Source organism: Elephas maximus, chromosome 4 (genome assembly GCF_024166365.1).
Source record: "Elephas maximus indicus isolate mEleMax1 chromosome 4, mEleMax1 primary haplotype, whole genome shotgun sequence".
Lineage (NCBI taxonomy): Eukaryota > Metazoa > Chordata > Mammalia > Proboscidea > Elephantidae > Elephas > Elephas maximus.
In genome coordinates this window covers 181567550-181682731 of record NC_064822.1, presented here as the reverse complement: position 1 = coordinate 181682731, position 115182 = coordinate 181567550, and the positions used below count along the sequence as shown (strand labels likewise).

At 52.5% G+C, this 115182-nt stretch overlaps 3 protein-coding genes across 13 annotated transcripts; all 3 read right to left on the bottom strand.

Annotated features, from left to right (window-relative positions):
• Positions 1-17803: 17803 nt before the first annotated feature.
• TRIOBP (TRIO and F-actin binding protein) lies at positions 17804-89844 on the bottom strand. 6 transcript variants are annotated; one of them, XM_049884380.1, is made up of 22 exons: positions 89751-89838; positions 88363-88531; positions 81245-81384; positions 79504-79699; positions 78162-78330; positions 66911-69725; positions 62598-62712; positions 60812-61912; positions 57385-57462; positions 45479-45535; positions 42395-42463; positions 42160-42245; positions 41627-41749; positions 39611-40136; positions 38909-39019; positions 32684-32831; positions 30520-30622; positions 29770-29929; positions 29583-29696; positions 28045-28131; positions 27041-27204; positions 17804-22054 (listed from the first exon to the last, which is right to left on the bottom strand). In XM_049884380.1, the coding sequence occupies exons 2-21, from the start codon at positions 88474-88476 to the stop codon at positions 27043-27045; spliced, it is 6474 nt and encodes a 2157-aa protein (XP_049740337.1). In that variant the 5' UTR covers positions 88477-88531; positions 89751-89838; the 3' UTR covers positions 17804-22054; positions 27041-27042. The 6 variants fall into 6 exon arrangements, with proteins under 6 accessions (XP_049740337.1, XP_049740336.1, XP_049740339.1 ...); XM_049884379.1 differs by lacking the exon at positions 17804-22054 and adding an exon at positions 25495-26282 and having other exon boundaries at positions 89751-89844; XM_049884382.1 differs by lacking the exon at positions 17804-22054 and adding an exon at positions 25495-26282 and having other exon boundaries at positions 81260-81384; positions 89751-89843.
• A 368-nt stretch (positions 89845-90212) lies between these two features.
• On the bottom strand, positions 90213-102117 carry NOL12 (nucleolar protein 12). Of its 6 annotated transcripts, XR_007517397.1 has the most exons (7): positions 100747-101950; positions 99994-100099; positions 99708-99756; positions 99070-99212; positions 98523-98614; positions 97859-98093; positions 91115-91189 (listed from the first exon to the last, which is right to left on the bottom strand). XR_007517397.1 is itself a non-coding variant. In XM_049884394.1 (6 exons), exons 1-6 carry the CDS (start codon positions 102043-102045, stop codon positions 90237-90239), a joined length of 705 nt encoding a protein of 234 aa, XP_049740351.1. In that variant the 5' UTR covers positions 102046-102117; the 3' UTR covers positions 90213-90236. The 6 variants fall into 6 exon arrangements, 5 of the variants coding, with proteins under 5 accessions (XP_049740351.1, XP_049740356.1, XP_049740355.1 ...); XM_049884394.1 differs by lacking the exons at positions 97859-98093; positions 98523-98614; positions 100747-101950 and adding exons at positions 90213-90424; positions 101963-102117 and having other exon boundaries at positions 91054-91189; XM_049884399.1 differs by lacking the exon at positions 97859-98093 and having other exon boundaries at positions 91049-91189.
• A 6643-nt stretch (positions 102118-108760) lies between these two features.
• On the bottom strand, positions 108761-112068 carry LGALS1 (galectin 1). The gene is made up of 4 exons (XM_049884401.1): positions 111885-112068; positions 110501-110580; positions 109236-109407; positions 108761-108959 (listed from the first exon to the last, which is right to left on the bottom strand). Exons 1-4 carry the CDS (start codon positions 111891-111893, stop codon positions 108813-108815), a joined length of 408 nt encoding a protein of 135 aa, XP_049740358.1. The 5' UTR covers positions 111894-112068; the 3' UTR covers positions 108761-108812.
• Positions 112069-115182: the final 3114 nt, after the last annotated feature.

Sequence of the window (115182 nt, the reverse complement as noted above, 5' to 3'; positions counted from 1 at the left end):
GTTATGATCCACATAGTGGAATGTCTTTGCATAGTCAATAAAACACAGGTAAACATCCTTCTGGTATTCTCTGCTTTCAGCCAGGATCCATCTGACATCAGCAATGAGATCTCTTGTTCCACATCCTCTTCTGCATCTGGCTTCAATTTCTGATAGTTCACTGTCAATCTGTGGCTGCTTTTGAATGATCTTTAGCAAAATTTTCCTCGTGTATGATATAAATGATATTGTTCGATCATTGCCACATTCATTGCATCACCATTGTTTGGAATGGGTACAAATATGGATGTGTTCCAATCGGTTGGCCAGGTAGCTGTCTTCCAGATTTCTTGACATAGATGAGTGAGCACTTCCAGCATTGCATCCATTTGTGGAAATATCTCGATTGGTATTCCACCAATTCCTGGAACCTTGTTTTTTTGCCAACACTTTCAGTGCAGCTTGGACCTCTTCCTTAAGTACCATTGGCACTTGATCACATACTACCCCTGAAATGGTATATGTGTTCCCTCCATCTTTTTTTGATGCTTTCTGCGTCATTTAATATTTTCCCTGTAGAATCCTTCAATATTGCAACTCAAGGTTTGAATTTTTTCTACATTTCTTTCAGCTTGAGAAATGTTGAGTGTCTTCTTCCCTTTTGGTTTTCTAACTCTAGGTCTTTGCACGTCTCATTATAATACTTTATTTGTCTTCTTGAGCTGCCCTTGGAAATCTTCTGTTCGCCTCTTTTGCTTCATTTCTTCCTTTCGTTTTAGCTACTCTATGTTCGAGAGCCGCTTTCAGAGTCTCTTCTGACACCTATTTTGGTCTTTTCTTTCTTTCCTGTCTTTTTAATGACCTCTTGCTTTCTTCATGTATGATGTCCTTGATGTCATTCCACAACTCGTCTTTGTCTTCGGTCATTAGTGTTCAGAGCATCAAATATATTCTTGAGATGGTTTCTAAATTCAGGTGGGATATACTCAAGGTTATACTTTGGCTCTTGTGGACTTGTTCTAATTTTCTTCAGTTTCAACTTAAATTTGCATAGGAGTAATTGATGGTCTGATCTGCAGTTGGCCCCTGGCCTTGTTCTGACTGATGATATTGAGCTTTTCCATAATCTCTTTCCACAGATGTAGTCGATTTGATTCCTGTGTATTCCTTCTGGCAAGGTTCATGTGTATAATCATTTATGTTGTAGAAAAAAGGTATTTGCAAAGAAGAAACTGTTGGTCTTGTAAAATTCTATCGTGGACTTTCCAGCGTCGTTTCTATCACCAAGGTCATATTTTCAACTACCAACCCTCCTTCTTTGCTTCCAACTTTTGCATTCCAATTGCCAGTAATTATCATGCATCTCAATGGCACATTTGGTCAATTTCAGACTGCAGAAGTTGGTAAAAATCTTGAATTTCTTCATCTTTAGCATTAGTGGTTGGTGGGTAAGTTTGAATAATGGCTCTATTAACTGGTTTTCCTTGTAGGCATATGGATATCATCCTATCATTGACAGTATTGTAACTCAGGAGAGGTCTTGGAATGTTCGTTTTGAGGATGAACATGACACCATTCCTCTTCAAGTTGTCATTCCCGGCGTAGTTGATCATATGATTGTCCAATTCAAAATGGCCAATACCAGTCCATTTCAGCTCACTGATGCCTAGGATATTGCTCTTTATGTGTTTCATTTCATTTTTGATGACTTCCAATTCTCCTAGATTCATACTTTGTACATTCCATGTTCTGATTATTAATGGATGTTTGCAGCTGTTTCTTCTCATTTTGAGTCTTGCCACAACAGCAGATGAAGATCCCAAAAGCTTGACTCCATCCATGTCATTAAGCTCGACTCTACTTTGAGGCGGCATCTCTTCCCCAGTTGTATTTTGACTGCCTTCCAACCTGAGGGGGCTCATCTTCTGGCACTATATCAGACAATGTTCTGCTACTATTCATAAGATTTTCACTGGCCAATTTTTTCAGTAGTAGACTGCCAGGTCCTTCTTCCTGGTCCTTCTTCGTCTGGAATCTCAGCTGAAACCTGTCTACCAGGGTAACCCTGCTGGTATTTGAAATCCCACCGACAAAACTTCCAGCATCATTTTTTTTTAAAATAGGAAAATTGGAGAGCTGCATATAGGTCTATAATAATAGCTCACGTTCATTGCGTAATTATTATGTGCCAAGCTTGGCACTAAATGCTCTCTTGATAGGTATTAATGTAAGGCGGGAGTCCCTGGGTAGTACAGACTGCTAAGTGCTTGACCCCTAACCGAAAGATTGGCAGTTCAGATCCACCCAGAGCTGCCTCAAAAGAAAGGCCTGGCAATCTGCTTCCAAAAGTCACAGTCTTGAAAATCCTATGGAGTGCAGTTCTACCCTACACACATGGGGTCGCCATGAGTCAATGGCAGTGAGTTTTTGTTTTATTTTTTAAATGCAAAGAGGGCACTTTTGCTATTATCACTTCCTTTGACAGATGGGGAAGGAAATTACCCAAGGCAGTCTGCTTCTATTCTCTTAACCAACCCTCAAATCTGCTCCTCCCTTAACCTATCAGGATTTGGGCAAATTTGGGGCAGGCTTGGGGAGTCCCAGGAAAAATGAGATCTGGGCCCACCCCTTAATCAGGTCACTGAGATTAGTTGCCATCTGACCCATTGAGGTGTCCTGACCCACGTCAGCTGGCAAAGCGGAAACTGCCTTAACCCTATGGTAACACAATTTTTTTCTGTTTTGAACGTTTTGTGCTGAATCTTTGGGTGTGTCTGAATCTTTGGTAGGTAGTGTGGATTTTTTTTTTCCTTGCCCCTTCCCACAAGCCTACCCTAAGTATTTAGTGGTACATATGAAGTACCACTGATTATACCCCAGAGTTGCCATCAGGATCTATTGGTACCTTTGTGTAACAGATAAAAATTTTCAAAATTTCTATTTTTCTATTGGAACTAATAGAATGATTCAGCAAAGCGGCAGGGCACAAGATCAACATACAAAAATCAGTTGGATTCCTCCACATTAATAAAGAAAACTCCAAAAAGGAAGTCAGGAAAACAATACCATTTACCGACCCCAGGACCCTTCTTTTGGCAGGCTTTTCCTTTCCTTTCCTGCCCTAATGTCTGGATCTCCTGGTTCCTAGCATCCTTTACAGTCTCACCCTGTGGGGCCGGGACCTCTCACATGCTTCTTTCAAGTAAGAAAAACTTCCAAGTTAAAAAAAAATAGCCCCTCAAAAGATCATATACTTAGGAATAAACCTAACCAGGGATGTGAAAGACTTATACGAAGAAAACTACAAAGCACTACTGTAAGAAATAAATGGAAGAACATGCCACACTCATGGACAGGAAGACTTAACATTGTGAAAATGTCTATACTACCCAAAACCATCTTTAGCTACAATGCAGTCCAGATCCAGATTCCATCAACATTCTTTAAAGAGGTGGCAAAACTAATCGCCAACTTTATATGGAAAGGAAAGAGACTCTGGATAAGCAAAGCACTACTGAAGAAGAAGAACAAAGGAGAAGGCCTCACACTTGCCGATCTCAAAGCCTACTATATAGCCATGGTAGTCAAGACAGCCTGGTACTAGTACAATGACAGACACATCAACCAATGCAACAGGATTGAGAATCCAGAAGTAAATTCATCTACCTATGGACAGCCGATCTTCAATAAAGGGCTAAAATCTATTAAATGGGAGAAGAGACAGTCTCTTTAATAACTGGTGCCGGCAAAACTGGATATCCATTTGCAGCAAAATGAAACAGAATCCATATCTTACACCATATACAAAAACTAACTAAAGATGGATCAAAGACCTAAATGCAAAACCTAAAATTATAAAGGTCATGGAAGAAAAAATAGAGGCAAACATAGGGGCCCTAATTTATGGCATAAAAAGACTATCAAACCTAACTAAAAATGCACAAACAGTAGAAGATAAACCAGACGATAGTGACCTCATAAAAATTAAATACTAAGTGCATCAAAAGACTTCTCCAAAAGAGTAAAAGGAGAGCCTAGAGAGTAGAAAAATAAAATTGGCAATGGCATATCTGACAAGGGACTAATCTCTAAAGTTTATAGAACTAAAAAATGGTCAAAAGACGTGAACACACACTTCACCAAAGAAGACATTCAAGTAGACAACAAATACATAAAGAGATGCTAGAGATCATTAGCCATTAGAGAGATACCATCTCACCCGGGAATAACAGCAATGATCAAAAACCCAGAAAACAACAAATGTTGGTGAGGGTGTGGGGAGATTGGAGCTCTCATACACTGCTGGTGGGATTGGTACCACCGCTGTGGAAAACAATGTTATGGCACTTCCTTCAAAAGCTAGGAATAGAGATACCATATGATCTAGCACGTGCAAAGACCTGGAGATTGAAAACCAAAAGGGAATAAGACGCTCAGCATTTCTCAAGCTGAAAGAACAGAAGAAAAAATTCAAGCCTCGAGTTGCAATACTGAAGGAGTCTACAGGGAAAATACTAAATGACGCAGGAAGCATCAAAAGAAGATGGAAGGAATACACAGAGTCACTATACCAAAAAGAATTGGTCGACTGTCAACCATTTCAGGAGGTAACCTATGATCAGGAACTGGTGAAAAGCAAGGCTCCAGGAATTGACGGAACACCAACTGAGATGTTCCAACAAATAGAGGCAGCACTAGAAGTACTCGCTTGTCTTTGCCAAGAAATTTGGAAGACAGTTACTTGGCCAACTAAAGAGATCCATATTTATGCCTATTCCCAAGAAAGATAATCCAAAAAAAAATACAGAAATTATCAAACAATATCATTAACATCACACGCAAGGAAAATTTTGCTGAAAATCATTCAAAAGCAGCTGCAGCAGTATATCGACAGGGAACTGCCAGAAATTCAGGCCGGATTCAGAAGAGGATGTGGATATCATTGCTGATGTCAGATGGATCCTGGCTGAAGGCAGAGAATACCAGAAAGATGTTGGCCTGTGTTTTATTGACTATGACTGTGTGGATCATAACAAATTACAGATAACATTGCAAAGAATGGGAAATCCAAAATACTTAATTTTGCTCACGAGGAACCTGTACATAGATAAGGAAGCAGTTGTTAGAATAGAAACGAGGGGATTCTGCTTGGTTTAAAGTCAGGAAAGGTGTGTGTCAAGGTTGTATCCTTTCACCATAACTATTCAATATGTATGCTGAGCAAATAATCCGAGAAGCTGGACTACATGAAGAAGAACGGGGTATCAGAATTGGAGGAAGGCTCATTAACAACCTGCGTTATGCAGATGACATAACCTTGCTTGCTGAAAGTGAAAAGGACTTGAAGTACTTACTGATGAAGATCAAAGACTTCAGTATGGTTTATACCTCAACATAAAGAAAACAAAAATCCTCACAACTGGACCAATGGGCAACATCATGATGAACAGAGAAAAGATTAAAATTGTCAAGGATTTCGTTTTACTTGGATCCATAATCAACACCCACGGAAGCAGCAGTCAAGAAATTAAAAGATGGATTACGTTGGGCAAATCTGGTGCAAAAGACCTCTTTAAAGTGTTGAAAAGCAAAGAGGTCACCTTGAAGACTAAGGTGTGCCTGACCGAAGCCATGGTGTTTTCAACCGCCTCATATGCATGTGAAAACTGAACGATGAATACGGAAGAACTAACAAGAATTGATGCCTTGAATTGCTGTGTTGGAGAAGAACATTGAATATACCATGGACCCCTAAAAGAATGAACAAATCTGTCCTGGAAGAAGTATGACTAGAATGCTCCTTAGAGGCAAGGATGGCGAGACTTTGTTTCATGTACTTTGGACATGTTTTCAGAAGTGAACAGTCCCATGGAGAAGGACAACGTGTTTGGTAGAGGGTCAGTGAAAAAGAGGAAGACTCTCACCGAGATGGATTGACAGTGGCTGCAACAATGGACTCAAGCGTGGTAACGATTTTAAGGGTGGTGCGGGACCGGGCAGTGATTCATTGTGTTGTACGTAGGGTTGCTATGAGTCAGAACTGACTGGACGACACCTAACAACAACAACAACAACATGATCTAGTAATCCCATGACTAGGTATAATCCTACAGAAATAAGAGCCATGACATGAATAGATATATGCACACCCCTCTATATCGCAGCACTATTCGCAGTAGCAAAAAGATGGAAACAATCTAAGTGCCCATCAGTTGTTGAATAGATAAACTATGGTACGTACCCACAACTGAACACTAACAGTCAATTCTCAAAACATCCCACAACATGGATAAACCTGGAGGACATTACGCTGAGTGAAATAATCATAAAAGGACAAATATTGTATGAGACCGCTATTATAAAAAGCCAAGAAAAGGTTTCCACACAGAAAAAAACATTCTTTGATGGTTACCAGGAATGGGGGAGGGGGGAGGGAAAATCACTAACTAGATAGTAAAAAAAACTTGGGTGAAGGGAAAGGCAATACACAATAAAGGGGACGTCAGCACAACATGACCAAGGCAAAGCAAGACACTGGGAAGTAAGCAAGAGTAAGAGGCAACAGTGGTAAATAGCGTTCCATATACAAAACTGCAGTAACAGTAATACCAGTAATTACAAGTGGGTACATAGGTAGATATGTAAGCTGAACAGTTGTGGAATGATGCATAGATTAAGATATTCATGTACATAGAGCACACAGAGGGCAAAGTTATGAAAACTCCTTAGCCATAACCAAACACCTTGAAGGACTGAGTTGCTGAGCTTGAGGGCTTAGGACCATAGTCTTGGGGGACATCTAGATCAATTGGCATAACACAGTCCATAAAGACAAGCTCTACATCCTACTTCGGTGAGTAGTGACTAGGATCTTAAAACCTTGGAGTGGCCATCTAAAATACAACTATTGGTCTCTTCCCATCCCAAGCAGAGTGAAGAAAATCAAAGACTCAAGGAAACAATTAGTCCACAGGACTAATGGACCACACGAACCACAGCCTCCACTAGCCTGAGACCAGAAGAACTTGATGGTACCTGCCTATCACTACCGACCGCTCTGATCAGGGTCACACTAGGAGGTCCTGGACAGAGTGGGAGAAAAATGTAGAACAAACTTCAAATTCATGAAAAAGATCAGACTTACTGGTCTGATGGAGATTGGTAGAACCCCAGACACTATGGCCCTTAGGCACCCTTCAAACCTGGAGCTGAACCCACTCCTGGAGACTACATTTCAGCTAAATAATAGACAGGCCTATAAAGTGAACAGTAACACTCATGAGGAAAGTGCCTCTCAAAACAATCAGCCATACGAGACCAAAAAGGGCAGCATTTGCCTAAAAACAAAGTTCAGAAGGCAGGAAGGGGCAGGAAAGATGGACAAATGAAAATGGGAAACCCAGGGAGGAGTGGCTAGAGTGCTGTCGCATGGAGGGATTGCAGCTAAAGTCACAAAACGAAAAATGTATAAATTGTTGAATGAGAAGCTAGTTCGCTCTGTAAACTTTCACCCAAACCACAATCAAATGTTAAAAAAAATTTTTTTTTTCTATTTTTCCTACCAAAAATTCAGACGCCTCATACAATACCCTATAAATTTGCAGTTCAAGCCTGTTTCTGCAGCTTCAAACAATCCTAGGGGCCCCTGCCTTGCAGCAGCACACACTAACAGTGCTATAGCACCTTCCCAATAAACCCCAGAGGCTGAAAAATTTCATGGTCACTGTATGTACTGCCAGGGTCTGGAGGTGGCCCATGCACAGAGCCAGAGGCCGGGCATTGGCAAGCAGGGTGGACGCCATGCGTGCCTCAGGCTGGAAGCCCTACTGAACCCACCCACTCTGGCATCACTCCCACTTCAGGGAATGAGGGCTTAGCTCACGGGATGAGGACGGTAACCTTGGGGCCTATTGAATTAGAACTAGCCCCCTTTGGACTGAGTGAGCTCCTGTACGTCTCAGACTATTCTGGAAGAGACCTCAAGAGGGAGACACCAGGCTTCTTACCAATAAAGGTACATGAGAGATCGATTAAAAAATAACAACCACAATAACACCGTGACTGGGTCATTCTCCAAGCTGGTGAAGTGGACTGAGAGAGAATGTATGTGGTGCATATGTGAGAAACTCTCTGTGTGTGTGTGTGTGTGTGTGTATGTGTGCACGCTCAAATTATTAGCGACAGCTTTCTCTGAGAAGTAGAATTGGATCATGAGTAAGGTGGACTTTTATTTTTTCCTTTATACTTTTCCATACTGTTTTAATTTTGCAAATTATCCTGTATTACTTTGGTAATAAAAAAAGAAACTTTATTATATAAAAAGACAAGAACAGGCAAATGTTTAGAGACCAGTTTATTAGTGGTTACCAGGGGAGGGAGGGAGGAAGAAAAGGGGAGTTATTGCTTATGAAGTACTGAGTTTCAGTTTATGGTGATGGAAAAATTGCATTGATTAAGGGTAGGGCTACACAGCCAATTAATGTATTATATATCAGTAAAAAGTTGAATTGGCAAAAGTGTGTGATAGATATATTTACAACAATGACAAAAAAAAAGTAGCTGCTGAGGCTACTTATGTACAACCAAATATCTCTTGGGATTTGATTCCTTGATTTGGTGGTTTAGGGTCATAGTTTCATGGGACATCCCAGTTAACTGGCTTAGTAACATGTTTAGTGTTTCTGTACTACCTCCTAGTTTGTTGCCTAGTGGCTGAAATCTTAAAAGCTTGCAAGCCACCATCCAAGGCACAGCAATTAGTCTCTATTCACCTGGAGCAACAGAGGAAGAAGTAGAGTCAGGAACAGGAGGAGGAGACCATGAGACCAGAAGAACTGGATGGTGCCCGGCTACCATTACGGAACATTTTGATCAAAGATCCTGTAGAATAATCCCGATCAAAACAGGGAAAATATAGAACAGAATTTCAAATTCTCATGGACTCCAGACTTTCTAGAGCTGTGGAGGCTGGATGAACCCCTGAAACTATTGCCCTGAGATAATCTTTAAACCTTTAACCAAAAATATCCCCTGAAGTCTTCTTAAAATCAAACAATAGTTTAGATTAACTAGTAAAGAATGTCTGCCTTGAGCATTGTGCTCTTTTAAGATCTATCTATATGGGATCAATTTGACAACAGTAACTCAAAAGATTAGATAGGGCATACTTTTGGTTTAAGGTTTAAAGATTATCTCAGAGCAATAATTTCAGGGGTTCATCCAGCCTCCATGGTTCCAGAAAGTCTGGATTCCATGATAATTTGTAATTCGGTTGTGCATTTCCCCCCTTTTGATCAGGATTCTTCTAGAGAATCTTTGATAGGAACGTTTAGCAATGGTGGCTAGTACCATCCAAACAGATGATTTATAGACAAGTAAATACCAATAGTTAATTTAAGCTGGTAAGTAATTAAAGGTGGTGCACAGCTTTAAACAACAGCAATGCCATATTTCTCATCTTTCAGATTAAGATTTTTAGAAATGATAATAATGTGGGCAAGAGTGGAATGAGACAGGCACTTCCATGCACTGCCTGCAGATGGGGATGTGAAGTTAACAGTTCTGGAAAACAATTTGCCACTAGGAATCAAGAGCCCTAAATTATTCGAACTCAACCTGGCTCCAATCATGAGAAAACAACTGGACAAACCCAAATTGAGGAACATTTTGCAAAATGACTGACCAGGATTCTCCAAAGACATTAATTAATGTCATGGAAGACTCTTGTCTTAGTTATCTAGTGCTGCTATAACAGAAATACCACTTGGATGGCTTTAACAAAGTGAAATTTATTCTCTCACAGTCTAGGAGGCTAGAAGTCCGAATTCAGGGTGCCAGCTCCAGGGGAAGGCTTTCTCTCTCTGTCAGCTCTGTGGGAAGGTCCTTGTCATCAATCTTCTGTTGAGGAGCTTCTCAGCACAGGGACCCTAGGTCCAAAGGATGTACTATTCTCCTGGCTCTTGTTTCTTGGTGGTATGAGGTCCCTGTGTCTCTCTGCTCACCTCTCTCTTTTATATCTCAAAAGAGATAGACTTAAGACACAATCTAATCTTGTAGATTGAACCCTACCTCATTAACATAACCGCTGCTAACCCTACCTCATTAATATTATTGTTGTTAGGTGGTTCTGACTCATAGCGACCCTATAGGACAGAGCAGAGCTGCCCCATAGGGTTTCCAAGGAGCGATTAGTAGATCTGAACCACTGACCTTTTTGGTCAGCTGCCGAGCTCTTAACCACTATACCACCGGGGCTCCCATTAACATCATAGACGTAGGATTTACAACACATAAGAAAATCACATCAGATGACAAAATGGTGGACAATTACATAATATTGGGAATCATGGCCTAGCCAAGTTGACAGATATTTTGGGGGAACACAATTCATGACATTCCACTTTTGGCCCCCCCATTCATGTCCTTGCCACATGTAAAACACATTTACCCCATCATATCGTAGCAAAAGTTTTATATCAACTCCAAGTGCCAAATCCAAAAATTCTTCTTTATCTGTGAAATATAAAATACAAGTTGTCTGCTTCCAAAGTACAATGGTGGAACAGCCACAAGGTAGACATTTCCATCACAAATGGAAGAAATTGTATGGAAGGAAGGGATAACAGGCACCAAGCAAGTCAGGAGAACACATTACGTTAGTCCTCAAGGCTTGAAAATAATCTTCTGTTCTCTGAGACCATTTATACAATGGCCCTGCCCTCTAGGCTCTAGATATTGGCCACACTCTTCAGATTCTGTGTGGAGGCCCCTCCGCCCTGGGCTTCAGCTCTGCCTTCCAGGCCCACTGGAACAGCAACTCTATTCCTCGACTTTAGGTGGTCCCATTCTCCTAGTCCATCTGAGTGGTGACTCCACCCTTTGAGACTGAGGCAGATCTGCTTCCTGTGTTCCTTCTACTCTTCAGCTTCTACTTCCTGGTTCCTTGGCCTCTCTGCCCCCCCCAGACCTCCCACCCCTATTCTGCCCTGCTGTGGCAAGTGTTCCAAAGCTCTGTAGCTCCACCGATAAGCACCTGGAGGCACTCCACTCTGCCAGTAAACTTCGGCTGGAAGGCACTCGACAATCTTTCTCCGTGGGTTGGCAAGCCGAGCTCCACTGATAAGCACCCTGCTCCACCAGGAAGCCTTCTGTGCAAAGGCGCTCAGGTTTCTGAATCGTGGGTGGGCTCCAGCACTGTCTTGCCCTGGTCCCCTGGTTCTGCTGCTGCCGTTTCTTGCTGCTTCTTGCCATCTGCGCTGTCTCCAGCATAACAGCTTTCAGCACTCCTTCTGAGTCTTCACCAGAACAGTATTTGATATCCATAATTCCACCAACAGACTCTTCAAGGCAGTCTTAAAACTCATCCAGTCTCAGCCCATTCACAGTTTGAGTTGTTTCCACATTTTAGGCATCTCTTAGAGTAGCAGCCCACTCCCAGTTCCAAGTTCTGTCTTAGTTATCTAGTGCTGCTATAACAGAAATGCCACAAGTGGTTGGCTAACAAAGAGAAGTTTTTTCTCTCACAGTCTAGGAGGCTAGAAGTCTGAATTCAGGATGCCAGCTCCAGGGGAAGGCTTCTCTCTCCGTCGGCTCTGGAGGAAGGTCCTTATCATCAGTCTTCCCCTGGTTTAGGAGCTTCTCAGTGCAGGGATTCCGGGTCCAAAACAAGCACTCTGCTCCCAGCACTACTTTCTTGGTGTTATGAGGTCTCCCGGTCTCTCTGGTCGCTTCTCTCTTTTATATCTCAAAAGAGATTGACTTAAAACACAACTTGTTCTTGTAGATTGAGTCCTGCCTCATTAACATCATAGAGATAGGATTTACAACATGTAGGAAAATCATATCAGATGACAAAATGGTGGATAGTCACACAATACTGGGAATCATGGTCTAGCCAAGTTGATGCATATTTTGGGGGGGGGCGGGGCACAATTCAATCCATAACAACATGAAATGAAGGATATCATTACTGATGTCAGATGGATCCTGGCTGAAAGCAGAGAATACCAGAAAGATGTTTACCTGTGTTTTATTGACTATGGAAAGTCATTTCACTGTGTGGATCATAACAAATTATGGGTAACATTGTGTAGAATGGGAAATCCAGAATACTTAATTGGGCTCATGAGGAATCCGTATTTAGAGGCAGTCTTTCAAACAGAACAAGGGGATGCTGCATGGTTTAAAGTCAGGAAAGGTGTGTATCGGGGTTTTATCCTTTATGCTTACTCAATCTGTATGCTGAGCAAATAATCTGAGAAGCTGTACTATTTGAAGAATGGGGCATCAGGATTGGAGGAAGACTCACTAACATCCTGCGTTATGCAGATGACACAACCTGGCTTCACAGCCTTGCAACACAGCCTTCGGTATGGATTACACCTCAATATGAAGAAAACAAAAATCTTCACAACTGGATCAATAAGCAGTATCATGATAAACGGAGAAAATATTGAAGTTGTCAAGGATTTCATTTTACTTGGATCCATAATCAACAGCCAATGAAGCAGCAGTCAAAAAATCAAAGGACACATTGCATTGGGCAAATCTGCTACAAAAGACTTTTTTAAAGTGTTAAAGAGCAAAGACCTTTGTGCCTGACCCATGCCATGGTATTTTCAATCACCTCATATGTATGTGAAAGCTGGAAAGTGAATAAGAAGACTGAAGAAGAAGTGATGCCTTTGAATGGTGGTGTTGGTGAAGAATATTGAATGTACCATGGACTGCTAGAAGAATGAACAAATCTGTCTCAGAAGAAGTACAGCCAAAATGCTCCTTAGAAGCGAGGATGGCGAGACTGCATCTCACACACTTTGGATGTGTTACCAGGAGGGACCAGTCTCTGGAGAAGGACATCATATTTTGTAAATTAAAGGGTCAGGGGGAAAAAGGATGACCCTCAAAGAGATGGACTGACACAGTTTGCAACAATGGGCTCAAGCATAACGACGATCATGAGGATGGCGCGGGACCAGGCCGTTTCGTCCTGTTGTACACAGGGTCTCTGTGAGTCGGAATTGACTCAATGGCACCTAACAACAACAAGCAAGAACATATAATTACATATAACTAAGCATTAACATAGAGTTGGAAATATGAACATAAGGTATAATGATATCAGTATGTCATTAATACATTATTAGAATACAAATATGCATATTAGAATTCTTAACACTGAACATTTTTTGAACAGTCACTATTCTCAGTACTTTCCAGGTACTATCTCAAGGAATCCTCACCACAGCTGTATGAGGCCGGTGCTGTTATGTTAGAGGCGAGGGAATTGAGGCACAGAGAGGTTAGGTGACTTGCCCAGGGTCACACAGGTAGTCAGCAGTCTGTCACGATCCTACACTCCTGACCCTCCTGCTGCCCTGCCCTCAGGCTCAGCTGTATCTGAGAGCAGAGGAGGAGCCCACAGGGTGGGGCAGGTGTTTTCACAGGTGTTCTTGACTGTCACATCTACAACTGCTGATGTGGAGTCGACACAGGTGTGTCCAGCGTGAGTTGTTTTTACACGAGTCTTGGCTGGGCCTGCTCTCCAAGACTGGAGGGCCCACCCTCCCCATTGCCTCCTGATCACACCTATTTATCTTTGAAGACTCAGCGCGGGCGTCCCCTCTGCCGGGCAGCCTTCCTGTCTCCTCTGGCTGGGCCAGTTGCATCATCAGCTCTCCGCTGCATTGTCATGGCTGTCATCTCTGCTCTTGTTCTACAGCCGGGGGAGGGCAGGGAGGGGGTGTGTTCCTTCACATCTGGGTCACCGGGGTGCCTGGAACAGGCCTGATGGGGCATTAGGAGTAAGGATAACAGCTGTCACCTTCAGGCCTGGCTGGCTGCAGGAGTTTGCCCAGAGCAATGCCCTCGTGACCTCACTTAATCCTGTTTGTTAATCCCATCTCAGATGAGGAAACAAGGTCTCAGAGAGGGTCAGTGACTGCAGCGGGTACGCGGCAGAACCAGAACGTGGACCGGAGTGTGGCTCCAACCCTGCCACCCCCTACCAAGCTCGACTGTCCGGGGCTGGCTTATTATTTTTTTTAATTTATTTAATTTTAACTTTGTTTATTTTGGAATAGCTATCACATGCACGTGGGAAACAATTCAGAATGTACGAGAACATTAGTTGTTGTTAATTGCTGTGGAGGAGATTCCAACTCATGGCGACCCCATGTGTTCAGGGTAGAACTGCTCCATAGGGTTTTCAAGGCTGTGACCTTTTGGAAGTAGGTTGCCAGGCCTGTCTTCTGTGGCACCTCTGGGTGAGTTAGAACCGCTAACCTTTCAGCTAGTAGTTGAGCACTTAACCGTCTGCAGCACCCAGGGACCCCTGTATGAAAGCATACTCCCTGCCATCCAGTTGATTCCGACTCATAGTGATCCTATAGGACAGAATAGAACTGCTCCCTAAGGTTCCCAAGGTGCTGCTGGTGGCTTCAGGCTGCTGACCTTTTGGTTAGCAGCCGAGCTCTTAACCACTGGGCCACCAGGGCCCCATATGTAAACATACGCAGTCTAAATGAGTAGTCCTCCTCCCCGTCCCCCAGATGTGTAGTCCCCTTCCTGAGTCCACCATTGTTCCCAGGTTCTTATATGTTCGGGGCTCCATTCACACTGGGTTCTGTCACTCTGGGGGTGTGTGTGCTTGTGGGCATGTGTTTGTGAGTGTGTATGCGTGTACATGTGTAGGAGTGTCTATACATATGGATGTGTGTATGTGTGCACGTGTGTACATGTGCATGCAAGTGTTGGTATGAGTGTGTGCGTGTGTGTATGTATGTGTGTGGCATGCATGTGAGTTTGTGTGAACCCTTCCAGAGAGGTTTTAGCACATACAAGCACACATGCAGTCAGTACATGGCATGTACTGACTTGTACACAAACAGCGGCACACCCACCCAAGGTTCTGCACCTTGCTTTCTCACTTCACAGCACATCCTGGAGATCTCTCACGTCACGTACGGAGAGCTTCCTCACTGCTTGGCATGCATGCAGGTGAAGTCATTTCAGCTCTCCCTACTTCCTATGCTGCGGTGAACGCTCTTGCACAGACGTAGACTTTTGTTGGATGAATGTATGAATGAAAGGGCGAGTGAAGAGGTGAGAGGACGCTCGAGGGCCTGGGTTGTGGTGAGGACCTTGGTCCTGGGACCAGAGGCTCCTATAAGCCTGTCTTCCAAAGGAAGCAGGAGCACGTGAGAATCTGCTGGAGTCCAGAGGGTCTCGGGTGCTACGCCCGAAGAGAAGGTCTCTCAGCAGTGCCCCCTTGGCTCACCTATGCAGAAACACCCCATTGGGTGGAGCATGTCCACCATTACTCACCTTTCAGGCTCACTTGGCTAGTGCAGCCAGCTGCCAGGCCCTAAGAAGGACACAGTCACGTGGAGGTGGCTAGGGCCTTGCTCTGGAGATGCCTCAGCTGAAGTCACAGGGCCAAGGGGTGGCCGCCCCAGGACTCAGGCGCAGGTGACCAACTCCTCCCTCTGCACAAATGGGGGAGATGGAGCCACAGAGACGGCCACCGGTTAGGTGGGGCCGTGACTTTGAGGAGCCTCAAGGGGGCCTGGAGAGAGCATGACCGACTGGGTCCAGAGCTAGCCAGATCTGGAAGGGTCTGGCCTGGGCCTGGAGGGAGTAGGGATGGAGTTCCAGGGGCTTGCATGAACAAAGTGCGGTTGGCACCCACCCTCCCATGATGCACAAGGTGAGGCTGGAGCTGAGAGGGAAAGAAGGGGGCAGCTAGCTAACAACCAAGGCACTCCCGAAGTACCCTCTGTTGTTTGGAGGGGTCTCCCGCCTTCCTGACCCTGTGGGTGGCAGCTCTTGCTCTGCTTTCCTAGGGAAACCAAGGCATGAGTGTGGAGGCGAACTCATCCAAGTCAGCCCAACCAGAGACGCACCCAGGCCTGCCCCAACCCTCTGCTCCAGGCTGGGGGCTGAAGCACCTGGGCTCCCCGGCCACCTTTGATGAGAAGGCCTTGGTTGGCTCAGGAGGCCACGTGTGCTTTGAGACAGACACACCTGCTCTGGGACCAGGTAGGTCATTGCACTGTTCCGAGTCCCCGTCTCCTCCCCGTAAAATGGGGATAATCATGCCACCTCACTCACTGAGCTGGTCTGGGGATTACAAGAGATAATGAACGACGTTTATGTTATTACAGGGCTTGGACGCAGTAAGTGCACCACAAAACGTTGAGCACTACCATTATTACTCCTGAGCAAGGAGAAGATTTGGGCTCTGGAGCCAGACACGCCCAGCGTGAGTCACTGAAGTATTGGACTTAGGTGAGGTACATCTGCTCTCTGAGCCTCAGTTTCCTCCTCTGTAAAGTGAGGCCATCACAGGCACTTCAGAGGGTTGTTGAGAGCATGAAAAGGAATGCTGCCCATCAAGTTTTTACTTGCAGGAAGGAGGCCCATCAAAGTAAGTGCCTCCCTACCTGGCCCTCAGAGCCTCAGGGCCCTTGTCAAGTCCAGATGGGACGCTGGGATGACAGGGATGACTCATAGTTACAGCCACCCAGCCCTTTCATGTGCTGGAAGCCGCCACCAGTCCCCAGGCCCTTGGCCTGGCCGCTGGGCTTCCCAGCCAGTTTATGGGGAGGCCCGGCCCCTTGCCATCTGGTGTGGGGCGGGGCTGAGTCTGTGGCTGTGTCGTGTCTGAGAGGGTGCCTAGCTACACAGTCACTCACTCTCAGGCAGTTCATCAGTCAGTCAACAAACACTCATCTGGCTGAGACTCCATGTGCCCTGGGCTGGGTGCTGGGGACACAGAAGTGAATCGGAGCCAGTCTCTGGCCTCAGGGGACTCACAGTCTGGGGGAACCATATGGAAGCGACACGTCAAGTGGAGGAACTGTGGGAGCCCAGAGCACACACCTGGCTTTGTCTGGGGAGATCTGGGAGGGCTCCCTGGAGGTGGCAGATGATGCCTGATCTGAGTCCTGAGGTGTGGGCTCTCTCCTCTGGAGGGGACAGCGATGGAGGGAGGCTATCTGGGAGGAGAGCGGTGGGGACAGATGAGTGCATGCTGGGCACCCTCAGGGAACTGCAGATGGCTTCAGGCCATGGAAGCCTGAGTCAGGGAGCCTGGTGGGGCAGGGAGAGAGGAGGCTGGGCAGACCAGGGACTCACGTGCCAGGGCTCCATCCTAAGGGCAACAGGGACCAGGGCATATTTCACGGAGCGCAATGCAGCCGGCTCTCTGTTTTAGAAAGACTGGACTGCTGGTGGGAGGAGGGTGGGTGACGAGAGCCGAAAAAGCAGAGGCTGGGGACCCTGGAAAGAGCCCTAGTGGCGCAGTGATGAAAGCACTAGGCTGCTAACTGAAAGGTCAGCAGTTCAAAGCCACCAGCCATTCTAAGGGAGAAAGATGTGGCTGCCTGCTGCTGTAAAGATTACCATAGAGTTTCCAAGGAGCGCTTGGTGGATTCGAACTGCTGACGCTTATGACTTAGCAGCCATAGCATTTAGCCACTACGCTACCAGGGTTTCCTCCGTAAAGATTACAGCCTTGGAAATTCCACGGGGCAGCTCTACTCTGTCCTATAGGTCTGCTATGAGCTGGAATCGACTCGACAGCAATGGGTTTGGGGACCCGGGAAGAGGCTGAACCAGGCCATGGCTATGGGAATCAGCGACTAAACCTGGGAGAGGCACCGGGCTCACCAGCCAGGGCAGTAGGGGTAGGAGGAGTTGGGCAGTGCCCAGCCACCAGGCTGAGGTCCTTCCAGACAGCCAGGGACCCCTGCTGCCAGGGGTAGAGATGCCACAAAAGTAAAATGTAGAGAGCTCCTTGAAAAATAGGACACTCTTGGCAAGAGGAGTTTTTGCGGAACCACCAGAGTGCTGGCTTTGTGCCTGGCGATGCCTGCAGCCTCGAGAGAAAGGAAGTCTTAGGAAGCTCTTTTGGAAACTGCCAAGGTGTGTGGGGGAGGGGAGGGTCTGGACCCTCATAGCCACGGACCTGGGGTTTGGACCAAGTTTGACTAGATCTCCTGGGGATGGCGGGCGGATCCAGCTGACTTCTGCCTAAGGATAGTAACAGCATAGCTCCTGTTTGTTGAAATACATTGTCGTTTATTTGCAGCAGTTATGTTCTATAAAGTCACACTGAATTAGCGAATACTGACCCATTGCTCCCGGGGGAAATATAGTTAGGCTCCTGCAGCCTCTGGTCACAATATTTTCATCAACCGATCAGTTTGTAACCTTGTTTTATATGTGTTTTGGTATAAAGACACCTTGTTTAATACATATTATAATTAATTCACATTGAACTCACAGGCAACAGTGCTATGACTCGTGTCTGAAGGAAGCTGATCTACGACACGTAGCGTCTCCTTCAGGCACGTCGCAGCCCTCCTGTGCTTAGGAACACTAGACAGCACTTTAGCAAAATTCTGTAATACTGAAATCACCAACAAAGAGCACAAAAAATGGAAAAAACGTGGCGCTACAAAAACCGTGAAAAGGACACATGTTTACAATATGAGAGCTGAGACAAGAAGGCAGAGTGTCATCTGGTTCGACCTCAGCTGGGAACAGCCGCGCTGGGCAACGCAGGTATCTTGCTGCCCTTCACATGCCTGTGAATGCCCGTGAAAGCCCCCAACTACTGAATTAGGGGGCTATGGATAAACTTGAGCCAGTAGGCAAATTCACGAGTACATAATCCTTGAATCATGAGGACTGACTATACTTATTTGGATTGACAATCAACGCCCACGGAAGCAGCAGTCAAGAAATCAGATGACATATTGCATTGGGCAAATCTGCTGCAAAAGACCTCTTTAAAGTGTTAAAAAACAAAGATGTCACTTTGAGGACTAAAGTGCACCTGACCCAAGCTATGGTACTTTCAATAGCCTTATATGCACGTGAAAGCTGGACAGTGAATAAGGAAGGCCGAAGAATTGATGCCTTCGAATTATGTGCCGACGAAGAATATTGAATATACACACCATGGACTGCCAAAAGAAGGAACAAATCTGTCTTGAAAGAAGTACAGCCAGAACGCTCCTTAGAAACAAGGATGGCAAGACTTCATCTCACATACTTTGGACGTTTTATCAGGAGGAGGGACCAGTCCCTGGAGAAGGGCATCATGCTTGATAACGTAGAGGGCCAGGAGAAAGAGGAAGACCCTCCAGGAGACGGACTGACACAGTGACTGCAACAATGGGCTCAAACATAGAACGACTGTGAGGATGGTGCAGGACCAGGCAGGGTTTTATTCCATTGTACATAGCGTCGCTATGAGTCAGAACCGACTTATGTCACCTTACAACACTAAATTCCACTCCTGCCCTCCCATGCATTTTACATACATTGTTTCCTTTAACCCTCACAATGCCCAGAACAATAACAAGCACCACCACAGTGATAACGATAGCTTGACCTTACTAGGGACCAGGAACTCTTCAAAGCATTTTACATGTATTAGCTCATTTTTAAGGAGCCGTGGTGGAGCAAACAGTAAAGTGCTCGGCTGTTAACTGAAAAGCCGACAGTTCAAACCCCCCCAGTGGCTCTGTGGGAGAAAGAGCTGGTGATCTGCGTCTGGAAAGACTGCTGTTGTTATTCTTGTGTGCCATCTAGTCGACTCATCATAGCGCTGCCCCGTAGGGTTTCCTCAGCTGTAATCTTTACGGGAGCAGATTGCCAGGTCTTTTCTCCTGTGAAGAAGAGGCTGGTGGGTTTCGACTGCTGACTTTTCTCAATTAGCAGCCGAGCACTTAATCACTGTACCACCAGGGCTCCTTCCATAAAGGTTATAGCCAAGGAAACCCTACAGAGCAGTTCTACTGTCTCATGAGGTCATTATGAGTTGGAATCTACTCGATGGCACTTAAGAACAACAGCTTATTTTTAATCTTCATAACACTTCTGTGTTGTAGGTACCACTAGCCCTGTTTTACGGATGAGGAAACCGAGGCACAGAGGGGTTGCATAGCTGGGAGCAGGGATACAGATGGAGGGTTGTCTGACTCCAGGACCTGAGCTCTTACCCTTTTGTCATTCTGGCTCCCAGAGTTGGCTGGGTGAGGGGTGTGTCCAGGGTCAGAGGACAGGGGCAGTGGGCATAAAGGAGGGCAGCTGGAAGGAGGAAGGGATGAGTGTAGCAGGGTGGGGTCCGCATCAGCAGTGCTATCTGAGGGGGAGTCGCTGTGCAGTGACAGTGCCCCAGGGGAGCTGCAGGTCCCTGGAGTCGAGAGTGGGTGGGTAGTCCCGAAGCCCCTGGATGAGGTATCCTGGAGTGCCTGGAGCTCTGGGCCTTGGAAGAGGGAGGGGAGTGGAGTCAGCCTTGTTGGTGACGAGGAAGTGCAGGCAGGAGAAGAGCAAGAGCTTCCAAATATGGATGGGAACGCTGGGTGGTGGTGGTGGTGGCTGTCTGGGAGCAGCCCCAGGACACTGAGACAGGGGGCATTGGAGTAGTCTTGTCAACACACCAACCCTTCCTCTCCCTGACCGCACTGGGCTCTGTTCTCTCCTCACGGCCCAGCTCCTCCAGGGGGAGGCCCATGGCTCTCTACCCTATGTGGCCGCACGAAATTCAGTGGACTCCTACAGGGCATTTTCTTCCTGCCCCATTGGCCACTCCCTTCTTGATGCATTCACGTGCTCTCGTGAACCTACCTCTTTGTTTTCCACATCCTTGCTGAATACAGGTTCTATTTGCTTTGTGGGGTTCTGCTCTTCCTTGGGTTCTGTCCTCTTCTCTCCCTCCTCTACACCACCCCTTGCACCATCTCGGGACCTTCAATAACCCCCACGTGCTGATAACACACAAATTCCCATCTTAATCCAGACCTCTGTCCTGAGGCAGAGCACTGCCTGCCTGTAACTCCCCAAGGGCTCCTCTCTGGGTTAAGCATGAAGCTGGAGCTAGGACACATGACCCTTACCGTGCTTGCAGAACTGGGTCCCAGCTCTGGCCTTCCTCCCAGCCTCATCTTGGATCCCTCTACTCTGCCAGCTCCAGTCACACTCAGCTGCTCAGAGTGCCTGACTTTCCCATCTCAGGGCCTTTGAACACGATGTTCACTCGGCCTGGAACACACTCTCTCCCTCCTAGCCTGTCTCGGTCGGGCATCCTCTCTCCTAAGAAACCTTTTCTGACATCCCAGACTGGGTCGGCTACATCCCCTGTGCTGACTGTGGCTTCTTGAAATTGCCTGATTCAAATTTTGCCTCTTTCCAGATTGAGAGAGCCTGAGGACAGGAATAGTTCTTGGTTCAAGGCTGTGGCTCTAAGACCTAATTCAGAGACCATCTCATGGGGTGAACATACACTGAGGCGGAGCAGGTTGGAAGGAAGACGAGGCCTTGACAGTGGCCTTGAGTCCGAGGTATATCCAGACCCATATCAATAAGATAGCTGGCTGTCTAGGTCTGGAGTTCTGGAGAAAGGCACAGGCTGGAGACTGATCTGGGTGGTTAGCACAGATGGTAAGAAAAGCCAAGAGTGAGGGGTCAAGATCATCACAGAAGAGCACACAGAACGAGATGACGGGAGAGCTGAGGATAAACCATGGGAAACCCCAACATTACAGGGCTGGGCAGAAGACGAAAATTCCACAAAGGAGACTGAGAAGACACAGCTGGAGAGGTAGGTGGAGAAGCAGAAGCTCAGAGTCCTGGTAGCCAAAGAAGAAAGAGGATCCTCAATGAGTCACACAGCCTGTATTCACTCCCTGGTGTTGTCCCCTTTTCTGGAATCTGGACTGGCCCTGTGACCTGCTTTTGACTAACGTGGCGGAAGTGATGCCACAGCACTTCCAAAGCTAAGTCATAAGAAGACTTGTAGTTTCCACCTGGGTCTCTTGGAACTCTATTTCTCAGCTAAGTCAGCCACGTAAGAAGCCAGGCTACAGACTACCCTGAGGCCACCATGCTGTGAGGAAGCCTAAGCTAGCTACATGGAGGGGCCACAAGGAGAAAGAGAGATGTCCAGCGTCGTCTGCTGTTCCAGACATCCCAGCACCAGACATATGAGTGAAGAATCCATCTTGGACACTCAGTCCAGTCAAGGCTTCAGATGACTCCAGCCTCAGGTGCCATATGACTGCAACTACAAAAGAGGTATTAAGAGAACTGCCCAGTTGAGTCCATTCAACCCATAGGACCACAAATGATAATAAAAAACTGTTGTTCTAAGTTATTGAGCTTGTGGTGGTGAAGCTACACAGCACTAGATCATCAAAATAGTCGGTAATTTAATACCTACACGGCCCTCCGAGGTTGGCATTATAGTCCCCATTTAACACATGAGGAAATGAAGCCCAGAGAGGCGGTGTGCCTCGGCCAGGTTCACGTAGGCAGCTGGAGGCAGCTCTTGGGATTTGTCTAATGCCCCAGTCTACGCTCTTTCCAGAGCATACACCTGGTGGCCCAAGGCAGGTGGCTAGACCTTGCAGGCCAAACCATGTGGCCCTGGCTGAATTCCCTGTGTGATTCAGGTGACTGGGGTTTTCTCCAGTTGGTTCGCCTGGGCACTTGCTAACACTGGCTTTTTTTTTTTTGTTTGTTTTTAATTGAGATGCAATTCACACAGTAAAATGCACAAATCGTGTGTTCAATCTGATGACTTTTTCCATGTGTATACACCCATGTGACCACCACCCAGATCAAGATATAGAAACATTCTGGCACCCCAGAAAGTTCTCTTGTGCCCATTACCAGTTTATACCCTTGCCCTCACGGCCCAAAGGTACCCACTCGTTATGGATTGGAGTTGTTGTTGTTGCTGTTAGGTACCATCAAATCGGTTCTGACTCATAGCGACACTATGTACAAAAGAATGAAACACTGCCCAGTCCTGAGCCATCCTCGCAATCTTTATGCTTGAGCCCATTGTTGCAGCCACTGTATCAATTCATCTCGTGAAGGGTCTTCCTCTCTTTCACTGCCCCTCTACTTTACCAAGCACGATGTCCTTCTCCAGGGATTGGTCCCTCCTGATAACACGTCCATTGTATGTGAGGTGAGGTCTCGCCATCCTTGCTTCTAAGAAGCATTCTGGCTGTACTTCTTCCAAGACGGATTTGTTCCTTCTTTTGGCAGTCCGTGGTATGTTCAATATTCTTCGTCAACACCGTAATTCAAAGGCATCAATTCTTCTTTGGTCTTCCTTACTCATTGTCCAGCTTTTGCATGCACGTGAGGATTGAAAACACCGTGGCTTGGGTCAGGCGCACCTTAAAGTGACATCTTTGCTTTTTAACACTTTAAAGAGATCTTTTGCAGCAGATTTGTCCAATGCAACACATCCTTTCATTTCTTGACTGCTGCTTCCATGGGCTTTGATTGTGGATCCAAGTAAAATGAAATCCTTGACAACTTCAGATAGATTGAATGATGTCCCAAAAACATACGTGTAGTAAATCCTAACACCTGTAACCGTGGATGTAATCCTGCTTGGGAATAGGGTCTTCTTTGTTATGTTAACGAGGCCACATCAGTGTCGCGTGTGTCTTGAACTCATCACCTTTGAGATGTAAAAGGGGTAGGTTAGGTAGAGAAGTAAGCGAATACAAACAAGGGAAAGCTAGATCCAACGTGGAGGTCTCCAAGCAAGGCTGAGAGAAAGCTACGGAAGCTGAGATAAGGACTTTCCCCCAGAGCAGGTGAAGAGAGCCTTCCTCTAGAGATGGTACCCTGAATTTGGACTTCTAGCCCCTCAACTGTAAGAAAATAAATTTGTTAAAGCCACCCACTTGTATTTCTGTTACAGCAGCATGAGATAACTGAGTCAACACTGTTCTGCTATCACCATGTATCAGTTTTGCCTGCTCTTGAACTTCATATAAATGGAGTCATCTAGCAAGTGCTCTTTTGTGCCTGGCTTCTCTGGCTCAACATTATGTCTCGGAGGCTCATCCATGTTTTTGCATGTATGGATTCTTTTTTATTGCCATATAGTATTCTAGTGTATGAATATAACACAATTTATTTATTCATTCATTTATATTGTTTCCAGATTTGGGCTACTATGAATAAGACTGATAGAAGCATTGTTATACTACAGTAGTCTTTTGTGAACTTAAACATTCATTTCTCTTGGCTGTATACTCAGAAGTGCAAATGTGAGGACACAGACTAGATGCTTAATTTTAAAAGAAACTGCCAGCTTCCCACAGGGGTTGTACACGCCACACGCTCACCAGCAGTGCGGGAGAGTTCTAGCTCTCCACATTCTCACCAATACTTGGTGTTGTCAGTCTTTTTCATTTGAGCTATTCTGGTGGAGATGATATCCTATCTTTTATCATTTGCATGCCCTGACGATTCATGGTGTCACGAACTTTTTCATATGTTGGCTGGTTTTTGGCTCAGCCAGGCAACCCTGGGGGGGGCATTGGTATAAGCATGGAGGAGGGAGTCCAGTGAGGCGGATGTCACCATAGCCCAGGTGAGAGACAGGGAGCCCAAGGTGGGCAGAGGCAGTAATGGAGGCAGAGGACAGACAGTAGGCAATGAACAGGGCATAGTGGGCTAGGGCCAGGGCTTGGCTCACACTACCTGGCTGTTGTGGCTGCTGGTCACAGACACCCCAAATCCGAGTGGCTTAAAGATGCTTCTTATCTCATAAGACAAGAGGCAGGGCAGCGCCATGATTGGGTAATTTGATGGCTCAGAGGTCTTGGTTCTTTCCGCCATTTTAAGCACATTAGCAACTTCCCTCAGGGTCGCAAGATGGTGGCAACACAAAAACTTCAACACTGTCCAAAGGCCGTGAAAGAGAGGCCTCCCTTCTAAGAGCGAGGAAGACCTTCCCAAATAACCTCATCCCACCCAAAGCTTGCCTTTGCATCTCATTGGTTGGAATTGCATCCGACAGTTCCTAAATCAATCACTGGCAAGGGGTTGGGACACGCACGCACGCACGCACAGTCACTTTCCTGCTGTTTCATTTCCTGAATCCACCAGGGGTGTTCACAGGGTGTATGCTCCTGCTGTCCCCTCTGCCTGTAATGCCCATGACAACCCATGCTGCTGGTGTCATAGACCCTTATTTCAAAGGCGGCCCCCAAAGCTCTCTCTGACCTTCAGGCTGTGTGGGGATCTCCTCTGGCTTCTCACAGCCTCCTGGGACCCACCCCCTGTGGATATGGCCTGTCTGCATGGCCTTGGTGGGAGCAGGGCTAGTTCTTGTTCATCTCGGCACCCCACTGCCCAGTCCAGGGGAGGTGCCCAAGGGTTGATAAGACAGGCCAGCCCAAGTTGACCTCTCCCATCCCTATCCCCACCCGCAGCCCTGCAAACGTCATGCTAGGCTAGGCCTGCAAGTGGCTCAGGAACGAGACTTCTTCCCAGCCCTGCACGTGGCCATTGTCAGCACAGCAGCTGTGACCAGGCCTTCCAGCTGAGAGGTCCTCCCGATGCTGTTTGCCCCATGGAACTGGATTCTGGGCTCCCCTAAGAAGTCCACACGCCACCCCTCCAGGAAGGGAAGCCACTGAAAAAGCCCCCATCTCCATGTCCCACCCTCCAGCCATCTAGGATACCAGAGCTATTGGAACATTTTATTAAGTTAAGAAGGTTTGGGGAGCAGGAGAGAAATGTCTTTATGGGGCGGCTCCAACGGTTCCATGCCCAGCACCCCCTCAGAGAAGGAGGCCATGGGACAGCTGCCCACTCCCTCTGTCCATCTGTCCCTCTGTTCAGAGCCCCAGGGTATGGGTCTACCCAGGGCAGGAAGTAGTTAGTAGGAGGTGGGGTAGGGAGAGAGGATGGCTGGCTCCCTGCCTCTCCCCATGGAGTTCACTGCCATGGTCACTGCCTGGGCCTCCACTAGACCCTTGGCGCAGGGCCATGGGCCCAGAAACTCAAGTGGGGGGCTGCTGGAGACAGAGGGGGAGCCAGTGCTGGAGGCACAGATACCAGGAATTGTTTTTTTAAAACGTATAAAGTGTTTTGGGAAAAAAAGGAACAAAATCTATATAAAAATCTCTTCACATATAAAATCCTGAAGAAGGTGCAAGGTAAGACCCAGTGCGAGGGGCGCTCAGATATGCAGTGTGTGTCTGTGTGTGTGTATGTATGTGTATGCACATGTGTGTATACATGCAAGTGTGTAGTGTGTTTACATGTGTGCATGTGCGTGTGCGTGCGTGTATGTGCACACATCATGTATGTCTGCGCATTATGTGTGGGGTGTGTGTGTGTGGTGGGTGTGAGTGCACGTGCGGCCCACAGAGGGTGGGAGAAAGCTTGGCTTCTGGCTTCCATCCAGCAGGGAAGGAGGGAGGCTGGTCCCTTGGGCTGAAGGGTCTCCAGCTGGCCTGGCCCAAGAGGACCTGGAAGACAAGTGGGGTGGAGGTAAGGGCCAGTGAAGCCTCTCAGCCTGGGCCCTGGGCCCCCAGCCTCGCTAAAGCCAGGCAAGGGCGGTGAGTAGGTCCTTCCACCACCTCCCAGGCCCTCTGGACTTCTCCCTGAACAGCCCAGCCCCCATGCTGGCCTCTCCCTCATGCCTCAGGAAGCTCACAAGGACTGTCAGGAAGATGAAGCTCCAGGTGGACATGGTGTTAAGATAGGCACAGTAAGAACATTCCAAACTATGCTAAATCAAGAATGACTGTGAGACTAAATGGGACACAGTGTGTACAGGCATTGATTTATGATGTCTGCTGAGTGATGCTCAGTGGAGGAATGCTGGGATTGATTAGTGATGTGTGGCATGCTGCTGGGTCTGAAAGTAGGGGCAAGCATGCTGGATCTGCCACCCCAGGCTTATAGGCAGATCAGGCTGCGGGTATGGCACTGTAATGAGAAGTGCTGCTATCAAGGGAGGGGAAGTAACAATAGTCAGATCCTTAACTGTACTTCCTGAAAGGCCCTATGTTTACAAAGTGCCCTCCGGCTGAATCTGACTGGATCCCCATGACAACCCCACATTGCTGGTGTTGCTGTCTCATTGTTCCCATTTTACAGAGGGGGAAATGAAGACCAAGAGATGGGAAGCGCCCTGGCCAAAGTGACAGCCAATCAGGGGTATGCGTGAGCCTGGAGTTCACACCTCCAGGCCCGATGCCCCACCCAGCCTCACGCCCCCCACCTCTACTCGGCCAGGCTGTTGCGCATAGACTCCTTCTCCTGCAGGGCAGCCATCGCGAGGCGGAGGTGCTCCTTCAGCTGCTCGATCTCGCGCTCCGACCGTGTCTTGATGTGGTTCAGCTCCACATACACATCCTGGTATTTTCCCGAGGTGAAGCGCTTGTCCTGGGGGTCAGGGAGGGGCCGTGAGGCGCAAAGCCCTCCCTCCTGGCACATACCCCCTCGGCTCCCTGTTGGCCAGCACGAGCAGCCAGGCCCTCCACAGCCCCCATGGCCTGGTCCCTCCAGGTGGCCATCCACCCTGGGCACCCCTCCCAGCACGACTTGTTTGAGAGAGAAGAGCTGAGGTTTAGAGAGGTGAAGAAGCTCCTGCCCAAGACCACGCAGCAGTGAGTGGCAGGGCTGGGATAAGAACCAGGTCACCGGGCCCAGTGCTGGGCCCTTCCATGAATTCATGCTGCCTGTTCTAAAAGTGTAGCAAACACAAGTCTGGCTCACGCATGCTCAGACACGTCCACCTCTGACCCCACGCTGACAGAGGGTGTCAGAGGCACAGGGACACAGTAGCAAATGCCTGACTCCCAGACACGGACCCCAGTCCTGGCCCTCCCAACTCCTAGCAATGCGGCTTATTCCTCACTGGAGTGTGCACCAGGAGGACAGAGGTTTGGGCCTATTTTGTTCATAGCTGTATCTCAGCACTTAGCACAGCGCCTGGCACATAGGAGACGCTTGCTTGGTAAATATGTGTTGAATAAATGAGAGCCGGTGTGGACCTGGGCAAGCCACCTACCCTCTCTGAACCTCAGCTTCTTCATCTGCACATGGGGATAATGACACCCACTTGGGAGAAGTCCCCCCCGCCCCCCCTCCCCAGCTCTGCCCCAGAGCTTGAGGCAAGGAGAGGGCCTGGTACAGAAGAGTGGTCACAGGTGGATGAAGCATCCAGGTGGACCCACAGGCTCCTCCGCCCCACTGACCCCACCCCAGCCACCTGGGGCCTACCTTCTGCATCATCTGGAGCTCATCCCGGAGGCACTGCACCTCCTTCTTCAGGTACTGAAGTTCGTTCTCCTTCACCCGCAGCAGCACCTGGGGTCATGGGCGCCTGGCTGACCCACGGCCAGAGGCCAGAGCTCCCTTGCTACACAGTTCCCTGCTGCCCAGCTTCTCCCTGCTCGGGCCCTCCCATACCGACCAAGACCCACCACAGGGGCAGGCTAGGGGCAGGTTCCTCCAGGAAGCACTCTCTGATTTCTCCTGCTCTCCTTCACCTTGATCTATCCCCACACTGCCCATACCATGAGAGTGGGCGGAGGCTCCTCCAGGAAGCCCTCTCTGATTTCTCCTGCTTTTTCTCACCATGCTCCCTCTTATCCTGCCCATACCATGCGAGTGGGTGGCAGGCCCTTCCAGGAAGCCCGCTCTGATTTCTCCTGCTTTCCTTCACCTTGATCTATCCCCACACTGCCCATACCATGAGAGTGGGCAGAGGCTCCTCCAGGAAGCCCTCTCTGATTTCTCCTGCTTTTCCTCACCTTGTTCTGTCTCCCCCTGTCCTTACTATGTGAGTGGCTATCCCATAGTCACCTCTGCTATGGCCTCAACTGGAGGGGGAAAAGTGCAAGTGGAAGCCATATTGTGGCCCTACTGTGAACCTGAGATGGCTGGGTGTCCCTACATGCCATTTCGCTAATCCCTCCCCAAACCCACGAAGCAGGTGTTGCTGTCCTGACTTGACCAAGGAGGAGACTGGGGTGCAGCCAGTAGTGGTGGTGGGGGCAGGCGGGTGAGTGATTAAAAGTATAGACTCTGCAGCCAGATGGTCTGGTTCAAACCCCACCTCCCCTACTGACTAGCCAAGGTCCTTGACCTCCCCATGTCTCAGTTTCCTCAACTGTAAAATGGGGGGACAGTAACAGTGTCTATCAGAGCACTGTGTGAGAATAAGATGGCTTAACAGATAGATGTGAAGGGCTTAGAGAAGCTCCAGACACAGAGTGAAGTCTTATGTAAGTATTTGTTAAATAAAGTGAAACAAAATACTAGGGTGATCCTGAGATCACACATATTTTTTCACCCCAAATTCTCCCAGTAAAGAAGACTAGGGGGTTTGAACCCACGCAGTAGTGCCATAGAAGAAAGCCCTGCCAATCTGCTTCTGTAAAGATTCAGCCAAGAAGACCCTTGGGAGTTCTACCCTGTCACACATGGGGTTGCTATGAGTCAGAATAGACTCAATGGCACAGGTTTTGTTTTTTGCTTTTTCTCCCAGTAAGGGAGATGCTAGCCCCATTTTACAGATGAGCTACTAGGGCTCAGAGAGGAGAGGTGACTTGCCATGGTCACACAGCTGGTAGGTGGCTTTCACCCCAGCTCAGTAGTGCCAAGTGCACAGTAGGTGGTCTATCTTAGCTGTGCTGGCCGCTCCCAGCTGGGGCCCAGCTGCTCTGGGGTATGGTGCTCCAGCTGCAGGGAGCTCTCCCCACACACCCCCCACCCTGAGAACCAGCTGGGCGCCTGGCACAGGGGTGGGCGCTCACCTCCAGCTCGCAGGAACTCCGCTCACTGCTGCGCCCACAGCCATTGCCTGTGCCCTGCGAAGCAATGAAGCTACGCAGCCGGTCGATCTCCTCCGACAGGTGAGTGTGCAGCTCCTGGGGGGAGGGACAGTCAGTGCAGAGGTGCCGGGGACCACCCACTCCCAGCCCTACTGGGGGCCAGGCCCACCTGGTTGTGGCGCAGCAGCTCCTGGCCCTCCTGCTGGCAGCGCCGCAGCGTGTGCTCACGCTCCTCGGCCTGCCGTGTCAGGGCCCCGATCTCCAGGCACTTCTGGGAGTACTGCTCCGATAGCACCTGCAGCTCCCGCTTCAGTGCCTCCACGTCTGACCTGCCCAGGGTGGAGGGGCAGAGATGGCAAGGGCTCAGCTCTCCTGTCCTCTGCCAAACCTGGAGTCAGGTCACGGCAGACTCAAAGTGCCTCAAACTCCTGGCTTTCCTCCTTAGTTCTACCTGCTGTTTGCTGTGATGCTGTGAACGGGCAGATGGGCCTCTCTGGGCTGTAGGTACCTCCTCTATGAGAGGGTGGGTCAGAGGAGCCCAGCTCTAAAGGTCCTACAGCCCAAACATTCCAGGACTGCACTCTGTGGCGGGGAGGGACACCTACTGGCCGATGGCTATACTGCAGCCCAGCTCTACAGGACACTAAAGAGGGTAAGAGAAGGGTGGAGGCCCAGACTGACCAAGACAGGAAGAACTATCTATGGCACTAGTGTGAAGGTCTGCCTGAGGCCCCACTGCTTTTGTTCCCTGTGTCCACGTGACTGGCATGGACACCTCAGCTCAGAGCAAATTGATGTGCCCTCTGCTAAGGGACCTCGGTAAAGTTCCCTGACTCATAACCACCAGAGTGGGCATCTGGGCACCTGGCTCAGAAGGGAGGCCCAGCCCACAGAGCCCAGAGCCTAGATGCCATCTTACTGATGCTGCTTCCGGAGGCCATCTGGGCCTTGCTGGAGACTCCGTGTCTTGTTCAGCTCCCGGCTCAGCTCCTCCTGGTAGGCTTTCTTCATGGCTTCGATGGCTGGGAAGCGGGGCAGAGAGGTAGAGGAAAGATGGGAGAGGGGCCAACATCACCAAGTTCCACCCACTCTGGATTGCTACATGTGCCCCTGGAGACAGGAGCAAAGAGTGGTGTGCAAAGAGCACTGGGCCAGGAGTCCAGAGCAGGGCAGGCCGTGTCATGAACTGCCTGGTCTTGGGCAAACTCTTCAGCATCTCTGAGTCTGTCTGTCAAGGAAGGATAATAATCCCTTCTGACAAACCCAGCTGGGGAGACGCCTCAGTGTCTGACCACTGGTACCTCTTATTGTTACTGATTGCTGGGTAAGACCCCACACAGCCTGCTATTCCTGCAGAGCCTAGAAGGTTCTTCGAAAGGCCTGCCCATCTTGCCCAGACTAGTGGTCAAAAGCTCAGGCTGTATGGTCAACAGGAGTCAAAGTTCCTCCACTCACAGAGTTTGACTTTGGGCAGGTGACTTAACCCTCTGTGCCGCAGGTTCCTGATCTATAACATGAGGATAACAAAAGCAGCTTCTCTTCGTGGGTTACCGGAAGCCGTGTGTGCGGCATTTAGAACAGCGCATTGGAAGGGTAAGTGCCCAAACACTTGCTCCCGCTGCTTTTGTTTTTCAGACTTCGAGCTCCCAAGGCCTGTGGCTTTTTCACCTCCACGCAGGGTTGTGGTAAGGATTAAACAAGACCTCGATCTCTTATCTGTAATTCCAAAATCCCAAAAGCTCTAAACACTTGGTGGCAATCCTTGACCTGAATGAACCTGAGGCTATTATGGTCTTTATTATCCCGCTTACACGTGACTCTCATAGACTTCACTGCAGAAATAGTAGAATGCTGGATTAGAGGGCGAAGCCCAGGTCCTGCTGGGGGCGGGTGGGGGGAGTTCCTAGTATATGGTACATGCACTGGGTTATCTCTCCACAATGCAGAGCACACCTGGCTCCAAGGCTTGGGATGAGGGACTGGGGGCTGGTATAAGCAAAGCACTTGGCCTGGCCCCAGTGTGCTGGAGAGGTGCCAGGATGTACTGGGCACACAGAGCAGGTGTGCGGTAGGCAGAGGGAGGGGGAGAGCTGTCCAATGTCTCAGGTGTTTCCTGTTTCTGGCCTGAGCTGTTCATCTCCCTAGGGCAAGCAGAGCGTGGGTTCAGAGTGCTCCGAGCTGCAACCCCAGTTCTGCCACCTCCAAGCTGTGCCATCTGGGCCCCGGTTTCCTCATATGTGGAATGGAGTCAATCCCTCTGGCACTGAGAGAATGAGAGGCACTTTTGTGGGTTACACGGGGGGCACAGAGCCTGCCCCATATGCCCAGTGAGATGGCACTTCTATGAGAACAGGGTCTGTGGCTGGCCAATCTCTTTCCCCTTGGCACACAGCCTGGGCATGGAGCTGGTCTCAGCGGGTGTCTTGACGGTATTGGGGGGAAACGCTCAGTGGCTGCAGGCCCCAAGGCAGAGAAGTCACAACCCATGGGGGTGGGGTGTCTTTTACTGCCTCAGTTTCCCTTTTCCAAGTAGGGTCAGAGGCCAGTTCTGGCAGCTTCAATCCCTCTGGATTCCCTGCCAAGTCTGGGTACCTAGGCCCCCACCTCTTGTTTAAAACTGCTGCCATCGAGTTGATTCCGACTCAAAGCAGCCCTACAGAATGGAGTAGAACTGTCCCATAGGGTTTCCAAGGCTCTAATCTTTACGAAAGCAGACTGCCACATCTTTCTCCCACAGGGTGGTTGGTGGGTTTAAGCTGCTGACCTTCAGGTAAGCAGATGAGCGTTTAACCCCGTGCCACCAGGGCTCCTCCCTCTTGTTTAAAAACCAAACCCATTGCCACAGAGTCGATTCCGACCCACGGCAACCCTACAGGACAGAGCAGAACTGACCCATAGGGTTTCCAAGGAGCAGTTGGTGGATTTGAACCACCGATCTATTGGTAAGCAGGTGCACGCTTAACCACTGTGCCACCAGGGCTCCTTCCTCTTAGTTAAAGGCCTTCCTAATTTGGTCAGGAAGAGCCACAGCCTAGAGGTGATGGGGCCCTGACCACTGTGCTGCCCTGCCCCTGGGTGCTGACCTGAAGCGGTAGCTGCCGTCTCCTCGGCCAGGAGCCACTCCTTCTCCTGCTGCAGCCGCTGCAGCTCCCGCTCGTGGTGCCGCTGCAACTCCTCCATCACCTGCTGGTGCGAGGACTCCATCTCGGCCAGGCTGCGCTCGCATGCCTCCTGTGGGCAGGGACCAGACCGGCGGGCTCAGGAGATCATGGGGCTGGGGTCCTTCCCCAGCGTCCAGATGAGAAGCTCAGGGGCACACCTGCCCTGGTCGAGGCTTCCCCACCTCTCACTGGACTCTGGTACCAGCAGCCTGGCACCTGCTACCACTCCCACCCCCTCAACCCCACCCCTCCTCTGCAAACCTCACCCCGTCATCCCCTGCTTCAAACCTTTCTGTGGCTCCCCATCCTGCAGGACCAAGCCCTGCTTCTGCTGGACCCTTGTGGCCTCACCCCTTGCCAAGCAACCTCATGGCCATTAAAAATGATTCATGGCACATTCACACCTCTGCGCTTTAAAAACAAAAAACACCCAGCTCCAACTGATGACTGCCCTGACAGGGAACACAACAGAGAACCCCTGATGGAGCAGGAGAACAGTGGGATGCAGACCTCAAATTTTCATAAAAAGACCAGGCTTAATGGTCTGACTGAGACAGGAAAGACCCCAGAGGTCATGGTCCCCGGACCTTCTGTTAGTCCAACACAGGAACCATTCCCAAAGCCAACTCTTCAGACAGGGATTGGACTGGACTATAAGATAGTAAATGATACTGGTGAGGAGTGAGCTTCTTGGCTCAAGCACACACATGACACTATGTGGGCAGCTCCTGTTGGAAGCAAGGTGAGAAGGCAGAGGGGGACAGAAGCTGGCTGAATGGACGTGGGGAATACAGGTTAGAGAGAATGGGTGTGCTATCTCATTAGGGGGAGAGAAACTGGGAGTTATATAGCAAGGTGTATATAAGTTTTTATATGAGAAACTGACTTGATTTGTAAACTTTTGCTTAAAGCACAATAAAAAAATAAAAGTTAAATTAAAAAAAAAGTTGCTATTGAGTCGATTCTGACTCATGGCGACCCCATGTGTTTCACGGTAGAACTGTGCTCCACAGGGTTTGAAATGGCTGTGATCTTTCGAAAGCAGATTGCCAGGGCTTTCTTCCAAGGTGCCTCTGGGTAGATGTGAACCGTCACTTTTGGAAGTAGCCAAACGCTTAACTGTTTGAACCACCCAGCTTTAGCTCACACTACTCCCACTGCCTGCAAAGTTCTTTCACAACTTTCTCGTGGGTCACTGACTCTCTCTGCTCTGTCTCTCCCAGCTCTGTCTCTGGGCAGCCTCTCCCCTGCCTCCAGAGCCCTGCCTCTGCCAGGCCATACATTCCCTGGACAGGAAATGTCTGGTCCATCTTGGAGTACCAAGTCCAGACCAGGCCTGACATGTGGCAGGTGTTCAATAAATGGGCTGACACCAATGACTTAACACAAAATGGGGCTTTGTGACAAGATTGGCAAATATCTACAAGATGCATAATACCCACTGCTGGCAAGGATATGGTGAAACGGGCACTATAGGCAGGAGTGCCAACTACAGCAGGGTAGGTGGGCAGCACCATCACCATTTGGACACTCCCATCCCTTGACTGAGCAGGTCTACTTCTAGGAACGAACCCTACAAAGACTCCTGAACAAGGGTACTAACACAGAGGAACTATTAAATAAATTATGGAATCGAGCCATACAAAGGACCCCAGGCAGCTATTAAAAGACGAAGCTGCCTGTGGGTTGCTATGGATGGGTGTCACTAAAGTTAGGTGATGAAAGCTAGTTTCTGACAAGACATATGGTATGACCCCTTCACAGAAACGAAACACATGGATCTACATGTCGGGCACATGCATGTAAACACACAGAAAAAGGTATGGAAGGATAGTGTGGTAGGCAGAACAATTCCCCTCCACAGTGTCCACATCCTAACCCCCAGGATCTGTGAATACGTTACAGTTACATGGCAAAGAGAATTAAGGTTGCTAATCAGCTGACCTTAAAAGAGGGAGATTATCCTGGATTATCCACTGGGTGCAATGTAATCACAAGGATCCTTAAATGTGGAAGAGGGAAGCAGAAAAATAAGTCAGAAGAGATGTGACTACGAAAGACAAAGGTCAGAGTGAGGTGAGGACTCGACTCTCCTTTGCAAGCCCTGAGGATGGAGGAAGGGGGCCATAAGGCAAGAAATACGGGCGGCCTCTAGAAATCGAAAAAAGCAAGGAAGCAGCTCCTACCCACGGCTTACAGAAGGAAACGCAGTCCTGCCAGTGCCTTGACTTAGCCCAGTGAGACCCACGTTAGGCTTCTACCCTACAGAACTGTAAAATAGATTTGTGTTAGTTAAGCCATTCTGTTTGTGGTGGCTTGTTACAGCAGCAAGATGAAACTAATACAGATATGTTCCAATGGTAACTCAGGTGACTTCTGGGGTGGGAAGTTATCTGGGTTAATTTCTAACCCTCTGATTTGTAAACATGTTTCTTATATGATAAAAAAGTACTTAAAACCATTAAAAAAGGAAAGAGGACAGCCAGAGAAGAAACTGAGGTACAAGGGGTCCCTAACAAAATGGTATTCTCCCCTGATGGACATGCTTAGCCTGGGCACCTCACTGGCGTGGAGCTGACTCACATTCCCCACCTCTTCAGCAGCCACACCTTCCAGCAGGCCAGTTTGGGGGAGGGGAAAGGGCCGGGCCCCTGGATCCAGGGTTCCAGTAGGGGGTAGGGGAGGTCTGCGCTGGGCCCTTGCACCTGCACTGTGCATATCCGCCAGTTAGGACAAGAGAACGTAGCTCTGGAATTTCAGACTGGGTCCTAATCCTGGCCCCACCACCGAGGTAACCTGAACAAGTCCCTCCCCCTCTCTGAGCCTCAGTCTCAGGTCCCACAAGGGACCAAGGGTCCTGATGTATGGAAGGGTAAGGAAAGCCAGCACCCACCAGTGGAGATCACCTGCCCAAGGTGCCACCATCCCTGATACTACCTCAGAGGGGTGTGGGGGTGGAGAGTGTCTTTAAAGGGCCAGCCAGGCAGACAGACACTGTGGCTAACAGGGAGTTTGGAGGCTGAGGTCAGGGGGTGGGAAGGGCCCAGGAGGAGGAGCTCCTAGGAGGCTGGGTGCTGCTCTCTCGCCTACCTACCTGAGTGGACTGAGGTGTCCCGACACTGGTAGGGCACCCAGGTAGATACAGAAGTGCCTGTTTCCACCCCCCAACAGGGGGGAGGTTTCCCTTTGCCAGAGGAGCCACTGAAGCCCCAGCAGGTGCAACCCCAGACCCCCCAACTGCTACCCTGTGGTGGCAAGTCCCCAGCCCTGTAAGTGGGGTACCCACCCAGCCCAGATGCCAGGCTTGGGGTCCCTCCCTACTGTCACCTCCGAATTTCCAGCCTGCTGAACTTCCAGCCGCCTCCTCCTGGGCCTGAGGGAGCCACAGATGACTCAGCTCCTCTTCTCTGCAAGCTTCCGCATCTGGGGCCACTCCTTCACCCATCTTCTGCTCTCTGCTTTCCAACTGCACCTTCTCACCTCCCCCCTCCAATTCCACCAGCTCTCCCTGCCCACCCCAACCTAACAGGATGAAATGCCAGCAGCCCTTGGAGCGTCCAAAAGGCACCTGGAGACCAGGAAGCCCACATTCCAGACACGGGTCTGCCTCCAGCCCCGTCTCTGGGCCTCAGTTTCGCCATCTGTAAGCTAAGAAGCAGATCTTTGCAAACTTCATTTCAGTGGCAGAAACCTTTTCCAAATGAAATCTAATGCAGTTTCTAACAGAAAAATGGGCAAAGATGGAGCTGTTCAGATCACACGTGAGTGGAATGGAACCTCCAGCCCCACCCACCCACCCAGAAAGACAGTCCTCTTGGGGTTTCCAGGAACTCTATTATGCATAGTTTGAAGACCCTGGGTTGGAGTCTCTGCTCAACTGGAGATGCCCCATCCAACTCCTTCCCCACCTCAAGTGAGCCATTGACGACCCAGGCCCCTTTCCTTCCCTCCGCAGTGCCCAGGTGACCCTTAGGCCAGCCCTTCACCTCCACGTCAGGCTCCCAACTCCTCCTGCCCCTGGCCTCCCTCAGATGAACAACCCACCAACCACTCAGCCCCCAGATGGTCCCCTGCCCCAGTACAGCAGCTCCAGCCTCAGGGTCCTTGTGGGCTCCCTCTGCCTTCCTGTGGGCCCGGTCACTAAGCCCTACACTCTCCTCCCTTCAGACACCCTCCCTTGGTCACTGTACTAGCTCCTCCTACCTGAGCCTTGTCCTGTACCCCCTCTTCCAAGACCCTGTCTTCTCCAATGCCAGTTTCCAATGTCACTGCCAGACCTCAAACCTCCTAAGGTCTGTGAACAAGATTCTAACTTCTTAGCTTGGCCCTGGAGACCTCCACAGTGGGCACCACTGATCCACCTCACGCCACACTCCATGCCCTCCACCCACACACCAGTGCCATCACAGCACCCGCCCCTCAGGAAGCCTTCCTGACCACCTCAGTCACCGCCCCGTCAGAGGCTCTGAGAGGCTCCTCCTGCCCAGGGCCTGGGGTTCCGGCACGCTTTTCTTCTTCACGCCACGCTATACTGACTGGCAACGGCCAACAGTCAAAATCTTTTAGGAATTCTGTACGCCAGTTCTTACGCACAACCGTTACTAAAAATTAAATTATATGCACTTATAATTAGATTATCTTACAGACAAAGGTAATAGATGCTCAAAACTCGTCACTTCCTAGTCATCTCACTACATTTTATTATTGTCTGTGCTTTGAGGTTATTTACATCTATTGCATCTGTGCAGTAGAAATGCTACATTACAGCGTGTAGATCTCTTCCCAACTCCAGGCTCGGGGGCTTCACGTTGGTAGCTTGACATCAGCCACAGTGGGAGTACTTACACCATGGAAACTGGTAAATGTTACAATTCAGGCCTTGATTTATTGTTTATTTTCTAGACTTAAACAAGAGATGAGAAAGATGCTAATAACGGAGATTAAACCTAAAAGTACGTCACGTCTGTAGCAGTTACGTTGTGAATGGGGCAGAAACTGAGGAAGAGTCTCAAACATTCTGAGTAGACAACTATGACCCACTTCAGCAAAGAAGTCGTCACTGTGACACTGACTGAAGTTTCAACTTAGGTCTTCTCGCCTGACTCAGGGACAGAAGGAGCCAAAACATCAACCGATGTTCACGTGAGAGCGACACTGGTTCGTCAGTCAGTCATGGATGTCGGAGTTGAGATACAAGAGTTTGGTAAAAATCAATGAAAGCATTCTGCAAAGAGTCAATTTGCTATATGGAACTTGCAATGACAAGTATTACATATTTTTTATTTGTAAACTGTGTACTGAACACCCCAGATAAAGGAAAATTTATAACACACTTAAATATCAAAGTGCCTGTACACGTGCACACGTGCACACACACGCACACACGTACATATTTTTCGTGGAGAGCCAGTTGTTAAACATTTGCCCACATTCCCTTGTCTTCAGGCCTAACTCTTAGGCCAGGGTTTCTCAACCTCAGCACTAGTGACACTTGTGTCAGATGACTCTTTGCTGAGGAGAGCTCACCTGTGCACTGTAGGCTGCTCACCTGTGCGTGCATCACTGGAGTCTATCTACTAGATGCCAGCAGCACTCCCCCACCGCCGGTCATGACAACCAGAGATATCTCCAGACATGGCCAAATGTCCTCTGGGGGACAAAACTGCCGGGTTGAGAACCACTGTTCTAAGTATACCGTGTGCTCCCCAAGGGCCACTGGAGGCTCCTATGTCCCCTAGACCATACTGTGCAGGGCCTTCCGTCCTCTGCTGGACCCTCACTCCCCAGGATGGTGCTGGGGAAGGGGAGGAAGTCACCAAGCGCGGACTGTCACGCAGGGGCTCGCACAGGGCTCTGCAGTCAGCTGGACCCAAGCTCAAATCCCACCTCTGACAACCGCAGGCCGGTGACCTCGGGCAAGTCAAGTAACCTCTCAGAGCTCAGTGGCCTGGTCTGTAAAATGGGCACAGTGATCACACCCATGGAGACTGATTTTTACTGCTGTGGGGAAATTAAATGAGATGATGCATGTCAGATGCCTCGCACAGGTCCCAGTACACAGGAAGTGCTCCAAAGACATTAGCCGTTTTTTCATAACATGGTAACCAAGAGCTGCCCCCTCCCCGCAAAACACTTCCTCAGCCTCACCTGGGAGATGTAGCCCGGGGGGATGTGGCCGTCCTCCTGGGACCTGGGTGCGTCCTGAGGCGCCTCCCCTCGGAGACGCCACGCCTCCAGCTGGGCACGAAGACACTGGACCTGCCAGGGGAGGAGGCGAGGTCAGTGGAGCCTCAGAAGAGGAAGCAGCCATGCCGTAGAGATGCATGCAAAGGGGATGTCCCGACTGTTTCCTGGATGGCCAGATCAATGACCCGGAAGAGCTTTGGCCCAGAGAAGGCCAGACAGGGCTGGGAGCAGGACACAGTGGTCACACATGTTTATCACATGACAAAGGTGGCAGGGGCAACATCTTTGAGCCTCAGTTCCCCTGTCAGTAAAGCTGTGATAAGCCCTACCCTGCAGGATCATAAACTGCTGAGAATTATGGGTAAATGTAGGTGAAGGGAGCCCAGAACAAGGTAAGCCCGTAGAAGGTAATAAAACGGTCTCTCCCCTCCCTTCCCTCTTCCCTTCTCTGCAGTTGCTGAGGGTGGAATCAGGATACAAAAATTCAAGGTCCATCCAGACAAAAAGATTCCAATTCACAAGCAGTCTGATGTGTCGGACTGGATCAAGGGTGAGCTCCCCATCATTGTAAGTATGTGAGATAAATGCCATAGCGTGAATGCAAGGATTAGAGGGAGGTTGGTGGGGTGCAGGGCTCCCACAGAGGCCAGCTGTGATGCCTACCTCCTTTTCCAGGGCCTCATGGCTGTCGTTCGAGGGCCCTCGGCGCTCGCTGCGGCTTTGGTTGAGCAGGGCAGTAAGCGGCACCCGTTTGTTCTCCCGCAGTGGCAGCTTCTCCAGCTCTTGCCACTTCTTCTCAATCTCCTCACTGAGCCGGTTCTGCTGGTCCTCCGTCAGGGGGGCGCCCAGTGTCCGGCGTGGTCCTTCGCCAGACGGCGTCTCTATGGCCCTGCTGTCCGTGGCCTCGAACCACTTGCGCCGCTCCTCGGAGCGCTGGGCCAGGTCCCGCTCCAGCTCTTCACGCTTGGCTGGGCGGTCGGGAGCGCGGGCCAGCGGGCGGGCCCGCTGCGGGGAGCTCTGAGTCAGCGGCGAGAGCTCCACGTAGTCCGGGGACTGCCGCTGCCCTTCTGCCTTCCGTGGGCCACCCCGGCCGATGACCTCAGAGCCTGCCCGCTGCTCCCCTGCCTTCAGCGAGCCCTTCTGGGTGCCATAGCTGTGCAGTGCATTCTCCTTGTTGTAGTCCGAGAGCCTAGGGTGCCAGCAGAGCTACATCAGGTGGGGCCTTGCCCACTCAGGCCCATGATGAGCATCTCTGGAGTGCCACCCACGTGCCAGGGGCTGGGGATAGACTTCCATGCAGGAAGTAGCCTGATCTAGAGGTTCAGAACTCGAGTTTCATCATTAACAGGCCCTGGCAACCATCCACTCTACCACACACCAGGCTTCCCCTCTGTGCACCCCAGATACCTCATCTGTAATACGGGACAACGATGCCTCTCACAGACATGAGGACTGGGTGAGTGACTGCATATAAAGCAACCAAGAAGCCCTTTACAAATGGCGAAACAAAGGGTGAGACAAGGTCCTAGATCTGGAATCAGGGAAACGCCATGGTCACTGTTGATGAGGTGAAAACAGTGACCTCAGGATGCATGGAGCCCAGTTGCTGAGTCTTTTAACAACCATGAATACATGGTCACCCAGCAGATGACACTTCACAGCGTCTCTTGCAGCTATGTGTGGCCATGTGATTAAATTCTGTCCAACAGGATGTGAGAGGTGGCATGTCTAATCCCGTCACCACTGGCCCAGGGCTGGCCACAGAGCTGCCCCAACAGGCCTCCACTGCATACCTCTGGATTGTTCCAGAGACAGAAATAACGATCCTGTTTAAGTCGCTGTGTTTTATGGTCTCTCTATTACAGTCAATGAGGTTATACGTGTGCTCGCTGTGAACTAAAATTCTGGTACCGTCCACCCAGAGGCACCTCAGAAGAAAGGCCTGGTGATCCACCTCCAAACAATGAGCCCCCGGAAACCCTACGGAGCACAGTTCTGCTCTGACACACGCGGGGCCTCTGTGAGTCAGAATCGGCTCAGCGGCAACTGGTTTGGTTTGGTTTTGGTTTTGTTACGGCAGCTGAGCCTACATCCTAAATAATACCCCCGCTGCACAGTGCTTCAGAGTTTACAAAGGGCCTCCATGTACATCCTCACACAAATCAGACGCGACATCACGACAGATGGGGGATCTGAAACCCAGACAGGAAAGTCACTGGTCGGAGACTGAACAGCCAGGGTGTGGCCCGGCAGGGGGCTTTCTGCTCAGCCCCCTTCAAGCCCACACTCTACCGTCACTGCTGAGCAGACATGAGCCCCAGCCCCCGTGGGTGTCTTGGGTTTAGACTGTGTGGGGTCTCTGGTAACTTACCCTCCTGCCCCTCCATCCACGACAGCCTCTGAGGGGGTGAGCTCTCTGTCCCGAGGTGTGAACAGAGGCGAAACCCCTTCCCACCCTCTCAGGATGTGGGGGACAAAAGGGTGGGAGCTTACACTTCAAACCCTCAGTGTACTTCCGGACAACTACCAAGAATGCTCATCGCCCTCTCCCCATTTTCCTGGTAGAGAATTGAGGCCCAGAAGTCACAGCCACAGGGCCATCGGGTGGGCACCCAAATCCCCACTCAGGGACACAGAGGTAAGTGCCTCCCTCAAAACCCCAGTCCACCTGGCACGTACTTGGTGACATCTGGGGCTGAAGTTGGTCGCACGGTCTTCCTCAGAGCTTCAATCCAGTTCCGTCGGATGCCCGAGGTCATGGCTGACAAGGTGTAGACGGCGTCTTTGGTCTGCAAGTCCACCCTGTGAGTAGGCTGTCACGTGGCCAGCACTGTTGCTCCCTCCCTCCCGCCAGGTGGGTATCTAGCTAAGGTCCTGAGCCTGGAGGCGAGCAGAGGGTGCTAACCCTCTCCTCCAGACCAGGTGGCAGAGCTGGCTCAGGATGAACCCTGCTGGCTCCAAGACCTCCCAGCATCCTAACCTCCCCGGCCAAGGATACCCAGGGTCTCCCAGATATGCTGAGCGTAGGAATCAGAGCTTCTGAGTGGAGGACAGTGAGTGAGTGATGGGAGCCAGTCTTTGGTGGCCAGCCATGTTCAGTATCCTTAGGGGGCCTCAGTTATGCTGCAGGCCGCCCCGGCCGATGACCTCGGAGCCCGCCCGCTGCTCCCCTGCCTTCAGCGAGCCCTGCCCAGGCCCCACACCAGCCTCACGTGGATCTGGAAGCCATAGTTGCGCTGCACCGCGTACTCCGTGACGTCTGTGCAGGAGCGCAGGTCAATCTCACCGTCCAGCTCATCTGCCTGGAGCAGGGAGGCCTCAGTGATTTAGGCAGGAGGGCCCTCGGGTGGCCCATTCTGCTGATCCCACCCCAGCCCACCCCAAGCCCCTTCCAGGGGTCCATCTGCACCTGGTGGGGAGAGGGAGCCCCCCACCCTGCTGTCTCACCTCCTCGGCGGTAGAGTCCCGGTAATACTTCAGGCTGGAATCTGTCAGCACAAACCAATGCTTCTTCCACTGTGAAGAGGAGGCGATGGTGAGTTAGGCAGGGGGACTGGAGTACAGGTGAGTCTGTGCGTGCGAGGACGCGTGGGTGCATGTGTGTAATTCTGCAGGTGTCCTGGGCTGGGAGGCCACCAGTCACTCATTCTGCTCACAGTTGGGGCCCAGCACCCTCATCGGCCCTGCTGAGGGGTAGGGTGGGGGTGCAGCTCACAGTTAAAACACAGATTTAGAGCTGGGCCTTAAGCCAAGCAAGCCACCTCAGGGCAGCATGTGTGAAATGGGTTGGATTTCCTGGTAAATACCCACCTCATTCTTCTGTGGAGCCCTCCTCTAACTCACTGACACTCCCACACCCTCCATAGCCTTCAACCACGATTCCCAAGGCTCCTACAAGCAAACTCCCACCCCTAGTGGAGACCAGGGAGGGGTCATGACTATGTAAGGTCACTTGCCTAGCATGTCAGGGACCAAGTGGGCCCAGAAATTTGCAAATCCTTATCCACATGTCCTATGGTCACCTCCATGGCCAAGGACCAAAGTGTTCCAGAATAGAACTGGAAAGGAGTGGGAGCAGAGGGCAGGGGGAAGCGTCCCCGCACTGGCCGTGTTGTCTCTTGAGCTGGGTGCTGCTGTTACCTACATGCTCAGGTTGTGAGGATGCGTACCTTTCTATGCCTATATTTACACACACGCACATGCACAAACACACACACACGAAGGCTTACAATGGAATGGGGGAGAACTCCTGGGGCGTGACCGTAGGGTATCAGGGAATTAAATCTAAGGAGCCAGGACTATCTGGGCCAATTTCAGAGAACCCCTCACCAGTGCCTCTCTGCGTGCTGGCCTGGGTTCAGGTGGCCTGGGGACATTTAGGAGAGGGGTGTGGCCACAGAACAACCCAGTATTAAATGTGCCAAGCTCAGCCCACCTCCAGGCCTCTGGTCATTCCACTGGAATGCTAGTCCAGAGCCACCCACTGCCAGGGTCAGTGCATGCCACCGGCCTCCCAGCCCTCCAGGCCTCCTGGGCTCCCCCATATCACCAAGCCCTAGCCACATGGTCTGCTGTTACAAGTACTTAGCTTTCTTTCCTCAGAAAGATAAGTTTTCAAGGGTGTACATGGACAACACGTTCTACTTCCTTCCACGCTGCCTCCCCTAAGAACTGGGGATTTGGCATCCAAGAGACCTGGGTAACAACTCATTTGATCCCTCGCTAGCTGTGTGCTTTTGGGCAAGTGTCTTGACCTTTCTGAGCCTCAGTCTTCTGAACTGTGAAGCGGCGCTACAGGGAAGTAGCTGTGAGGTGACAAGTACCTAGCCCTCCCTTGCGTGTTTCTAGTTGCACAGGGTGAGGTACGAGACTGCTGGGGGCTCTTCCAGGAGGCTGGCCCTCCCAGAGCCGCCCCGATGAGTGGCCTAGTTGCTGTCGGGCCCTCAGGTGCCCCTCTGTCAAGCGCGGCAGGGTTCTGTACCAAATGCTCTTTTTGGCCCTCCCTGGCTCAATCTCTGACTGTCTGAGACGGAACCTCCAGTGGGCCTCCAGCACCCCAAGCTCGAGGCCCAGGCCAGCCTAAGGTGCTGTGAGACTGGAACAGATCAAAGCCCCACAGGCCTATCTCCTGCCTGTGTACTGAGGGGCTGGGCTGGCTCAACTCCCCAGGCCCTTCCCACTCGGACATTCCAAAACCCTGCGACAGAAGATGAGTAACGGCTAGTTCTGGGTGGGGCCTGTGATCCCTCTGCCCTCCGGGGACCCTGGGTGGGGAGGCCTGGATGGGGTCGCTGGCAGGGCACCAGGCCTTGTGTGAGCCTGGCAAACAGCCACCAGGGCCAGGCAGGCAGACAGGCAGCGGGTGCGGAAGGTTGTGGGCTGGAGGGAGCCAAACATGCGGGCAGGAAACACAATGAAATTCCCGTTGGCCCCGCGCCCTCCCCGGCATGTGGGCTGCACGCAGACCCAGAGCCCCGGGCGCATGCAGGGCAGGGCTGGGGAGCCGTCTCCTCCCAGGCCAGATGGGCAAGGTGCCAGCTCCAGCTCCCAGGCTCCAGCCGGGCAGCCAAAAGGGCAGAGCTGGTGAAACAGCCACTGTCCTTTCTGGTTCTTAGGACAGACAAGTTAAAGGAAGGGAAGAGTCACTCGCTGAGTCCCTCTAAGGCACCAGGGCCCTTTACATGCTCGTGGGACCCTCTTACCCACCCCAGAAGGAGTCATCCACTTCCTTTATGCCCATTTCACAGACAAGGATGCTGAAGCCCAGAGGGGGCTTTGGCTCCACCCGTTGAGCCTAGGTTGATGAGACCACAGAGCTGGTGCTCTGCCCACACCTGGCTGGGCTGCTGCCTGGCTGGGTCTTTGGGAACCTGTACGAGGCTCAGGCCAGGGAGCCAGAAAAGTAGGGCATCAAGAAAAAGCCCCAGCACAGGGAGGCAAGTCCATCTCCCAGCTTGTCTTAGCTGGGGAAGACACAAGAGTCGTGAAAGGACCAGGCAGAGCAGGGACAAGAATGTGGGTCTCTCAGCAAAGCATGGTGGGAGGGGCCACAGCCTGGGAGGGTGGAGCCCCTGTCTCCTTGCCCTGCTCCTGGACCTCAGGTGGCCTTGGATTCCCCATTTTTAAATGTGGGGATTAGGCTAGATGACCTCCATGAGCCCTACTATCCCAGATCCTCGATTCCCGGCCAGGACCAGGGGGAGGCCCAGGGGCTCTTGGTGAGAGGAGGCAGGCCGTGGGGGTGGGGGATAAAAGGCCTCCACCGTGAGACTTTTACACACCACAGACATGACTGGCAGACCTGCCCCAGGAGGCAAAGAGATGTCAAAGCTGCCTCTGCCCCTCCAGCCCCCGCAGTTCAAGGCCCTCTTCCTCACTGGACAAGAAATGTCCCACCCCCAGAGGCCAGGGTCTCTGGAAGGCTGGTCAGGCCGGAGCGGCAGCTCAGCTCCTGGGTCACCCCTCGGGGCCCTTTCAGGACTCAGCGGCACCCCAGCCAACCTCCGCCCCCTCCTGCCACAGCCCTCCTACCTCTCCAGGCTCATCCAAGATTGACATCCATCCCTTCTTGAAGTTGAGCAGATCGGGCTGTGGGGAGATGAGGAGGCAGATGGGTCAGGCCCAGGGGTGGGGGGTAGGGGCAACTGGTGCTGGGGTGGGGAGGGGTGGGGGAAAGGGGGCAGGGGATGCTATGCACTTTGTGCCCCAGAGATCCGCAAGGCTGAGGTCCTGGGAAGCCAGGAGAGAGGGCTGAGGGTCCAGGTAACCCAGATCCAGGCAGGCTCCCCAGCCAATGAGGCAGCCTCGGCCCCTTTCCCCAGCATCCGGCATTCTCAGAGCTAAGAGGCAGCCAGGGCTGGCACGCGCACTGCAGATGTCCCAGCTCCCCTCCCACCAGGCTCTTCCTCATCTGAGGGTGGAGAGAGGGGCCTGGGAGCACCCCCTGCCTCTGAAAAGAGACCCCGAGAGCTGAGAAAAGAGCCCTACCAGCAGGGTGAGTGAACTGTCCTATCTCTGTCTCTGAAAGGCCCAGCAGCCTACCAGGAAAATGGCCTGAATGCTCCTGCCCACCCCTTACCTCCTGTGGTCCAACCAGACCTGCCCTTCCCTCGACTCCTGGGGACCCTGAAAGGTGGAGCCAGTCTCTACTGGGCTCAGAGCCCCCCTCCCCAGCCCCTTCTAGATCTTTGGGAGAGGCAGGTGATGGAGTTTCAGTCCTGGCAAGCCCTACCTGCTGGGTGCTGGCCAGAGGGGCACAGCTCTGGGGCCTGGGGACTCCCAGCTGCAGCATGCTCCACGGGGGCCCAGGAGCTCGGCACCCCATCCAGGCCAGGGGTGGACAGGGACTCTAGGTGAGGGTGATGCTCACCCTGGCATCTCATGCCTATCTGGGGGGTACCAGCCACCAGGCCCTCCCTGCCCAGTGGGGAAGCCTCTCTTCACTGGGTCCTAGTCCTTCTGCAGTCTGGGCTCCTGCTCCCTGGCAGAGAGGAGAGTAGGGCAGGCCAGGCTGGTGGAACGGAGGATGCGGCCACCTGTTGTCATGGCTGTAAGCCCACCTATCAGCGCCTACATCGAAGCCTCACCAGGCCAAGGTGTCTGGTTGCGTGGAGGAGCCAGTGGCATGGCTCGGTGGGATGGGTGGCAAAGCGGCAGCTAGAAACCAGAGCCACCTGACCTGGCCACCTCCTCTGGCCCACCCTCCTCCCAGGGAGCCCCACTCTCCTCTGCCTCCTCAGGTGGTGGAAGTAGCCCGAGAGGGGCTTAAGCCAGCAGCTTGGCCAGTCAGAGCCACCCACGACCACAGTCCTTGGATGAGGGCCTCTGGACCTCAGCAGGCCACAGCTCCACCCTACGCAGCTGCATCCCACCCCCTCCCTGAGGGAGGAGACACAGGCTGTGCTCAGAGCTGGGGACCCCTGGGGTAGTGTTCACCCTATCTGCTCTCCCTTCTTTCCTACCCTGCCCCCACCTGGGAGGGACCTACTCAGGGTGGTCCCAAGCTAAGACTGCAGACCAGCAGAGGGCCACTGCCCAACTCCAGAGCCTGCTCGCCTGGGTCCCCCTCCCTTCAGACTATGACCTCTGTGGCCCCAAGGCCAGACATGTGCCTAGCCACAGCAGGCCTCTGGGAAAACTTGCTGAATAAATATCCACCCTCTTCTGCCTGCCTCTCTGTCTAAATCCCCTCACCGTCCCCCTGGCCCTGAGGAGCTAGGATCGCTGAGCTACTCCAGGAGAGAGTCCCCGGGAGGCCCCCAGCTGGAATGATGGCTGGGACGCTGAGGGCAGCCTGGGACATGGAGTCGTGACCTTTCTAAGCCACGTGATGGCCCTGAGTCCTGGCTGCTTGATGTGGCAAGTGGTGGGGCCTCCTTCCCCAGCTGCCCACCAGGACTGAACTGCTGCCTGTGGAGAAGCCCCACGACCCTCCCTCCAGAGGTGGTACACACGCACTGGGCGTCACTCAGCCCCGGGAGGACAGGAGGTGCCAACACGTGTTTTTAACCCGCTGGCAACAGCAAAGTGGCAGTCACCCAGGAACCCACGCCTGGGGTCAGAAAGCATGACTGCCGAAAGCCATCACACCACACCTCTCACACACCGCTCCCCAGGCCCAGCCACCTTCCACTTCCCTCCACCTGCAGTTTCTCCTTTTTCCTGTCAGAAGCACCAACCAACCAACTCTCATGGCCTGCCTCCTCTCCTCACCAGGGCCTCAGCCACCGGTTAGCACTGCCACCTGCCTGGACCATCGCAGCAGACCAAGCACACTTTGGCCAGGAGGACCCTCTCAGAAAGACCAAGTGTCACAAACCTGCTTAAAACCCCCAGAGACCCCTGGTGGTTTTCGAACAATGTCTAGTCACCTCCAGATGATACAAAAAGCTCAATCTCCCTTCTAGCTTGGTGCCTCCTTGCTTAGGGGGCCCCAAACTTCTCTCTGATCCCCCAACATATCAGGCCTTTGGACCCTTCATTTGTGCCTGTCCCTCGGCCTAAAATATCATGCTTCCTCCTCTTCTGCTGACCAGGCAAACTCCTATTCATGCTTCAAGACCCAGCTTCACTGCTGCCTCTGAAGCCCCATTCCCAGTACGTACCACACACAGCAGATGGCCACCTGCCCCCTCCGCTGCCCTTCCAGCTTTCTTCAGAAACGCCTCTATTGCACCCCTGATTATACTGAAGCCAACACATCACGAGAAAAGACCAATCACAAGAAAGGGACGTCATGGTTGGTCATCGAAAACAAGGGAAACTCTTCATGAAATAAACTGACACAACAAACACAACAACATAGGATCAAACATACAAAGCGCCATGAAGATGACACAGGTCCGGGAGTTTCATTCCGCTGCAGGTAAGGCCGCCGTGAGTCAGAGCCGATTCGATGACAGCGAACAACAGCATAGGCTAGATTAGAAGCAACTCGCAGTCAGGCACACACACTGTTCACCACCACTCCGCGCCGACCAAGAAGAGGCAAGGGGATCAAGAATTGTTTGTGGAAATTATTTTTAAAGAACCAAGCATTGTTCTAGGCCAGGAACTCAGCAGTGAACCCAGAGACATGGCCCCTGTCCTGGTGGAACTTAGAGAGAGGCAGACAATAAACAAGCGAACAAGTATATAATTTGATGCCGGGCAGTGGCTGGAGGATGAGGCTCTGGGGGCAAAGCTGCACCAAGGCTACGCACAAGGAGGCAGGAGAACATCCTGGCCCCGAACCCAATCGCAGAATCACCCTGAGTCCTCTAAGCATCGACCCAGGCATAGCACCTTTGCCACTTGCTCTGTACTGATCCCGGAGCTCAGGGTATGGGGGAAGGGGGCCACAGGGCAGCATGGGGTCAAATAGATGGGGGTCAGAAGAAAGGAAGAGGGTTTGAGAAAGGTAAAGGAGGGACAGAGTCTCTAGGTGGTGCAAACGGTTAAGCATTTGGTGGCTGGTGGTTCAGATCCCCCCAGACATGTCTCAGAAGAAAGGCCTGGTGATATGCTTCTGAAAAATCAATGACTGAAAACCTCACGGAGCACAGTTCTACTCTGACACGCCTGGGGGCGCCATGAGTCAGAATGGACTCAAGGACACCTGGTATAGGAGAGGCACCAGCTTGGAGCAGGTGGATGGAGGCATCCAAGATGAACCCAATGCATAGTCAATGACGCTCATGACCCCCTTCCCTTCTCTAAAACCTTCCAAGGCTCCCCCTTGCTTCTGACCAAATCTCAAACTGCTTTTCCTGGCTTTTGAGGCCCTCCTTCCCAGGACCCTTCTCTATGCTCTTGTCCTCGCCCCAACATGACCACCAGCCTTTATGCGTAACGTTCCTTCCCCATGACAAGCGACGCAAGACCTCTCCCTCAGGAGTCCCCCTCCCTCCAGCAGGGCTGTGCTGTCCCTCCTCCAAGCACCCCCACGAGCTGCTTCCCACAGCCTTACCCTTGCTTGGCATGTGTTGACCCCGGAGAGGCAATTGTGTACATTTCTTATCTCTTCCGGGAGAGAAAACTGGGACAGACCTGGATACAAATTCTGGCTCAGCCAGGGCCCAGCTTCATGACTGGGGCATGTTACTCCGCCTCTCTATGCCTCAGTTTCCCCATCTGTTAGATGGGTATGGTAGCACCACTCTCGAAAGGAGCAAATCTGGTGAAAGCGCCAGATCAGCATCCAACAGGCACCCAGTGGTCAGCGCAACCACCCTCCCCCCAGGCCTAGGGAGCCCACAGATGACCTGGGACTACTGACTCAGCTCCTCCTCCCATACCCCCCCTGCTCCCTGCCAGGGAAGGGGAGGCTGCTGACAACAGGAAGGGCCAGCAGGGAGGTGGCAGGATGTGCGGAGGCCGAGGAAGTCCAGGCAACAGCGGGTCATCACATTCAGGGAGCAGGAGCCCTGTGTGCCACACTCCCCAAGCAGCCCGGCCCACTCACCAGGGTCTCCACTCATTTGAGAAGGGGGACATAACACATGTACCTACACACCCTGTTCATCCTCCCCGGGGAAGGCCATCAGGCTATCGGAGCCTCCCTGAGACACTGGCCTGACACCAAAAGCTGCCCAGCCTCTCCCTTCTAGAACATCACGCTCAGTGGGCCAGGCTGACCTGGAAAGAGGCTACTCTTACACTCAGGGTGACCTCGGACAAGCCACCAACTCCCCCGCCAAACCTCACTTTATTCCACTGGGAAGTGGGGATATCAGGGACCTCAGTTGTGAGGTTCAATGTGATCATTAAGCCACAGCTATCGACGCAGCTTGTGTATCGCTCATCACAAAGACAAAGGCAAATCCCTACACCTAGGCCGTCATACCATTGCCCTCCTCCCCACCACACCCTGCCCCGGCCACCCTTGCCCCACCCAGGCCCCCAGCGCCGCTGCAAAGTGGCAAGCCGAGGAGAGCACGGTATCCCGTCGCTTCGGCAGTCCTAGGGTGGGCTTCCAAGCAGGGTGGGGCAGGCCGGCCCCTTCTCACCCACTTACCCCCCGGCCTAGCGCCCACAGGGGTGGCGAGCCTCCCCAGGCCCAGGTCAGCGCGGTCCCTCCGGGCCGGGGACTGCCTCCACGCAGCCTCGGACGAGACCCCCCCAGTCCAGGCCCATCTCTGCTCCTCCCCCGGCCCGGAGTCCTGGGAGCCCCTACGGCTCTGGCAGTTTGGGGCGATCCTACCGAGTAGGAAGCGCCACCTCGATCCGTCTATGACTGGCCCCCGCAAAAGTGAGGAGGGGCTGTCCCGGACGGGAGTTCCTCTCTCCCAGGGGTCTCCCGGGAAGCTGAGGCAGAGGCTCCGGGGAGGTAGGGCAAGTCTGCCCGGCCCTGGCCTTTGGGGTCGCCCTGCGTGCCGACCGAGACCTACTCTCGCCTCCGGGGAGCGAGGAGGGGGCTGTCTCGGCTCAGCCTCCGGTCGCCGCTCTCATACCGGCCGGAGGGCGCGGAGGGCCTGTCCCCGGGGGGCACTCACCGTCATGGCGGCGCCCCGGGGCGGCGGGACAGGAGGCAGGAAGGCGGAGGGGCTCTCGGGCCGGGCTCAGCGGCGCGGGAATCCCGCCGCCGCCGCCGCCACTCCTCCGGCCCTTCCCTTCCCCGGCACTGCCCCGGCCCCTTCCATCCGCCCATAAAACTTTTTTTTTTTTTTTTTTTTCAAACTTCCTGGGAGGACCCGGGCCGGCCAATGGGCGGCGGGGAGCCACGACGAACAGCGGCGGGGCCGCAGCCGGGCCAATGGGAGCGCGGGACGGGCCCGGGACGGGGCGGCCGCGACGGCGGGGGCGGGCGGATGGGGCGCAGGGACTGGCGGCGGGCAGGCCGGGGGGCGGGCTCCGCTGGGGCCGCGGGCGCGCTGGGAGGAAGGAAGGGCCGGCGCGCAGGTGACCCGTCCGGCCAGGCGCGGGGCGGGGCGGCCGGGCGTGGTCCCCTCGGCCTCCCCGCTGCGGCTCCCCGGCCTGGCCCGGAGCCGCCGACGGGGCGCCGGGCCCACGGGTGCTCAGGGACCTGGCAAAGCGCCCGGTATTAACAGCTCGGTGGAGTCCCGCTCGCTACCTGCGCAATCCAAGTTCATCCTCCCCTCAGACCTCAGAGGAGATCATGTTGTCCCCATTTTACACATGGAAACAAGGTTCAGAGCGGTGAGTCCACTTGCCCAAGGTCACACAGTAAGCAGAGACGGGATGGGATCCCTAGCACATAAACTGCGCACAAAGTGGGTTCTACTTGAATGGTAGTTGTTGTCAGTTGCCTCGAGTCCATTCCGACTCTGGCGACCCCATGTGTACAGAGCAGAACTGCTCCGTAGTTTTCGAGGTTGTGACCTTTTGGAAGCAGATCTCCAGGCCTTACTTCCGAGGCGCCTCTGGGTGGGTTTGACCTGCCAGCCTTTTGGTTAGTAGTACAACACTTGACCATTTGCGCCACCCAGGGACTCCTTAGTCTCCTCACAACCAGTCTTGTTTGCGCTTTAGAACCTCGTTTGGAGCTCTTGAGTATGGAAATACACAGGTTCGTCATTCCTTCACAGAGCACTTGGCAGTTTGTAAGAGACCTTTAGATCATCTAAGCCGTGAGGCAGTGGAGTTTGTTGCTAAATGCATGTGTGATTCAAATCATACAGTGATTCAAACCTTGTTTCTTTCACTGTGCTACTTTGAGCAAGGTACTTAACCTGTGCCTCAACTTCCCCCTCTGTAAAACCTCATGGGGTTGCTGGAAGGAGTAAGTGTTAATTAAGGCAAAATACCCTTGAGTGAGAGGGCAGAGGGGATTGGAATAATTGTCATTTCAGCTATTTTGTCATCTCAGTTTGGGACTCAAAATTTATTGCTATCATTGCTATAATTATTATCCCCATTTCACAGATAAAGAAATGGAGACTCAGGTCACTGAAGTCCTGTGCCTGCATTTCCCAGTGGGAGTCTCTCTACCCTGAGGAATGATGCCAAGGTTAAGTCCATCTTCCTCTAGACACTGGCTCTGTAGCATCTTGTGCTGAGTTTTCCACCCTTCTGCATCTCAGTCGGGCACCTGGTCCTTAGGAGAATGAGTGAACAAATAGAAGACCTCACCTGCCACCGCCACATGGCCCAGTGGCCTGGGCGCCTGAGAACACCAGCTCCTCACTGGTTTTCAGGCTTTGGGACTCCCCTTCTAGCACCCTCAACCAGTGACCACACTGCTCCCTTGCTCGAGGTTCTTCAGTAATTCTCCAGTGCTAATCCATCAGCTGTCCGTTCTCGTCCATCAGAATCTGGCCTCTGCCTGCCTGTTCGCCATCACACACACACACCTTACAGCCTAGGGATGCACAATGCTGGATGGCTGAGAAGTCCTCAGTAAGGTCTTCCTGTACCTCCCTGACTGCACGTGTTGTTCTCTGCCATGTCTGGAACACTTCCCTTCCTGTCCTCTGTGCCCCACAACACACACACACACTCTCTCTCTCTCTTTCTCCCTCCTCCCCTTCCTCCAAATATTTGTTTGCCTGGAAAATTCCTCTTCAAGCTTCAAGTCCCAGTCCAAAGGAAGCCAAAGTGCCCCCAGCATACTTAGAAACTTCTTGAGTAGTGCTCCCTGCATCTACTACCTTGTCTAGTTCTCCCCTGTATCTGACTCCTTGTGCAGTACTCCTTGCTTCTGATTCCTTGTCTATTGCTCCCCTGCATCTGACTCCTTGCCTGGTGCTCCCTGCATCTGACTCCTTGTTCCTTGCTCCCTGCATCAGACTCATTGTTTAGTGCTTCCTGCATCAGACTCCTTGTCTAGTGCTCCCTGTATCCGTACATTCCCCACTAAAGTGATGACCATGCTGTGCTCTAAGCAGTTACATGCCAGTGCCCTCACTGCAGTATGAGCTCCTGCAGCCAAGGATGGACTGTGTTTTGTCTGTATCTCAGAGACCAGCCCAGGGCCATTGGCCCACATGGGTCCTGGCCCACAGTAGGCCCTCAGTAAGCGGCTGAATGAATGAATGAATGCTAGCCCCACAGGCCAGAGATGGCACAGCCTAGGGGACCCAGGAGTGAGTTAGCAAACTGGCAAAGACCAGAGCCACCAAACTTTGGGGTTAGCCAGTCTCAAACCATGTCTACTGAGGATAACAAGGTGAGGTAGAGAGGGGAGGCAATGGCCCAAACACACCTAGTGGCCAGGGTGGAATTCAGATTGGCCTTCTGGCTCTTGACCTCGGGCAATTTTACTTTTTCTCCAGCCTACAAAATTTCCATCCCTCAGCCCCTGATTTTCCTCATTCCCAGATGAAAATATGGCTGCAGCCAACTCACCAAGCCTCAGTTGCCACATTGGTCAAATGGGGAGACTCTCAGGGCTGCAAGGAGGGCTTGAAGAGAGCTGAGGAGATTGAGAACTCCTGGCTCTGAGGTCAGCCAGGGCAGGGTTTGCATCTCAGCTCTGCCCCCTCACCCCCTCTGTGACCTGGAACATGGAACAAGTGACTTTTCCCCTCTGAGTTTCATGTCCTCATCTATAAAAGGGACAATACGAGTTGTATTGGGCATGCCAGGCACTGAGCACAGAACTGGGCACACAATAGGTGCTTGATAAATGCTGAACACCTTCATGATCCCTGAGTCCTTTTCCCCCCGCTTCTCTCCCCCTTCCCTCCACCCAGAGACTTACCTGCCCCTCCTGCCAGGCCTGCTGTGTGTTGGTGACCTTTAGTTAGTCTGATAAGGTAATTCCATCTAGGGCTCCATGTCCCACCCTGCCCAGATAACCATGTTTACCTGATCACCCTTACCCTCTGAAGAGCAAGAGGAAATTATGAAGCAGGTGGCGAACGAAGTTTGAGTTTGGAGGGGGCTTTTTTGACATCCCTCCTATCATTTACTTTGCAGCAAGGCGGGGGGGTGTTCCTGAACACCCCAGTTGTGTGACCTGAGACAGCATCTCACCTCCCTGAGCCCCAGTCCTTTAATCTGTAAAATGGGTATATTGTCTCTAAGTGGAGCCCTGGTGGCACAGTGGTTGAGAGCTGGGCTGCTAACCAAAAGGTCGATCGTTCAAATCTACCACCTGCTTCTTGGAAACTCTATAGGACAGTTCTACTCTGTCCTGTAGGGGTCGCTATGAGTTGGAATCAACTCTACAGCAACCGTCTCTTTTTGGTTTTGTCTCTAAGGTGCTCAGCCTAGTGCTGAACGCAGAGCCAACCATAGTGAGTACAGGAGTCAGCCCATTGCTGAGAACAGAGAACCCAAAAGCCAGCCTGTGGCCCCTGGAGATGGCTAGGCCCCTTCTCTCCCTACCCTTGAGGCAATTCTGGACCTGAGGCCTGAGTGTTTACAGCACTCTCTGGGCAGGCAATGGTTACGTAACACCAGATGTTTACCAAACTGGCCCAGGCCCAGGTCTGAGACACTTTGCAATCCCAGAGCCCCTTACAGCTCCTCCCTCCCCTCACCCGCATCTGGCTCCCCTTGGCCCAGGGGCTGGTGAGAAGTAAGTTGCTGATGGGGCCTGTTCAGCTGTGTGGGTTTTTCCATCCCCCCACACCCTAAAACTGAAAACAGTCCCCAGCCCTGCTGTGGAAGTGGGAAGACCCTCTCTCTTGCAGGGACTACAGGGAGCTTAGGAGCTTGACTTCCATCTTCCTTTCTGGTGGGATGGGGGGGATCCCCGAATCCCTCCTTCTCAGTTCCTCAGGCTCCCTTCTCTACCTAACACCAACCTCCTCCCTTCCCTCCCCCACTCTACCCCCTTGCCCCTCACACCCACCCTGGAGCCAGCCTACCCTTTGCCACTTGAGGACCCCCAGGGACAGCAGGAACGGATTGAACAGCGTAAGCCGGTCCCCGGGCATCCGCCATGAGGTCACCAGTCGGCCCTTAAGTGGGCTCCCAGCCTTGCCCTCTGCTGGCCTCTTGTCTGCCTGTCAAACAGGGTCCAGTGTTGGGATGGGGGTGCCCCTGGCTGCAGCCTCCCCTGCCCACTCTGCCTTGACCATCATCTTTCTCCTCTCCCCAGCTGCCAAGAAAAGAGCTTGTTAACTCCTCTGACACTGAGCTTGACTGACAGGGCTCCTCAGGCTGAACCCCTGAGGGCTGTGCGCTGCCACCATCCTGAAGTCAAGACATAGGTTGCAAAGGGGACGGGAGTATGGACCACAGTGGCGCGTGCTCCGGCCCCATGGGGTTTTCAAGTGGTTATGAATTAGGTTCAAATGTTCAATAACCAAGAGATTTCACATACAAATACGTATTTCCAGCTTCTCTGGAAATATCTAAAGGTGTGGAAACTCTAGGCCCATCTTCCGCATGGAAGCCAAGGGCTCACATAGGCGCCTCCACTCACCTCTGCTGCCTGTCTGGCCTTGAGGGTAGTAGGTTTGTGACCCCTGCTTTAAAGAAAGAAGTAAGTCACGGACTCCTAGAGCCACCCCTGGCAAAGCACCTTGGCGTCATCTCGGGAAGGAAACTGAGGCCCCAGCAAAGCAGAGGGTTTCCCAAAGTCACAGAGCAGACAGAGCTAAGACAAAAAGGAATCCAGAGATGGTCTGCAGGCGGAACTTGAAGCATCTAGCATAGGTTGGGGAGGGCTTTGGGGGAAGGCATGCCCCGCCACCCTACCACCACATCCTCCATTACAGCCCTGACCACCCGATATGTAACCATCCCCCTAGACTCAGTTCCGTGGTAGCATTCAACTCACTTCTGACCATAGCCAGGCACACCAAAGCTGTACATTAAGTGTATGTACGTGAATGAATGAATGAATGAATGAGTGAATGGGGCAGTTATCAATTCTGCCCATCGAGGCTGCCTGCGGGGAGGGAGGATTGAGAGGCTTTCTGTGTTGCTGGCACCAGCCTGTTTTTGTGGAGACCAGAGGGGGACCCCTGTGTGGCTATTTCCTCTTTGTTCACAAAACTCCGGCTCCAGGAAGCGTGAAGAAATAACCCAGAAAGAGGAAAAGCAAAGTTGCCAGAGGCCCTGAGGGCTAGGAGCCATGTTAGTGATCAGAGTCCCTGATCCCTTTCCCATTTCACAGATGGGAAGACCGACCACTGAGCAAGGGGCAGGGCAGAGCCAGGAAGCAGGGTGGTAGGGAGCAGAGAGAACACTGGCTGGAGTCCCAAGCCCTGGATTCAAATTTGAGCCCAGCCATGGGCTGGCTGTGTGACCTGAGGCAGCTCCCTGTCCCATTTCCTCTCTGGACAGCTCTGACTCAGGGTTAGACAGGGCTAGACGAGGGCTCCAGGCCTCCTGACAGATGCTTGCCCCATCATACCTGGTTTCAGGAGGTGGCACGGGGTATAGCAAGACAAGGAAAACACAGCCCCAAATAGCCTGTTTGGGTCTCCCCTGCTTCCCGTGGCCCGCAGCCCTCAGCTCTGACCTCACCTCTCTGGAGGCTGAGAGTGATGAGAACAGTCTGTTTGGCAGGTCCTGGGTGGGGAGGAGCAGAGCCAGTGTGGCCCAGCTGCAGCCAGGCCTCGGAGCAGCCTCAGTGGGTCCCACCCCCTGCACACAGCCCAGGCCTGGCACTTCCTCAGCCCTTTTGGATGCTTTTCTGGCCCTGGCTCCTGGAAGCCCTACTGTTTCTCCTGGCCTGGCCTAGCCCTCCAGAATCGGAAGGACTGTGTCCTCAGAGACCATTTGGGCCAAATCATCATTTGGCAGCCAGGGGTCAAAGGCCAGGGAAAGACAGTGACCTTCTTAGTGTAGCTCGGCAAGTTAGAGATAGAGCCCTGAGGTTCTGTCTCCAAGGATCATCTGGCCACCTAGGCCCCCAAACCAGAAGGTGGATCTGATCTGCTGACCAGCCCCTCTTCTCAAGGCCTCACCATGCACACAGATGACCCCGTGGCAGAGCCATCCTTGGTCTGGATGACTCCAGAGCTCATCTGAGGAACTCACCCCACCTCCAACCTGATTTCCTTTCCCTTCCCCTCCGCGCATGCCCATGCCCCAACTACCGAGTCTGCCTGCTTTTGGTCAGTCAGTGAGTCTTGGCCTCTGCTTCGTTCTGACTCTTCAGGCTCCTCTGATTGGAACTGGAGATAAGAAAGGACATAGCTTAGCCCAGGTCTATCCATCTAGCTACATTCTCATCAATTCATTATCCATCCAGCTAACATCCATCCGACATCCAGGCTTCAGTAGACCCATGCATCCATCCAACCAGTCAACATCCATCCCACATTCATCCACCCACCCATCTATCCAACATTCATCATCTATCACCATTCATACATCCATCCTCTATTTATCATCTGTTCATCCAGTATCCATGTGTCCTTCTTCCATCCATCCAACATCCACTCATCTATCATCCATCTACCCATCCTTCCAACATTTATCCATCCATGCAACTTTCATACTTCTGTATTCCACCCAATGTTAATCCATCCATTTGTTCATCATTATCAACCCATCCATCATCTAAGCAATATCCATCTATCCAACATCTAACATCTGTCCATCATCCATTAATCACCAATCTATCAATCATCCGCCCATCCGTCATCCATTCATCATTCATCCAAATCCATCATCCATCACCAACCCACTGACCCACCCACCCTTCATCTGCTTCTTGCTTGCACCCAAGCATCCACCTGTTCACTGATTAACATGCCCTGAACTGAGCCCTTCCTCTGTGCCAGGCCCCGGACCAGAGTAGTCACACAGTGGGCACAGCCCCTGCCCCCATGGAGCTCATGTTTCTTATGGGAAAATGACATCCCAGTGTGAGCAGATGGAGGGAAAGAGAATCGCCAAGCCCAGAGGGAGAACATCACCAGCCTGGGGTAGGGTGAGCATTCAGGGAAGTCTTCTTAGACAGGGACACCTGATCTAAGACTTGAACGGTGAATAGGAGCTGGGTGGGTGGAGGGAGGGAAGAGCATCCTAGGCAGTGAGAACAGCACGTGCAAAGGCAGGGAGATGGGCGCACGGAGCCCTGCAGCCAGACGGAGCCCTGCAGCCAGCTAGGCAGAACTAAAGGGCAAAGCTGGGTGAAAGGGCAGTAGAAGGCCTTGAATGCCATGCCAAGGATGTTCCCAGAGGGTAAGCAGCTGGAGTCTGGCCAGGACCTGGAGAACGCCAGCTGCAGTTTGCCTTGTGTTTTGGTTCAGCCTCCGTTTTGTCATCTGTGAAATGCCCTTAAGCACCTGGTGTTCCCACCCCTTCCCAGTCACCAGCTCCTAAACTCCCAGGGTTCCCTGGACCCCCATGGAGTAACTTCAGCTGAAGAGTCTCTCTAGCCCCCTCCTTTTCCTGAGGCCAGTCTGTGGCTTTCCAGCGTCCGTAGAACATAGCCTCGTGCCCTCCCTGAGCTGTTTGTGGCCCACCTGCCTCCTCAACAAGCCTGCCAGCAACTGCAGAGCAGGACCATGCTGGTTCTGCCCTGCATCTCCTTGTGTCTCCTGTATCTGTGCTCTGAACTGATCAGAGGCTAAGGTGAGAAGAGCCACAGGACAGGTAGGAGGAAGGAGCCCTGGTGGTGCACTGGTTACATGCTCGGCTGCTAACTGAAAGGTTGGTGTTTCGAACCCACCAGCCGCTCCACAGGAAAAAGATGTGGAAGTCTGCTTCCATAAAGATTACAGCCTTGGAAACCCTGTGGGGCAGTTCTGCTCTGTCCTATAGGTCAGAATCGACTCAACGACAACGGGTAATGTAGGGGAGGGGAGTGTTCTCCAATCCTGTCGTGGGATCCAGGGCTTCAGAATGTGGGGGTTAAAAGCAGGGGCTTTGGAGTCAGCGCTGTCATCTCATTTCTCAGAACTAACGGATGTCTAGTGAGTCTGAGCCTCAGTTTCCTCATCTAGAAAATGACGATAGTGGTAACTACCTCATTTCCATATGAGGCACGTATGGCAAAGCCCCAGTCCTGGCACACAGTACACCCTGATGCCTGGAGGCTCTTGTCATCTGAGGAGCAGGTGGCATTAGACTGGGCATTGAGGAGATGAGGACTTTGGGTGAACAAAGAGGCACCTTTGCGTCACCTCCCTGGGGCCTGTCAGGGAAGCAGATGGTCCTATCTTACAGAGGGAGACTGAGGCCAAAAGAGGCAGGTGTCCAACATCACGTGCTGTGTCCCAGTGAGGCTGGGCCCCACCCCACCCTTTCAGAGAGCTGCTCTGAGTTCTGAGGCATCACCCAAGTACCACTGACCTGGGGATATTGCCTCCTGGCCAGAGGTTCCCCCACTGTGCTGAGGAGGCAGGGGCAAGGGCTTGGCAACCATCCACTCTGTGCCAGGCCCTGGGCCGACGCTGCCCTGTGCCTTCGCTGGAACAGCCTGTCTCAGTGGCCCACTTAGCCCAGGGGGCATTTGTATAGCCCCCTCTCTGTGCTGAAAACCCTGGTTGTGTAGTAGTTAAGAGCTATGGCTGCTAACTAAACGGTTGGCGGTTCGAATCTACCAGGCACTCCTTGGAACTCTATGGGGCAGTTCTACTCTGTCCTGTAGGGTCGCTATGAGTCGGAATCGACGGCGGTGGGTTTTTTTTTTCTCTGTGCCATCAAGGAGCTGCAGGGGACAGGAGGCGGAAGCAAGGAGCTGCAGGGGACAGGAGGCGGAAGCAAGGAGCTGCAGGGGACAGGAGGCGGAAGTGAGTCTGTCTTGGCCCTTGAGGAAATTGGAATACACCACATTGGCTGCAGTCCCAGGCAGGGCCTGGTACCAGCCACCAGAGACAGCATAAGCCAGGCATTGTGGGGCCCAGAAGGGAGAAGGCCCTGGCCAAAATAGAGTGCTTGAGGCCTCGGAGTGATCACTTGCACAGAGCTGACCTGGCCTCTACCCCTGCTCCAACTCTGACTAGCTGTGTGATCTTGGGCAGGTGGCTTAACCTCTCTGCATCTCAGTTTATCTATAAATAAACAATGCCTTTCTCATCAGGTTGCTATGGAGGTTGTGTTGTTGTTAGGTGCCATACAATCAATTCTGACTCATAGTGACCCCATGCGACAGAGCAGAACTCCCCCATAGGGTTTTCTCGGCTGTAATCTTTAAGGGAGCAGATAGCCAGGTCTTTCTCCCGTGGAGCTGCTGAATGGGTTTGAACTGCCAACCTTTCAGTTAGCAGGCAAGCACTTAACCCACTGCGCCACCAGGGCTCCTTGCAATGGAGATTAAATGGGGAAAATACACATAAGACATTCAGACCAGGGCTTGGTGCACGTGAAACGATCAAAAAAGTGGTGGTGGTGGTTATCACTAGGCTGCCTCTTGGGGTCAGGCAGGGTTTCAGGAAGGAGGGAAGATCCAGTCTGGCCTTGGCGTGTGTGCAGGGCCTTAGGAAGTTACATCCACAGGGGAGCCCTTTTCAAGGAGTCTCATCTGGAATGGGACATATGTTCTGGCTGCCCCTCAGAGGGGGGCTGGCTTACCTCCTGCTTTGGTGAGCTGGGGCCCTCTGCGGAGCTCCCCAACCGGCCTGGCTCTTCCAGACCAGCCGTTGTCCAGCTCTCTGGTCCACTCCTCACTTTGGTCTTTGGCCACTGGGTGGAGGTGCAGGTAGGACTGGGCAGCTGGGCCAGGCTCTGGGACCACTGCCCAGGGCTGTGACCATTGACTAGAGTGGCCTCGGCCCGGGCTTCAGGCTGGCTGTGTTGCTCTGGCTCTGGGGCACCCTTTGTGCCTAGGGGACCCAGCTCTGTTCCTGAAGACTTGGCTGGGCCACCCCAGTGTCTGGCTGGGTCCCTTTGGGGCAGCTGAGCCTGCAGGAGCTCCAGGAGGCCTTCGCAGGCCAGCCTCGGCAAGTGGGCTGCAAGCGGCAGCTCCCCTGTGTGGGCCCAGGCCCCCTCACCAGGCCCCTGGAAAAGGCTTGCGAGGTCCCTCCACGAGAGCTCAGGCCGGCTCTCAGGGCTGCGTGGGTGCGGGAATGCTCCCTCTACCCCCCAGCCTGTAGCACTAGATGTCTCAGGCTGCCAGAATTGCGACTCTGTAGGGCCTACCCGTGAGTCCTCTGGGGAGCTTATTGGTGGACAGGGACTGGACAGCTCCTGTAGGCTGCCCCAGCCCCTCTGGGCTGACCTCTCAGGGGGTTCTTGCAGCCCATTACTGGGGGGCTCCTCCCAGGCCTCTGACCGCTGCCCCCAGCTCTCCTCAGACCCCCTGGGAGGGCCCCTCCGTATACCCTCAGGGGCTCTGGTGGCCCCCTGGCTGGATTCCCTAAGTCTTTGCCAGCCCGGAGCCTCCTCTTGGCTACTCCGGTCCCTCTCCAGGTGTCCGTGAGGGTCCCAGGACTTTGGAGGCTCCTCTTGATTCGGCTGCCCTCCCAGAGGCTGTCTTGGGCCCCCTCGGCCACTCTCCGCAGGTCTGTCTGTCCGCCGATCCCTCTCTGAGGTCCTGGCTGATGTCCTGGGGGGCTGCGAGGATGCCTGGAGCTGCCGGTCCCCCTCAGGGTGCCTCTCGGGGCTCCTGGTGTGAGGGGCCTCTGCTGGGCTGCACCGGGCTGGTTCTGCCTGCTTCAGAGGGGGCTTGGTCACCTGAGGATGAGGTGAGGGGCTGGGTGAGGCTCCAGGCCCAGGCCCACATGGTCACTGTTTGGGAGGGTGGGGACCAGAGTCTCATCCAGGCTCCATGAGAGGCCAGCCTTTGCCCTCACTGCATCCTGGGTTAAAGTAGCTGGAAAAGCACACAGGGTCCCTGGGATCCCCTTGGAGGGGCCCCATCTTCCCTCTCATTCACTTTTCTCAGTCCCAGAAACAGATCTGCAAAGAGCTGCTCACTTTCCGGGCTTCCCCCACCCCTCAAGAGATTGATTCCAACCTGGGCTATCAGGTGCCTGAATTTCTACCACTAATACCCCATCCCATTGGGCTGGGCCTTGTCCTCCAAGAGCTTCTTTAAAAATCCAAATTCCCACTCTGGAAAAGACAGCCCCAGAGCTGGATCAATAAGGCTTTTCCTGAAAACGGCTTAGGCTGGCAGGTACCTCCTGGAGAAACGGCCAGCACAGAGGGGCTATCTTCAAAGGGATGATTTGGGACCCTCACAATTTTGCCAAGAGCTGCTGGCCCGTGGGGAGGCAGGTAGCTGAACATCCATTATTCGGGCTTAAGACTGTGTCATAAAGGACCTCCCTTCCCAGGACCCCACAGGCCCCTGGGGGAGGGAAGAAGCCATGGCCTGCCCCTTGGGGGAGTGTATGGGGGGCCTGGCACTGCTCACCTCCCTGCTGAGGGCAGGGCTGGACTGTCCTCGGAGAAGGTGACTCTGATCTTGGCCAGGCCTCTTCGACCGCCCCTCGTCCCGGGCCTGGAAGGCCACCGGTGCCTCGGACTTCCTATGAGCAAATGCAGCTGCCCCTCTGAGGGCCCTCGGGACTGCTCCCCCACCTCCCAGCACCCAAGCTTCTCTGCTCCCACCCCAACCGGAGGAGATGTGGGAGATCCAAGGGCCCATCATGCTGTGGAAGGGCCCTATGTGAGCGATAACCCTCTCAAGGCCTCAGTTTCCCCTTCTGAAAAATGGGGATGGTCAACACCACTCTCCTTGCCTCATGATGAAATGAGAAAAGGGGTGAGCAAAGGGGGGGGGGGTCCAGCCTTGGCCATGGCTGCCTCCTGTCTACTCAGCACTTCCTGCTACTGACCACCACCCCACCAGCCACCCACCACTCACCCCCCAGACAAAGGATAGACTGATCTTTGTGGGAATTAAGATTTATTGAGCACCTACTGTGTACCTGGCACTGCGCACACATAAGCAAACAGCAAACATTTATTGAGCACTTCCTATATTCCAGACACCAAGTACGTTGTATGTGTTATCTCACTTCATCCTTTCATGACCCGTGAGGTGGGAACAGGAGGTGCAGCATATCATGTGCCCCCGTGTTCCATTCTTTCTGCCCTTTTCCTGGCCGTATGGAAAGTTCTGGACTTCTCAGACCTAACTTTTTCCCCCCTCCTCAGTGCTAACTGACAGAATTCCAGCACTTAGCCTTGAAAGCTCCAGGCCATCTAGTTGGTAAAAGAGCTCTTAGCGAGATCAGAAGGAAGAAACGTTCTCTCTTCCTCCGCAACCTCAGAAAGCCCAGGACTGCCCATGCAAACGTCACTTCTAAGACAGCCGGCCTTCAGGCCTTGTTGCCACATCTGACAAAGGTAACTTCTAACCTGTAAAAAGTCTCTAGTTCAAGTTAGTTGTCTTGCGTAATAATTGGTAGCACTAGTAATTAATAATCAATGCGACATCCCTGTTTGCTAGAAGGTAGGAACACTTGGCCAAACAGGATCTGGCTGTATCTCTCCGGTCCCACATGCAAGGGGGTAAAACGAAATCGGAGGAAGTTGATTTCAGTGGGGCTTAAGAATCAGATTTCATTTCAATGACAAATGGGGCCATGCCTGGGTGGCTGAATTGAACCCAGAGGAGAAGGCAGGAGGAGACGCCCTTGTGCTGAGCCCAGGCACAAGCTGCAAAAAGGAAGGGAAGAGGAACCTCTACTGCAGTCGCCACGAAGCTGGTTCTCTGCAGTCTGCCTCTGGCTAAAGAACGGTGCTGGAACTCTGCAGAGCCTTTGGAGAGTGAAAAATTATGGGATAGGCTTGGGGCTTGTTGTTGATGCTGTCTTACGCCTTTTTCCAGTGTCATTAGAATCTGATCCATAAAATAACTAGAGTTTTTAGCAGATGGGTCAGTGGGGGTTCAAAGTTCCCTACACTGGAGTAAGCATTTCTACTTTGAGGGCCGCCTGATCAGGTTCAATTTTTAATCTGCTTTGGGGTGAGCAACGTTCCTTGCTCTGTGAGGGCTGAGGCCTGCCGGGTGAGTTTTCCCCAGAGCTGGAGTACAGGAGCCTCCGGGAAGGAAAAGCCCCAAACAGGACTAGCTGGACCATCCTCCCTAAGCGGGAGATGATGGAGGAGAATTCCTAGTGCAGGTGGGTAGGCAAGAGTGCGCTCTCTTTCAAATGGGTGCATCTTCCATATAAACTCCAGCCTGCTGACTTGCTCCATAATGGAATCATTCCTCCCCATGGGGAACTGAGAGAGAAGAATGAAGGACTCAGGAGGATTCTGGACCCTGGGGGGACCCAGGCTTTCTGATGCTGAAGCGAGAGCGTCTCCTCGACCACCTGCTCCTGGGGGGTTGGTGTGGCCGTACCAAGGATGGCAAAGGAAAGGTGTTTCCTTTGGAAGCAGAGATGGGCTCTCAGACCTCCAGAGAACATTCAAGAACAAAAGTCAAGACTAGCAAAGTCAGTGGATTTTAAAACCAGTACCTCTTTTGAATTTAGTACCAGTACCAGTTGCCCGTGAGTTGACTCAGCTCCTGGTGGTCCCCCCACGTGTGTCAGAACAGAACTGTGCTCTGTAGGGTTTTCAATGGCTGGTTTTTGGGGAAGCAGTTTGCCAGGGCTGTCTTTTGAGGCATCTCTGGGTGGACTCAAACCTCCAACTTAAGCCAAGTGCTTAAACCATTTCTATCATCCAGATACTCATTTTGAATTTAAGAGGCTACAAAATGCTTACACGATTCTACGTTAAGAGATCTCAGAGGCATTCAGGGAAAAAAATTAAGATATCAAGCTAAAACTACTAACATTTTAATGTGATAGCCCTTGAAGAAAAACTCTCCAGGCTCAGCTAGAACAATGCCAACAGAGTAGATGCTCAATAAATAGATGTTGAATGAATAAATGGGAGAAAAATAAAAAAAAATGGCTCTACAGCCACCTAGTCATAAATTCCGGTCTGTCACTGACACTGATGGTTGTACCAAACCGGTTGCCATCCAGTCGACTCTGACTCATGGCGACCCCGTATGTGTCAGAGCAGAACCGTTCTCCACAGGGTTTTCAATGGCTGATTTTCCAGAAGTGGATTCCCAGGCCTTTCTTCCAAGGCACCTCTGGGTGGACTCAAACCTCCAACCTCTCAGCAGCCAAGCACATTAACCCTTTATCCCACCGAGGGGCTACACAGATACTTAGCTAGGTTTAAAAAGTCCTCTTCAGAGGACTAATGGTTTCTACTTGGAAAAGATGCCATATAAGGGGAAATTTTTTAAATTATTTAATAGAGTTACAAAACCTTGGTTAAAAGGTAAATAATCCACTTTGAAAAGAGTAAAATAAAATGTATGGAAATAACTGTGTACAAATAATGACGTGATTTATGAAATAAGCATATTCCTGATTTCTAAGATAAACTCTTTCTCCAAAAGTTTTCCCAGTAAGAAAAAAAGAAAATTTAGATTTGGCTTAAAGACCTTTGTGTCACCACTGAGTTATCAGCTGAAGCGAAAGGTATCCAAGTTGACATCAGACCAAAACTAGTAACCATAAAAAGGCCAAAGAAAGAATTACACTCATGCTGGAGCCCACAAAGGTTGTCACCTGGATGTTAAATTAATCGAGCTTACTGGAAAAGGAAATTTGAAGAATAAGAGATAAGGTTTCTCGCGCAAGTTCAAATCTAAGAGAAACGGGCCTCCAAATAGAGGGATTCTAGTTGCAAAATATTACGTGCCCCTTTAGGTAATGAGTCGGAATCGACTAGAAGGCAACGGGTTTGCTTTTTTTTGTTTGTTTTTTAGGGTGATGGGAACGTTCTAACATTAAATTGTGGTGATGGTTGTCCAACTTAGTAAATATACTAAAATTAATTGAATCATACATTTACAGTTTTGAGACGTCCAAGCCTATTTCTTTTTATCTATTTTTTGACCTATTGACCAGCCCTGATCCTTGAAAACCCCGGACCTGGAACCGCAGGGAGAGAAATCTCAGACACAACAGGAGAAAATAGCTCCCCTCCTGCAGGGCTGCAGAGAAGCAGACGCCCGTCTGGGTTGTGAACTGCCCGTGCGAGGGGTACTGCTGACCAAGGAGACTTGCCAGACCCCTGACTTCAGGCATTGTCACGGTGTGTCTGGGGAAAGTAACGTTTAAAGTCTAAAAAGGCTGCAATTCTGTCCGTTCTCTTATTTAAAACATGTGGCTCTGGCAATAAGTTTTATGCTGACATATCGGTTTTCTGAGACGGACAGAGGCCTGGGAGTTTTCTTTGCTAAAGCAGGAGAAAATCAGGAGCATCTGTATCTTCTCCCACATGCAAGGTCAAAACAAGTACGCGTGTGGTTCTGGATCAGACAAAGCATTTGGGAGTTTAACCTCATGTAAAGTAATGTACTAACGTTCTCCCCATCTTATAGATAAGGAAACTGAGGCTCAGGTAGGTAAAATCATTTTACCAGGTCATACAGGTTGGTGAGTGGCTTTGACCCAGGATTTGAACCCAGCCCGCCTGACCCTGGTCTTTACTTTAACCACTAGGCTGTTCACTTAATCCTCAAAAAAGCTAAAATGCAGAAACAGAGGCATGAAGTGACTTGTCCAAGGTCACAAGTAAGTGGCAGGACAGGGATGTGAACCCTTTCTGTCTGGCAATCTAAGCCACTTAATCTTCCACCTGCCCTGCTGCCACAAGGCACCTCCTCCCCAGCCCACCTGGCCAACCCCGCCCTGGGCTCACCTGCGCTCTTGCCCGAAGAGGCGCTCCACCTCTGCTCGGCCAGGGCTGCGGGTGCGGCCCCCGCTGCTGCCCTGTGCCTGGGGCCCTGGCTCCCTCTGTGCCAGCCTCCTGGGCGGGGGCAGGTCAGCCAGCACCGTGTACTCCTCCCTTTCCAAGTTGTGCCTCATCTCCCCAGGGGGCACCGAGCCCCGAGAGCCCCCTGAGCTGCCTGGTGGAGGTGAGAGTGCCAAGAGCACTAGGTCACTGGGTGGATGACGGGGTGGGGAGGAGGCTCGAGGTGCATCCCGGTGCCCAATGCACACTTGGGGGAGCAGCATAGGGGCACCATGTAGAGAGTCAGTGGAGGGGGCCAGACTCTCCATACTGGTCCCATGGGGGTCCTGGTAGAAGAGGGAGGGCTCGGGGGCCTGGCGTGGTGGGGACGAGAAGTAGGGTGCATCTCGGTGCCCGATGCACACGGGAGTGGGAATGTGGGGGGGCTCATGCAGAGAGTCAGTGGAGGGGACTAGGCTCTCAGTGCTGGCCCTGGGGAGATCCTGGAACAAGAGTGAGGGCTCTGGGGCCTGGCGTGGTGGGGAGGAGGCCCGGGGGGCATCACGGTACCCAATACACACAAGTGGGGGGAACTGGGGAGGGTCATGCTGGGGGGACTGACTCTCAACATCTGATGTGTCTGGGAGGAAGGGAAAGGGGTCAAGCTGGGCATGGCGGGGAGGTGAGGAAGCCCGCGGGGCATCCCGGTGGCCAATGCATACAGCAGGTGGCATATAAGGGGGGTCATGGTGAACAGAATCGCTCTCAGATGCACGGGGGTCTGGGAAGAAGGGGAAGGGGTCATGTTGCAAATATCGAGGTGGAGAAGAGGCTCGAGGGGCATCTCGGTGCCCAATGCACACAGCACATGGTGGCTGAGAGGGATCAGAAGAGGTCTGGGATGCACCACGGCTAAGGGGGTACAGAGGAGAGGAAGTCCAGGAGGCACTGTGGTGGCCTGGGCTATGGGAGGAAGAGGTGGCCTGGGATGGTAAGTTGTGCCGTGTGGGGCCAGAGGAGGACTGGGGTGGGTCACGCTTGGCTGGTCTAGTGGGAGATGAGGTCTGAGGCCTGTCACCTTGGGTTGGTCGGAGGGCAACAGATGCCCAGGGAACCTCACTTTGCTTGGAGCGAGATGGTGAAGAGGTTCGGGGGCCATCACTCTGGGTCCGCCGGAGGGGAAAGGAAGCCCAGGGGATGTCTTTGTTAGTACGATGGGGAGAGGAACTCCTAGGATTGTTCCGTCGAGTGGAGCAATGGGGAGATGACGGTCTACGATTGTCCTTTGGGGTGCAGCGTTGAGAAGAGGAGGTTCCAGGGTTGTCCCGCTTTGAGGAAGAGGAATGCGGGTTGTTTTGTGATGCAGAAGGGCAGTGAGGGTTGCCCCGTTGGAAACAAGATGATATGGGGTTATCCCTTTGGGTACAAGAGGTTTTAGGGTCATCTCGTTGGGTAAAAGAGGTTCTGAGGGTGTTCTGTTGGGTAAAAGAAGTTCTGGGGTTGTCCTGTTGGGTGGCTCGATTGGGAGAAGAGGTTCTGGGATTGTCCTGTTGGGCACAGGATGTTCTGGGATTGTCCTTTTGGGTGGTTCGGTTGGGAGAAGAGGTTCTGGTGTTGTCCTGTTGGGCACGGGCTGTTCTGGGATTGTCCCGCTGGGTGGTTCGGTTGGGAGAAGAGGTTCTGGGATTGTCCTTTTGGGCATAGGCTGTTCTGGGATTGTCCCGTCGTGTGGTTCGGTTGGGAGAAGAGGTTCTGGTGTTGTCCTGTTGGGCACAGGATGTTCTGGGATTGTCTCGTTGGGCACCAGATATTCTCGTGTTTTCCCGTTGGGTGGTTCTGCTGGGAGAGGTGGCCCTGAGATTGTCCCGTTGGGCACAAGATGTCCTGGGGTTGTCCTGTTGGGTGGTTTGGTTAGGAGAAGAGGTTCTGGGATTGTCCCGTTGGACACAAGATGTTCTGGGGTTTTCCCTTTGGGTGGTTCGGTTGGGAGAAGAGGTTCTTGGATTATTTCTTTGGGCACAGGTGGTTCTGGGGTTTTCCCATTGGGTGGTTCTGTTCGGAGAGGTGGCTCTGAGATTTTCCCGCTGAGCACAAGATGTCCTGGGATTGTCCCGTTGGATGGTTTGGTTGGGAGAAGAGGTTCTGGGATTGTCCCGTTGGACACAAGATGTTCTGGAGTTTTCCCTTTGGGTGGTTCGGTTGGGAGAAGAGGTTCTTGGATTATTTCGTTGGGCACACGAGGTTCTGGGGTTCTCCCGTTGGGTAGTTCTGCTGGGAGAGGTGGCTCTGAGATTGTCCCGTTGGGCACAGGATGTTCTGGGGTTGTCTCGTTGGGGAGTACGAGTGGGAGAAGTTCTGGGGTTGTCCTGTTGGGTAGAAGAGGTTCTTCTGGGGTTGTCTATTTGGATGGTTCTGGAGGGAGAGAAAACTTGAGGATTGTTTTCTTGAGTGGAAGAGGTTCTAGGGTTGTCCCGCTGGGTGGTTCGGGGAGGAGAGGAGGCTCTGAGGGTCTCCTGTTGGGTGGATGAGGCTATGGGATTGTCCCTTTGGGTGATTCGGAGGGGAGAGGAGGCTCGGGGGTTGTCCCGTTGAGTAGGAGCAGCCTGGACAACGTCCCGTTGGGCAGATCGATGGGAAAAGGAAGCCTGGGGGGTGGCACTTTGAGGTCCACTCTGTGGTACTGTGCAGGAAGCCTGGGTTGGTGCTGACCGGAGCTTGTCCAAGGAGAAGTACCCACTTTCTCCCCGGAGCTTCGCCCAGTGCTGTCGCCCAGAGCTGGTGTCTGGAAAGAGAATAGGGAGGCGCAAGGTAAGAGGAGGGACTCAGCCACTCCCACAGCCTACCTTTCTTTGTCCTCTGGGACAGATGATCAGGGCAGACCACACACACTCTTCTTAGAGACCTCACCGTCCATACCAAGTGACCAACCCCTGTGACCAAGGCTGACTGTATGAGGGGCTGAGGTCAAGAATTTGGGATTGAGACCGACTGACACAGGTGGAGTGGGCTTCAGATCTGGGAGGTCACACAGTCTGGGGGGGTCACAGGCAAGTCAGAGAAGAAGAAAAATCCCAGGGAGCAGTTTTGACAATTGCCCATGTGACCCTAGAGAGGGAGAGGGGACCCTGCAGCAACTACACTGGCAACCTTCCAGTTTTTGGTTCTATTTCTGTAATTTGATCACAAGGAAGTCCCTCAGTTTCTACTAAGGAGCTTTTCCATGTGGGAAAGCTCCTGTTCCTTATACCCCAAAGGACCCTACGCCAGAGCTGCCACAAGGATGGATGGGCACCAGGGTGGGAGACCCTTTGTGACTTGCGTAAGGCTCACTACTCCGAGTGTGAGCTGGAGTGACTGAAGGCTGGATTCTCAGTGCCTAGCATGGAACAGAGCACGCGGCAGCACTCAAAACCGTTGTTCCCTGATGGCTGCATGGCGACCCCACACACAATGGAATGACACGCTGCCTGGTTCTGCACCATCCCCACGATTTGGTTTCGAATTGGACTGTTGTGATCCATAGGGTTTTCATTAGCTGATTTTCAGAGGTAGATTGTTAGGCCTTTCTTCCTAGTCTGTCTTAGTATGGAAGCTCTGTTGAAATCTGTTCAGCATCATAGCAACGCGCAAGCAGACGGGTAGTGGCTGGTATTTCAAACCCAGTCTCCTGGATGGAAGGCAAGAACTCTACCACTGAACCACCAATGCCCCCTACATACCCTGCAGCCATCCTAAAATAAGTTTCAAATCTGTCTGACTTCCCCACTATCTCCCCACTCCAAGCCACCCTCATCTCTCTCTGGATGGTAGCAACAGCCCCCAACACATGCACCCTGGTCCCAATGCCATTGCTCCATCAGGAAGATCTATGCTTAAAACCTTTCAGGGGAAGACAAGGAAGACCAATAAAACAGTCACAGACTGGAAGAGACTAAAGAAACGCAAAGATTAAATGGCACCTGGGATCCTGGAACAGAAAAACGACATGAGTAGAAAAACTGGTGGATAAAGACTGTAGTTTCATTAATAGTATTGTTAAAACCACAAAAAACCAAAGCCGTTGCCGTCAAGTCGATTGACTCATAGCTACCCTGTAAGACAGAGCAGAACTGCCTCATAGTGTTTCCAAGGAGCGGCTGGTGGATTTGAACTGCCGACCTTTGGGTTAGCAGCTTAACCACTGTTGCACTGTGGTCATGTAAGATGTTAACATTAGCGAAACCCAGGGGAGGAGCGTAGGGCAATTCTCTGTACTACCTTTGCAACCCTTCTGAAATCTACAATTATATCAAAATAAAAAGTAAAAAAAGACAAAAAACCTTCGGGGGCTCCTGGCCACACTTAGAATAAAACCCAGGGGTTTTTTGTTTGTTTGTTTTGCCACCAGCAAAGCTCTGCAGGGTCTTGTCTGTGCCCTCCAGCCCACCCCGGCCTCCCACAGCCCTCATCCTGCTCACCACGCTCCAGCTTTGTTCTCCCTTCAGTTCCACAGACACTTCCCCACCCCAGGACCTTTGCACTTGCAGTTCCCTTGGCCAAAGCACTCTTCCCTTTTCATCTGGCTGGCTCCTGCTCGTACTCTGGGTCTCTGTTTAAATGTCACCTGCTCAGAGATGTCTTCCCTGGTCAGCCTGCTAGGAGCATCCCTGTTCATTTCCTCCATGAAATCACACAATGCATCTATTTAATCACGCTCTTTGATAAGCTCTGTCTGAGGAGTGGCCGTGCCTTCTTGTTTTCCACCATATCCTCTGGGCTTAGGATCATGCTTAGCGCACAGTAGGTGCTCCTTGAGCATGGGTGCTGGCTGAGATGGCGTTTGCTATCACTCCTAGTGGCTCATAGCTGGGTCTGGCTTCTGACTTTACCCACCCATTTTTTTTTTTTTAATTGTGATAAAATTTGCCATGTTAACACTTCTCACATGTGCAATCCAATGGCATTCATTACATTCACAATGTTGTGCAATCATCAGGAGCAAGACTTTCCCAAACAGAACCTCTGCACCCATTAAGCAATGGCTCCCTTCTCACCCCTCTCCCCAGCCCCTGGCAACCTCTAATCTACTTTTTGTCTCCACTCATTCATTCTAGGTGTTTCACGTAAGTGGAATCATGCAATCATCCACATGGTAGCATATATTCAAACTTCATTTCTCTTTATGGCTGAGGGAGACTCCATTGCACGTACGTACATTTTGTTCATTCACCTGTTGGTAGGCACTTGGGTTGTTTCCACCTTTGGGCTATTGTGAACAACACTATGATGAACACTGGTGCACAAGTATCTGATGGAGTTGTTCCTTTCATTTCATTTGGCTGTACACCTAGGTTTTCACTGGCTAAGTAAGGATATGGACTATACCAGGGACTGCCAGAAAAAAACAGATCTGTCTTGGAAGAAGTACAGCTAGAATGCTTCTTAGAAGACAGGATGGTGAGGCTTTGTTTCACTTACTTTGGACACGTTACCAGGAGGGATCAGTCCCTGAAGAAGGACATCATGCTAGTAAAATAGAGAGACAGTGAAAAAAGCAAGACCCTCAATGAGATGGATTGACATAGTGACTGCCACGATGGGCTCAAACATACCTACTATTTCATGAGTGGCACAGAACAGGGTCACTATGAGTCAGAACTGACTCTACAGTACCTAACAGCAACAGTACGCCTAGGAGGGGAATTTTGGAGCCCTGGTAGTGTAGTGGTTAAGAACTTGGCTGCTTACCAAAAGGTGAGCAGTTTGAATCCACCACCTGGTCCTTGGCAACCCTATGGGGCAGTTCTGCTGTGTCCTGTAGGGTTGCTATGAGTCAGAATTGACTTTGCCAGGCAACAGGGCTTTTTTTTTAATGGTAATTCTGTGTTAATTTTTTAAGAACTGTCAAACTGTTTTCCATAACGACTGCACCATTTTGCAGTCCCACCAGCTATGGATGAGGGATACAATTTACCCATCCATCTTTGAGGCTAGCCCACCAGGACCCGTCTTCACGAGCTGCATTCCCATTAGGGGGCACATGGGGCTGGCTCTGCAGTTGAGCAGTCTGTGCCATGTCGCTCAGCCGACTGGGCTCTGCACAGCCACCCCTCAGAGAGCAGTTTGCAAACTGGGAGGCCCTATTCCCCTCACCCCATCATAGAAGTTAATTCCTCCCAGGCCATGGCCTCCTGCCTGCAATTTGGGAACCTGCCACCAAGTGGACAGTGGGGACAGCCTTTGATTAAATGGTCACACAGTCAGTCCCCCACCCCCACCCTGCACCACTGCCTCATGAGCTTAAAAGCAAGAAAGAAAGTGGATATTTGGTACAAAATCCAGCTTGTCCTTTCCGACCGTGTGCACCCTAGGGAGGCATTTGGTTCCCACGCTCTCCCCAGGGCCTGACATGGGCAGGGGGTTTGGGAAATGGAGGTGACAAGATCTGAGAGTGTTTTTAAAAGATGGCTCCAGCTGCCAGCGAGGGGGCGGGGGTGGGGTGGAGAATGGACTGAAGGGGTCCAGGGCAGAAACGGGCAGGCCTTGAGAAGGCGCTGCAGTAATCCTGGCAGGGTGTAGCAGTAGCTTGGCCAGGGAGTGGTAGTGGGGATGGCAAGGAGAGGACAGACCTAGGGAACATTTTGGCAGAGGGGAGTCCCCGGGTAGTGCAAATGGTTAACACACACTCAGCTGCTAACCAAAAGGTAGGAAGTTTGAGTCCACCCAGAGGCACCTTAGAAGAACGGCCTGGCCATTACTTCTGAAAAATCAGCCATTGAAAACCGTATGGAGCACAGTTCTACTCTGACACACATGGGGTCGCCATGAGTCGGGACTGACTTGATGGCAATCGGTAACTGGTTTGGAGGAGGTGCTGACATGAACTGCTGATGACTTGGACATAAAGGGTGAGGAAAGAGAAGAACTGGGACAACTTGAGATTTGGGGCCTGAGCTGCTGGATGGATGGTGACATTCAACAGACCACAGGAGAACCTGGTTTGGAGAGCGGATCCAAGGGCTGGTTCTCCACTGCACTAGACTGCTCCTCAAGCCCACCACCGCTGTCCCCACCTTAGGGCTTCCGCACTGGCTGCTCCTTCTGCCTCTGAACTGGCGACTCCCTCTGACCACTCAGATCTCAACTGCAGTGCCCCTCCCCAGAGAGGCCTTGCCTGTCCACCGGGTCACTCGCTCCCACAGCACCCTGTCTTAATTTTCCTGATATTTGCTGCCACTCCCAGGTCTGTTTTTTAATTTGTTTTCTGTCTACCTCCCCACTGGATTGTCAGCTCCATGAGAACAGGACCCTGTAAGTCTTGTTCACCAGGGTTTCTCCAGCACCAGGAAGGAGCCAGGCACACAGTAGGTGCTCAATAAGTGCTTATTAAATGTGTGAAAGAGTGCTGTATCAGCTGTGTCGAATTTGAGGTGCCATCAGATACGCAGTGGAGGTCAGTAGGAAGTTGGATGGACAAGCTCAGGGAAGAGATCAAAGCTAGAGGGGTGGACTCAAGAGTCATCAGTTTCTTCTACATGGTACTGAAAGCTGAGCGCTGAGTGTGCAGAGAGAGAACAGAGAGGCCCAGGACTGGGCTCAGGGCAGCCAGAATTTAAAGGTTCAACTGAAGACGAGGCAATGGCCAAGGAGACGGAGAAGAACCAGACAGTGAGGAAGTGGGAGAGCCAGGAGAGAAGTCGGGGGGTCCCAGAACAGATCAGTGGGTTTTATTGGGATGAAAGGTGGGATCCTGTATAAGGCAATGCTGATCTGGTTGTCATGGCTACTGCTGTTCTCATGATTATCTCATCTGCTCAACTGCAATCAGCTTGTGGGCAACAAGTAGATGTTTGGTGAGCAGCCGGGTGAACATCACCTCCATCCCCATCCCCGACACTTTGCTAAGCACCGGCAGTGTCAGCAGCTCTTCCTCGGGCTCTCAAGTCCAGCAGGGGCAGCATTGCTCCCATCCTCTCCCCTGCCTGCCCCTCCCCAGCTCCCCCCTCTCAGCGAGAGGCCCCACCGTCCACATAGACACCCAGGCCAGGAGCTGGACCACGTAGCTTCCTCTCCCCACGAATCCGGCAACTCACCTAGTCCATTGAGTCCACCTCCTAAATCCTTCTCTGTCCCCTCTTCATCCCACAGGCATAGCCCTAATCTAGGTCCATCCAACTCCAACCTGGACAACTGCACCAGGCTACAGAAGGGGGGCCGGAACAGTGCACCGATCACCCGTGTATCTGCCCTTCCCCCAGAGTCACCAGTGGTTAACATGTTGTCTCATGTGATTTATCCATCTCTCTATCTACCTACTTGTTACAGTGTCCCCCAAAAGGATATGCTGATGTCCTAGCCCCTGGTACCTGTGAATATGACCTTATTTGGAAAAGCGTCTTTGCAAATGTAATTAGTTAAGTTCATATAAGGCCATACTTAACCGCTCTGCCACCAGGGCTTCCATACTGGAGTAGGGTGGGCCCTAATCCAATCTGGCTGGTGTCCTCATAAGAGAAGAGAAGGGAAGGGAGGGGAAGGGAGGGGAAGGGAAGGGAAGGGAGGGGAAGGGAAGGAGAGAGACCGGGGAGACGGCCATGTGAAGGCGGAGGCAGAGGTTGGAGTGATGCCTCCACAGCCAAAGGACTCCTGGGACCACCAGAAGCTGGAAGAGGCAAGGGAAGATCCTTCCCAGGAGCCTTTGGGGGAGCATGGCAGTGCCAACACTTTGATTAGGACTTCTAGCCTCCAAAACTGTAAGAGAATAAATCTCTATTGTTTTAAGCCACCAGGTTTGTAGTGCTTTGTTTCAGAGGCACCAGGAAATGAATGCCCTATACACGTATCTGTCATCTATCCATCTTGCTGAACCAGCTGACGACATCATGACAGTCCACCCCAGCCCTTCCATAGGCATCTCTTAAGAACAAGGGCATTCTCCTTCCTAACCACATGTATGATGCCCAGCCCGGGATCATAGATGGCATTTCCCTTCCAAAACTCTCTAGTCTCCTATGATGTTGTTGTTGTTGTTAGCTGCTGTAAAGTTGGCCCCAAACTCATGGCAACCCCATGGACAACAGAACGAAAACGCTGCACAGTCCTGTGCTAGCCCCTTGATTAGTTAAGGATCCAACCATTGTGAGCCATAGGATTTTCAATGGCTGATTTCAGAAGTAGACTGCCAGGCCTTTCTTCCTAGTCTGTCTTAGTCTGGAAGCTCCGCTGAAACCTGTTCAGCATCAAAATAACACAGAGGCCTCCACTGACAGACGGGTGATGGCAGCGCCTGAGGTGCACTGGCCACGAATCAAACCCAGGCCTCCTGTGTGGGGAGGAGAAATTCTACCACTGACCCTGTAGTCTCCTATAAACTAGAACACTTCCCCAGGCCTTCTGTGTCTTTCGCAGATCCCAGGCCGGTTATTTTGCAGAATGCCTCTCAGTTTGGGTTGGTCTCATGTTCCCTCCAGATTAGACGCTGGCAAGGCGTTGCTAGCAGGAAGAGATGCCGCGTCCTGCCCCGGGCATCAGTCAGGGGCACCTAAGGCTGGGTTGCTCCCCCAGGGGATGCTGAGCGGCCGCTTGGTTAAGGCGGTGTCTGCCAGCTCTCCCCATCCTAAGGGTGCCTTTTGCCGCTGTAATCAGTACGTAATCTGAGGGGTGGTACTTGGAGAGCATGTGAATATCCTCTTCCCCGACAACCTGTCACCCAGCGGCGTAGCATCAGCCGATGATTTGTGCCAGAACCACTTATTACTGCAGCAGCTGCGATAGTCTCTTAACTGGTGTCTTGTCCTTCAGCCTCGCCTGCTCTAATTCATCCTCCACAACTGTGCCCTCGTGAAATTCCCCAGGCCCAGATCCGAGTACATCAAGCTCCTCCTCAATGACCTTCCATAGCTCCGTACTACTTAGATAAGAAAGTCCCAATTCCTTGGCTAGGCTCTCGAGGCTCAATACAGTCTGGCTCATCTGTGCACCCCATTTATGTTCAAGCCGTACATGCCAGGACACTCCCATGCCACACCTCCAAGCCTTCGCCCAGGCTGCTTCCCCAGCTAGCATGCCATCCCTTGCCCAGAAGGCCCTCCTCTGTGATCCTTCCCTGGCTGGAATGAACCTCGTTCTTCTCTGCTCCTGCCCCCCCCCGTCCCAACTCTTAGCTCACTTCTTCACTCACAACGTGGCTCGTCTTTCTGCTGCTCCTGTCCTGGGCCGCCGCTCATTATCTCCCATCTGCCTGCTTTACTAGACGATGCGCTTTCTGGGGCGGGGACCATGTCTAACTCCTCCCGAATCCCAAGGTGTCTACACCAGGCTTTACAAACAGCCAGTGCATGCATACTTGATGGCTGGGTACTAGAGGGATCATGGGAAGCCAGGACTGCCAGGCGGGGTTAGGACTGGATTCCCTGGCCCCAAATCCTCAAATCTTCTTGGTGCTGAAGACACAGAGCAGGAGGGAGCACAAGGCAGTACTGAGGGCCCAAGTGTTGAGGAGCAGCATGCTGGGCTCACATGCCAGGGAGTTCTTCACCAGCTGTCAGGGGCATCTGTGGGCTTAGCCTGACCAGCAGCCTTCCCCTGTCTCTGCGAACGTCACCCTGTTTTCCTTTGAGGAGTCCCCTTCCCACCACCCTCAGGCCATGAGTTTTGCACAAGGCCTGACCCCACCCCCTACCACCAAGCTGGGCACATGAGCCCTGCTGGCCCAGTGTTGGCCCCCCAACCCTTCTGAGACTTTAGCTACATCCACTGGGAAGATGGTACCCTCTTTCCATGAGACACGATAAGCAGGTAGGATACAGCCTCGTGCTGCTGCTGGTCATCATACCATTATCTGGGGGAGGGCCTGGCTGAGATGAAGCCAACCAGAAGAAAGCAGAGCAAGGGCCAGTTTTCTGATGCTATTTGAACACCTTGATCCAGCCAGGCCTGAAGTCAGTACCTCCAGAATTTTTATTTATGTGAGTCATTCTATTTATACTCAGCCAGCTTCTGTCACTTAGAATCCAAAGATCCTAACCCACCAGTTGTGAGACAATATATTTAAAGCAGGTAGTGTGGAACATTATGGCTGCCCCATAATTATATGGGAACTGTTACTGTTACTAAGACCTGGGCCCCCAGAGTAAACCATGCCCAGAGGCCCAGGTGGTCAGCAAGATGGCTGCCTGGGCCCAGGCCATCACCACACGCACGGTCACTGGGACCAACCCCGCCTGGTGGAAGGACTCACCCTCCTTTCTCTGGCCTGCAGTGTCTCCTCCCACGGGAGGCTTGGTGAGGAGAGACGGAGACCTTCGGCCACTGTCAGCCCTCGGCCCCTCCTGGGGCCTCCGTGGGATCATCATGGTAAGCTGGTCTGTGCTGGGTGCCTCCTCCTGCTTCTCAACAGTGTCCCAGTCCTACCAAGGGAGGGAAGGAGAGAGCATGTTTAGGGGAGGAAGAAGAAGTGCCCCAGGGCCTGTGCTCCCAGTGTGAGCTGGGTAGGAGGAAGGGAAGGGAACTAACATTTAAATAGCACCTGCCATATGCCCAGCACTGCTGTAGGTATCAGCTCACTCATGTGCAATCAACCCCATGAGACAGGCAGTTGCGTGGAAGTGAAGAACTTGCTCAAAGTCACACAGCTGGGAAGTGGCATATTTGGGAGGAGACTTGACCCCGGGTCAATCTGATTTCATGTGGTGGGAGGACCTTGGCCTAGCAGCCCCCTGGAGAAACCTCCAGAGTCCAGAGAGATGCAGGTTCAAATCCTAGCCCCACCACTGCCTAGAGGTGTGGCCTCGGGTAGTAAGTTGCTTCCCCTCGCTGAGCCTCCATTTTCTCACCCCAAAATGAGCCTGTGAGAGCCTTGAGCGCAGAGGGTGGTGGTGAGCCTTCCCTGGGCACATGCCTGCCGCACACTTAGCATACAGCCTGTCACTTAGTGCGTGCAAGGCTAGGCTGTTCTGTTCTGAGCCCGCTTGTACTTCGTGCCACTTCCTCTTGGGGGTCTCCTGGAAAAGGCCTGCCTCTTCTGCTCATGACAGTCCTTCTAGGGGTGAATGCTCAGATGAAGAGCCCCTAAGTCTTCTGCTGGCTAAATGCCCCCCCGCCCCAGCCCTTGCCAAGACCTCCAAGCCTGCTCCTTTCCCTCTCTTCCTTGAAAATCTGTGCCAGGGCTGGTCCTGAGGCTCAACAGTATATGACCAGGGCAGGGCCCAGTGGCCCAGTGCCTTCCTTGCTCTGGACACCACGCCCACTGTCCGGGCTCTTAGTGCCCTAGGCATTTTTGGCAACCTGAGCCTGCTGGTGATTCACCCTGAGCTCAGCAACTGGAACCCCTTCTTCCATCTCCTTTTCACAGCCAGCCCCACCCCCACCCCGGCCGGCCCAGGCAGAGCCCCCTGTACATCCCAGGAGCACGCAGTCTGGGTGGCTAGCTGGGGTGGCCAGCTGAATCTCCAGGAGACCTTGGTCCAATTCACTGATGTGAAAGGCTCAGTCAGGCCTTGTCTGTCAGTTTGAGTGGGACCCTGGGGCTGGGGACAGAGGCGTGACCTGCTCTTGTCCCCTGCCTCCCGCCCCCAGCTCACCACAGAGGACGAGCTGCTGGTATCATCAGGGGTGTCACCGTCGGGGCTGGAGCTGGTGCCAGAGTTGGGGCCCTTGTCTTGGCTGCCACACGAGGAGGGGGTCAGGCCCTCCAGATAGGGCACCGCCTCGAGTTCCGGGCTCCTGGTCCTGGGGGCGGCTGCTGGGCTCTCTTCAGGGAACCCTGATGATGGGCCTCTGGGAGAGGAGACACAGACCCATGGCTTTTTCCCAAAAAGGAGTGATGTCCCCCGCTCCACAACACATTCACACAAGGGGCCAGGAATCTGCATGGTGGCATGGAAGAGGTAGCCAGGCACTTACATGGGTAGCTCATTTAGCTACTACAGCCTCCCTTTCAAGTGAGTGTAATGGTACCCATTTTATAGATGAAAAAACTGAGGCTCAAAAAAAAAAAACCCCGCTGCCCTATAGGACAGAGTAGAACTGCCCCACAGGGTTTCCAAGACTAGAATCTTTAGAGAAGCAGACTGCCACATCCTTCTCCCATGGAGCAATTGATTGGTGGGTTCAAACTGCTGATTTTTCAGTTAGCAGCTGAGCACTTAATCACCAGACCACCCGGGCTCGGTAACTGAGGCTCAGAGGGGTCAAAAAAACTGGCCAAGATCCCAGAGCTAAAAGTGGCGGTGCTGCGTTGTAAACCAGGGCTGCTGCCCTAGCCCCAGCTCACTGTCACCAGCACCAGAATGGGGATCCCAAACATCAGTCAGTCTAACAAGACAGAAGCATGCTGGGCTAAGGGGGGGGGCTTTGAGAGGCAGCAGGGCTCTGGGGCATGAGAGAGCTACCAGCTTCAATGCAGAGGGGGAACTGCAGAGAAAGACTAGTTATAGAGAAGCCAATTGGCCTCTAGGCTCAGAGCTGGCAGTGTCCCCATGAGTGATCACAGAATGACCTATAAGATGGTAATGGATGATGACCCTGAGAAAGAGTTCTGTGGCCAAACAAGTTTGGGACACACTGCCTACTCCTTTTACCTCCCCCCACCTAAGAGCCACAATGCACACCTGCCAGCTAAAGGCTCTGACAAGTCCTGCAGGGAAGATATTCAACTTTGCCTATCCCAGACTCTCTGAAACATATTTGATGACTCAGCCATTTTCCTTAGTAGCACCTATTTGTGAGGCACACATGTTCCCAAAGCAATGATGATTTAATTCAACCTCTTATTTTACAAACAGGGAAACTGAGGGCACAGAAAGATTAAACTTGCCCAAGATCCCACAGCCTGTCAGCGACGGAGTTGAAACTGGAACCCAGGCTTCTAAACCCTAAGGCCATGCCCTCCCAGGTCCCATGACCCCAAAAGGGGACTTCAGTTTGGCTCAGGCCTGGGCAAGGAGGGGCCATGGATGGAATCCCGGAGCCTAGAGGAGCGCATGGCCAGGTAGGTGGGTGACAGGGGCCCTGGGTGTGCAAAGGAAACCAGGAAATGTGAGCGGGCTGTGGGCGTGACTGCCCCATGCCCTGGAGTAAAGCTGAGCCAGGTCTTACAGCGCCAGTGGGGTGGGCAAAGCCACGGGGAGAGACAGCCAGGGTAGGGAGGGTAGGCTCAGAGGTCCGGGTATGAACAGGGACAGTGTGATCTGCCCGCCTATGCCCAGGCCAGAGACTGACCCACCCCAACAGCCACCCCAGACAGACGCTGCCATCGTGAAGGGGTGTAGGGTAGAGTGGGTGAGGGCATCCGACCCCAGGGAGCTCAGGGGCTGTACCCACCTTTCAGGCCCTGACCTGAGGCCTGGGCCCACCACAGACTGGGAGCCAGAGGTCAAAGCGCTGAGCGGGTCCTGGGGCGCAGGCGGGCGGCAGGGCAGTTCGCAGTAGGGTGCCTCAGCACTCGGAGGGCTCCCAGGCTCCTGGGACAGAGTTGGAGACAGGAGGCAGCTCAGCACCCACGTGGGGGTTCCCCTCCCCCTACACAGCCCCTCCCTCGCCAGGCAGGCTAGGAGAGTCTCCAACATCTCCTCCCAGGATCTCACGCTTCTCAAGGAGAGCTGCCCATCAGGCTGTGAGAGCCCCTTGGGACCCAAGCGGGGCTGGCCTAGGGTACACAGGTGTGTGCGCACGCTTGTGTGTGTACACATATGGGTTTAGGTGCAGGTACACGTGTACAGGCCTGTGTGTGCTTGTTTGGGGCACATATGTGCACGGGGGGGTTGCATCCATGTGTGCCTATGTGCATGTGTGCCGGCAGGTCTAGTGCATACATTAACGTATGTTCACAAAGTGCACATATGCTCACTTATGCATGTATGTTGGTGTGTGTGTGCATGAGCCTAAGGATGTGACATGGGCAGAAGGACCCCAAACAGTCTTCTGTAGCCAGAAGAAAAGGTGAAGAAGTGAAGAAGAAGGGGTGGGGGATTAGCTGGCCTGGAGAATGGGAGAAGGTCAGAGGGAGGAAGAGGTAGTCTGAGGGAGGAGGAGGAGGTGCAAGAGCAAGACCTTGGAAGAAAAGAGAGATTTGACCACTGAAGGAGGGGCAGGGGGCTCCAGGGCTGGCGGGTCAAGGCCAAGGGGTAACGGCTGGGGCCTGAGCCACTGCCACTCCTGTCTGCCTCCCGCCCTCTGCACAGCCACACCTGCTTGCCAGGGCTGGTGCTGGGCTCACCCAGGGGGAACGGCTGCTCACCTCCAGGAAGGCCCCCCCATCCCTCCCCACTTCCCAGGTGGCAGGGCCCTCCCTTGGTGGTGGGAGACTGTGGCCACAGCACCCCACGCCCCGCCTCCTCTCAGGTTACCTGGGCGGCGGGCTCCAGCGGCGGTGGCAGCTGGTGGCTGTCAGCACCCTCGTCCCCGGGGGGCTCCGGCTCCGGCCCCCGCACTGCTGCCCTCCCAGGCCCCAACTCCAGGCCGTGGTGGCGGTGGCCGACACAGCAGAAACCTTAGAAGGGCCAGCCTCAGGAGCAGGGGCCCCTCATTACTGTTTCATAAGCCAGGGCCCAGCCAAGAACGATGCGGGACATGAAACCACGGGAACCCGATCCAGCCGGCTCACCTGAAAGGCTGGCGGGCAGGCGGGGGCCTGGGCCAGTGCTCCCTGGAGACCAGACAGCCCAAGGCCTAGGCCGCAGCCTGGCCAGAGGGCTGGGGTGGGCACAGGCTCTCCGCGTTCCAAGACGGCCACCCCTGACAGGGTCTAGGCACTGCCAAGGAGAGGGGCCCAGATGTCTGCTGTACCATCCAGGCCAGAGCAGGCCCGCCTGGGTTCAATTTCTCCCCTACCCTGGAGCCAGATTCTGATCAGAGCTCGGCAGCGGGAGGCATCAGACCCGACGCCCGGCCTGGCGCCTCGGCTGCCCTGGGGACCTCACAGCATGAATGAGGAGGGAGTGGCTCTCGGGCATCACCAAGGGGTCCCAGCCCAGCTGGGTGTGGCAGGACCCTCGGCCTGCAATGGCATCTCATTCCTACTTCCACCCCGGCCCCCATCACCACCCACCCAGCAGTCAGTCCTCGGCTCTGATTTCCTGTCTGGCGGGTCAGCACAGCCTCTGGCCTCAGACAGACCTCAGGCCCAATCCTGGCTCCTCCACTTCCCAGCTGGGTGACCTCAGCCTGGTGGCTTCCCCTCTGTAAGCCTAGTTTTCTCAACTCTGAAATGGAGAGGAACTGAAACCAAGACCTAGGACAAGTGACTTCTCTCTGGGCCTCAGCTGTCCCCTTTGCACCACAGGGATGAAACAGGGTGCACCCCCTGGGATGCTGTGAGAAGCTGCTGTCCTTGTTGTCTGCCACCAAGTCAGCCCCCACTCATGGAGACCCCACGTAGAATGGAACGAAGTGCTGCCTGGTCCTGCCATCCCCGTGACTGGTTTTGGATCGGACCATTGTGATCCATAGGGTTTTCATTTTTCATGGGCTGGTTTTCGGAAGCAGATTGTCAGGCCTTTCTTCCTAGTCCATCTTAGTCTGGAAGCTCCGCTGAAACCTGTTCAGCATCATAGCAACACGCAAGCCTCCACTGACAAGACAGGTGGCGGTCGTGCATGAGGCGTATCGGCCAGGAATGGAACCCAGGTCTCCCACATGGGAGGCTGGAATTCACCAATGCCCCTGGCCATGGGAATGAAATGAGCTGATATTTGTAAAGAGCCTAGGACAGTGCTTGGCCCGTACATCTTAACTAAAATAAATGATATAAAAATGTTAAATACAATTTTATAAAGGTAAAATAGATAGAATAATGTCAAATGCAATTAAGAACAAACAAATCGGAAAGGTATGTGAGTGCCTGTCTTACAGCAGGAGCCGCCCACCTAGACCCCCCCCCCCCCCGCACCCCTCCAGCACTTGGCCATGACCTGGTCAAGGTTGTATGATTTCCAGAGTTAACCCTCCCCCACCTCCCAGCCTGTGGGAGAGTCAGGGAGAGCAGAGCAGGGACTTGCAGAACGGGGGCTCCCCAGGGCCTTTTGCATGATCAGCCGGTCAAGCTTCAGGGACCTCTGGGACCTGGGGCCCTTTCTGCATATTCTCGGGTGGATGAAGATGTCAGAGCTGGACCCAGCTCCGTTTCTTTGCTGAGCTCCTGGGAACGCCTTTATCCAGCCCCACAGGGAGTAGCCTGTGCCCAGGTGTAACTGGGGATCCAGGTCAGGAATGGTGCAGCTCCAGTGAGCCAGAGGCCTGCTTTCTAACATACAGATGTTGTGACTTCCCATGTATGAAATCTCTTGAGTTAAAGCCAAGGGCAAATCAGGCCAAGGTTCCAGAATCCAGCCCCCTTGGAGGAAAAACTGGCAAAACTTGGTTCACTGGAGACCTGCTACTGCAGGCAGATGGGGAGAGAGTGGGTGATGCAGAGCAAGCCGGGGCGACCCAGCGGGCACCTAGGGCAAGCAACCCGTGTCCCTGGGAGAGCAACAGGGAGACGTCTACTCATTCTATCAACACCCAACCGTGGAGGATCTGCTGTATTTCAGATTCCAGGTGGAGTCCAGGTGGCAGCAGGGTGGACAGGGAGGCAAATGGAAAAGTCAAGAAAAAGTGGTTGCCAGCCTCTGGGAACGGTCCCCTGCCCAGGGTCTGGTCCTGGGGCCTGGCTCCGAGATGTAACCGCCAACCCTTGTGCGTTCCCAGGACCCAGGGGTGTTCAGAGCAATTGGAAGGTCAAAGAAGCAAAGGATTTGACATAAGTACCCCTCCCAGATCTTGAAACCATCTCTTGCCTTTGCTTAAGAGAAAAACCAAAACCAAACCCAGTGCTGTTGAGTCGATTCCGACTCCTAGTGACCCTATAGGGCAGGGTAGAACTGCCCCATAGAGCTTCCAAGGAGCGCCTTGAGGATTCAAACTGCCGACTGTTTAGTTTAGCAGCTGTAGCACTTAACCACTATGCCACCAAGGTTTCCAAGAGAGAAGGGGGCAAATACCTGGAGCTCTCTTCCCACTCCATTTCCATCCCAATAGTCTTAGCCTTCTTGCTACCTGTGTTTAAAAGCTGGATTCCGCTGGCCTGCACCCGCCCCAGGCCCTCTCCTGGTCTACTTTCTCTGCACTCCCCTCTGCAGACAGTGGCTCATCCATGAGCACAACTTTAGGCAGGGCCAGATCCTGATGACTCTCAAGCCTCTCTCCCATATATTCAGTTACCTCCCCTCATCTCACTGGGCTGCTAACTGAAGGGTTGGGGATCTGAGTCTTCCCAGAGAGGTGCCTCAGAAGAAAGACCTGGCAATCTAGTTCTGAAAAACCAGCCACTGAAAACCCTATAAAACTTAGAGGGCAGTGAGTTCATGTTAATGGGGGAAGAACAAATCAGAAAAAGGAGGGTGAGGATGGCTGCACAACTTGAAGGATGTAACTAATGTCACTGAATTGTACACGTAGAAACTGTTGAATTGTTTTGCTGTGTACTTTGTCAACAACAACAAAAGCAATAAAATAAATTATTAAAAAAGAAAACCCTATGGAGCTCAGTTCTACTCCGACACACTTGAGGTCACCGCGAGTCGGAGTCAACTCCATGGCTAATGGCTTCATCTCCACTGGAGTGTCCCACAGGCACCTCAAACTCACCACACCCCAAACAGATTTTCCATCCCGAGTACCCTGCCTCAGGAAGTTACTTAGGGGTCAGCCATGGGCCTCCCCCACCCCTCCACCTTCTTGTTATTCAGAAACCCAATTCTGTAGATTCTCCTATGCAGTTAGTTCTGGAATGTGTTCATCTGTCTCCATCCCTCAGCCCCCATCATCTCTTGCGTGAGTAATTGTACCTTTTCCTACCGGTCACCCTGATTCAATTTCACCTCCCTGTACTCCATTCTCTGCCCAGCAGTCAGAAGAACTTAGAAAAATACAAATCTGATCATGACTCCCCTATTTAAAATCTCCAGTGGCTCCCATCGCCCTCAGGGTAAAGTCCAAAGCCCTCAGCATATCCACGAGGGCCAGTGAGACCCAGCCCTGCTCCATCTCCATCCTTGTCCTGGAGCTCCTCTGCCCCTCCCTCTTGCTGGCCTCTCCAGTCCTCCCAGGTGCGTCCCTCCTTTCTGCCTCAGGGCCTTTGCATGTGCTGTTCTCGTCCTCTCCCCTTCCACCAACATCACTGGGCCAGTGCCCATGCAGCCTTTACCAAGCATCTGAAATGTCATTTTCTTGGAGAAATTTTCCCCAGTGCCCTATCATTTACTTCTGGTACCACTTTCTATTCCTTTACAACATCTATCGTAACCATGATTAAATCATTATTGGCATGATGACATTTTTACTGTTTCCCTTGTTAGACCACAAGCCCCATGAAGGCAGGGATGTGTCTGTTTTATTTATCGCCATTTCCCAGACATTGGGCACAATGCCTGGCACATTTTAAGCTCTCATTCAGTATGTGTTGAATACGTCAACTGGCCCGAGGTCTCAGAGTTGGGAGTGGTGGAACTGAGACTAGAACTCACATCTGTCTGGATCCAGGCTTTCCTCCCACTCCATGCTTGCTGGCTCCCCACCCACTGGGAGAAGGTCATGGGAGATGGACCCACTGGACTTTCAGGCATCTGTTCTCTGACCTTGGGGGTTGGGTGGGGAGGCTGTTACTACAGATGTAACGGTAGGTAGAAAAAGAATCTCCAGTGTTCTACATCCTAGTTTGATAAGTAGTATCTGGGGTCTTAAAAGCTTACAAGTGGTCTTCTAAGATACAACCATTGGTCTCCACTTGTCTGAAGCAAAAGAAAAATGAAGGAAACCGAACAAAGAAGAAACTAGTCCACAGGACTAATAGCCCACATGAACCACAGCCTCTTCTAACCTGAGACCAGAAGAACTAGATGGTGCCCAATTACCGACCGTTCTGACCAGGGACACAATAGAAGGTCCCAAAGAAGGTGGAAGAAAAATGTACAACAAAACTCAAATTCCTAAAAAAGACTAGACTTACTGGACTGATAGAGACTAGAGGAACCCCATGACTATTGCCCAAGATGCCTTTTAAACTTGGAACTGAAGCTACTTCCGGAGGACTCCTTTTAACCAAATAATAGATTTATTTATAAAATAAATAATATCACCGTGAGGAATGTGCTCCCTCAAACAATCAACTATACAAGACCAAGTGGCCAACATTTACCCGAAAGCAAGGATGAGAAAGCAAGGGAGGGCAGGGGAGCTAGATCATCGGAAACAGAACAAACAGAATGGAAATAATGAGAATGCTACATTGTGAGTTTGTGTAAAAATTGTTAAATGGGAACCCAATTTGCTGTGTAAACTTCTACCTAAGAGCTAGATACCCTGATTGTCTTGTTGCCTCCATTTTACCCATGAGAAGAGCGACTCCAGAGAGGTTAAATGACACAAGGTCACACAGCAGGTAAACGGCAAACTTAGGATGAAACTCGGGCCTGCCCGGCTCCAAAGCTGCAGGGCAGTTCCCTTACAATGACTCTTTCTCAGAGCCTAACCCCCCACATCTCCCAATACCCCGGCATAAAGCCACCCATCAGCTCAACAAGAACCTCAGGCCCTGCAGGGAATGACAGAGCCACAGGGGGTCAATTTGGTCTGGAAATTCACAGGTCTGTGCTTCTTTCTCATAAGAGTCCCTGAGTGGTGCTAATCTCCTTTTCAAATGCCCCACTGCTAACCAGAAAGTTGGAGGCCACCCAGAGGCACCTCAAAGGAAAGGCCTGGTAACCTACTTGTGAAAAGTCAGCCACTGAAGACCCTCTGGTGCACAGTTCTATTCTGACACACGTGGGGTTGCCATGAGTCGGAATCAACTCAGCAACTTTGTTTTTTTAAACTGCTGCTTCTCACAGCTTGTGTACCTGGTGCCCTAGGTTTACACGTATAGGGCTTGGCATCAGAGCACACTGATCCCAAAGTGAGACAGTACCTCCCCTTTCAACCCTTTCGCTCCTTCGATTATTTCAAGGACAAAGTCTCCACTGGGTGCTGGGGTATCTTTTAACACCTCTCTAATCTCTCATCTCCCTTTTTAACAAAGAGACAGCAGAAATAACATTTCTATTTCTATTTTTTACTCTTACTTCTCTATCTTTCTATATTCTGGACATGATACTGGTTTTCCATTTATGGTGGTGACATACAGTTTTGTTTCAGTATAAGTGAAAAAAAGGATGTCAGTTGAAAGAATAATAAAGTAATAGATTAGATGAGGCGTGGCAAAAACTCATTAAAGCAAAGCAGAACGACTGATGTTTAAGAAATATGAACATGGTCCAACTATCTCACTGTACAGAAGGGAAAACTGAGGCTCTGCCCAGGAGGAAGGCCAGCATCAAGGTTCACACTGCAAGTTACTGGCCAGGCCTGGCCACACTGCCAACTCCCATTCCAAGCTACCCAGCCCCTCAAGAAAACCAGCCCACCTGGTGCCTGGCTCCATGGACCTCCTCAGGGTGAAAACAGTTTTGGCAGAGGCTTTGGGCAAACATGTTGGTCTCAAAGCTCTCGCAGGGGATATTCCCAGCCACCTGTTCCATGTTGATGCGTCAGGCCAGAGCAGCTTCTGTGATCAAGCAGACCCTCTTGGTGGGTCTTGGGAAGATGGGGGAGGCAAGGATCAGATGGCTGACTGAGCCTCCACCTGAACCCCAGCCGCAGCTTGCCCCAGTCAAGACAAAAAAGCAAAGCAAAACAAGCCCATTGTCGCAATTTCAACTCACAGTGACCCCACAGGACAGAGCAGAGATGCCCCATAGGGTTTCTAAGGAGCAGCTGGTGGATTCAAACTGCTGACCTTTTGGTTAGCAGCCAAGCTCTTAACCACTGTACCACCAGAGCTCCAGTCAAGACAAGGACCCAAAAAATAATCTATCCATCCATCCATCCATCCATCCATCCATCCATCCATCCATCCATCCATCCATCCATCCATCCATCCACCCACCCACCCACCCATCCATCCATCCATCCATCCATCCATCCCTCTGTTCATTTATTCGTTCATCAAACACTCATTAAGCACCTACTAAGCACCAGACTCTGTCAAGCATTTGATGCCTGATTTCTAGTCCTTATTGCAGTATTGCTCAAAGTGTTTTCCCAGAACCCTGCCTTAGACTTTCCTGGGCTGCTCCCACAAATGCAGATTCCTGGTTCCCTGCCAGACCTACCCAGTTAGAATCTCTGAGGGTGAGGCCTGCGGTGTGTATTTTAAACAAGCCCCACAGGGGATTCCAAAGCATGGCAAAGTTTGAGTGCCCTTGTCTTACAGCTACCTGTATTGTAGATGATATGAAACATAATATTTAATTATCAATATTCATCATAGATACCATTTCAGATGAGGCAACTAAGGCTCAGAGAGATGGCATAACTGGCTCAAGCGCACAGTAGCTGAGCTGGATTCAAATCCAGGTCTGTGTGCCTCTCTGCCTTCTTGGAGGTGGAGGTAAGGGCACAGGATCACACTGACATATCACAGGATCCCTTGGGAAACAGGGTGTGAGGCAAAATGTTGGGCAGGCATTTGGAGAGTCTCAGAAAAAGTGACTAACCTAAGGTCACACAGCGAGTTTACTGCAGAGCAAAGCCAAAGAGAAGATTAGTATTCTGTTGAGCCCACGGCTCTCCCTTCTGGGTTCCCCCGGGGCTCCAACATCCACCCCTTGGAAGAATAACTGGAGACGCCCTCTTTTCCTCCCCACCTGTACAGAGCCCGAGGAGGGGAGTGGAGGGTGGTCTGGGAAGAGTGGGAGGAATCCAACTTCCCCAAACATGCACTTTATGGTGCCCCCAGGTCACCTGCCCATACCTGTCCTCTCCTGGTGAGTTTCCTCCAAAGCGGCCCAGGGGATCAGGCCTTTGCTACCAATCTCGGCTGAGAGCTGGGCAATTTCACGTCCTCTCCTGGGGCAGCCAGGGCGAAGGCTTCTCCACCATAAGACCTGGGGTGTGGAATGGGACTGGGGCAGGGCTCCGCGTGGGGCAGGGGCACCCACTGGCACCTTCACGGCTCCGGGCTCTTGGACCCTCCTGGGGCGGCCATCTCCAGGTCATTCCCTGCTCCCGTGGCGGAGGGAGTGCGCATCTGTCGCGCCCAGCCTAGGCGGTTCTTTCCCAGGCTGGACACAAAAAGGAGCATCGCTCCGGACGGAGAACGCTGCTCATTTTCCCGGGGGCTGGGGGTGAGGCGGAGGTTCTGCTCCACGTTCCCCTCGCTTTCCCATTCCCTCCACCCCCAACGTGCAGACCCTTTCTCTAAAGTGCACTTTAGACGTGAATGTAGTAATGAAAAACCTTAGAGGATACGCGTGCCCCACCCAGAGAAAGGACCCCTGGACCTCTGCAGCCAGCCAGCCAGCCAGTCCCGCCCCGTATCCTTTGCCGCCCTGTCCTCCCAGTCCTCATTTTTCCGCCGCCCGATACGAACCTCGGCTCGGGTTTCCACGCACTGGGGTGCCGGGTGGGAGGCGGGGGTCACGGCCTCTTTATTTTAACAATGAATCAGAACGTTACCCGGGAGGGGAACGGGAAACCACGCCCCTGATGCGCTCGCATAGGCTCTCTCTAGGTGCTTCATTTGCATGGAGGCTGTGGGATTGGGCAATTCGACAACAAGGGGCGGGGCCGATGAGGGCGTGTCTCAGACGCCTCCTGAGCGCGGGACCCGCAGCACGTTTAGCCTGGCCGCTCCCCGGTCAGGGTCCCCAGGGGACCCTTGAGAGGACTGGCACTGGCAGATTTAGCCTCCGGTGGAGATCAATTTCCCTGATCTTTTTCCCCTAGGTTCAGCCCGCTTCCTCATGCTTGTCACAGTCCACTAGACTACCTTTAACTCAGACCTTGGGCTAGAGACTTCACCCTTCTGTGCCTCAGTTTCCTTATCTATAAAATAAGATAGTAATAGCTATTAAATCTATTAAATGGGGATTGCTGTTAGTTGCCATCGAGTTGGCTCTGACTCATAGCAACTTTATGTATAAAAGGAAACGCTGCCAGGCGGGTCCTGAGCCATCTTCCTCATCCTTGGTCCGTCTGAGTCCATGGTTGTAGGTATTGTGTCACCCCAGCTCATGGAGGGTTCCCCCCGTTTTATATGTTGCCCTCTACTTTACCAAGCATGATGTCTTTTTCCTGATAACATGTCCAAGTCTCGCCATCCTTGCTTCTAAGGAGTATTCTGGTTGTATTTCTGCTCAGACTGATGCGTCCTTCTGGCAGTCCAAAATATGGCATCTGCTTATAGCGTTGCTGTGAGGACGAAATGAAATCATACAAAGTAAGAAGTGCATTCCAACAGTTTGGGCATCTAGTAAGCGCAGAATGCACGTGCAGGACTAAAACTACACAGGGTAAGCACGGACTTACTTGTGCTTCCTTACTAATCTGTAGTGAACAATTTTACGTTTTTTCACCACATCAAAGATTCTGCTTCTAGGTATGGCTGGCATCTCTCTCCACCCCACAGCACCTTCCTACAGAATCAAAGCCTCTTTTCAAATCCACAATCCCTGACAGGGACAGAGTACCTAGAAAGCAAGGTAAGCATGGACTTATTTGTGCTTATTTACTAATGTGTTTCACATGTTTTTCACCACATCAACAGTCTTTGCTCTAGTTTCCTACTCCAGAGAGTTTTTACTTTTGTCCAGGTTGATTGACATTTCCTGGGTAAGCTATAAACAAGTACAGTTTGATATTTTTTGTCTGGCCCTTGGCTGCAGCCTGCCCTGTGATTGGTATGCACCTTGCAGGGATTGGTCAATATACTATGCAAATGAAGTGACTATAGCATACTATGCAAATGAAGTGTCTGTGGCCTATCCAGAGGGGATTGGTCAGTTTGTCCGCGGTGGGAGGACCCTGCCTTGAAATCGATGAGGAGTTTGTGTATATATGCAGCCAATGCCACAGAGATTTTTCAAACCCAAAGCAGGAAGAAGCAGAAAGGGCAAAAGGCAAGAGAGAAGCAACAAGAAAAGGGGCAAGGAACCTTCTAAAAGAGCTGTAACATGGGTCAAGGGTTATAACACTGAAGGTGATGATAGGCGTGGAATGGGCTCTGAGGCAGAGTTGGCAGTGACCGATGGCAGAGCCAAGAGGAACCTGTCCTCAGAGGTACAAGAGGAGGTTTGCATGGCTTTGAGGGGGTGTGCATAGCAGAGAGAAGGGGCAAGAGGAGCTGAGCACACTGTCCTGCACTCAAGAGCGGAGGGATGTGCTCTTCTCTTTGGGGGAGCCTTCCAGACTACCTGCATGCTTCCTGATCCTCATCCCCAGTTGTACCCTGTTACTTCCTTAATAAACCACGTAACTGCAACAGATTATCAAACTCAGAAGTACAGCATGCTGTGGGAAGAACTCCTAGTATCAGAATTGGTAAAAAGGTTGGAGAGTGGTGGTATATCTGACTGAGATGGGCAGCTGCTGGGAGGAGCTAAGCCGCCATTTTCCCTCCGGCCTCAGTGCAACTGCACCGACCTGATGACATCAGCACCATCACAGGAGCTGTCCCCCAATCCTGATGGGCCACGCTCCTGAACACGCCCGGAAGAGCCCACCCCACTTTCCTCCCCATGTAAACCCCCTGTGCCTGCAGATTGGGGAGTCCTGTCGGCAACGCAGGTCCCAGTGTGCTCCCTTGCTTGGCCAACCAAATAGTTTTCTTCTTTCACTTTCACCCGGCTGGTGTCTCAGTGTCATGCTTAGCGAGACCTGGAGGACTGGAAACATGACCTCCACCTCGTAAGGCTCAGCTTTATGCTGATGGAGACTCTGATTATCCCTCCTGAAGTTAGATTCTGATGCTACTACTACTACTATTTTACCGTAAAACCTCAAACCAAATTTGTTGCTGTGGAGTCGATTCCGATTCATAGTCAGGAGTTTTACAGTAAAGGAGGGATAATAAAACATACATACTGTAAAAATGGCGCCAGGTGTAAAAATGGCACGCGGAGATGCCTGACCTCCCCTCACCGCACAACGGGGCAGGAGAATCATTGTCAGCACAACCAGCTCAAGGCCAACTCCTCCGAGGCAGAGCTCAGACATACCTCCTCTCTCCAACCTTTTTACCAGTTCTAACACTGACTGTCCCTCCCATGGCACTCTCTACTTCTCTGCTGGGTCCAACAATTTGTTGCAATGGACACACGGAACTCACAGACCCTACTCAGTTACACCATTTACTAGGGAAGAGGTTGTAATTCAGGATCAGGGACAACTCAGGATACATTTCTTCGATCAGGACAGCCACTTCGCAGCCGTACCACAGGCAGGCCTCTCTCTGGCCTTTGGCCCCTCAGTTCAGCCTCTGCCCTGCCTGGACAAGTGTTAGAAAGCTCTTTCGCTCTAACAGTAAGTGCTCAGGGGCACCCCAGTCCTCCAGCAAGCCTCCTGCCTGAAGTCACTCAGCTTTGTTGCTCCCTGGGCTGGGAAGCCCATCCTGCAGTCTCCTGCTGGTTTCCTGGTTCTGCTGCCAGCATTTCCCTGCTGCTGCTTCTCACTGTCTCTCACCATCTCAGGGATTACAGCTCTCCGTCTCCTGGTTCTAGGAGGTTCTCAGGGCAGGGATCCTGAGTCCAAAGAATACACTCCACTCCTACCACTTCTTTCTTAGTGGTAGTCAGGTCTCCCTCTGCTCTGGGATTGGTTCTTTTAACCTTAGTGGAATGGGAACACTGACCAATCACCTCCTTAGGGTTCCATACACCTTATTTGCATGGCCACACCCCCACAAGAGTGCCATGCACCTTATTTGCATTCTTAGCAACCCCATTGGTGGGCCACAAGTATCTTCTTTGCATAGTCCTACCCAATCATTGTGTGAGAGTCATAAAGACTATGCTGTTGTTATGTTGCTATGTGCAATCAAGTCAGTTCCAACTCATAGCGACAAAACATTGCCGGGTCCTGTGCCACCCTCAAAATAGTTGTTTGGTTTGAGCCCATTGTTGCAGCCACTGTGTCAATCCATCTCATTGAGAGTCTCTTTTTCACTGACCCCCTACAAAACCAATGCTAGAAGAGCCCTATTAAGTAATTCACTGAACCACACATACCCATAGGAGTATTATGAAGCTTGGATAAGGTAAGTGGAGCCAGAGCCTGTCCCAGAGGCAGTGCGGGGGTGAGGTGGAAGCTCAGTTTGAGTTTGCCGCACAGGGGATGGCCCCGCCCCTCTACCCCTGGCCCTCACCCATCAGTAAAACCTGGAGCTGCCTCAGGGTGGCACTCCTGAAGGTTCATCAAATCCTTATGGGCCCCGACTTTATCAGTTGTGTGTGCTGAAGAGACATCGGCAAACAAAAACTTTCATGGTGCTTACTTACATTCTTACCAGTGGAGAGAAAAGACCCCAAACAAGAGAAATACGCAAAATATGGAGTGTGCTGGCTGGTGATAGGTGCTAAGGAGAAAAATGAAGCAGGGAAGGGGGCTGGAAGTGGGAGGTGTTAAATTTTAAATCAGCGTAGTCTTGGTGACTCCCACACAATGATTGGGTGGGACTATGCAAAAGAAGATACTTGTGGCCCACCAAGGGGATTGCTAAGAATGCAAATAAGGTGCGTGGTATTCAGTCTCACCGAGATGGTGACATTTGGGCAAAGGCCTGAAGGAGACAAGGCAGAGCCTGCAGACCCCTGAGGGAAGAGTGTTTCAGGCAGCAGGCACAGCAAGCACAGGTGCCCTGAGGCAGGAGCCCGCCTGGTGTGTTTGAGAAACAGGAGGCCAGGTGACTAGTGGAGGGAGGCCCGAGGGGAAGTCAATGGGGCCAGGTTGGTGGGTGGGCCTGAGTGTTCTCCCTCGCTCTGGAGATGAGTGGGGCCCCTCAAGAGCATGGGAAGATGGTGGGTAGGTGGGCAGCAGGCTCCATCCTGGAAGGAGAGAAAATGAGAAGACAGAGAAGGGGTTATTAAACCCTCGACCTCATGTGTCTCCTCCATGAGATGTGAGGACGGTGTCTTAGCCATGAGAAGGTGACTTTTGGTGTTGCTTAACCATTCCAAAGGAGCCCTGGTGGTGCAGTGGTTAAGCACTCTGCTACTAACCATAAGGTTGGTGGTTCAAACCCACCAGCTGCTCCACAGGACCAGGCAATCTGCTTTCATAGATTGCAGCTAGGAAACCCTATGGAGCGGTTTTACTTTGTCTGACAGGATCACTATGAGTTGGAATCGACTGGAAGACAATGGGTGAGGTGGGGTGTAACCTCTCGAGACTGTTTTCTGGAAGCAGCCAAAGGTGTGTTAGCGAAGAGCAAAGGTGACTGTTGGAAGAAGCCCCTCCGCCCCTTGTTCTTGGGGAGATGGTGGTAGTGAGGGTGGTTGAGGCCAGACAAGGGGCTCTTAATCCTAATAGCTCCTCTTTTTCCCAAAAGGACCAGGTGGCCCTCCCTGCACACACATTAGTGTGTGACACAGTGAAGGGCAGCTGTCATTATCACCACCTTATGGAAGGGAAACTCAAGGCTCAAGCAAGTTGCCCAGAGCCACTCAGTTACTTGATGACAGTGTGATGCTGCAGGGCTAGGGGTGTAAAGGTTGCAGCCAGGGCAATCACCACTTGTCACCATTCATCTCAGCCTCACCCTCCTCCTGCCCCCTGAAGATCCCATGCTTGCTCACCTCCACACCTTTGCTCATGCTGTGCCCTCTGGCTGGAACACCCCTCTTCAGAGATGGGGGAAAGGATTGCGGATAGTGCGGTCTCACCACTCAGTAAGTCTAAGCCAAGGGCAAGTCACTCACCCCACCCACAGGCCTGCTGGAGAGTCAAATGTTCTGGGCAGGCCTGTGGTGGCAGGGAGCAGGGGCCAACGGGTCAGTCTCTAAAGAGGGCAGCTGGCTGGCTCTAGCCTATCCGACCCTATTAAGTGGTGACCCAATGCAGACAGGTCTGCCTTTTTACTGGAGAAGCCAGAAATCTGAACTTTGATAGGAAATCTCAAGATTTTTTAATATTGCAATTAAGTCAAACTATCTTTGAAGTTTTGAGTCAAGCCAAACTCATCTCCTGGCCTTCTCTACTCTATGCAAAGTACCTCTGAAACAGTCACCGCAAAAGATTTTCACTTCCTTAGTTCTGACTCAAATATCATCCCCTCTAGGAAGACCTCCCAGGCCTCCCCTCCCTTAAGGGCCCACTCCACTGGCACCTTGTGCAGGACTTGCAAGGCTCCTGGGGCACCTTTCACATTGTGGATCATGTGAGTGGCACCTCCTGGAGGTCATACTCTGATCTCAGAGCCTGGGTTTCCTTGGGGTTGTTCATCTAGTCTGGCAGGGTTAATACATGTACCTGGGGTGTGGCCTGGGCCCCTCTACCCTCTGAATCCTTCCCTGGGGATGTTCGTGTCCAGCCAGAGGCCATGACAGTTTAAATCCCAGCTCCAGCTGAGGTGGTGAAGCCTTCTTCAATGCGCTTCTCCCTGCTCTGTGCCCCGCCCTGGACTTGGATAGGTGTCTGTCCTCTAACACTTGAAGCCCCTGAGCTCCAGGGGGACCTCCGTATGTCTGTGTCCTCCAGATCTGAGGACCATGTTTTATTAGCCACGAGAGGATGCCTCTGACATTGGTTCTCCAGGGAATCGATTCCTCCACTCCTGATCCTCACATTGGCCAAATCACTGTGACTCAATCTCCCTGGTTTGCTGGAAGAACTGACGGCATACACGGGAGGAAGCGGATGAGAATTTAATACTTGTAAACATTACATATTGTAAATGGAAGCTGTAAATGACCCCATGTCATTGGAGATGGGTGACAGAACCTGGGTCAGATGTGAGCTGATGGCAGCAGTTGTGAGCACCGCTGAAGGTGCACCCAGGGAATGCCAGTGCTATGGGAAGTTCATACCCATGGTCTCATTTAAGGAATCAGACCCAGAGGTCAGCACTGCAAGGCGCTCACCCATTGGACATGGCAGAGCCCAGATTCAAGGCTTGCTGTGTTTGCTAATTCCCAGGGCTCAGCCCTGCTCATACTCACTGGGGTCTGGGTGGGCAGGGCCCACATGTGATGCATTGAGTTGAGTTCCAGAACCACCTGAAGAGCCCTGCCTCAGACCACACCCTCTGTCAGGCATGGAGGCAGCCAAGCAGGGTGAGTCACCCCACCCTAAGCACAGGGGAAGGCAGTGGGCAGTAGGAGGAAGCTGAGGGGCCTTCAGGGCAGTGAGGCAGAGCCTCCTTCTGGGTCACTCACAAGCTGGGACAAGAAGGGAGCAGGCTGGTTTTCACTGGCGGCGAAGCCACACTTGAAGATCTGAAAGGAGTCTAGAGCGATGGCGGTCTCTGCCGGCACACCTCCTGGCTCCTGATGGGCCTGCCCTGAAGGCTACACTGTTACACAAACTGAAACAGATCTTCTCTAAAAAGTAAGGCTGAACTGCTCCTTCTTTGTTAGGCTCCATCTGGGAGCTTCTGGAAGCCTAGGGAAGCTGCAGCTTGGGGCTGGGGAGGGCTCCAGAACTCACCTGCTTCCACCCCTTCAACTCAGCTAAGGAGACTGATAAGACCAACAAGCGACCGACCCAAAGTCTCAGCCACTTGAGGGCAGAGCTGGCACTGGTCACTGCTACCCACCCTGGCCTGGTGCCTGCTCCTCAGACCAGCAGGTGGGCTCTGGATCTACCAATGGTTACGCTTATACTACAGGGAAAATTGCTGGAGAATGAGGAAGGACCCACTACCCCCTAACCATTTCTACATCCCAGAAGCCTACTCCTGACTCACAGAACCAAGGCCGGGGCGAACAAACCACAAATGGACGTAGCTTCACAACCTGATGAGTGCTGGGAGAGGGGCAGACATATGGGACACGCCCCAAGGTTGGCTCCAAAGGGTGGTCCTCAGGCAGAGGCAACTTGCCCCCTGAGGGGTCCTAGCATTCCACCCTTGGGCCGTGGAGTCACTACCTAGGAGAGCCAAGGGGAGACAGGACAGGTCCTGGCAGTGGAAGCTTGGGTGCGGCCTGGTTCTCAGGCTCACTCCCTGTTGTGTCGGGCTTTGCCTGTCAGCCGGCGGCGCTGGGTTTTGCTCGTGCGAGTGGCACTTGGGGGCTTCTTAGCTGAGTCCTGGGCCCGTCGGGGGTGTTTCTTCTTGACCTTTTTACGCCTGTGTGCATGCAGTGATGCTGTGAGGGAAGAGATCCTGTGGGAGGGTGGAAGGCTGGTGAGGCCAGGGCCTCAGTTCACCCTGGGGAGCAGGGCAGTGGAGGGAGGCTGGGTTGGGGGTGACTGACAGCCAGGGAGGGGGGTCATGACAGGGCCTGGATGCTGCAGCACCAAATTCACCCCCAAGCCGGCCTGCTCTGACCCCAGCGGGCCTGCCGGCTCCTCAGCTCATCAACAGAAAGGCCTTTCACCTGGGCACCAAGAGCACCTGGGGGTGGACCTTCTCAGAGGAGAAAGGACAGTGAGGAGAGGCTGAGGACCACTCAAAGCAGAGCAGAGAGCTACTCTCGGTCCCACATCTGCCCCATGCCACCCTCCATGGGTCAGTGGGAGATGGCTCCACAGGCCCAGTCACCAATGCCAGCCATGAGGAGAGGGACCATAGCAGAGGACAGGCAGGGCTCACCGTTGGGACAGCAGGGGGTCCTTGGACTTCCTGGGTAAGGCTTTGGTTGGCTTCTCCAAAGAGGACACCTCCTCCTCGGCCCCCGCCCCCTGCTAAAGCAGCACAGGAGAAAGGACTGTTCTAGAGTGGACGATCGGAGGCCTGGGTGGGCACCCTGAGCAATCACGCCTCTGTCACTAGGGATGTGATTTGTTACCTCACAGGCCTGGGACAGGGCGTACACCCCAGGAGAGCTGTGTTTCACCACCCTCCACTGCCACACCTATAGCAGGCACGCACTCCAGGCTGGGTGCCGTGTGGAGTGCTGTATGTGGATTAGCTACTTCCATCCCCACAGCAGCCCCGTGAGCCAGGTACTATGAACAACCCCTAATGTACTGACACTTGTCCAGCTCCTGTAGCCACTTGTGGTGGGGCCTCGGAAGCCATGCGGATTTTGTCCAGGCCCTGAAGGGGCCCGGTAGGGATGAGCCCCTTGCGCCAGAATCTACAAGCCATGGACCAGCACTCAGCAGCCCCTTGACAAGCCAGTGTCACTGGGACTCACCTCAGGCGGGGGCAGCCCGAGCAGCCGGGCTCCTGAGAGGTCCAGGTCACTGATGGTGGTCACGGTGACTGTGTGGTTGGGATGGTCGTACTGCACCGACTCTGTCTTTGCCGTCACCAGCCGGTCCAGCTCGTCTGCCTCATCTGTGTGGGGTGGGCACAGACCTGGTCATCAACCCCAGGGCACAAGCAGCCGGGCTTCAGGCCCCCTCCCTGCCCTGGAGTGTGACAGCCTCGCCACTCTAGGGGAGGGCATCAGTGAAAAAACAGGTCCCAGAGCCTGGCCTGTGGCTGAAAGTAAGAGAGCTGCTCCTTCCTTCATGCTCCAGGGGGACCTTAGACCACCAGGTTCCCCCCTTGGACAGACCCTGCATGACACTGGAGCTGCCACCCCCAGTTCCTCCAGGCCCCAGAAACTGGGCTGTCTGCTCAGGATCAGTTTACCTGGAGCTTTAGGTCTCCTCCTGGTCTCTGAACCTCTCATACTTAAGAGGTGCCTGAGAACTCTTTGGCCCCCAAGCCACTACTAAGACCCTGAGAGCTGGGGCAGTTCGCCTCTGTGCAGCCCCCTCACCACAAAGGACAGATAACCTTACGTCTGCTGGCTCTTCTCCATGTCGGGTCAAGGATGGGACTTACCCAGAGCTTCCTCTCTCTCTGCCAACATCTTTAAGTACTCCTGGTGGCGCTGAAACCCAAAGGCAAGAGAACACTGTGAGTATGGCCTCTCAGCCCAACCCTGGGCAGGGACATTGCTCACCTCTAGGGGGAGTGGGACCATGGCTCAGAGGGCAAGACCAGGAGGAGATCACATCCTAAGCCCCAGGTGTCTCTCCACCTGGATGAACTGCTCCCCAGTCCTGCCAACACCCCCCTTGCCCCTCAGCTACACACGGAGACTGCCTCCTGCCCTCCCCCTCCGCACCTCCTCTCGGAGCTTCTTCTGCTCTGCCTTCAGCCGCTGTTTGAGCTCCTCAATGGCTGCCTTCTTCCGCTCCACCTTCCGCTTGTGGAAGCCTGTCAGGTATTCCCTGTGAGAAGGAGGCAGGGCCAGTCAGCAAGGGCTGCAAGGAAAGAAGAGCTTGCTCCAGGCAGAGAAAAGCAGTCAACACTGCGCTCAGTACCATTTCAAAGATCTGCAGACATTAACTCACTTAATCCTCACACACACTGTGTAGTAGCTGTTGTTATTGTTAGGTGGCGTCAAGTCGACCCTACAGGACAGACTAGAACTGCCTCATAGGGTTTCCAAGGCCGTAACCTTTACGAGGGCACGTCGCCAAGTCTTTTCTCCTGCAGAGCCACTGGTGGGTTAGAACCATCGACCTTTTGGTTAGTAGTCGAGTGCTACTCCCCATTTTACAAATGGGGACACTGAGGCAGAGAGAAGCTAGGTTGCTTACCCAAAGTTGCAGAGAGTATAAGGTTAGGAGAAAGAGGAGGATGCTGCCTCTTTTCACTCAATACCCTCCAGAGCTCTCAGCTTCAAGCAACTGGGCCAGGTGGTGGGCATAAGTTGTGGGCACACACAAAATAGGCAAAGGACCCTTTCCACGGCTCCATTACCCAGTGAATTAAATTATTAGCACGGCCTTCAAGGCCACCCTCACCCAGACCTCCAGAGACCCTCCACTAACCAACACCCCATTTGCCCAGGTCACCTGCAACCTTGTCCTACCTGGAGGGTCTGTTGATGCTCCTCTGGGGGCTTCCTGATGATGTCTCAGCATTTCCCCCATCTGATATCTCAAGAGCTACAGCTGCTAACACAAAGGCTGGCAGTTCTAATCTACCAGCTGCCATTGGAAAGCCTATGGGCCAGTTCTACTCTGTCCTGTAGGGTCACTATGAGTTGGAATCGACTCATCAGCAATGGATTTTTAACCAGTTTTATCTGATATCTTAAGGATCCCTGTGGCACAATGGTTAAGTGCTCGGCAGCTAAACAAAAGGTCGGTGGTTCGAACCTACCAGCCACACCACAGGAGGAAGCCCTAGCGGTCTGCATCCATAAAGATTATTGCCTCGGAAACCCTACAGGGCAGTTCTACTTCTATACAGCCACTGTGAGTCAGAATCAATGCCGTGCCAACTTTTTTTTTTTTTAATTTGATATCTGAAGTTCCTGTGTGTGCAAACGATTAATGTGCTTGGATGCTATCCAAAAGGTTGGAGGTTTGAGTCCACCCAGAGGTGCCTTGGAAGAAAGGCCTGGCGATCTACTTCCAAAAAATCAGGCATTGAAAACCCTATGGAGCACAGTTCTACTCTGACACCCACGGTGTCACCATGAGTTGGAGGGAACTGGACTGCAACTGGGGTTATGTGACACCTGGCCTCTTCGTCTCCCTGGAGTCAGTTCCCATCCGTTCCAGCAAACAGCACTGGGCTTTCCGCTTATTCACTACCATGTGCCACGGTGGCACCCAGTCCCCCCATTTGAAGGACCAGACGCTAAAGTTCAGAAGTTCTGCTCCCTGGCTCGAGGCCCGGCACACTGCAGGAGCACAATAAACGTCTGGTGAAGGAATGAATGAACTTAAGCCATTCTCGTTTCATTCACTTATTCACTCATCAACAACGGCTAAAAGCCCTGGGCGGGGTTGTGGGGATCGAAGCCAACCCGAGTGCCCAGCTCTCGGTGTATACAGTAGGCGCTGGGCGGCTGGGGGGCGCCACGAAGGGTGGACCGAGAGCGGGGACGAGCCATTCGCGGCCGCACGGCTGGGGCCGGAAGCGGGCTCTTCCATTCCGCGACCGGATGGAAGTCGAAAAGGAGTCCAGAGCGCCCAGGGGGCGGGGCCGGAAGGGCCTCCACGTGGGCGTGGCGGTCCGGACCTGCGTTAGCCTTGCCGGTCGGCCGGAGAGGAACTCGATTTGGCCTTTCCACTCACCGCCTCTTATCCTCGTCGAAGCTGAGAACGAGCCGGGGCCGCCGATCGTCGCCATCTCGCTTCTTTTTCTTGTTGCGGCCCATAGCGGTGAGGCCTCCGGCGGCACAGCTCCCGCTTGCCCACACTACTTCCGGGTGCAGTGCTTTAGGCCTCCCGGACGCTCCTCTCAGCGAAGCTCCACAGTTCCGCCGCCAGGCCCCGCCTTTTAAAGGGGTCTCCCAGCCCGGCCTCAAGGGTGTAACGTGCGGGTCTCTACCTACTCTAAGAGGCCATATCCCACCTTCTCCTTAAACTAGTTTCTGTGAGAGCCAGGGCCCTTGGCCCCAGCACCTACTACGGTGCTTGGCTCAAAGTAGGTGCTCAATACGGAGTTGTTATTGAATGGCCAAAGAAAGCTGATTGTACACACACACACACACACACACACACGTCTCCAAAAGCGTGTCTCTGAAGGCAAACTGCCAGGATTCGAATCCTGGTACTCTGTACAGCTGCGTGGTCCTGAACCAGTTACTTATTTTTTTTTTAATAATTTTTATTGTGCTTTAAGTGAAAGTTTACAAATCAAGTCACTCTCTCACACAAAAACCCATATACACCTTGCTACACACTCCCAGTTACTCTCCCCCTAATGAGACAGCCTGCTCTCTCCCTCCACTCCCTCTTTTCATGTCCTTTTCGCCAACTTCTAACCCCCTACACCCTCTCATCTCCCCTCCAGGCAGGAGATGCCAACATAGTCTCAAATGTCCACCTGATCCTAGAAGCTCACTCCTCACCAGCATCCCTCTTCAACCCATTGTCCAGTCCAATCCATGTCTGAAGAGTTGGCTTCGGGAAGGGTTCCTGTCCTGGGCCAACAGAAGGTCTGGGAGCCATGACCACCAGAGTCCTTCTAGTCTCAGTCAGACCATTAAGTCTGGTCTTTTTATGAGAATTTGGGGTCTGCATCCCACTGCTCTCCTGCTCCCTCAGGGGTTCTCTGTTGTGTTCCTTGTCAGGGCAGTCATCGGTTGTAGACAGGCACCATCTAGTTCTTCTGGTCTCAGGATGATGTAGTCGCTGGTTCATGTGGCCCTTTCTGTCTCTTGGGTTTGTAATCACCTTAGTCCTTGGTGTTCTTCATTCTCCTTTGCTCCAGGTGGGTAGAGACCAATTGATGCATCTTAGGTGGCTGCTTGCTAGCATTTAAGACCCCAGACGCCACTCTTTGGGATGCAGAATGTTTTCTTAATAGATTTTATTATGCCAATTGACTTAGATGTCCCCTGAAGCCAAGGTCCCCAGACCCCTGCCCCTGCTATGCTGGCCTTTGAAGCATTCAGTTTATTCAGGAAACTTCTTTGCTTTTGGTTTAGTCCAATTGTGCTGACCTCCCCTGTGTTGTGTGTTGTCTTTCCCTTCACCTAAAGTAGTTCTTACCTACTATCTAATATGTGAATACCCCTCTCTCTCGTAACCACAAAAGAATGTTTTCTTGTCAGTTTAAACTATTTCTCAAGTTCTTATAATAGTGGTCTTATACAATATTTGTCCTTTTGCAACTAATTTCACTCAGCATAATGCCTTCCAGGTTCCTCCATGTTATGAAATGTTTCACAGATTCCTCACTGTTCTTTATCAATGCGTAGTATTCCATTGTGTGAATATACCATAATTTATTTAACCATTCATCCATTGATGGGCACCTTGGTTGCTTCCATCTTTTTGCTGTTGTAAACAGTGCTGCAATAAACATGGGTGTGCATATATCTTGAACCAGTTACTTTTGCTGTGCCTCAGTTGTCCCTTTTGTAAAATGGGATAATTCTAGTGACTTTGTAGGGTTGTTGTAAGGCAATGATTTTCAAACTGTGGCGAGCATCAGAACTCCCTGGAAACTTGTTAAAAAACAGATTGTTGGACCCTAGCCCCCAGAGTTTCAGATTCAGTAGGTCTGGGGTGGGCCTGAGAATTTGCATTTCTAACAAATTCTCAGGAGATTCCGATGGATGGTGCTAGTCTACAGACTAAACTTTGAGAACCATGATCGTGAGGAATAAGCGATTTATGTAGTGTGTAGAACATGGTACATACTACACAAGCGTCTGCTACGCAAGCCACTGCTCTATGCCTCAGTTTCCCCAAGTATGGAATACCCGTTGCCGTAGAGCCGATTCCGACTCATGGCAACTCTATAGGATGGAGTAGAACCGCCTATAGAGTTTCCACGGAGCAGCTGGTGGGTTTGAACTGCCAACCTTTTGGTGAGCACCCAAACATTTAACCACTGCGCCACCAGGGCCCCAAGTATGGAATAGAGGTGCAATAACACATCCTTTTTTTTTTTTTAAGTGGATGTGAAGGGGATTTTTAGTAACCGGGTTTGTGTGCCTGAATCCCCATTCTCAACCCTGCAGATATTTTTCCTGGCAGGCCCTGTACTGGGTGCTGCAGACACAGCTGCTGCCCTTCTCCTCAAGGTCGCACAGGGTCAACAATCATTGCAGACCGGGGAATGATGCCTCTGACAGTGGGAGCACAGGAGGCTGCAGGAGCCCAGGGCTTACTCCTCCAGTATGGGAAATCAGGGATTGCTTCCCAGAGGAGGTAACCCCAGAACTGGCTAAGGGAAGAGTTACCAGGGGAATATGGCAAGTCATACCAGACTTTTAGGACTTGATCCCCCCCTTTGACAAGTGGAGAGACTGAAACCCAGAGGGCAAGGAAGCACACATTTATGAGTGCCTACTGTGTGCCAGGCACTCAAAAAAAGGAATTGTTATCCCAGAGAGGGGAAGGAACTTGTCCAGGGTCAGATGGCCACTCTGTGGCAAAGCTGGGACTTGAACCTGGATCTCTGGCCTCCCAGCTCAGCTCCCTGGCCTGATGGGCTGAGAGTTCACACCTCCAGGAGCTAACATGCCCCCTCTGGAGGGCAAGATGCAGGCCCTGACCACGAAGTTTGGAAGGAGCCAGGCCACAGCAGGTGCAGCACTCAGTCAATGTTGACTTCATTCCAGAGAGTCCTCTTTGTGGGAATCCCATGTTGGGTGCTGAGAGGAAGTTATCCTCAAAACTTTGTGGGTCCTGCCTTCCACCCGCCATGGCCCAGGGCACAGGAGGGGGCTGCCTTAATGGTGGGGCTGTAGTCATGCAGGACAACTGCGCCTCTGCCCAACCACCCTCCTCTGCCCCCTAGTGGCAGTGCCTAATGCTGTCCTTAGTTGCCTCCCTCTGGGTAAAGGCATCACCGAGGCTGCAGCCCTGCCCCCTGAAGATGCCTGAAGAGCCACCTGCTGCATCTGGGCTGCCTCCTCCACCGAGCCCCTGGGGGGCTGCTGAGGGTCCTTGGCACCATGCATCAGTGCCCCCTCCTGTTCTGCCTACCCCACCCTCCGGACTGGCAGCAGATTGAAAACAGAGTCTGCCATCCAGCTTGATAAATCATAAACCTGCTTCTCTTACCCACCCCCTTCCTGGGCCCCTTCTTCACAGTTCACTCATTTGAACTCCCTCTGTACTGAGGGATGTTCTTGGGGCCTCAAGCGGATTATCTCAGTCAATCCTCACAGTGCTACTATCATGCCCATTTTACAGATGAGGAAAAGGAGGCTGAGAGAGGGGAAGTGGCTTGACTAAAGTCCCCCAGTTAGTAAGGGTAGTACTAGAGTCCTGTACACAGCATGGCTCTGCACGCAGAGCTTCCACTCTGGCCTAGAGACAGGGAACAAGGCAGGAGACAGCTACTTGGACGCAGCCTAGTGTGGGGAGCTCTGTGCAGTTAGCTCTCTCAGCCCAAGCTGCCGGCCCACCTGTGGCTTGGGGACGCGAGGCTCCTCTGAGAAAACTCCCTGTGCAGTGGGAAGTCACCCACCCCAGGCAGGGACTGTTGCTCCAAGCTCTTCCTAGGGAGTTTCAGGTCCCTTTACAACAAGAAAGGAGTTGAGGGACTGGCAACCCCACCCCAAGGCAGGCACGGCCCAGAGATCCCAAAAGCTTGACAACCCTTTACTACAGCTTATGGTCTAAATGTCCACCACCCTTTTTGGGTTGGTGTCTCCTTAAAATTATTTTTACATTTGTTGAGAGAGAGTTCATTCTCTTAATAGAAATGATGATGGAGGAAATGAGTGGTATGGTTTGAGTTGTGTCTCCCAAAATCAGTCTTTCTTGAGATATGAAAGCAGATCAAGCAAGCAGCAAAAGAACAGAGATGGCAGAAGATACATGCCAAATGAGAGCTCCAAGGAACAGAGGCTGAAAAGAGACAAAGACCTTTCCCCAGAGTCTTCTTCTAGAGCTGGTGCCCTGAATTCAGACTTCTAGCATTCTAAACTGTGAGAGAATACATTTCTGTTTGGTAAAGTCACCCACTTGTGATATTTCTGTTATAATAGCACTAGATAACTAAGACAATGAGTATAAAGAATAACAATAGCAGCTACCATCTAATTAGCTTTTTACAGGATTATCTCTTTTTGTGGTATGATCCCTGTTTTAGAGGAGGAAACTGAGGCTTGGAGAAGTACAGTCACTTGCCCGAGGTCACAAAGGCAAGAAGAGCAGGTGGTGAGGGTGGAGCCCAGGCAGTTGAAGGCCAGAGCTCTAAATCCTCTGTGCCCAGGTTTATAGATAGGATCTTGGAACACACCAAGTCTTAAAAGAGGTGAAGGGAACCAACATTTACTTAGTCCCTACTACGTGCAAGGCAGCACGCATGTCTGTACACATGGCTCAGTTAATCCTCACAGAAGCCCCACAGGATAGGTACTAGTATTAACTCAATTTGACATATGAGGAAACAGGTTCAGGGAAGTTGAGGAACTGGTCCAAGGGCACACAGCAGTGGAGCTGGGGTTTGATTCCGAGCCCAGTCTCCTTCCTCCACACCCAATGACCTGTATCCTCATCTAGTCCCAGGGCTCTCCTCTGCTGGTCATAGTCTCAGTCTTGGTGCATAGTGGGTGCTCAGCCAGTGTAGGGAGAATAGGTGTGGGTGAACCATGGGGACTAGAGAAAGGAGGCTGAGGTGGCGCTTCTGCAAATGTCCAGCAGAGGGCGCCCCTACACAACCAGGTTCCAAAACTACTTCTCTGGGTGGCTGCTTGGGATTCCCAGGACAGCCTGGACATTGGGTGTGGCTAGTGTGAGCCCACCATGTGTGTCTCACCTTCCTTGGCCCTCTCCTAGAGGCCTGTCCCCTTCCCAGGCCCCAGGGAGTGCACTGAGATGGGAATCCTTCACCCAAAAAGGCCTGAGTGAAATGGTGGTGTGGCGGTTAAGTGCTGACTGCTAACCAAAAGGTAGGCAGTTCAAGTCCACCAGCTGTTACTTGGAAACCCTATGGGGCAGTTCTACTCTGTCCTATAGACTCGACAGCAACAAGCAGTTTATTTTACATACGAGGAAAGTAAGGTGGGGGGTGGAAAACCCTGAGGGTCCCTCAGCTGGTGCCGCTGTCCTGGAGAGGGACATTTGCCAAGCCGGCCCCCGCCCCCCGCCACTTCAGGAGACAGTGCCGTGGGGTTTTGGGGGAGACCAATGAGGTTCTGATTCTAAGTCTTCCTGAACTTTGGCCCAGTTGCCGTGGCTGTTTCCCCAGAAGTCAGGGGCCCTGGGAAGATCCCACTGCAGCTGCGAGCAGGAAGGAAGAAGGGTGCAGGGAAGTTTTGGTTGTGTAGGGCGCCCCAGTCATCCTTCCGCATCCCATCACTTGTCATGGGCGAGTGTGATAGGGCTGAGTTAAGCACATTACCCTCCAAGGTAATGGGACCTGGGCTGGTCTCGGAAGAGACATTCTCTTTGGAAACCCAGGAGAGGACAGGCTTATGGAGTTTCCCTCCCCCCTTTGCTCCCCAAGAAAGAGGCTGTGTGCAGCAACAGCTTCTGGGAGCCTGGAGGCTGGGCTTCAAGTTAGCCAGACTCTACTTCTTGGTTCTCTGCAGGGCCCAATACAGGCCTCCACACCCACCCTACCTCCTTCTACCATAGAAACTGAGGCCAGCAGTGGGGTACTGGGGCCATCACCCAAGCCCATCTCCCCATTGTTGAGGTGGGGAAACTGAGGCCCCCAGGGGCAGGGGACCTGCCCATGGCCACAGAGCCAGCAGCTTCCAGACTAGCACCCTGGTTGCCCTTACATCCCAGCAAAGGAGGGTACCCGGGCTCGGAGGCACCAGCTAGGATGCCCGCCCCCTCCCCCAAGGCTCAGCTGGGCCTGGTACAGGCTAGGGAGTCATTTCACCACTCAGAACCCATTTCCTCTCCTTCAAGTTTGGGTGTTAATATCTCAAACAGTAGTGCAGTATTGGACCCTGAGTGATTACCAAGCACCAGGCACCGAACTTGGCCTCCTTCATGCAACATCTCGTTTAATAATAGCACATACTATTATTATTCCCCTTGCATGATGAATAAACTGAGGCTCAAGAGAGGTCAGTTAACATGCACAAAGCCACACAGCTGGTAGCCCGTATTATCTGATCTCAGGTCTCTTTCCCCTTGTGCTCCCCATCACATGGCACCAATCAGTCTGTCCTTGCTTCTTTCCCCTGGTTTCACTTAGGCAACATTTTTTGAGCACCTACTGTGTGCTGGGGCCCTCCTGGGACAGTTCAAGGGCAGGGACTGGGTCTTATTCAGTAGTCACTGAGTCTTCTGCTGTGTATTGGGCTCTCTGTTGGCCCAGGGGACCAGGGGAAGAAGATGCCACTTGCATTTAAGAGGTGTTTGAGGAGGAAGTGAATGGAGATGGAAAAGGGGCAGAGCCTGGGGAGATGGAGGACCCCCCTGCCACACACACACACAAGAGGCTGGTTCAGGGGCATGACAGGCAGCAGCCTTTATTGGAGACTGTGGGTCAGCGGCTTCACTCAAAGGCCACACACTTGACTTTGAAATCGCCGTCGGCCGCCATGTAGCTGATGGCCTCTAGGTCGAGGCGGTTAGGGAACTTGAATGAGTATCCATCTGGCAGCTTGATGCTCAGGTCAGCCTGGTCGAAGGAGATGCACACCTGGCAGGTGGGGAAGGGCAGTGAGCTGGGCCTGGGGTGGATCCCGCAGCGGGAGCCTTGGCGCTGCGGCCACAGCCACGGCCTGTGTCCTACCCTTTCCTCCATGCAGCCCTTACAACAGCCCAGCTTTGCGGGTGGGGCTGCTGAGGATGACACTCACCGGAGATCACACAGTGAGGGAGGAGATGGTAGGCGAGGCCTGGGCCTCTAGCCACTAACCCAGCTCCACCCCAGCCTACCCAGTGCCCAGCCCCCGGGCCCCGGTCCCCAGCCCACCTCCACGACGCTGCCAGGCTGGAAGGGGAAGACTGACTCTCGCTGCTCGGTACCCCAGGCCCCACCATCCTTGCTGTTACACACGATAACATTGACGTCCCCGTGGGCATCGAAGCGAGGGTTGAAGTGTAGACACAGGTTGTTGCTGTCTTTGCCCAGGTTCAGCACGAAGCTAGGGGAAAAGTGGTAGGATTGTTCCACCCAGTGCTACCATGAGTGCAGCTACCTGGGAGAACTCATTGCTACCTACTTGCTGTGTGACCTGGAGCAAGTCTGCCCCTCTCTGGGTCTGTTTCCTTATCTGTAGAATGGGGGCAGCCAAGAAGGGTCTCTAAAGGTCTTGCTCTGCTGACAGCCGCAAGACTCTCATGGACACTAGTCTGTGTCCCAGTGCCTTTGCTCAAGGGCAGAGAGTCCCTCCAGATGGCGACATTTGGGGGCAGGAGGGAGCAAGTGTCCTGTCTGCCTTGTATGTCTCTGTATCTCTGGTGCTCAGTACTTTACATGACACACAAAAGGCACTCAATAATTGTGGGGCGAATGAATAAATAATATCTTTGTTGGAGTGGAGATAACCTAAGGGTTTGGTAAGAATTAAGAGTTTCTGCACTGGGGTATCTGGCCAGACATCATCACCCTGGTCACTGAGATGGCCAGCATCGCATTCCTTTCAGCCGACAACCTCCCCTTGTCTCACTGAAGAACAAACTGAGACTGGATGAGGTTGGCTGACTGGTCCAAGGTCACTCCGCTGCTGAGAAAACAGGCCAGCTGGCTAAATGAATGAGTGAAGGAAGGGGTGAGGAAGGAAAGATTGAGCGAATGAATGACCAAACGCAAACGCAGGAAGGAAGGACCACAGAGGGAGGGCCCTGGGGGTGACACCTCTCATTGCCCTCCCTCTCCAGCTACAGCCCTGCCCACCCAGGGCGGGGGAAGGGGCCAAGCCGAGGGAGATGACGAGGCCGCAGCTGGTTGCAGCTGGTTTCGTTTAAGGGGGAAGGGGGGAGGGGAAGCGACAATGGCGGGGGCGCCCAGACCCCGCGGAGAAAGTGAGTCACCCAGAAAACGCAGCCTCGGCCAGCGGCCACGTTGACCCCCTCCGGGCCGGGAGGAGGAGCAGAGCCGCAGCGGCCACGCCCAGACCAGCCACGCCCGGCTGGACCCTGGGCAGCGCCCCTCCGCCCGCCACCCCGCCTGGCCCCCGACCTCCTGCCACCCCGCCTGGCCCCCTGACCTCCTGCCACCCCGCCTGGCCCCCTCACCTCTTGGCGTCAGGGGCCACCTCGCCCCGCACTCGGAGGCACTCCCCGGGTTTGAGATTCAGGTTGTTGGCGACCAGACCCTGCGCAGACAAGACCCCGCCCGGTCGGTTAGAGGACGCGGGACTCCGCTGCCCCCAGTTGCCCGGGCGGAGGCGGGGGGCGGGGGTCGTCCCCACCCTGCATCCTCTGACCAGGCCAACTGGGAGCCTAGGGAGTCTGGGAACCTGTGTGGCCTTGGCTAAGTCCCTACGCCCAGCAGGGTCTGTTATCTGTAACCTGGGTGAGCTTCTAGAAAACAGGATTTATAAGCTTTAAAAAAATTTTTTTTTTTTTAAGGTTCAGCTCCGGGGGCGGGGGATTGGGTTCAGAGTGGCCTTGGAGGCAAGGTGCTATGCCATCTCCTCATTTAACAGAGGGCGAGAACCAGGCTGGGATGGGCAGTTGATAGTAGGGCTCCTGGCACCTGGTCCAACGGAAGGTAAATGAAGGTAGGTGGGTCCCCTCTGAAGAGGCCATGGCCGCCACTGGGGGCTCCCCGTCATCCTCTTCAAGGCCCTGTGGGAGACCCCCAGGAGCATGGCCAGGCCCTTCAAAGGAGTGGGGAGCACAAACAAGGTCCGGAATCTGCAGCCCAGGAAGCTTGGGGTGGGTGGAGCTGCCCTCCCACTTAGCATGCCACCCGTGGTGCCCAAGGCTGGGTGGCAGGAGTTAGTGGGTATGAGTGGTTCCTTCTGCCAGAAACTTGAACCCTTTCCCTGGGGGCCTGGGGAAGATTCACTCCTTCTCTCTCCCTTACCATCCCCCACCTCCCACCTCGAGGGAGTGGGTGGCTTGAAATTCAGCCCCACTTTTTTTCAGCGGGGCCAGAACCATCCTTCATCCCCTCAGCCCAAGCAGGCTCCCTCCCCAGCAGCCTGTCTCTGCTCCTGGCTCTGACTTTTCAGAGCTCTTTGGAGCAGAGGCCTGACTCTGTCCTGGCGTGGTGACTGGAGACAGCTGCAGGGGGGAGGGGACAGGAGGCTCTTGGAGGTGGAGGAGGGGAAGAGGACAGTGCCTGGACGTCACCAATGTGCCATCTTACCCCCCCCCAGCTGGCCACACCCTTCCACTCTCACTTCTCAGAGAGCTACAGAGCTGCAGAATGTAAGACCTAGGCAGAAATAACTGTGCTGTCAGGCCCCAGAGAAATCCAGAAAATTCTTAAGCTCCAGAGGGCCTTTGGGGACCATAGCACCCACCTCCATTTTACAGACATGGCCACTGAGGCCCAGAAAACCGAAGGTACTTGCTTAAGATCACACAGATACAACTAGACCCGACCTTCTGATCTGCCCACTGCTCCCATCTCATTCCCTGGGCTTTGGGGTGGGGCACCCACACTCACACAGGCCATGGCTGAGGGTAGAAGGTGATCCTGGGACCGCTGCACCAGCTGTCTGAAGACTCCACCGAGAGGAGAGATGGGTCCCGGGCCGCTCCCACCTTTTTAACTGGACCAGACCCTGGTGAGTCCCGCCCCCTGGAAGCGTGGCCAATTGGAGGTCAGGACATGGCTGTGGGCCACCAGAGGCGGGGTCAGTGGAATTTTGAAGCCAGTTCTGGAGCAGAGAGGACCAATCAGAGTGACACCCCCTCAACCCCTTTTTAGCCACACCCCCAGGGTCCAAGCTCCATTCCCTAGTCTCCTCCTCCATCCCACCCCATCCCCCCAGAATTATGCTGTGGCAGGGATTGCAGGAAGCCAATGGAAAATAGTTTGAGGATGAGCTAGGCCCAAGAGTTGGCGGGAAGGGGGCCTGGGGCCAGCAGGCTGAGCTTGGGGGTACCCAGAGAAGATGGCTGAGGGGATGCAGGTCCTTCAGTGACTGGAGCTTGGGTAGGTGATGCTGCACGCTTCCTGGCAGGGGCCAGGGTGTGGCCGGCTCTGTGGGCCTCTGCAGGTGGGAGGATCCATTAACCACGAGGCCTGGCCCCACCCGGGCCTCCCCCGGAAGCAGAGATAGCGGCTGCTGCCTGTGTTCCTTACTAGGGCTAAAGAAAGGTTGGATTATAAAAAAAAAAAAAAAAAAAAAAAGAAAGGTTGGGCTGGGTGCCAGGCCTGAGGCCGCCAGCCCTGGCTCGGGCCTCAGGCTTCAGCCCTCGTGAGGGGCCAGCTGGCGCTCCTCAGACAGCCCAGGCTGTCTGAGAGTGTCAGCCCGAGAGGGGCCCAAGGGGGACCAGATTGTGAGGGGCTGGGGTCCCCACTCTGTGCACCCCCACGCACATCTCCCCCACCAAGGCCAGGCACAGTCCTTCCTTTTGCCATCCATACAGCAGATGTTTTACTGAGCAACCCCCTGAAGCCTTGGCCCCGGGGGTGGCCTCTGAGGATTCAAGATGAACCCCTCCCAGTCCCTGCCATGGAGCCGCTCTCCAGGCAGAATCCAACCATGAACGTGATTAAGAAGCAGCATGGTTTAGGGGGCCGTGAGTTTATGTCAACGGTGCTGGGATGATTTGGGGAAAAGGAAGATTGGAATAGTTGCCCAACTTGAAGAATGTACTCAGTGTCACTGAATTGCCCATTGGAAATTGTTGAGATGGTGTATGTTTTCTTATGTATAGTTTCACCACAATAAAAAAAAAAAAATGAAGAGTATGATGAGAGCTAAAGGGAAGTCAGGCCCGAGTGCCGTGGGGGCTGGAGACTGTCCAGATGCCAAGAAGGTGGGTCTTGAAGGATGGATGAAGGAGGTGGCATTCTAGCATGGGCAAAGGCTCGGAGGTGAGGAAGCACAGACCTGGGGAACGTGAGCGTCTAGGCACGGCTGGAGTTTAGGGGATGTAGGGGGAGACGGGGGGTGAGGCTGGGAAGCCAACAGGAGCTGGATCATGAAGGGCCTCGCGGGCCAGGTAAAGAGCTTGGACATTGTATTTTCTGAGGGTGCTGGGGAGCCACAGTAGGTTATGTTGCTGTTGTTGTTAGGGGCCGTCAAGTTGGTTCCAACTCACAGCAGCCCTATGCAGAACAGAACGAAACACTGCCCGGTCCTGGGCCATCCTTACAATCGTTGTTATGCTTGAGCTCATTGTTGCAGCCACTGAGTCAATCCACCTCGTTGAGGGTCTTTGTCTTTTCTGCTGACCCTGTTCTCTGCCGAGCATGATGTCCTTCTCCAAGGACTCATCCCTCCTGGCAACATGTCCAAAGCATGTAAGACGCAGTCTCGCCATCCTTGCCTCTAAGGGGCGTTCTGGTTGTACTTCTTCTAAGACAAATTTATTCGTTCTTCTGGCAGTCCATGGTATATTCAATATTCTTCGCCAACACCACAATTCAAAGGCATCAATTCTTCTTCAGTCTTCCTTATTCATTGTCCAGCTTTCACATGCATATGATGCAATTGAAAATACCACAGCTTGGGCCAGGTGCACCTTAGTCTTCAAGGTGACATCTTTGCTCTTCAACACTTTGAAGAGGTCCTTTGCAGCAGATTTGCCCAATGCAATGCATCTTTTGGTTTCTTGACTGCTGCTTCCATGGGTGTTGATTGTGGATCCAAGTAAAATGAAGTCCTTGACAACTTCAGTTTTTCTCTGTTTATCATGATGTTGCTCATTGGTCCAGTTGTGAGGATTTTTGTTTTCTTTATGTTGAGGTGTAATCCACACTGAAGGCTGTGGCCTTTGATCTTCATCAGTAAGTGCTTCGAGTCCTCTTCACTTTCAGCAAGCAAGGTTGTGTCATCTGCATAACACAGGTTGTTAATGAATCTTCCTCCAATCCTGATGCCCAGCTCTTCTTCGTATAGGGTAGGTTATAAAAAGGGAGGGGAATATTGGGACCAGATTTGGGCTGCAGGGAAAATTACTATCAATAGAGTGGAGGGTGGGCTGGAGGGGGGCTCACCTCACACCCAGGAACCAGGTGGAGGGAGGGGTGTGGGGAGCACTAGTCAAGGGGAGTGTTGCTGGAGGGGTGTTGAGGACCTCCTTCTCCATACTCCCCTTTCCAAAGCTGCCAGCACCAAAGAGGGAGGAAGATTCAGACCTAGCGGTGATTCACATTTGGCTGCGGGGCCAGCAAACCCACCCTGCCCTGCCCTGTCCTGCCCTGCCGCCCAGCCCCGCCTCCTCTGCCTCCACCTGGCGGGGCCCCTTCCTCCAGATGACTGAAGTCCGCCCTGGTGCAAGATGAGAGGGGCCTGGTGGGGCCAAAGCTGGCCCTGAAAGGGGGCTGGGCTGCACCCCTGTGGGCCTGTACCCTCCCATCTAGACCAAGCTGGCTGGCTTACTAACCAACCGCAGCAGCTTCGCTTTTTCCTCCGGGTCCTCCCCAAAACCTCAGTCTAGGGAGGGCTCAGTAGGGCTCAACAGGGGGCACTCCACTGCCTTTCTCCTGTGTTCCTCTGCAAGCGCTTCCCCTGTGGAGTCCTGGGGCATTTCAGGCAGGGACCTGGAGCAAGGACACCTGGTGCTTCCCTACAGTCTGCTCGTTGGGCTCCCACGGGCTCTGGAGCTGCTGCTACGTTTTTCACCACAATCTGGAAACCAGGCCCAGCATCAGAGGTGCCAAGAGATGTTTGCCGTTTCACAAAGGTATTGCTTCAGTCTTCTCCTGGGCCTGGCCTGGCCGAGAGGCATGGTGGAAAGTTTGCTTCTTAAAGGCCCCCACTTGGGAGTCTGGAGACTCTGGTTCTGCT

Coding starts and splice junctions, on each gene's coding strand:
- TRIOBP (XM_049884379.1), bottom strand. CDS start 88,476: ATGGAACAGGTGGCTGGGAATATCCCCTGCGAGAGCTTTGAGACCAAC. Junction 81,385..88,362: donor TCCATGGAGCCAGGCACCAG/GTGGGCTGGTTT, acceptor ACTCTGTCCCAG/GAGCCTGGGAGCCCTCCGAG. Junction 30,623..32,683: donor GACGGCAGCTACCGCTTCAG/GTCAGCACCCAG, acceptor CCCGCTTCCCAG/CCATCGAAGCCATGAAGAAA.
- NOL12 (XM_049884394.1), bottom strand. CDS start 102,045: ATGGGCCGCAACAAGAAAAAGAAGCGAGATGGCGACGATCGGCGGCCC. Junction 100,100..101,962: donor TTCGACGAGGATAAGAGGCG/GTGAGTGGAAAG, acceptor TCCTTCTCACAG/GGAATACCTGACAGGCTTCC. Junction 91,190..99,069: donor TCGGGCTGCCCCCGCCTGAG/GTGAGTCCCAGT, acceptor TCGTCCTCACAG/CAACGCTATAAGCAGATGCC.
- LGALS1 (XM_049884401.1), bottom strand. Junction 109,408..110,500: donor GTGGCCCCTGACGCCAAGAG/GTGAGGGGGCCA, acceptor CTTTTCCCCTAG/CTTCGTGCTGAACCTGGGCA. Junction 108,960..109,235: donor AGCCTGGCAGCGTCGTGGAG/GTGGGCTGGGGA, acceptor CCCACCTGCCAG/GTGTGCATCTCCTTCGACCA.